The sequence below is a fragment of the Diadema antillarum genome, unplaced genomic scaffold (assembly GCF_040938485.1).
Source record: "Diadema antillarum isolate AM-2024a unplaced genomic scaffold, OU_Dant_1.0 seq00001376_RagTag, whole genome shotgun sequence".
NCBI classification, from domain to species: Eukaryota; Metazoa; Echinodermata; class Echinoidea; order Diadematoida; family Diadematidae; genus Diadema; species Diadema antillarum.
In genome coordinates, this window is record NW_027272136.1 from 9,276 (window position 1) to 144,455 (window position 135,180).

Below are 135,180 nucleotides of genomic sequence, written 5' to 3' on the forward strand. Positions count from 1 at the left end.
GTTTTTGTTGACTGTTGAGGTGAGATGTGTGATATACTGAAGTAAACGTGACGTTAGTCATTCTTCGATAGGATGGATTTACTTGATCGATATCTGTTTCGAGAGGGCTAGAGTGGCCTGGGAAGAGCCAGGTCCAGGTGCTGTAATTCACCCTAATTTTCACCGCTAGCTGTTTGTATTAGTTTGCATTAATTGGTAATTTGCGTTAGTTTGCATTAATTAGTAGTTTGCATTGAGTTTGCATGGAGTTTACATTGAGTTTGCATTAGTTTGCGTCAGTTTGCATCAGTCTGCATTAATTTGCATCAGTTTGCATTAGTTTGCATTAGTTTGCGTCAATTAGTAGGACCGTTAATTTACAGATCAGCAGTTGCGATCTTAACAAATTTATTTTTAGAGGGAGACAAACTGAAGAAACTCACACCTGAGCCTTCACCCCTCTGAATAATATCTTTCTTTCATTTATCCTATGCCTTGTCCGCCTTGGACTACTTAACATAACAATGTCGGAATTTCGGAGCTTGGGTATTTGTTCCATGTTCATCGTGTCACTGCCGGCAACCAGGGACAGCCTGGTGGTAGTGTCGCTGCCCGGAAAGCAGTAGATGACAGGTTCGAGTCCCACTGGTTCCTTTTTTCCGACATGTTTGTTGATTTACAGATCAGCAGTTGCGATCTTAACAAATTTAATTCAAAGGGAGACAAACTGATAGACCAGGAGCTGGCTGCTGGTCAATTTACCCCACCAAGCCCAAAAGGTTTGACCCCTCAGAGTTGCTGGGACCAACCTCCTCATTAAAAAATGGGTGTCAGCCTGGTCCCTGAGGGCGGGTGTGGCCCCCAGGGACCCCCCGAAAAGGCCCTCCGGCGGGTGTAATTTACCCCATGGGGCCCATGGACCAAACTTGGCCTAAATGAATGTCCTATGGGTGTATATAATCAAAATATAAAAACTGACAAAATATCTGGTTGGGAAAGGGGTTGCCAGACCGCTTGTTTGCAGGTACAAAACCTCGTTTTTGGTCAAGGAGTCTGCGCCAAGACTACACTGTCCCATAGGCCCTGTATTGTAGCGTCTCCCTACAGTCTGAGGGACAGTGCCAGTTAGTGCATGTAGTAGTCTTGGCGCAGACTCCTCAACGCTCAACAAGGGTTTGTGCCTGCAAACTACCCGTTAAACCCTGGGACCCAGGGTAATAGTAGTTTGCATCCGGAAATTCACCACACACACACACACACACACACACACACACACACACACACACACACGCACACACACACAGACACAGACACAGACACACGCACACACACACACACACACACACACACACTTCCGCACACGCACACATACGTTCACACGTGACTCTATGTATACTAATACTATACCGTAACACACATGTTCACTGCCATGGTTTCTCCACACAGCCATGATACCTTGCATGTATAAAATGTCCGACCTATAAAGATGTTCATACGTTTCGATTTTTTTTAATGGATACTCTCAATACACCTTTAAGCAGGAGCAGTGAAGAGATTTTGAAATTTGAGTGCAATTGTATGGTGTTTTACTGGCCACACAACCTGCTTTATGGTTATACCCTTTATTATGTATCCACCTTATGTGACAAAAAATATAGATAATATTATGATACATATATATTTTTGGAAAATGCTGAAATAGACTCTTTGTTGTGAGTAGACATCAGTTATATGATAAATCAAATCAAGCATCATACTGGCTGATAGACCAATATGTTTGGTATTTGTATGAAACAAATTCATTCCGAATACTGGTCAGTTCAGGAATCAAAGATTGTGACTGAAACATATGCAATGCCTATTAGGCATACATTATACTTAATTTATGTAAGCTTTAGTCTACCATAGAGTGTGATGCATGACTTCATGTGTAATTTCCACGGTTTTGAATGACAACTGAATCATAAACATCATAACTACATAGTTCTGTATGATAACATGGTGTGACACCCTGAAAGTGTAATATCTTTTTTTTTAGGGGGGGGGGGGGGGGTAGACGAAATATCTCTTTAATGAGGAGTTGACAAAAATTCTGATACAAAAGAGAACACAAGAACACAACATGTAAACGCTCTCAACGTGCATGCTATTGTTAAAGAAAGAAATTAAGCTAGCATAACTTTCAGCTGGTAATTTCATGTTTCAATGTTGTGTGTATATGTCCAGGGTTAATGACAATGTATGATGTGCTGCTTGCAGTATATGTGACATCATAGGTTGAGTTTTCTTTGTGTTCGGCTGGGGAACTGAAGATGAAGTATCCCCAGAAATAAGGAGTTGACAAAAGTGCTGATGGAATAAAGGGACCACAAGACCAAGTATACATGCTCTCAGCCTATATGCTATATAAAAAGAGAGCTATTTCAGTAAGCTGATGAATTCATGTTTTAACTTGGTGTGTAGGCCTAATGGTCACTGTCAATGGCAGTGTTTGCAGTATGTCCACCATTTTGTGTGGGTATGGGAACTATCACAAATAAAAAAGTACAATGTATCTCCAGAAATAAGTTGACCAAAAAAAAAGTGCTGAAGAAATAGAGAGAACACAAGATCAAAGTAAATGCTCTTAGCCTGTTTATTTTCATTACAGAAAGTTAGCATTCTATTGTGAAACTTGTTATTTGATGTTTCAAGGAAGTTCAGCAATATACATGTATATAATCTATATAGAACACCTGTATGTTCATCACTCTTATTAATATGCAGATATTTGTCCAAAACTATGAGGTCACATGCACTACTGAGTATGAAATTGGATAGATATCATTACCAAAACCATTAAGCTCCATTTCTTAATGTAATGTTGCAGTTATTCTGATTTGGAATTTATTAGAGTCAAATAAAGGAAATGTTGCCATGGATGCTGTAATCCTTGCCTATTTCATGCATCGTAGGGTGGTTTATATCAGCCAAATACACAACAAGGTTTTAGTTTGAGATTTTCAAAAGAATCTTATATCATATGAGGATTGAGACTTGTTATTTTGTATTCAAAGGAGGATATCAAGCAGGAGAAAAGAAAGTAATCCAAGCTATATCCGACTTTCTCTCGTTGACATAAACTTTATTAAAGGTATGTTTAATGCACTGTTGATGAAAAATTAATGTTTACTTAAATCTGTTATACAACGGCCTTTAGTGCTGTTGTGGCTGGTCTGAAACTGAAGTCTACTCACCACAAAGGTTTTATTTCAGCATTTCCTGAAAAGCTCTATTTGTGTCTAATAAGGTGAATACATCATACAGAATAAGTAGGCTGGGTGGCCAGTAAAACACAACTTCACACAAATCTCAAATTTCTTCAGTGTTTCTTATAGGTGTATTGATAGTATCCATGTAAATCGTTCAAAAGGTATGAACATCTTATAGGCCTGACATTTATTATGTGCAAGATATAATGTCTGTATCAATAGTATTGAGAAAGCTAAGTACAACATTGTAACATGTTTAGTGTTATTTGGTATACATAGAGTCATGTGTGTGTGTGTGTGTGTATGTGTGTGTTTATTAATTATTTGGTTTGTGTTTATTAATTATTTGGTTTCGTGTTTGGTGTGTGTTTATTAATCATTTGGTTTCGGGAATTCATTTCAATTTTGGGTTAAAGTCTTGTACACGGATATCAGTAGCTGTGTTATGAACGGTGGAAACTCAACGGGGTACTTTAATATCAAACGGGGTGTGAGGCAGGGTGATCCTCTGTCTCCACATATATTTTTATTAGCTATGGAAACTTTAGCTGGAGCTATTAGAAAAGATAAGGATATTAATGGAATTAAATTTGGTCAAAATTAAATTTGGTCAAAATTTAGCTGTGTTATGAACGGTGGAAACTCAACGGGGTACTTTAATATCAAACGGGGTGTGAGGCAGGGTGATCCTCTGTCTCCATATATATTTTTATTAGCTATGGAAACTTTAGCTGGAGCTATTAGAAAAGATAAGGATATTAATGGAATTAAATTTGGTCAAAATTTAGCTGTGTTATGAACGGTGGAAACTCAACGGGGTACTTTAATATCAAACGGGGTGTGAGGCAGGGTGATCCTCTGTCTCCATATATATTTTTATTAGCTATGGAGCTATTAGAAAAGATAAGGATATTAATGGAATTAAATTTGGTCAAAATTAAATTTGGTCAAAATTTAGCTGTGTTATGAACGGTGGAAACTCAACGGGGTACTTTAATATCAAACGGGGTGTGAGGCAGGGTGATCCTCTGTCTCCATATATATTTTTATTAGCTATGGAAACTTTAGCTGGAGCTATTAGAAAAGATAAGGATATTAATGGAATTAAATTTGGTCAAAATGAAATAAAACAAATTTTATACGTGGATGATATTTCTTTGTTTGTGAAAGATGAGGGTTCATTTAAAAGGTTACAATTTTTATTTGATGAATTTGGGGAAATAAGTGGTCTCAAAATAAATAAAGGGAAGACTAATTTCTTATGGCTTGGGGAGGAAAAAGATAGGCCAAATATTCATTTGTTTGGGAATTTTGTCCAAGAAATCAAAATATTAGGAATTTATTTTTCCTTAGATGTTAAGGCAAAAGAGAATTTAAATTTTACAGAAATATTAAGTAAGATAAAAAGTCTTTTAGGATGGTGGAAAGAAAGAGATTTAACACTTATGGGAAAAATACATCTTATGAAAACATTCGCCTTGTCAAAATTAAATTATGTAGCATCACTTATTGTTGTTCCTCAGTGGGTATTTTCAGAAGTCGAAAAAATTACCTTTGATTTCTTATGGCATGGCGAAGACCGTATAAAGAGAAATATTATGTATCAAGATTATGAGTTTGGGGGTTTAAGAATGACGAACTTTCGGTTATTTGTTAAGGCACAACGTATTATGTGGGTAAAATGCCTTCTATATGGAGAAAAAGAAGTTGGGTGGAAATTATTTTTTGACTTCTGTTTTAGTACAGTAGGAGGTAGATTCCTGTTTATGTGTGACTTTGATTCATCTATTATGACAGATAATGTACCACCTTTTTATTCGGAAATATTGAAGGTTTGGCTCGATATCTATAAATATAGACAATTGGAAAATGAGGTTGTAAATCCAATACTATTTAATAATAGGAGTGTATGCATAGCAGGTAGGATGTTTTTTCATAGAGATTTATTTGATGCAGGAATAATTACAATACAAGATATATTAGATAACGGTCATTTGAGATCTCAGTCACATTTTCAAAGCTTGGGTCTTGGTTTTAAGGTAGAAGAATTGCTTAAACTGAATGATATATTTAATGCTACACCCCAGAAATGGAAGGACTCTATGAGAGCAGGTACACTTCAGCAAGTTGATTCCATGCACAAACTTTGACTTAAAATTGATTTTTTTTCTGGTCAGAGAGTAAATTTGCAAGTTTTAAAATCGAGAAAAATATATGAGGCTATGGTGGAAGATTTACAGTCATCTTATGTTTTACAAATCAAAGATGACCACAGTAGCTATGATTATACAAACAAAGAAATAAAAGATCTTTTTATTAAACCGAGTAAGTGTACATTGATAAGAAAATATAGAGAATTTCAATTTATGATGTTACATGGCGTAGTTTACACTAAGGAGCGTTTAATGAAGTTTAGTTTTGTAATAGACAGCCTTTGTTCCTTCTGCCAACATGAGCCTGAAACTTATCTGCACTTATTTTTACACTGTGTTAAAGTAAAACCGTTATGGGAATTCATAATTAATTATTTTGATATAAATGAGTTAAGGAATATGGATTGGAGAGATATATTTGGGGAATCTCGGGTTATTCAAATAGATCAAAATGTGTAAATACTTTGATTATCTTAATAAAATACATCATTTTTAAATCTAGAACGGGAAATAAGTTACCCACTGGAGAAAAGATGCAAAAGATTATTGTTGAATTAATAAATGAGGAAAGAATCCTTGCGAACAAGCCTGGGAAGCTACATGTACATTTACAAAAATGGGAATATTTTGAGATTTCGTTGAATAAACCAGTCTGAAGCTACGTGCAACGTCTGTGACTTTTATGAAAATAGTAATGTTTCCATATTATTCCACTCTTTCTTTTCTTCATTTTTTCCTTACCTTCATTCCTCCTCTTCTTCTTCTTCTTCTTCTTCTTTTTTTTCTCTTGTGTTGTTTTGTATTTTCTCCCCCTCCTTTCCCATGCGTTCCTGTCAGCCTGTTGGCGGGCTGATTATATAACTATATTTACTATATTGTGATGTGTAGGCAAGAGCAGTTAACCAAATTAGGTGCATGTGTATGTGTGTGTGTGTGTATGGGTGTGTTTGTGTGTGTTTGTGTGTTGCATGTGTACAGATAGGGGTGGGGGAGGAAACAGGAAGGGAGGGAACTGGTGGGGGTGGCCATAGGGACTCAGGAAGGGATATGAGTTAGTAGGTGGGCGGGTATTGGTTGATAAATAATATAGTTCCATTATTTATTACTGTATAATTTTGCTGCATAATTCATTTGGATGATTATTAAGATTAATGCTAGAAGAATTGAATTGTCACTGTTAAATTTAACCATTTTTTTTTTTTGAGAGCATAGGGGAAGTGACTGTATGTAAATTGATAATTGTTTATGAAAATGTAATTTTTGTTATGTCATTATGTACAGCAATAGCAAATTTGCTATTATGATCACAAATGTATATTTTCGTCATTTCAATTGTAGCAAATGAAAATTGTTATTTTTTTTCTATTACTTTGAATGGAACAGAATAAACATCGTTGAAAAAAAAAGTGTGTATGTATGTGTGTGTGTGTGTGTGTGTGTGTGTATGTGTGTGTGTGTGTGTGTGTGTGTGTGTGTGTGTGTATGTGTTGAATTTCTGGATGCAAACTACCCTAGGTCCCAGGGTTTATCGGCTAGTTTGCAGGCACAAACCCTTGTTGAACGTTGAGGAGTCTGCGCCAAGACTATACATGCACTAACTGGCACTGTCCCTCAGACTGTTGGAAGCCTGCAAGTCGGCGAAGGAGGTTGTTCCTTGAAGACACTTTTGCACTTATGGCCTTGAGTTGGTCCCTGTAGGTCAGCTGCCTATCCAACTTCACTCCAAGGTAGGTTGGTGTATAGCATTGTATGGAAGAGGTGTTCCATCAAGAATGACACTGAGCTGCCGATTAGCCTCCTTGGTGTTCAGGTGGAAGGCTGTTACCGTTGTCTTGGACATGCTAATCTTGAGTCTCCAGATCCTGAAGTATACTTCGCGATTTGCGACATATCTGCAGTGGTGTTTAGAGAAATCAGTGGGTTATTCTGTCTGAGATTATGATGAATTAAAGCGAATATTATGATTTCATGTCTCCATCTCTTGGAGGTCATCTGGCTTCCTTACTGACTGCAAGTTTTCAACTAATTTTCGATTGAAAGATCTTCGTTTTTTCGGTTTCTTTGAGAAGAGACTTCGTTATAACAGCAATAGTAGCAGACATTCCATAAATTTGTCTTGGAAGGAAGTGATTTCAGTGATATTTCTGGATTTCAATTTGGACATTTCTGCATGGAGTGTACATACGCAAAAATGGCCGCACCCAACGCAACGTATGAACGTAACAGCCCGAAGCCTGTCTTCGTGTCAGCGAAAGACATACCGCCTTCTAACACCCCACTGACAGGTGAGCATCTGTACATTTCTCTCATGAAAACCATAAAAACTGAGCACATTGCTGGTATTCAGAGAATTGGTGCACTGTGGCGCCTATATCTAACTGAACACGAAGACCGAGTGAAACTCATTGTGCATGGGTCGTGTATCAATGGAGTGAATGTGGCCGTTCATGATGTGAATCCCTACACTAAAGCAAAAGATGAGCATATGACACGAGTGCTCATCAAAGATCTACCACTTTCGGTGGGGGATGAACTCATCAAGTCCAAGCTCGAAAGCTTGAAGTGTACGATTCGAGGAGAGATAACACGTCAACAGCTTCGTGTCGGTGGTCGCTTGACAACCTGCCTGAACGGTGATCGGATTGTGTACATTGACCCCCCTACAGTTGTAGCAAACCCCTCCCTAGATTCTTGACCATAGGCAATACTTTTCGTACGAGAGTTTTCCATGCAGGTCAGCCAGAGAAGCATGAAAGTACAGCCGTGTGTTCCAAATGTCTCGACTCGGGGCATCATGCTTCAACGTGCCAAAATCCTGTCAAATGCCGCTCATGTAAACAACCAGGGCACTACAGCCACAGTTGCCCGGCAACCAACGCTGCTCAGGAACGAGACGCAGACAATGGGCTTCCAGCTGACAAGTTCACGAACGACTCGGCGAGCACTCCCCACCATGAAGAATTACGTAACACAGCGTCTGCACGGTTGACCGAAGATGACGCATCATCAGTGAACAATGCTCCACGCAGGCGAAGCAACAACGCAGGTACATCCCAAGGGGAAACCAGCACACGCGTGAAACAACCCCGCCAAGTGGAAATCTCCGATTTCTTGCGAAGCAAAAATCCCACCAATGCATCGGCCCAGCAGGGATATGATCTTCGCCGCAAACAGAGCACAACCAACGACGAGGAGGAAGGGGATTTTTCTTCTTCTTACTCGAGCTCTAGCGATGAAGAGAGGTCTCCGTTATCGCCTGAAACACCCACGCCATTCAAAAGCAAACATGGAAAGACTGCTGCAAAAAGGAAAAACAAAGGAAACAACACAAGTAAAAAAAGATGAATGTGAAAGTACTTAGGTAATTATAGTTCATAAACTCGAACACAACACAATGGCGAAACATAATAATAGACAACGCCAAACGAAATGCAACTTATGGAAAAGGAAAAAGCAAAAAATGGAATGAAAAGGTAAATTTATTTCATTTTGTCTCCCTTAACGTAAGGGGAATGCGTGATCAGATGAAGAGAAAGAAAATATTTACATGGATTCATGCACAGAAAACTGATATTGCATGTCTTCAGGAGACATATTGGACTAAAGACATAGAAGAACAAGTGGTTAAAGACTGGAGTGGTCGTATATTTTTTTTGTAATGGTTCAAATCATGCCAGAGGTGTTTCAATTTTATTACGTAAGAACTTACCTGTAGAAGTGATAAATACTTATTATAAAGGTGATGGAAGATTTATTGCTCTCCGGCTAGGTTATCAAAAATGTTTCTATTTACTCATAAATATATACACTCCTACAAAACCACGAGATAAACAAATGTTTTATAGGAATGTATTAGTATGGTTCAATAAGATTAAGAAAGTTAATGATGTGATTATTTGTGGAGGAGATTGGAATACACCGCAAAACCCTCAAATAGATACTAGGGGCGTTTCTCAAAAACGCAAGCTTTTACAACCCTTTCAAAAATTTATTCAAGTAAACAAATTAATAGATGTCTGGAGAAATATGTATCCCAACAAAAAACAATTTACCTGGCGTCAAGTTTCTTTAGGTATTTATTCTCGCCTTGATTATTGGCTGGTGTCTTCTTCTATATGTGATTTTGTGCTTAGTACGGATATTCGTCCAGCACTCAAATGCGATCACAACGCTGTATCGCTCAAGTTGAGGGTCTCAAGCACCCCTCGGGGTAAAGGTTATTGGAAAATGAATAATGCTTTGTTATTAAATGAAGAGTTTAAATATCATATTAAGAATGTGATTAAGAAAGTTAATATGGAGTATTATAATGAAAATTCACAATTGAGATGGGAAATAATTAAAATTAAAGTTAGAGAATTGACAATTAAATATTCAAAATGTAAACAAAATTTGTTGAATGAGAGAATTAAACAGTTGCAACAGAAATTTTCAGATTTAAGTGAAATGGTAGATAACAATGGAAAAAGTGAAGATATTCAAGAAATGAAAAATGTTCAGAAAGAATTAGATGAGATATATTCGCACAAATGTAGAGGTGCATATGTAAGATCAAGAGAAAAGTGGATGGAGTTTGGCGAAAAGTCAACCAAATATTTTTTAAAGCGAGAAAAAATGAATGGAGTTAAAAAAGAAATTGATTGTGTTATTGAAGATGGTAAAAAAATATTTTGTCAAAGTGAAATTTTGAAAAGTATGGTGAAGTATTATGAAAAATTATATTCTGATACAAATATTGTTGATGATAATGAATTAGATATTTATTTGAAAGGAACAAGGTTAAGTGAGTTAGATGAATTGGATGCAAATAGTTGTGAAGGAATGATTACAGAAAAGGAATGTTATCAAGCCGTTATGTCTATGTCAAATAACAAGGCACCTGGGTGTGATGGGTTAGGTATTGAATTTTATAAATGTTTCTGGATGGATATAAAAGATTTATTGGTTGAGAGTTTAAATGAAGCTTATGTTAAAGGGGAGTTATCTGAAAGTCAAAAACAAGGAGTCCTCACACTTATATACAAAAAAGGAGATAAACGAATTTTAGATAATTGGAGACCGATATCATTATTAAATACAGATTATAAGATAATTGCTCGAGTTATGTCTCAGCGATTACAAAGAGTGATTCACAAAATAGTTTTTTGTGATCAGACCGGTTATATAAAAGGGCGTTCAGCTGTAGACAATTTGAGATTGATTCAAGATATTATTGATTATTGTCATGCATTTAAAAAGGAAGGTATACTCATTTTTTTGGATTTTCAAAAAGCGTTTGATTGTGTGAGTCATAAGTTTCTTTTGCAAGTTTTAAGAAGGTTTAACTTTAAGGAATCATTTATTAAATGGATAGAGGTTTTATATACGGATGTAATGGCAAAGGTTATTAATAATGGATGGGTTACAAATGTATTCAAAATCAAAAGGGGTATAAGACAGGGTTGTCCCCTATCAGCGTTATTATTTGTTTTAGTAGTTGAGGTAATGGCAACACGTATACGTTTTAATATGAATATACATGGTATTAGTATACCAGTTTATGATGATCCATCTTATGATGTTTATGATATACGTATTTCACAGTTAGCTGATGATGCTACATTGATTGTTGACTCGGTAGAGTCGGGTAATATTGCAATGAAAGAGGTGTTAGTTTTTGGTGAATATGCGGGGTTAAAGTTAAATTTTCAAAAAACAAAAATATTACCATTGAATATTGATATTAATGAAGTAAATTGTTTAGAAAATTTAGAATGGACAGAAGAGCCGGTTACATATCTTGGTGTTGTTTTGTGTCAGACAGAAAATGAATTTAATTGTTTGAATTGGTTAGTAAAAATTGAAAAAATTCAGCGAATAATAACAATGTGGAGAATGAGAAATTTAACGTATTATGAGAAAGTAGTTATTATTAAATCTTTACTTGTATCTCAGTTGATTTATCTTTCAACTTGTTATAGAATTCCTCAGAAATATGTTAAACAGTTGAATAAGATATTATTTTCATTTCTGTGGAATTCTAAAAGAGATAAAGTTAAAAGAGCGGTTGTAATGAATGGTGTTTTACAAGGTGGGTTAGGAATGATTGATTTAGATGCAAAAATGAATTCACTTAGGCTTTCTTGGTTGCCGAAATTATTAGATACTAGTGATAAATCCTGGAAATATATATGTAAATTTTGGTTAAATAGAATCGGAGGGGTTTATCTATGTTTACATTATAATTGTTCAGCAACAGATATGATTTTATTGTGTAAAAGATATAAATTACCGGTATTTTATTCTGATCTTCTTTCTACATGGGCAAAAACACATTATACAAATATATTGCAGGTGACTGATATATCAAATGAAATCATTTGGAATAATACGAACATCAAGTATATGAATGAAGTTTTATTTAACAGATACTGGATTGAAAAAGGTATCATTTATGTTAAACAATTGATAGAAAATGAATCATGGAAAAATCATGAACAAATATATGAGACAATGAACTTGACTTCTTTATTAATATTGTTTCAATATGAAAGAATTAAAAAGGCACTGCCACAGGTGTGGTTTGATTATTTGTGTAAAAGGCAATGTACCAGCGATGTTTTGTTTAATAAAGAATTGTTTCAAATAAATACTGGAGATATAATTGAGTTGATAATTTTAAAGACAAAACAGTTTTATTCGTTACTGCTGGATGAAAAGAAATCCGAGCTAAGTGTAATATACTTTTGGACAAAGACATTATATATACCTCCAGAATTTGATTGGAAGGTGTTATTCGATTTCAAGTTTGGAAAATTATTTAATAATAAAATAAAGCAATATAGTTTTAAGTTATTACATAGAATTTTACCATTTAAAGAAAATTTAGTGAAATGGAGAATTATGTCTGATATGATTTGTAAGAAATGCGACGAAGTTGAATCGATTTGGCATGTCTTGTTACATTGCCCAGATACGAAGTTATATTGGGAAAAAGTATCAAATTTTATATGCGCTTATTTTCATATTGATATCACTGTAAATGAACGAATGATATTAACAGGAATAGATGTAAGAGATAAATCTTTGATGTTGTTAAATTTGATATTAGTTTTTGCCCAATACACGATTTTTCGTTTGTATATACTTAGCAATTATACCGCAAAAGCAACGAATGTATACGCATTATTGATTAACTTTAGAACAGAGCTCAATATGAATTTAAAATTTTTAGTAAAAAAAAACTTACTTGATTTCACGAAAAGACAACTTCATGAATTAGAGCAGAAGTTGAATCACATAAATGATATTTGATTAACTGTAGATGCGGAAATTAATATGTTGAGGTAATGTCACACTTATGAAGTATTCTGGATATATTTGAAGTATGTAATTTCCATTTCCAGAGGAATCGAAATTCATGTGATGATTATGATTTTGACAATTTATTGTTCTATGTTCGTATATTTTGTTCTCTGTATATCTTCTGTGAACCTTTTTAGATATTTGAGATGAAATAAAGTCCCTCGAAGGAGGATTAAGAAAAAAAAAATGTCTCCATCTTAATAATCAATTTACTCTTACTTTGTATCATTTTCTATAGATGGATTCACACTCTCATCCTATTACTCATTGTATGATACGATAAATTTCACACTTGTATGTTCAAATCTGTTTAGATTTCAGTGAGACAATGAACTGTGACTTTTGTAATTAATCATTTAATTTGTTTCTTAACAGGAATTATTATATCGACTTCTTCCTACCGATGATTATTGTATTCTGAGTCATTTAAATGTTTGAGCACTCTTTAACTTATTTTTGTAACCTATGGTACGTTGATGAGTACATTATGTCGATATCATAACTTGTGATAATACAAAGTAATTGAACAACATTGCTACGTAATAAACATGTCAATGTCCTCCTCCTTATGCGTGGGGTGCCTTGACTACATTGCGTCTACATGGCAACATCATTGTAAAGGGTACGCACTCTCATAGCAACCAGTTCTGTGTATATGAGTGTTCAAGTTCAAGTTCAAGTTGATTTTATTTCACTTCCAACAAACAAATAAGAAATGCAAAAAACACTCATATACACAGACGTCATGAAATATGTACCACAATGCGATGAACAGAATAACATTGTAAGAAAAATATAGGTAAATTATCAACAGAAATACAAATATCTGTTACGTCACTGTGGTAAATGCATAAACGATATTGCTGGAAATGGAGGGGACTGCTAAAAAACAGAGCTTGTAGAATGCAGTCCCCTCATAAAGAAAAAAAAATGCAAAAACAACAACAACAACAACAAATTTCCCTAAGCGGTACCAAAAAAACCACAAAAACAAAAACAAAAACAAAAAACAGACAAGAGTAATACACACATACAAGCACACTTACGGACGCACATTAACAAACACATGGCGGCTCTCTTGTAAGGAAAAAATTGAGGAGGATAGAAAGAGTAGTAGTGAAGAAGGTAGTAAGTCCGAGGTGGACAAGGGGGGGGGGGGGGGGAGGAGGAGGGGAGAGGAGAGGAAAATGGTGGGTCATATCCAGGGCACTGGAGGCACAGAAGCACGGGCTCGCTGATGAAGAAAGAGTAGTGAGAATAACGAAGCAACAACAACTTTGAAAATAAAAAGTAAAAAAAGAAAAATGAATTATGCTGCGTACGAAGTTTTTAGATGATTCTTTAACTTTAAAGAAAATGTATAAAAACTTAAAACTTTTTTTATATTATTATCCAGAGAATTCCAGAATTTTGGTCCAGAAAAGGAGAATAAAGATTTTGCAAAAACCGTCCTAGTCAAAGGCAAATGATATTCATGGGATTGACGGGTTGGATATGCATGAACAGTTTCATTCTTTAAAAACATGGAATCAAACACAAGGGGGAGAGAATGGTTGGTGAGTTTATACATGAATTGTCCTAATTGCAAACGATAAAGATCATGAATTTTCAAAATATTATTTTCGTGGAATAAATTATTAGTATGACTTCTCCACGATTCGTGACAAATGATACGAAGAGCTTTTTTCTGTAATAATAATATTCTTTCTGTATAAGTAGAAAAGTGTTTCCCCATGCAAGTATCCCATAATTTAAGTAAGGTAGTATCAAAGTAGAATATAACATAAAAAGTACATTTTTGGGAAGATAAAATCTAACTTTGTTTATAACACCTATATTCCTTGAAATAACACGACATACAGAATCAATATGCGAACCCCAGGTAAGTTTATTGTCCAGGATCAAACCTAAGAATTTGATGGAGGAAACTTCTTCTATGACCGTGTCTTCCAGGAAAATATTTCTCGATAAATTTTCCAGCGAATTACTGAACAACATGCATTTAGTGAGTGCGTGCTCTTCATGTTCAATTTATGTTTTGGCATTGACATTCCGCGTCGAGACTCCTGAAGAAGGTGGATGGAAGCCACCAAAAATTTGAGTTGCTCAATAAACTCATTCCTTCTTATATATTGGCGAAATATTGCATTACCGGTTTATTCTTCATTCATATATACGTATATATATATATATATATATATATATATATATATATATATATTTCAGAACAGTTAGCAATTAAAAGGAAACCCCATGAAAGACGTTGTTTTAACGAATTTCACCCATAGGGCTTTGTCATTTAGTAAGACTTGACAAAGCCCCATGGGTGAAAATTCGCTAAAACAGCATCTTTCACGGATTTATTGCGGTATCCACAGACGCGCTGGAGGATACTGCCGCACTCTATCTGAAAAGTCTTAAAAGACTTCATTTACCTGACGAAATCATATATATATATATATTTTTTTTTTTTTTTCATTTTGAAGTCACGATGATCGAGGTTCGGACACGCAGTATTCGAGTTATGAGTCACTTAAGCTTCAGCTGTGTGAGATTCACTGAAATTTTGCGGTAATTTGGATATTCAGATTTACGGTATATTGTACCTATGGCTGCATGCATCCAGCCCCGCATGTTTTGGATACTGCCACACACGTATGGCTGGTCATAGTCGTAATGGATGTAGCCAAAAAAAAAAAATGAATACAGTCAAACCTATACCGGGTGTCCCAAAGAAAGCGGAACGGTGGATTTTCAGTACCTTGCGTTCTAAAAGTGATATATTTTTTGACATCATTAGAAAGAGTGTCTTCCGCAGAAGACCATGATACCAAAATCATTAAATTTGGTTCAGTGCTTTTTATTTCACGCAAATTTCTGTAAATGCAGTCATTTTCAATTTTTTGCGACTTATGAGATAATAATTTGAATGCGACACGCGTTCCATACGGTGAATCTGAATTGTGTAAGCTCGTTGATCCATGTCAACAAAAGATACAGCTTTCATACTGGGCGCGGAAACACACACACACACACAGACGGACACACACACACACACACACACTGTTTTTTTCCTGGCCCGCGCCCAATGTGAAAGCTGTATCTTTTGTTGACATGGATCACCGAGCTTACACAATATTCACCGTATGGATCGCGTGTCGCACTCAAATTATTATCTCATAAGTCGCAAAAATCCGGCGAAATTTGAAAATGACTGCATTTACAGAAATTGGCGTAGAGTAAAAAGTACTGAACCAAATTTAAATCATTGTCTTCTTCGAAAAATGCTCTTTTTAATAATGTCAAAAAATATATCACTTTTAGAAGGCAAGGTACTGAAAATCCACCGTTCCCCTTTTTTTGGGACACCCGGCATAGCGGCCACCTGCTTATAGCGGCCACTGAAAAATCCCCCGGACGAAATTCCTGTACTATGGACCCTTTATATAGCGGCCACCTGCCTAACGCGGCCAGCGGCCACTCTTTTTGAATCTCGTGGTGAATATCTATACCTGCGTATAGCGGCCACAAACATTTAACTGAACCGTTAAGATTTTGAGAAAGACATGAATACCATGTCTTTCACGTTCATTACGTGAATTCTACCGAGTCCTAGCTCTGTCACAATCACACAGACACGATTGACAAAATATTAATGAAGCTCTTTGCCACGAAAAGCCGTCTTACCACTAACTTGACTAGATTTGATCTAGGCTTCAGTAATGCCGCCCTCAATAGATGCTACAAAGGCAAAGACAACCCCAATAACATTTTAGAATTTTACTAAAATGCTGAGTAGTTAGCGTTTAAGTTCCTTTGAATAAGGACAATACGGTACTTGTCTGGGTACTGTTTGTTGTATACGTAAGCTTCACACAGTATCAATCTCCATCGAACTCAGCACTCGTGAACCCCATTCACGCAAACCGGTATGAAATAGAGCAGTTCCTCGGGCCCGAAATGTTGTTTTAGAATCAAAAGAACAGAAGCAGGCAAAGAAAAAAGAAAAGAAAATGAAGTGAATTGTACAACAAAAATCCTGTTAGCTACACGCATGCAAACCTTTTCTCACGCATTGGGTGAAGTCTGCAACTTGGGCCTATTAATAATGAGCATATAGCTCAAAGGATTAAAGTGATAGTTGCAATTGAAGGTATATTTCCCTTTTGTCTGTCAGAATAAGTAAAACATATTCACTTACGTATGCACCTGATCACACCATTAAGAGCTAAACATTGAAAAAGCTCCCTACTAACCCCTCCCACACCCTCGTTCGCGCGCATGTGCGCGCGCCAAGACGTTGAGTCATGAAAATCTCACTCATAAAATTTTTTTGAACTCGGCATCCCTGAGTGAATATTAGACCATTTGGTAATTAGACGAAGTGGCAATTAGCCAACATGGAGATTAGACCATACATAAGACCACATAAGAATTAGACTAAGTGGTTGTAGCTGAACTGGTTATTAGACGAACTGGACGTTAGACCAAGTGGGAATTAGACGAAATGGTAAATAGACGAAGTGGTTTAGCCCCAATGGTGTTAGCCCAACTGGTGATTAGACCAAGTGCTAATAACCCAAGTGATAGGCCACCATTAGTGTTGATTAAATTATAACAATTAGAGAGAGAGAGAGAGAGAGAGAGAGAGAGAGAGAGAGAGAGACAGACAGACAGACAGACAGATACATGTAGACACTGCAGTAGATATACGGCGTTTGTCAGCTCAAACACAAACTTTGAGGGACTTCAGATTGAAAAGTGAATGACATTACTTCATATCTTTTATGCCTCGGCAGAAATGATGCTTCTGGATGACATTTTTAGTTTTGAGTAAAACGCAGTTATACCGCAGTAAAAAAAAAAAAAATAAATAATAATAATAATAATAAAAGGAGGCATCTCTCCACGCGTTTTTACACTTGCGACCACCTTGCGACAATTCAACGCCCTCAACGGCTTATTACTAAAATGGCCGCAATTATGCTCTTTTTCTCCATGCTCCATGCATGCTCCATGCTAGGCTCCATGCACAGGCTCCATGCACTGGCTCCATATCACGGTGTACACACCGTGGTTAGTGTGTGTGGTTAGTACCAAAGATTGTACACTGAATACGATCTTCGGTAGTACATGGTACTAGTACTCTCCCCACGTGTCTACGCTACGTGGACGTCGTGTACGGCCGGTGATTTTATCTGGTTGAATCCTCGGCGATTCTCTCTTACTTAGCTAGGAAAGACAACAATACAATTCAGTGATGCAACACGACGACGTAAGTTCACTTGTCACTAACTCTATATATGTATCGTCTGGACTCCTTTCCTGCTTGCAGAATGCAGCTTGACATCGGACCTCGAGCTACGAATCCAGGAATAGCGTGCTAGACGCTACAAAGTAAAATATTATCATTGTAGTCCCATGGCCTTGAAAACATGCTGGGTATATAGTCTATAATGTACGTCTACCGGATCTGATTGCATGTTTGTTTGTTTGTTTGTTTTTTCTGCGGCCCTTGCCTCTCCACGCACGGATCAGTCCCGTGAAAGTGAAGTCAAACATCAATTTAACAGATATTCGTAATTTTAGAGAAAAATAAAATCAGAATTAATTAGGAATTTGGAATATTTATGATATGTGCATGTATTTCAAATTAAATACTAGACTAGAGTTCTATTCCACCCTGACCGAGTGATACTATACTCACAGTAGGTGGGTAATTTACTCGAATTTGTTAAATTACCCTTCAGACAACCGTCAGTGCAGTAACTTTACACATTGGTACAGGAAGTCCTCTACTGTCAGACTGTCACGTCTGTTATTTTGACAACTCCAGAATTGCTTCATGCTCGTGTACTCATTTGTAGTGTCATCAGGAATGAAGATTGTAATACAATAAGGTTTGTTTTATCGTTCCGAAGGTACTTCACCACAAAACACAAAACACAGATTCTGATACACCTAAATGTCCGTTAGTTCGGAAATGAATTAGGGTTTGTTGTTACGAACATGTTGGTGTTATTCCAAAGGTTCGTTATTAATAAGGGTTCGTTAAACTGACGAAGAAATACCATTGGTATGGTTCCTCTTACGACGGTTCGTTAGTCCAAAAATGACATAGGAATTCCAAACATTCATTAATCAGAACATTAAAAAAACATTTCGTTAATCCAAAAGTAAAAAAGATGAGTCCACCTACAAAACTTGTAGGAATTGCAAACCTTATAATCGTCTCAATATAACTGAACCTTCGAAATAACAAACCTTATTTCATTTTTGGATTAAAAGACCTGCGGAACAACGAACCTTCGGAATAGTGATCCTTTCTCATTTCTTGATTTACAAACCTTCCTTCGGAATGACGAACCTTTGGGAAACAATATATTTATATCTAAATTATGAACTTATGAAATTTACGAAATTATGAAACAGAATATGATGTTTATGCATGGTTTCCTTGTTTTCTTTATATATATTGTATTTGTTCGGTTATAATGAAAGAAAATTGCCGGTCCCGAGCATTTCGATATAACGGGAGTGCACTGTAGTTTAAATTCTTTTGTTTTTTTTGTCTCCATTTTATAGGTGATATGGAGTATCATCAACACAACATTCTGTTCCTTCAAAGTGAACACGAAGATCAGAACACAGCAATTTTGTCGCAATGAGTACAATCTTACTGGATTGTGCAACCGTTCATCATGCCCCCTTGCTAACAGTCAGTATGCAACTGTCCGGGAAGAAAATGGTGAGATCATTTTTAAAGTTCACAAGCTGTAGGTTGAATATATGTATTACAATACATTATGTGGAAATCCCAATCATTGATAACCCTTTGTGTGATGGCCTGTCCTAAGAAAGCTTTATGTGCCTTGGATACAATGTATGTTATGTACATTTGTATGTCAAACACATGTTGGGTAGATATAAAGGAGCTATGTTAAAGCTGTGTGAAAGTATTGACACCATTCTTAACCGAGTACCTCTAGGAGAAAATGACACAAAAACAAGGGATCAATTGAAACCTCGGGAAATCATATGTGTACAAGTATGAGGAATTTTATGACCATTTAGAAATCTGTTGCTAATGCCAAGAAGCTGTTGCTTCATATGACTGTTTATAATGAGCTCCTTGCAATGGACTCTTCATATTTGGACTTTCAAGTAACAATCGAACAAACGTACCAATAATGCAGAAAACAAGACACATCATAGTTATGTACTTAGATGACTATTCACAAGTTACAGGATATATTAACATTCAAATGGTCATATTTATATTTCAGCTGTATCTCACAGGATTTTACTGATACAGATATAGATAGATAACTTTAGATAAGCTCTGTGCGATCGAAAACGTCTTGAAGCAGCAGCATATCTGACTCTAATATTATCATTATGTGTAATTTTAGGGTAATGTGCTTGTATCAGTTGTGCAAGGATGCCATGAAATTAAAGTCAGTAAATATTACATGTAGAGGAATGAATATCACCATCTTTAAGTAGTTATTACATGTAACAATTTCATCCTCAGAGGGTTTGTGTGTTGTTGAGAGCAAAATGCCTTCCACAACTGGAATTAGTCATTGTCAAGCAGTTCCCTTGAATGTACATGTGAGGCTTTCTTTCCATGTCTTCTGCCAAAGTGATAACTGAAACCAAATTCCTACAAAATTGTGTCCTGTGGAGTAAGATGCTGAATTTTGCCAAGCTACTGTATACGCTATAATTTTCGCGTACATAAATTTTCGCGAATTGCCGCTGTCACACATTTTCGCGAGTGGTTAAATTCGCGATTGGGGAACCAGAGAAAATATGAAGTGGCAAAGAAAGTGTGAATTTTCAAGTTACTGGCAAATAAGAATGATACTAGTTATACGCTGCATGAAAAAAACTTGCCAAACTCTGCGAACTAGTAAGTTTTTTTTTTTTTTGTTTTTTTTTGAAGTGGGTAAGTCCATCGCGCTAGATTTCTGACGAGTGGTCCCCTTGCGATAATTGGGTTGGCTCTCTACAGTATTCGTATATTGTAGACGTGGACGTGCTATATGTACGTAAACAAGCTTAGCCAGTATATGATCTGTTTGGTAAGCCGTGACTTGGTATACTAGTACTGAAATGTTCGTATCATCAAGGCAAGAGATTCATTTTGAAAGGTAATATTTTCGCATGTTGTTAATTTCGCGAATAGCTCCCGAATCGCGAAATTCGTGAAAATAAAACCCCCGCGAAATATGTAGCGTATACAGTAATCCAATGCTTCCTCTAATGGTTACTAGGTGTGTGCTACCTGTACATGAAGACAATTGAGAGAGCAGCTTTTCCCGACAGACTGTGGGAGAAAGTCCGCCTTTCAAAGAACTACGAAAAAGCCCTGGTCCAAATCAACAGACACCTCAAGTTCTGGCCAGGATTTATCAAGCACAAGTGCAAACAGCGCTTCACCAAGATCACCCAGTACCTCATTCGCATGCGAAAGCTTGTCCTGAAGAGACAGTAAGTCTTGGGTGCCATCACAACTGAGTCCATTACGCTAAAGACGGCAGAGTAATGATAATGGGTGTGAACCTGTTGAGGAAAAGCTGATTTACTTTGACACATTTCTCACAGACAAGTGCCTGAGTATACTGGGGACTAGTTTTCAACAAGTTAAATGCAGAGCAAGAATAGAAAAGCCTACAGGGTTACAGTCCTATATTTGCCTTTTTACTCTTTCTCAATGTAGTTAAGTTAGCTGCCTTTGTTTTACTACACACAGACCATATCATTTGTTGAAATATAAGTAGTTATTGGTGTATATGATGAATAAAAATTTGAAAGAAAAGTTCAAAATCAGATCATGACTCTTGAATATTATGATATGGAGGTAGAGGTTTTGAAAACAGAAGTAGCAGTAGAAGTAGTAGGAGTGTGTGTTTTATGTGTTGCACAATTTTGTTACAAGTGCAAAACTAACATCAATAAAAAGATAGAATTTGATGAAATAACCAGTGAGAAGGCTTTACACATGGAACTGTACTCATGCATGATGCAAAGATCAGCAGATTACAGTATTTGGGACACAATTAGGGTTTATTATTATATTCTGATAATTAAACCTTTCTCACCCTCCCCTTCCCTCCTACCCACAATTACCACAATTTTCCAGAAAGAAACTTGTACCTTTGGCCCGCAAGGTTGAGAGGAGAGAATCTCGGCGAGAGGAGAAGGCACTCATTGCGGCCCAGCTGGACAATGCCATCGAGAAAGAGCTGCTAGAACGGCTGAAGTCAGGCACTGTGAGTTAGAGTCACAGAGCAGCATTCACTTATAGAGGAACTGTATGAGTGTATTTCTTTATTTCATGCAGTGATGGATTTGTAGTTGAAAAGGAAAATGATTCATCCCAAAATAAGACCCCGTAATGAAATCCAGTAATCACTTCCGTACAATTTTTGCTTGATGCTTTGTTTGTGCTCTCTTTTTGAACAAATTGACGAGAATTGACCACAAATAAGAAGAGACATACTATCGAATGAATACATACCCCATATTGGATCATTTTAGCAAGTTTGTCAGTGTCATATATATATATACATGTATGTTTAATGTTTCTCATAAAATTCTGACTATGTACAAGGAATGCTAATTTTCCTCTGTAAATGTGAGTCTTTTCATTGAATTCTTGTGTAAGAATGGCTCCTCAAATAAGCTCGTTTTCATGAAGTGTACTTGGCTTTGTTATTAAATAGCTGAGCAGGAAACTGTGGTGTTCTACTGCATAAACTTGCTGCAATAGTGTAAACACTGTCAAGAGAATGTGTGCAAGCGCGCATTGACCTTGCTATCACATTTCTTCTCTCCAGTATGGTGACATCTATAACTTCCCAACTGTAGCCTTTGACAAGGCACTGGAAGGGGAGGAGGAAGAGGAAGAAGAGACGGAGGCTGCAGCCCAGAGGGAAGCTACAGCTGCAGAGGAGGTAACCATTAAGCTCAGTCCGCAGTTGTGATCTGTTGGGCCCTGAGTATAGGCCTACAGTGCACTCCCGTTATAACGAACACTGTTTTAACGAAATTCAGGCCGTAACATTATCCACTCCATGAGTTTTATTGTTTATTCGATTATAACAAAATTTTGATATAGAAAGAAAACTGCCAGTCCCCAGGACTTTGTTATAACGTGAGTCCACTGTATCAAAACCTTACAGTTGACCCTATGTGACCTCCAGAGCCATCGTTCTTCAAAGAAGGATTTTAAAAGAAATGGGAAATATTTTGAGAGAAGATTAGGATGAGTAGGTTAGGCTTCTTCCAAGTGAGTAAACTGTGATGCTTAGTTCTGTAATGGAAAACTGTAAGTACCAGTTTTTTATTCATTATTATTTATTCAGATGTTCTGTGAAATTAGAGGGTAGGCACAGTCAGTTTGAAATTAACTTTACAGTGGTGCTCTGTATGGATACATGTACATTCTTACTGATAAATGATGGGCAATGATGAAATAACAGACAAATACAAAACAAGTATATGGATGACAAAACAAACTGAACTACCTATGTACCTCAAAGGTAGATAAAAATTTGGAAAGGGGAGAGCGACCAAGGACTGGGACAAAGAAAACTTGAATAGGTCGAGAGTGTTGAATTCATAGAGTAAATTTAAAGAAGTCATTCTGAATACAGTCAGTAATGAGGTACACTGTACTGCAATGGGGAGTCTGGTGAATAGGGAACTACCAGTGTATGAAAAGGAATGTTTTTACTATTCAAATTTTGGATGAGGTATTGACAAGTTGCTATTTTGAGAGTATTGTGTCATATAATTGATTGCCAGAAAAAGACAATGACAAATCATATCAAAAGTCTCTTTCAGCATTGTTTCATTTATTACTATCACCCTTTTCGCATTCTTGCATTCCTGGTTACTAATATTTCATTTTTTTTCAGTTTGTATGAGTTTCTAATGATGTGATAGAATTTATCATTCAGATTTGTTCTTTGTTTTGATCATCTATTTTTCTCTGTCCCTGAATCTTAGGAAGAGGAATTGGAGGAGGAAGTAGAATATGTTGCTGATGAGGACTTTGAAGAAAGTGATTTAAGTGATTTTGAGGTATGTTGTTTGTTCCTTTGTGAAGTAGTGTTCACTTCACAGGTCACTGTTCAGTTTAAAGGACAAGTCAGTTTAAAGGACATGTGGATTGAGTGAATGAAGCAATATTAGTAGAACACATCAGTGAGAGTTTGAGGAAAATCAGACAATCCATTCAAAAGTTATGAATTTTTGAAGTATCTGCTCAGTCACTGCTGGATGAGAAGACTACTACAGCTTGTGATGTCACATGTATAGAATGATATAAAGAAAATTTAAAGAAATTCAACATACTTTCACTTTTCTTGCATAATAGAAGAACGCTTGACTTGCCTCTTTCAGAAGGCAGGGGGAATAGTATTACCCTTAACATGTGTTAGTGATTTATATTGTTCTACCCATGTGACATCATACACTGTAGTAGTCTTTTAATCCAGCAGTGACAGCGCAGATACTTTAAAAATCAGAAACTTTTGAACAAATTGTCCGATTTCCCCAAAACTTTCACTGATGTGTTCTACTAATATTGCTGCATTCGCTCAATCCACATGTATATGAAGGTGAACTTGTTCCTTCAAAGGAAGGTAAAATTTGTCAGCTTGAGGAAACATATTTTATATGTGTGACGTTGTATCCTCTCTTCAAAACTTTATACCTGTGAAGGTCATGGTATTTCTGGCATTATCTAGGTATGGATTTGGAAAATATAAGAGACAAGAATGGCTTCATTTGTACACTGAGTACCAGTTATCATGTTTTGAAGATGGAACCATCATTGTGGTATTATCAAATACAAGTGCTAGCCATCATGACAACTTTCCAGTTCAGTAATTATTTATTTGGGTTATGTTGGCTTTTTCTTTTTTCTTAAAATTGATAATAACTGATATATTTAGTTACCTCTCTCTCTTCATTCAAGTAAAGAAGGCAAAGCATTCATTCACACACAAAAAGTGCATATTTATCTGTGTATCTATCTATCAAGCTTTCCATGTGTGCAGCAAAAAGGTACATGTATGTATGTATTGTGCAATATGCAGGTGTTATTAGATTGTTATGAACTTGTATGGAATCATGCAAACTTACATAACACAAATCCTTGGGTACCAGATAATGTGCATTTCTCAGTCACAAAATCTAATGGTTTTTATTTTTCTTATCATTTTCTTTGTCTTTTCAATGGAGGATATGGACAAATTGCGACCTGGTAGGTATGCTGGTACTTTGTCATCATCATCATCATCATCAGAGAATGATGATGAGGAGGAGGAAAAGGAGGAGGAAAGAGAAGCAACCAAAAAGAAATCAGTTCTAAGGAGAAAACGTGCCAAGGTGGAAATTGAGTACGAAGAAGAACTGGAACAGCCATCAACCTCCAAACGGAAAGTGAAAAGCCGGTAACAGATAGAGATCAAGGACATTCACAGTGAAAGCATCCATTCTAATGGACATGTCATGAGCAAAGTCAATTATGGATATATAAAATTTTCGTGGACATACCATGAAAGCAGAACTAAGTGTTACCATGACAATATATTTATTATTTGTTGGCACCCTTTTCCTCGCTAGTCAGAATAAAGGTCTGACGTACCAATGGATCGTTAATGACCTAAAGAGACCAAATTTTTATGAAAGATATTTCACTGGAAGCTGTGAAGTGGAGTAAAAGTAAATCTTTCAACAAGAAGGGCTCAAAGGAAATTGATGAAAACTCTGGCAAATGTATATTTTGACCAGCTAAATATAAATAATTCAGATGATATCACATACAGTGTATACTTACCTGTAAAAAGCCACCTATCATATATTCCTGACTTTACGTGGTGTAGTTGTAAGTTGATTTGTATGAGTGAAGCAAGTGATTTCTAATTTTTGATATTTACATATTTTCCATGACTTTGCTTTGGATATACAGTAATATAAGAATTTTTTGCATTCATTAAACTTTTGCATAGTTTGCGAAGAGCCAAGATTTGAGAGAGTAAAATGCACACAAAAGTTTTAATCTCCACAATACATTCAATGCCAGTCCCCAATCCGCGAAAGTCTCAAGCCGCAAAAAAGAATGTTGGCTCCAATTCGTGAAAGTTTCATGCTGTGAATATTTCTTGTTTTACAGTACTGAGAACATTATCAGAGTCATCTCCTTGGATATAATTAAAGTGCAGTACCATTCCATGATTAGATTGGCTCTAGTATTCAGAGTAGAATTAAACATACAGACCAGCAAAACTTTCTTCATGATTAGATATAACTAAGATACAGCCATTCAGTTTCAGAGTTTATAACATTATCCCCAAACAGTGATGTAGGTCACTGTCATACATGCCAAGTAGAGAAGGTGTTGACACCATCACCTCACATTATTATATTATCAAAGTTTGCTCAGATGTTTCCTGACATTCTGTATTTTCGATTGCACAAAACATATTGAGTGCTCACACAATGATGTATCCGGCATGACATTGGAGATGATAGTAGCTTTGTTAACCCATTGAGGATGAGCTGATTTTGCTATCCACTAACACAAATTTCCCATAGACGCCTGCCCGAGTATACTCGGGACTGGTTTTCTATGGGTTAAAGAAAGTGGATCGTTATCATTTCGTTTTTTCCTCCTCTTCTGTAAAGGCTTTGATGCTGTAAACTAAATCATGTGAGTCACTCTTAACCCAAAGTTAAATGATTGACTAAAGTGACCATAATTGCATATTTTCTCAATGTTGTGAAGCACACCAACACACAAGTTATACTCATTGGGAGTAATTAAATGATTTTTGCTTTTACAAGATTTATGTGGTGCGGGCTTTGCTTCATTTGTGGCTCGGTGATTGTTTGTTTAATTTTTTTCATGGCAGGGACTGTTTTATTAAAGGCGATTCGCGAAATTCGCAAAAATAAAATTACCGCGAAAATTTCAGCTCGTACAGTATGCAAGAATGCTTTAAAGGACAAGTTCACCTTCATAAACATATGGGCTGAATGAATGCAGCAATATTAGTAGAACTCATCAGTGAGAGTTTTAGGAAAATTGGACAATCTGTTCAAACATGCATTTTTGAAGTTTCTGCTCACTCAAGGCTGGATGAGAAGTCTACTATAGCTTGTGATGTCACAATGCGTACAACGATATAAAGAAAGAATAAAGAAAATTCAACATATTTCACTTTTCTAGCATAACTAAAGAACACTTAACTTCTCTCTTTCAGAAGGCAGGGGGAATAATATTACCCTTAACATAATAATATGTCAGTAACAAGTTGAAGAAATGCGTACTTATTCAAAAAGTGAAGTTTTGTGAAATTCTCTTTTAATTTTCTTTATGTCGTTGCACGCACATGACATCTTACACTGTAGTCGTCTTCTCATCCAGCATTGACTGTGCAGATACTTTAAAAATTCATAACTTTTGAACGGATTGTCTGATTTTCCCCAAACTTTCACTGATGTGTTCTAATAATATTGTTGCATTCAATCAATCCACATGTATATGAAGATGGACTTGTCCTTTAATGCCTTTGTTATTCCTCATCTTTTTTTTTTTTAAATTTAGGTCCATAAGAGGTTTGGTGTGACATTTTAGCATAAGTTTCATTCCGCAATGTCACTACAACCAATTATTATAAGCTGCTGGCACCAACAACATGGACGCTGTATGGTTGTATAGCTTATACTAAATACAATAGTGATTTTACAATATGGCCTTCTTGTTCAATTGATCTTGTGTTAGAGAGATATTTTCTCATTTGCCTCGTGAGGACTATTTCTTTGTTTTGTTTTGTTTTGTTTTTAGTCTATGGGCTGCAAGTATACCGAAGACCTGTAATTCTTTTTTGGTACCAAGGTACATGTAATCTTCTTTCTTAGAATGCAGTGTTCAAGTTTGAAGTAAATTATCAGGAATAATTAATTGGGCTAGGGGATGTAATTCTTTACCAATTTTCTTCATACCTGGTATGCAGAAAAAGTACAGCAAATTCACATCCCATTAAGATTCTCTTAGAGGTAAATAATATAAGTCGTTTATGACAGTGGCAGTAGTGACCCACTTGGGAATCAAACAAGGTACACTGTAATAAGTTTGGATTAACCCTGATGGCAAAATCAACAGTTCCTTCTATTTTTCTCCCTTTTTTTCAAGATGACTGATGGTGTTTCTACAAAACTTGGCAGGACTCATTCTTTAGGGCAGGTTGATTCACAGTTTAAATTTCACAAATGGTCCAAGTGGGGGCTCCAGGTTGTCTAGAGCAAAATATGTGTGATCTTAAAATGGGACCTTGTCCATATCCAGAAGTAGTCAAAACAAGTACTATTATGTACGTTTCCTATATTTGTATACTTTTCTAAAAGTAGATAATTAATCATGACGGTGGATGCATCATGCAGTTCCCCAGTTGGCCTCCTGTAAAGGTAATTATCAATACATATCAACATTTCAATTAGAAAAAGACTTATGTATTGGTAATGCTTGAAAGGTGTCATCTGTAGGTCTTTAGGGTACGTGTATAAAAACCTTGTCCTGAAATACATATCCCACATTATTGCTCATACGTACGACCCAAATCAATGACCCAGTGATCCAAGGCTGTAATTGTGAATGTACAAAAAAGAAAAAAGAAAAAAAGAGAAGACGAAAAAATCATATCAAGTACTTCATTTTTGTGACATAGTGTTTTGGAAGCAACACAGGGGAAAGACAACAGTAGATCATGTTGGTTCCAGGGATGACTGATGAACACAAACCATAAATAAACCTTCAGTCGTGCAAGCTGGCCTATTTATTTGGCCACTTTCACTGACAGATCTTGTCCATTCAGTGAGACATTTATTGTTCCTTCATGTAACACCCAAACTTTGAAAAAGTGCAATTTGTCGTTGTTGACTTTAAAGTTCATGTTTTCAGTCATGCATGACATTTATCAACATAATAGGTATCAATGGAAAGAGGAAGAGTTCTTCTTTCCTTGCAACCAACATTGTGCTCTCCAGTCTCCATAGCTGACAATTATGAAGCAATATATAGCCCTCCGAAGTTGTATTACCTTTAATTTTTGATACACACTGTGCAGCAATATAAGTAATACATGTCAGTTAAGTTTGATGAGAATCAGACATTCCTTCAAAAAAAATTAATTTTAAAGTATTGATGCAGCCATTGCTGGATGAGATACTACAGCACCTTTTGAAGTCACATATGCAAAATGATATAAAGAAAATGAGGACCTACAGAAAATTAAACATATTTTCACTTATCTAGCATGGTGAAAGAGCGCTTGATTTTCCTCTTTCTGAAAGCAGGGAAAATAATATGACCAACAAACATTGTAGTAGCAAGTGCAAGTTGATGGAATGTGTACTTTCATAAAAAATGAAATTGGGTGGAATTTTCTGTATGTTTTCTTCTATTGTTTTCCATATGTGATGTGAAGTCTTCTCATCCAGCGCTGGCTGCACTACAAAACAATGAAAATTCGTAACTTTACAGGGGCAGATCTAGCTCTTTTTTTTTTTTGGGGGGGGGGGGGGGGTGACCCAATGACAACTCTCTCACCAAATGTGTCCGATTTTCCTCATAATTGTTATTACAAGTGTACTGATACTGCTGCATTCACTCAATCTTGACGGATAAGATTGGGAGGGGAAATGGAAATGGGATTATCATTGAAAGATAGAGGAATATAAATTCACAACCAGAGAGAACGAAAAAGAGAAACATCAGTTGATATTGGAAAGGCATGTTGGAAAGGCAGGAAAATATAAAGAATTGCTTGTAGATGATTCATGGTTAGTCATCAAAAGGGTGAGAGTACGAGTACGCAAGACACGCGACGTCGCGTCGCTGAAAACGCCATCTCGCGATAAAACAATGCAGTTAGAAGGTAGAGCCCTTTCGGGCTACTACCACTGTGCCCCTTCACAAACGTACACCGCTGCAGCTGCATCGAATGCAGAGCGTACAGCGTGCTACCGTATATACCTACGTCACGTATGTACTTGCATCCTAGATCCTCGGTCCGTGACTAGCACTGCAGTAGCTCTGCCCTGGCTGTGCTACTACATCCGATCAAGGGACCGCCTCGACGCGCCGCCGGCGCCCTGATTTCTGAGGCCATAACTACATTTGAAGCTTGCAAGGAGCCCAGTGGACCGCTGTCGTTGCTGCATGCATCCCATACTGATGTCATGATCAAGAGAATCAACGTTTAGAATGGCGGAAGAATCAGCAGAAGGTACGTCAGTTAATGCGGGATGTAGACAAGCCCTAGTCCCACCCATTGCATTCCATTGCGAGTTGCAAAGGGATTTCATCACATTCGTTGGAATTGCAATTGGTTGCACAGCTAACAACATGGTAAACAGGAACAGGAAGGATATTGATTGAATTGAGATTCAGACTAGCCGCCTACATCACGGTACTACCGTGACTGCTTTGAGCCTTACCAACAGCAGAAATTTAGAAAATCTACAGCCACATCGTCACGCAATGCCAATGCAATGAACATCATTTTGTTTTTAACAAATCAAATAACCGTTTAATAAAGTTATAGGTCCAGATCTAGTCTAAGTCAACGTTAGTATTATTACTAGTAACATATAAATAGGTCTATACCATGTAAAATTAAAACTATTAAAGTTTACAGCATTGCATCCATCGTTATCGTTCCCACTGACCAGCAGACATTAATTTATATGTCCGGTTTAGAATAGCAGCTCTTGCTGGAATGCTACTTACCATAGCGACCAATTGCAATCGGGAAGCTAGCTTCTTGACATTACCACGACAATTGCCATTCCAGCAAGAATTGATATCATAACCTTTGATGAACTACAGTAGGGTGATCTACATTAAATATAGACTGAATTCAGAATACTGTATACGCTGTTATTTTAGCGAATGACGAGGTCATAAACATTTTCGCGAGATGTTTTCACGAATCGATGCCGACCTTTATGTTGGTGCTCTATTAACAAAGCGCATGTAGACATTTTCGCATTTTGTTAAATTTGCGATCCAACTGTGATTCATGAAAATTAAACCCGCGCGAAAATAACGGCTAATACAGTAGTTTGTGCGGATGAGTGTCGGTTTTTGTTTGTGTGTGTACATGTGTGTGTATATTGTAGGCCTATCTAGGCATGATGTGTATGTCACTGTGGTTGGTTAATGTATCATGTATGTGCTAGTGAATGACTTTATGTGTGCGTTTGTTTGGGTGCGCTTCCTGACTATCATTTCTCAACAGATTTCTTCTTTATTTTTTTATGCCTCCGCCAACGAAGTGGCAGGAGGCATTATGTTTTCGGTTCGTCCGTCCGTCCGTCCGTACTTACATCCGTCCCGTTTTTTTTTTGTCGATATCTCAAGAACTGTGTGGTGGTTTTCCATCAAACTTGGTATGAGGGTATATCCTGGGGGGGATAATACTTAATTTGGATTTTAGGGTCATGGGGTCAAAGGTCAAAGGTCACAGGTTATTTTGTGAAAAAAAAGGTTGAAATTTCATGTTTTTCTCCATATCTCGCAAATGGTTCAAAGTATCTTCATGGAACTTAGTATATATGCATGTACCGATGGGCAGTGATTATCTAGGGAAGTTGGGGGTCATGGGTCAATGGTCATGGGTCAAAGGTCAAGGTCAACTCCTCAAAATACATCACTACTTTCCTTATATTTATGCAATGCCTGAAGGATTTTTTAAAAACTTGATTTATGCATGTATTACCCAATATATATTCTTTGGGAAGTTTCTTGCCAGAAGGTCAAAGGTCAAAAGGTCAAAGGTCAAGTGAAAGTGCTAAATTGCACTTTTTCCTTCCATATCTCGAAAGTAACTCAAGGTATCATGAAACTTACATATTTATGCATGTTCTACCTAACAGTGATTCTCGTGGAACTGTGAGGTCAAAGGTCAAAGGCCAGGTTTAGATAATACTGTTTTACCATTTGATACTGAAATTATACTTTTTCTCAATACCTTGAAAATTACTCAGTGCATAAACTTATAAAAGGGTCAAAAGTCAAGTAAAAATCATCAGATCCCCAAATACCTGCACTCTGACGTTTTAGGGTATCCAATTGAACCTAGTTCTAGGAAAGTGAACATTCAGCACATTTGTGGCAAACCTGTCATTTTAATATTTTGCCAATTGTGTGAAACTGTCATCACACATTGTCAAGACATTGTACTATAGACCTATTAGGAGAACCATGCATTATGGCGGAGGCATACCAGTCGCCATAGCGACATTTCTAGTTTAAAGATGCGAACCTTGGCCTTGCTATATTAATATCAATAAAACAATAAGAAAACTGTGAGAGTACACAGAAGACGGGAATCAAAATATAACCTTTGACCTGTAAAAATGGTGGGGGGGGGGTTCAGTATCATGAATACTATTAGCTTGTAAATGTTATCAAGATGCACCTTTAATGAAAAACAAAAACTAAACAGAAAATCTGTTTAAGAATCATGTTTGATGAGTCTGTTTGTTTTGTTTGCTCTCTCATGATCATGAGAGAGCAAACAAAACAAACAGACTCATTCAAGATGAATACAACTCTTTGCTAATGTCTACACGTCATTAACCTGCTGAAGACAAGTCCCAAGTAAACTCGAGCAAGTGTTTATGGGAAATGTGTGTTGTAGCAAAATCAGCCAATCCTCAAGGGGTTAAGCAATGACTACAGCATCTGTGAATTGAGGTAACATAGCAAGGAAGGAGGTACTAATATAGTAATAACATAGATAAACAATGTGTCATGCAAACAAGGAACATATATTTGTATACAATATGACAGTTGTCTGTACACAAACAGTAATTCACGAACACATGCACTGTACATAAACATCATGCCTAGATACATCTAGACCTACACATGAGGATGGAAAATGAGGTTGTTTTCTTCACTTTGCAAGGTGGTGTATGATGTACATTGTGCGTTGATGTAGCTACAGTGACATCCAGCCTTCTAACTCCACCCTCGTGTATGGATACAGTCTATTCACACGTACAAATTGTGTATGTGGCCGTATCCAACCACTCAGGCCATAGCTATAACCACAGGCATGTGGCCAGATAGTAATGACAAACGCCTGTGGCTGTATACTCTACCATAAAGTATGTAGTTTCATATCAGTATTCTGTACATATCTGGGCAAGTCCAAGATAAGGTCCCCTCAGAAGGCAAAATTTCATTTTTGCTCAATATTGACGTGTTTGGTATCATTTTGAAGCTTATGAGTTGAAGTTTTGATTTCCGTGGAAGAAAAAAATGATATTATGTAAATTTATGCAAATTTCAAGGGCTTCATTTGCATAATGTGAAACACAGCGTTACGTATGGGACATTTATAAAAATTCATATTAATTCAAAGGAAAGCAAATAATATTTGATTAATATGTGGACATAAGAAGTTCATCACATAGTGTAACTTGGTATGAAAATTTATGGATTATGCAAATGATTATGCAAATTAGCTCGTGTCCTATCATGAGATGTCCCATACGTAACAAAATGAGGTCATTTTTTTAGGTTTTTTCTGAAATTGCTAAGGTTATTTTAATGCCCTTTTGGAAAGTTCTAATTTATTGTTTGGAGAAATTAAATACCAGAGAAAAAAGAAAAAAAAGTAAAAGAAATATTTTTTATTAGGCATTAAAATAATGTTACGTATGGGACAAATGCGTTACGTATGGGACATCCTCATACATATTACGTGTGAATGCATGTAGCTAGCTGGGAAGGTCTCTCAGTACACAAATGGTCAATCATCCTGAAGAAAGCATCCCAACATTGTAGCTACTTTTTGAGTTATAGACACTTGAAACAATACATGAACTTGACTGAACAATTTTCAGAAAGGGGGAGGGGAAAATGGCAAAATACACAATGAAAAATCAGCATTACAGGGATGGTATAGTTTTTTGTAGAAATGGGGATTCAGTTTTCAACATTTAAAGAGATGATTGGAAACCAATTATATGAATTACTTAAAGGGATCGTACAGTCCTGGTTGAGACCTAATTTCACGTTTCTAACATTTTTAGGTGAGATAATGAGAAATCTTATATGAAATATGAAAGAGCATGCTATTCTATGAGGAATTCAACGTTTATTTGATAAAAATTGGTTTTGAAATGGCTGAGATATCCAAAAAAGAGCGATTTCAATAAAGTGTGGGACCCACACTTTTTAACGATCGCTTTGTTTTACTTTGTTTTTGGATGTTTCAGTTATTCCAAACCCGATTTTCATCAAGTAAACTTTGAATTCCTCTTAAAATGGTATGCTTTGTACTATATCATAAGTGTTTTCTCGATATCTTGCACACATTTAAAACTCAAATTCTCATCCCAACCAATACTGTACTATCCCTTTAAGAGCATGAAATCCTAAGACTAGAGGAATTCAAAGTTTATGTGATGGAGATCCAATTTGAAATGGTTGTGATATATATATAGAAAAAAAATAAAAAGTAAAATGATTTTTTTTTTATTGCAAATGATACACAAATTGTCCTTATTCAGTTTTCAGTAGTAGCCACAACAAAATTCATGGGTATACATACTGAGTTGTGACTCGAATCAATGACCTGACTGCTAGACAGACATCATATATCTACTCGATCACTAGGGTTCCACGCAGCAGGTATTGCTTATTTATTAAACTTAATATTTCTTGTGTCAAGTTGTGTTTTATTGAAACTAAATGGCAAACTGCCCTTCATCAATGCATGTTAACACTTTAAACTATTCAATTTTTCAGCAGTAACTATCCTGATAAAAATAGGGCATACAAATGTACATACTCAGGTTGGTCATAAAAAATATAGAATATGATTGAATGGGATTATGATGGTAAATATCTGGGGAATATTGCTCCCTTGTCAATCTGGATCAGTATTTGAGTAATTTCAACTGATTCCACCTCAGTAATTATGCAAAAATTTGTTTAAATGGGTATTTTGCAAAATTATTTTGCAAAATACGCATAAACATGGTTCTCCACACACTAAACGAATGGGGGACAAAGGGCATGCATACCCAGGTTGGTCATAGAAATATAAAAATATGATTGAATATGATTATGATGGTGAATATTTGGGGAATATCGTTTCCTTGACAATCTGGATCAGTATTTGAGTAGTTTCAACTGATTTTACTTCAATAATTATGCAAAATACCCATAAACATGGTTCTTCACACACTAAATGAATGGGGGACAAACTGTCCCATACGTAACTGTCCCATATGTAACACGTCATGTCTGTCTTTAATTAGAACCTGTAATTAGAGCTTTTTGCCTAATGACATGAAACTTACCTGTGATAATCTTGAGTGTTGTGACTTTCATCACAGTGAGATACAAGTTGTAGAATGATATACTTTCAGAGAGTTTTGAGGTTGAAAAAAATGTTCAAAAAAACAAGACTTTTCTGGTCCCATACGTAACGGCACATAATTTCTCTTCTAGAATGTAATTGTCAAGGTCATTTTTCTCAATTTTTTACATGATTATACTTCTTCTAGATATCAATCACCAAGATGAAGTTCAATATGATCAAAGGCCATTAACACTATTTTTCAGGTCATAAAAGTCTCTGAATGTCCCATACGTAACGTGCGCGTTATCTTGGACTTGCCCATCTGTGAATACGCTAAAATGTATTATAAAATGGGTTCAAGAATGTAGCCAATAGGAAGCGCTGAAATGAGACACACCTCCTTCCTTTACTTCAGTACAACTGCACTGCCTGTAATCCTATGGTAGATTGCCGATCGTCTGTGCGCGCGGCGGCTCCTTTGATGAATTGCATGCATACGCGTACGCGCTGTCAATCCTGTAAACAACTTCTAGTTCGGGCTGCCGGCCGGCCTGTCTTCCCTTGTGCATAACATATGTGGCGTACGTACGTATACTGTACTATACGTACACTTTGTACACAGTAGACCAAGCGTTATGGGACCGGACGCGTACATGGAGTCACTTTGAAGAGCAAATCCAACGATTTAGCAGGTTAATTCTCACGCCGTTTTCAGAGTATGTTGTCTAGTAGGCCTATATGAGGAGTCTATATCAAGTCTTTAAGGTAAAGGGTGCATATTCTATGTAAAATAAGTAAGTTTTCATGCGGGTGTCCGGAAACCCAACCCCCCATTATACTTATACTGTATGTGCGGGACTTCCGCGAGTGCGACGTGCGTAAAAGTTTGGGACGAACATCTTCGGACGTCTTGACCCACAAAGGTACGTGAAAAACGCTGAAAAATGATGTTAGTTTTCGAATTTTCGACCCATTTTATAAAACAAATGATGCACAGGATTATTTCGTGGCGTTAGTGTAGGCGTAGCTCACTCTCGGGTATTTACAATGTAGTGCAACATGCACTCGGCTTCGCCTCGTGCATGTTTCACAATTGTAAATACCCTCGAGTGCACTACGCCTACACTAACGCACTCTATCCTGTGCATCATTTGTATAATAACGACTGACAATTTGTCCCCGTAGAGCCTACAAAGCCAGTTTAGTCTAGGCCTCTATTCCATTGCAATACAATTGGGTCAAAACAGCAATAGCACCGAATAACCCAGGTGCACACGTCCCTTTATTTTTTGTAAAAATAAAAAATATTTAAAAGAAAAAAGTGATTTGATTCTTTATTTCTTTATTTTGTGCCCCCCCCCCCCTTTCCTGAATTCCTGGATCCGCCCCTGATGAGGGACAAGCTTTACTCATATATCATTTAAGTTAGGCTATCACTAAAGCTGAAGCTGGTATTGGCCTGTGCAAATCACCTCACATGAAACGTGATATTGATGACTGTAGTTGCAAGCGGATCCGGTATGCCCTGCATGGGGCTGGGGGACAAGTGAGCATACACCAAACTATGCACAAATGTTTTACTCATTAACATGCATTTACCCACTGATGTCCATTACGACAGGTAAACATGCGCTATGACATCCAGACACAAAACAGCAATAAAAATGACACAGCAAGTCTCATAATTTTGGCAAATGCATCTCTGGACTACTGTATTTGCTGGCGATAAGGCCACGCTATTTAAAAAAAAAAAAGCAGTAAAGCCGGGGTGAGGCCTATATGCCAACACAAGCAAATTAATGTCTTTCCAACTCTGAGAGTCACCTGCCTATCCAACACACACAATCACGTTTGGGACTATGCAATGTGCCAATGAGCAAGGCAATATTATAACCACTGAATTAATCAATCTTACAGACAATGCTATGTTCTGCAGTCAAGTGACAGAATTTTTTTTTCATTGTCTAGAATTATCACTGTCGCTAGTGTCAATTTATCAAAAGTGCAAAAACAGAAAGCACAGCACGATTGCAAGTTGGTATGCATAGCCACTGTGGCAATTGCAATCCATGGGTCCATGCTTCAGCAAACTAATTATTCACACATTATACTATTGATTTCCTGTGCACCCTTAATGGCTTCATCATCATAGATATAAACATAAACCTGCAATTATTGTGTCAATGGTCATGATATTTATATGTCCAGAAAGCTGACACTCTGATCATTTCATTTCTGGTACTAGATATGCAAAGTTACAGTATTTGCTGTTTTTAATCCATGAATGAAAGCAGACAAACAAAATTATTTCGTAACATTTGGATTACTGTACTTCACTCCTGCAAAGTACTATGAGTGCACTGTGCATTGAATGGCAGCATGTCATATACCATATTAAAGGGAATTTTTTCTTCTTTCAAATGATATATAACTCGTTATGTTTTGTTCAGTGCTTGCTAATGAAGAGCGATTGTTTGGAGAGTTGTCTGCTTGTCGGCGTGTGTGTGCAAATGGTGCTGGGCCACTGCAGTGTTTGTTTACACAGGTGCGTTGGCCTGATATGGGTTAACTCTTAATGTGCCAGGCCCAAAACCCCTAACGTGCCAGAACGTTGCAAAACTGGACTGACAATGTAATTTAAGACTACCATATCTTTGAAACTATCGACTGTTTTGAATTATGTTGTACACAAAAGATATCAAGAAATGATTGTTCTTTCATGTCGTGTTGTCAGTTTACCGTAATATCTATCTGAACATGAAATATTGCAGAAATAATTGATATCATTTAAAAATTATTAGAAATTTTTGCATAGTATGGAAAGAGTCAGTCATGGTTTTTCTTCAATAGAACGCTCCCTTGACTCTGTAAGAAGGTTTTAGAGCTACATCTCCCCTTTCAAATGATATCAAAATTGTCATCTAGAATTGTATGATTCCAAAGATACAAGCAGTTTATTTTGTCTTAGCAATTTCTCTTTCTGCCTCAGTAATTCATTCCCAAATCTGAGTGCTTTAGTCCCAGATCCTGTATTTGAAACTAAAGTAATTGTCCCGGGCCCTGGAAGAGTGTCTTTTGTCAACTTGAGAAGGAAGCACCTACTAATCCTTCTTTTGTCTCGCGGACTGCCGGTGGGCGTACTCTATTGAAATCGGCAGGCCTTTGTCCCCGAGGGATTTGTGCGCGCGCAATTCCTTGGTAACAGCAGAGATAATCCGAGTACTGACTGAGTACAATACACACTAGCGGTTGCTAGGGGCAGCTTGAAGGATGAACATAACTTTTGAAAGCGAAGATGCTGCCGTGATCTGACTGATAAAAGTGCACACGCCTTCAGGATTTTTTTTTTCCATCGCTGTATCCAATCAAGGATGTTGATCTGATCTGAAAAAACAAAAAAACAAAAACCTATCACCAGCCACTGCCCTTCGATCACCACATGAATAAAATATTATAGCAAAGTTACTTGACGATAGTATACCACTTACATGTTTTTTGCCAATGCATGGGAATCAAAGAAAGTGAGTTTAGCCATATAAAAGCAGTTCACTCTCAGCACCACGAGGTCAGTTGCTCGGAGCTCGATGCCATGTGCTTGCAAGCCCGGCGCTGGTGTTTAAAGCCACGTGCGTGCAACTGAAAAAGCCCACCATTCATTTCATAATTGCGTAAAAAAGCACTATGTAGGGCATATCCCTCTCATTCTCGAAACAATCACCTCAGTTTGAAATAGTAAAGTTCAATAGCTCTGTACTTGTGAACTATGCGGCCAGAGTTTTGAAGTTACTTGAATATAGCACACAAATAAATTCAGTCAGATTTGAAATTTTCAAAAGCCAAAACAGAATAGCAAAAATAACAACGCATTGTGACAAGACAATGAAACATAACACAGATAAACAGTTAAAGGAAAGGCAGCTTGCACACATTATGATGAAGGGGTAAACAATACAATTACATTCAACAAAATGATTACGGTAAAGAATAACACTTAGAAAGAATCAAAAGCCCCCTGACAGTAGACCTGATGTGTATAGCAAAATTGGTAACAAGAAGACAAAACTGTAGGTGGTGATATATTGAGCCTACACGTGCGTAAACGACAAAATAGTACGAAATCAATTTTTACATTGCTGATATGTTTTTTGATGTTTGTTGTCATTGATTGTCTTTAGTTTCATTCGCTAATCACATTTGATTATCTGACATTATTTAGCGGCACATTGCACACTTTCACGTGGCGTCGGAAATCTCTAGCACATTTCAATATAAACACTAAACAAAAAGTAAGTTCCCCCTAAAACAAACCTGTGTAATTTATGAATCTGGAACCTCTGAGGAAATCTGAATACAAGATCATATAGCTGTATTTCTCGGCTACCTTTCATGTGAAATTCAGTGGATATCACTGGGTCACGCTTGATTGAGCGTGACTTAAAGTCAAAATGGTCACTTTTTGAAGTTCACAAGCCCAATTTTGCAACTTTGATTTGGTGATATCGGAACGAATTTCAATTTTCCAGGATAAAAAGGCATGCAACGTATAAATTATGTGCTTCTTACCGTACCATGTGACTTGTGCACAAAATTTCACGGTTGAGTGAACACAGGGTGAAAATTACCAAAATGACCGATTTGACATGTTTCTCGTAGTAATTTCTATCAATTGAGATTGAATTTGTATGTTGAACAGTTTTTGCACACAATTAACATAATTTCACGGTTGAACGCCACGTGAAAGGTGATATATGCTGGCGAGATCCCTGAAATGGTTTGAATTGGGTTCAAGGGTAGGGGAAAAAACCAGTGACAACAACTTGGATAGTCCTGTTGAAATGACCAGGATAGGAATGCCAGAGGAAAGATCCAATTACAAGAGTCAAGGTCGACATTCCATATCATAAAACTAGGCTCTGCTGTAGTGCATCATGCTGCTGATCCTGAGATATCCCTAGATGACCCTAAGTAATAATCCACAACAAGTGTCAGTGAGCATAGTTGCATACACCTGTCACCATCTGTGAACAAGTTATGAATACACGGTAAACAGATTCTAAGCATGGCTTATCACACATACTTATAGCGCACATTCACATACACACTGACACACACGAACATGTACACAATTCTTTTAGTCTCTTCTTTAATTTTATTAGTATCAAATGATGTATGGTGCAAAGGCCTCTCTTATCATGCACAGAGTTACACACACTCACACAGATTCAAACCTGCACACTTTACATTGTACTTCAAGTATTATACCCTTCAACCTCTCCAATTAAAGGCATAATTTACCATTTGCACATGAAACAAAAACCCTGCTTTAGTGCTTCAAAATAGTTCTAAAATGTGAGTTAGGGATAGAAACAACCAATGTAAAAATTTGAATTAGTTTAATTAATGTGTGAACAATAAAAATATTTCTCGAATAAACTGTCTATAGATTTGGTTTATTGAGAAAAATAGTGATATCTCCTTATATTTTAGGCTTTATTGCAAAATGTTTGCATGGTAGGATGTTTTGTGATGCAACTGACCTACACATATGCATCAAACCTTTTCTTAAAACACTGCTCCCAAAAGTAAACTGTACCTTTAAGCGGGGACTACTGTACTTTGAACTTTGGCATCAGTATTATCACAGGGCAGGTCCCCCACCACCCCCCCCCCCCCTCCTCATTGCAGTTTGAGAAATTTGAGTGATTTTTTTTTTTTTTTTACTGTGTTTGGGAGTGGTTTTTTTTTGGGGGGGGGGTGCATTGTGAAAGTCCTTGGGAGGCTTGACTCGACATGTCCTGGGTATTATTCAAGATTTGCTGGGAAACTTGTACTTTCCTCCTTTTTCTTATCTACTCAGGAAATGAAATATTGACTCAGTGGTTTATTCCTTGTTGAACAATGACAGTGACAATGAATGAGTTTGCTCAATAATCTGTGGCCAGCACAATGCGTTTAAATACAGTGCCTGTTTGGTCTCTTTTTAAAGTGTGGACACTGCATGGCGAATAGACGGTTGAATGTCTCAGTTTTTGAAGTTCTGCCTTTAGTTTGAAGGACCTGTGAGAGCCCTTCAAGTTTCTGCAGGTCGAGTCCATGACAGCCTGTTGTGTATCATATATCACCAACTGAGTACTCCTCTCTCTCTCTCTCCTTTACTCCTGGACAGGGATATAGATTTTTGCATTTTGCCAGCAAGTTTGATTTGCTGCTGTTCTTGCCACTATGCCAGGTCATAAGAGTTGTGTATGGATTGATCTACAACAACTTTTAGCCTGGATTGGATAAATTTCAGCTGTGGAGTTTGTTAGGATTAGCAAGCGAGTTCTCTCTGTGTGGTGTTATAGCGCGACTGCAACAACTTAAAAAGCCAATCTGTCCAGGGGAAACTCTTTTCCTTTTACCAGCAACATGGCAACAAACAGCAGGAAGCGACGGCGTGTGCAGTATGCAATGGGTAAGTGCAAGGTCACAGCCTAATTATTGGTGAGTGTGGAACTCGTGGGTCATTGCCAGCGGGTATTCTGTTTTCTATGAGTGCACCAATATGTAGACCTACTGGTTAGGCTTACTTCACAGGTTGGCATGGTTTAGATGACATTTCTATGTGAGCCAATTTGAGAACAGTTGGTATTTTGCCAGCTTTAAAATCTGAGTTTTTCATGTTGCTTGCAAAATCGTACCTTCGACATGGAATGCTTGTTGTATGGAAATTGTGGATTTCAATTGTGATGACGCACAATATGTAGGTCTATAGAAATACCCTTGTCTGCAGAATTGTAAACAACTTAAATTCACAGAAATTGGTCCAGTGCAAATAAATGATAGCAAGAAAATTTACTCTTTAAAATATTCAGTATAACAAGGGATAACAAGGGAATATTGCTATTAGATATTTGATGGTACAGTATTTATCGCATAATCAGGCATCTGATAATCGGGAACCTCGCTTAAATGACATACGCTTCCCAGAAACATTTCCAATGCATGTTATTTTCACTGGATAATCGGGCGAGGACCTCTGATAAACGGGACATTTTTTCTTTGATCTTTGATTTTGTTGATATTTCACACAAAAAAAATCAACCAAACTACCACAACAATATTTCAAAGTCGTCGTTTACATCGAACTTACAAAGCAAGCTTCGGACTGGTGTGTTTTGACCTCCGTCCATCCAGTACATGTACATGCATAGCCACGAAAGCGCCGTGTATAAGTATCCATGCCATTGCGAAACACATGCTTTCGCGAACATTCTTCTCCCCTACATAAGCAAAGCCATGTGCTCGCTTGCAATTCCTACTCATATCCAATGATATAAAAAAAAACATGCCTCAGGCTGTGTATGTTGTTTAATCTCAGTCATACACTTTGAGGGCAAAGTCCAAATTTCTCGTCCCTAGGCCCGAATTCACGAAGGTGGTACAAATGAAACCATGGTTTAAACTATGGACAAAAACCATGGAGTGCCAAGTGTCGCACGGATTATTTCGTTACGAAATTATCACTTCATGGACGAAATGTTAAGTTAGTTACAAAATGTTGTCATTTCAATACAAAATGATTATTTCATCGACGAAATGACTGATTTCGTAATGAAATATTCCATGCGACACTTGGCGCTCCATGGTTTTTGTCCATGGTTTAAACCATGGTTTCATTTGTACCACCTTCGTGAATTCGGGCTGTGTTTCAACTTTCAATACACTGTGATCTGTGTGTACGTCACAATCTTCCTCAGTAACTTGTGAGTGAGCTAGAGGGTCTCGCCGAGGGGTAGCGTGGTTGTGTATTCATGTACATGTACAGTACATCAGTATGCATGTGTGTGTGTGTGTGCACTACATGTCCATGTCGTATGCCGTTAGTGTATGGTGAATGCTCATCGCGAAATCGAGCACCCCACTTAAAGGGGCCGTGTTTGCTACTCCCAACCTGTCCCGATTATGCGATGAATACTGTACAAAATATGTACAAAAATACCCTCGTCTGCAAAAATGTAAACAACTTAAATTCACAGAAATATGTCTAGTGCAAAAAAAAAATAATAATAATAGTTAAAAAAATTACTCTTTTAAAATGTTTAGTACCACCAGCATGTGGCTTAGTTACTGTAGTTTGTGTTTGTTTATAATTGCTTAAATATTTAGCATTGATTATTTTAAGAGTATTTTTTGAAATTTCTTGCATTTTCTTGGGATCAGTTTCAATATGCCTATTTTTGTACTTCACATGATTCCACCACTATCCCATTTGATATCATGTCTTTCTTTTATGCAAACTTTGTAAACTCAATGATGTTCTGAAGTGGAAATTCACAAATGAAATGAAATAAAGTGACCTAAGGATCTGCAGGTCATCATAATGCATAGTATGTATGTATTATACCAATTAAGATGCCCATCAGCGTCTATGCGTTTAGGTGCGCATCCTTGGTAACGTAGTTGTAATATATCATGACTTGTTATTGTTCTTTCAGAATCAAGAACACTTGATAGAGGGCAAGAAGCCCGAAAATTTGTGTGCACGTCCGCATTGGCATTGACAGCATGAGCTGGAGTCCGTTCTATTAGATATTGTTGCTGTCATGCTATACTGTATACGCTGAATATTTCGTGAGGTTTTTATTTTTGCGAATTTCGCGAGTCGGCTGCTATTTGCGAAATTAAAATCGCGAAAAAATTGACTCTAATGCCAATATGAATGTGACATACTGTACGCATATACATTTCTGTGTTCAGTACAGGACTCCATGATCGCGAATTTAACCACTCGTGAAATTGTCGGGAAGTCTCGATTCGTGAAAATTTAGATTATATACAGTAACAGTGGAAAGAAGAATTGAACATGTTTTTGCTTTGAACAGTGTATCAAAAGCACGGGATGAATCACCTTATTGATACTGCATGCATTTGATGAGCTCACCTTAGATGCATACAGCTGTAGTCATAAGTGTTTTGTATACCTGTGCTTTAAATTGTTGAGCACTGAGAAGTAAATTTTCACATTATAAACCCTGGGGCATCATTTTTATTATAAATGTAGCTGTGTAGAAGAAGGTGTAGTACCACAAGTAGTAGTTGGAGTTGTAATTTCATGAGGGCAACAACACAATCAGGGTACACAAATGCATAACTAGGGGAACGTGAAAAAAAAAATTGATGAAAATGCTGTTTTTGCTGTTTGTTGTACCAACTGAGTATACAAATTTTCATTTGATGTTAAAAAAAAATCCTGCTCAAGTGTGCATAGATTAGCATTTCAGTTAGGGGTGTCAAATTATATTAAAATTACTACTATATTAAAGAAAAAAAAATCATAAAAAAGAGAAGTAGACACCATAGACACTGGAATTGCATTTAAATATTCCCGATAAATACCTCTTTCATTCACCATTAGCACATAACCATGACATTTTATAGATATGAATTAGTGTCACGTGTTATTTTATCAAAATGGATGCTCAGTTTTTAGGGCATTACTTTGAATTAACATGAAACCACTTTGTATATTTTATATTTTCCTTCTGTGTCCCTTTGACTCATCTCTATTCCAAAGGAATAGGCAGAGATGATAACATGATAGGGCTCAGCGGATACAGCCAGGGGAATCGAACTGGGAACCTCAATATTTGGGTTTGATCCATTGAGCCACAACAATACCACATTGAACTGAACTTTGATTGATGATTTAGATAACTTTTTCTCATTTTTTTCCCAATGCTTCAAGAAAGAAGCCTTTTGGTTGTGTGTGTTTTTTTCTTTTTCTTTTTCCTCAGAGGTCTATGAGTTTGCCCTGTCAAGTCAAGCCAATCAAGCATTCTTCTGAGAGAAATAAAGGCTATTCCTACTTGTTGGCTGTGTATGTTTTAAGTGATGTGCTGCTCTTTCTCACCCCAATGGCAGATTTGTCTCCCGTTGGCATCACTCTGACCAGCGAGAGCTGCAGTTGCCATAGTGACAGCAATCAGGATGAAAACCTGGGCTTCATCCTTGTCAACCTGGAGACAACCCTGGTATGTGACCTGAGGAATGCTATCAATCGCCAGTTGGAGATGGTTCCTTCTTCCTACAAATTCCTCACCAAACAGGGGTGAGTGTTGGTTATTTTCACTTGCAGGCCTTCCAGTGAGAATCTTCTACTTCAAATTGATTTCAGTAAGAATTTACTGCAGAATAACCACCCGTAGAAAATTGCAATGTTTGAGCTTTTTTATACATACTGCCATAATAAAAAAAATCATCGCAAAAGATATTTTTGGCACATGTGCGACATGTGTGACACTAAGCTGTAAGCAACTGTGATTGTGGCTACCATTGCTACACATTTTGCATCTGCTCATGAGGTATAGAAGAGGAAGTGTGAGTGACAGACATGGCAGTTTTTCTGGGGTTAGCATTTTCATCACAGAATGCAGTAAAAATGAAGTAAAGATAAATCATAATTGGATGTGCAATTTTTCATTTGATTTCGGGTAGCTTTAGTATGGAATAATAACTTTCTCAAAAATGTCATGACTGTGGCTGGCAATGTGAACAGCTCATAAAACAACTCCTGTCATATCTTCAACATTTCTTCAACAGGAGTGACCCATATTTTTATAATTTCTGTTCAGTAACTTGAACTCCCTGTTCCTCTCATTTTTAATACAAACAGGAGTGAATAGGTCTCTCATAAGGCGCACCTGGTAAAGTAGGGACGGCGAGCGACGCGGTGCGACGCTTCTGCAAATTTCTTTCAATTTCCGACGTCAAAGGACACCCAGCGACGGTTAGCGACGGCGTACAGTCACTAGTTTAGACTGCGTGTCGGCGGGCGCCGCCGAGCGTCGCAAAGCGTCGGCTAACTCCCAAGTATACTTGTAAAAGACGAGCCCTCACAAGTGGACCGTTGCATGTACGAAAAGGAGCTTACCTGGTGGCCGTCTCGCTGCGTCCGCGAAATAAGCTCCTTCCCTCTACCCTCCCGATGCGTCCCGATGCGTCTCGAGGCGTCCCTCGTTGAATGGCGACTATTGTTTCGTAATGAATAGAAAACTAAAGTGCTACTACTAGTGCTAAGCGGAGAAGCCATCGGCAATCCAGGATTTGGGGCCACGCACTGTTTTGACATGAAAATTACACTTACTGATACATGTGCAAAATAATTAATGTATTTTAGGTTACAGAAATGAATTGTGACATGATTCAACTCCTCAGCAATGCAACTGCGAACCAAATTCGGCAATTAGTATTGAGGAGGAAATGCCATAAATATACTATTGCTTGATGCTTTAAAAAATCGCGAGTTTACCGTTTAATTCGCGCTACTCGCTCGCTACTCATACGAATCTCCGATACGCGTGCGTGTACGTAGTGCAGCGTCCGAGTATACTTGGGCACACAATCTGCGCCCTGGGCTTGAGATGAAATTTTATGAAGCACAGCTGTGACTTGTGAGAGCTAAAACATCAAATGCAAGTCCCCGCACCGTACGTAAATTTTCATTTAAACGCAAGGAAGTTCATTGCTAAAAGGAAGCGTGATTCCGTATAGGCAAATATCGAACGCAACCTTCGCTAATCAAATGGAATAGAGGAGCAGACGAAGCGGAGAAGCCATCAGCAATAGAACAGGGTTTGGGGCTACGCACTGTTTTGACCTGAAAATTACACTTACTGATTTTCTAGGTTACAGAAATGAAGTCTGACATGATTCAGCTCCTCAGCAGTGCAGTTTCGAACCAAATTCGGCATTAAGTATGAAGGTAGAATTGCTGCCCGATGCTTACAAAAATCGCGAATTTACTGTTTCGCGCTACTCGTTCGCTACAACTCATGAACTCCCGATATCGTTCCGAAAATCCCCGATACGCATAAAGTATTGTGTTATAATATAGCGTGTGGTATATAGTGCACATAATCTAAGCACTGAGCTTGGGAAATTTCAGTAGTTGTGAGAGGTAAAGCATCAACACATGCAAGTTCCCGCCCGAGAGCGACAAGCAAGTTCATTGCTAAGCGGACGCTCGATTTCGTAGGGAAAATATCCAACGCAACCTTGACTAATCCAATGCCAATTTGCGTTTGTTTCTAATTCAACGCAAAGTTTCAGGCAAAACTGTATTACTTATTTGCAGTTGCAAGTCAAATCTCTCACAGGGCCAGCGAGCCCTGTCAGTCCTAACAACTTTTTAGGCACGACGGACATCCACTCGTTGGTATCTATTCCAGAATGCATTCGGAATACTTAGTACCTTTTATCTCAGTGGCATGCACTCGAGAATGCGCGCATTCTATACCCATTCCGGCCGTCGCCTGGGAATGCTCAGCTTAACAGGGCCTAGAAATAAGCCGGGCATTCCGGAATGAAACTGAGAATGCATCAACAATAAGGGTGACTTTGTCTAATCTCTCTATTGTCTGTTAAAACCTAACGGTAACACTACCAACAGGATTAATTTACCAGGGTTCACAACCTTTGTCTTCTAGCATGCATTCCATCAGCCCCACGCTTTCACCAATGAGGTGCATTTTGTATACGTACAGCCGCTACTAGCTCACCGTTTTGCTTCCTTCGCTAGCTCTCAACGATCGAACATGTGGCTGGATCTCTAGCTGGCCTGGTATTGCGAAGGTACCAAGGTAGTCTTTATACAGGCATGCTAGATTTCGAATTTTCTATCAAAGGACATTTAATTCAGTTTTCGCCGAGAAGGAATAAATCAATCCTTTTGCATGGCTACGTGAACATTTATGATATCAGGGAGGTGAGGTCTGTTCGCTATATGCTTTTTTTTTAGGCGAAAAGAAAGACAAAACAGTATCATATGACGTTTACAGGAACTCAAAAGGGGCTTTTACTCAAGACTAGTGCTAGAGACATGTCCCTGGCTCACTCCCACTCCCAGGCCAGACTGTCTAATTGATATCTACACGTGGTTTACAACAAGGGTGGGGTGTGAAGGAATGCATACGCGCATTCCTTTGCTGGCAGGCAACACTAAACTTATTGATTGATCCACTCTGCTTTCATGGAAATTTCCACAAGCTTGGCATGGCTGGGGCATAGGTATCATTCCCATTTATTCAGCTAGCACATGTTCCTTTGTTTGTTTGTTTTAGTTTTAGTTTAGTTTAGTTTTTGTTTTTGTATTGTACCGAACTTCTTCTTTGTCGGGTGGGCTGGGGAGAGGAAAGATCAAAGTGAGCTGAGAGGGAATGAGACAGGGAGAGGGGAATCAAAAGGAGGAATCGTCTGCTGAGCATGTTGTCTCCTATACTTTTGCACAGTTCCATAAATTGTCCTCAAATGCCGATCATGTGAAATTAACCGGATTTGGATCAAACAGAATTGAACTGATATGAATAATAATATGAAAATCAGTGCTGTTGCTACAATACAAACGCATTCTACGTCACTACGAATGATTACAAGTTACTGATCTTATACTGCAGGACCTATAATGTATTACAAAGCGTTTTTAAAGCGACAGGGCTGTTATGAAATTACAGACCAGCGTGGCTAACGAGCTACCCTCACAACCATGAAGCAAACGGGCAAATTACAGATAGGAAAATTATTCGACATGTATTCTAGCATGTTCCGGAGCTGCATGTTATTGCTATTTACTTTCGAACGTAAAAGCAAACATGTGACATTTATTTTATCGTCGTACGGAGTTGAATATTATCGTTATTAATTTCCGAAAGTTAAAGGAAATATTCCACATTTATTTTAGCATCTTCCGGGGCCGAATGTTATTGCTATTTACTTTCGAACATAAAAGCAAACATCCGGCATTTATTTTACCATCGTCCGGAGTGGAATATCATTATTATTCATTTCCCAACGTCAAAGCAAACGTGCGATATTTATTTCAGCATCTTCCACAGCCGAATGATACCCTTATTCATTTCCCAACGCAAAACCAAATACTCGACATTAATTTTAGCACCGTACGGAGCTGAATCTTACTGTTATTCATTTCCAAAAAGTATAAGAAAACATCCGACATTTATTTTAGTATCATACAAAGTCAAATATTACCGTTATTTATATCCCAAAATTAAAAACAAATATCCGACATCTATTTTAGCATCTTTCGGCGGTAAATGTTATTGCTACAGATTCGAACATAAAAGCAAACATCAGATATTTATTTCATCGTCGTACGGAGTTGAATTTTATTGTTATTCATTTCCGAACGTAAAAGCAAACATGCGACATTTATTTCAGCATCTACCAGAGCCGAATGTTATCTTTATTCATTTCCGAACGCAAAATCAGATATCTGACATAAATTTTAGCACCTTAGGAAGCTAAATCTTACTGTAGTCATTTCCAGAAGTATAAGCAAACACCCGATATTAATTTTAGTATCATAAAGTCGAATATTACCGTTATTCATTTCTCGAAAATAAAAACAAAATATCCGACATTTATTTTAGCATCTTATGGAGTCGATTGTTAGCGCTGTTCATTTCCAAAAGTATAAAGGCAAACATCCGACTTTTCTTGGTGGCCCGATCGGTCCACCAAAATCTTCATACAGTTTGTATATGAAATTCTGGAGCCCGACGTGCGTTTTTTGATGGCCCCGGGCCACCGCTAGTATCGAGACCTGACGGTATACCTGGTAGGTACCTCCTAGCAACAGGGTTGGCGTCTCAATCTGGCAAGAAAAAAATACGAATGTATCGAACTGCGGTACGAAACGCAATTTTAGGCGACGAGTATTATATCGTAAAAAAACAAAATAACCAACATACCAATACAGAAAATCGAATAAAAACAAAATCTCTGTGTTAGAAATCAGTTTCCAGAGACACTTTCACTCATTTTTTTTTTTTCACACTGAAACACAACGTGTATAATGGCGCGACTTTTCTTTCTCACAACGCAACAGGGCGGCGTGTAGTTCTTTTGAAGGTCAAAGACAATAGTAGAGGTGCACGAGGCCGCCTATCATTCTTCGTGAATGAATGGTTTCAGTATAACGCGTCTGCATTCTCGGACGCATTCCGGACGCCTTGAATAGAGGATTTTATAATCCCCATTCTCGGAATACGACGGAATGCCTCTATTCACAAGGCTGAGGGGAGTAACAATAGGGCATTCTCAGTGCAGGCAGAATGCGTGGACCGGGAATGAAGTAGAGTATGCCTGCATGCCGGACGCATTCTGGATTACCAGCGACTGGATGTCCGTCGCCACAGCATACACACATCACATTTTATTTTGCTTTCTGCTTAAATGTGCGTCATCATGCGTCCCGAGGAGTCCCTCTCTGAATGGCGACTGCTGTTTTTTAATGAATAGAAAGCGCTAAACTGTACTGGCAAACAAAGAAGAGAAGATTAATCATTATCTTACAATGTCTTAATGAAGCGTAAAGTTACTCTAAATACTACGGATTTGGAAGTAAAACGTGATTCGTTTTCTTCTCTTAAATGCGTTCTTTGAGACCTTCAGCAAATTGTGATAGTCCCTTACGTGCTACTAAGTAGGTTATAGCTCGTTATTCCGAAGGTTCGTTATTCCCGAATTTCATTTTCGGATTAACGAATCTCCGGAATAACGCCACAAATGTTCGGATTAACGAACGTCTAGATATAGGGAATTTGCGTATTTCGGATCAACGAACCTTCGGAATAACGAACCTTCAGAATAGCGAACCTTCTGAATTTTGAATTGATTTGATTTGATTCATTTCATTCTCATTTTCATTTTTTTCTTTCATTCCACAAAACATAACACAAAGTAAATCTCAAATTCAATCATAAGCATAATTATATACATTACAAAGTATAACAATCAATGGTAATCAACAAACTTGCAAAGATATGCACACATACTGGAATTACAAAGTTATGTTTGAAGGATAAAAAAATGAGAACTGAGGGGTCCACTAAAAAGCATTGCTTGTAGATTGTGGACCACTCTAAAAATATCTTCAAAAATACTTGTTGTAAGTACAAGTACATGTACATAATACAGAAATAAGACAAAATGAAACAAAGAACAGAGACACAACAACATGGCATGACTAAACTGAGGGGGATACGATTGAAAGGAATACCCTTAGCAAAAAAAAAAACACACACACACACACACACACACACACACATTTAAGGGAAGAAGGGAAAGAAAGAAATAAAGAGAGTGCCTGCACGCTGGACAGAGAAACGGAAAAGGGGATTGTGGAAGTATTTCGGACAGCTGGTGACTGCACGCAGCTGTGGAAAAGTTAAGGATATAAAATGCCGAATTTCTTTATACACTTGTACTTTATAATGCCATTCTTTACTTTATAATGAATAACGAACAGCACCCACTAAGTACAGTTGTATTTAGTGGCAAGTATAGATACGAGGCCGATTGTAGTCATCATCATGAAGCATACTAACGTAGTATTTAATCTTCCAGCGCGCGTTGGTGCGTTGTTTGTAATTCTTGGTAAAACCATTGTTTTCAAAGAGAGAACATCATCTTGCTGATATAGATCTGCTCTACAAAGCTGTCACATTCATGACAGCAGTTTTAAATTCTGTATTAAACCTATGTCATTAAACTTTTCGTCTAAATTTCGTCTTTATATACACACTGATTAAATACGAAAAGGTTTAAAATGTTCATCAAAGAAGGGGGTCTGGACATTCACATGTTGGCATCAGTGACTGTTCATTCATCACGATTTATTTTTCTCTGTCCATTCACGAATCAACAGTATCATCATTCATCTAGTATTAAGACAAAAAAGTAATGTATATAGATAGGGAACATAACTGCATCACCAATAAAATGTTATTATCGATGTGTATCACAACATACCTTGGTACCAGCGCTCACACTCGTGTTCATTCGTTTGTTTTGGTTTTCATAAAATTCATTCTTTCCTATCTTGGTGGTACCTTATAAGCAGCCGTTGGGTTTGCAATTCCCTCGTCGATTGAACGTCGACGGACTCTTCGATAATTTTCAGCGTCGATTACTAACTTACCTTAACACCCACAGACACGCACGACAGCTTTCAAAGTCCCTTGGCTGTAAACTTGGAGAGGTGCTCACATGGACTGTTATCTCGGTGTCGTAACATGCCGAAACACAAATTCCCTATGCCTATAGAGGTTCGTTAATCCGAAAATGAAAAAGGGTCTGTTAATCGGAACATTTTGTGGCGTTATTTCGAAGTTTCGTTATTTCGAAGGTTCGTTCATTCGAAAATTAAATAAGGTTCGACCGCATACAATCCGTTCGTGTTTTTCCCCTTATTTTTTTTTCCTTTGCTGGTAATGAACATTTAGTTTTAACTTAACGAAGGTGAGGTGTATGTATTTTTCCCATCATTCATGGGAAGAGAAGAAGAGTGAAAGAGGGAGAAATGAAATCAGACGGAGGACACGTAGCTCAACAAGCTGTCTTTTACACCAGCATCAGTAATATCATTACCATCACTCAGATCATTTGGCCCTTTTCGTATCAAAATTAGGAACACGACCACCATCATCACTCGAGATAACACTTAAGCAAACTAATCACAAAGTACCAACAACCTCTCAGACAACAACACAAACACTACAAAATATCACACAGCACACCGAAGAGGCTGGGATCGAACTTCCTTCGAAATATGCAGTACTACAGCAAATTGGAGAAATCGCCGTTACGAAAATACATGTGCAGTAACCGAGACGGGTGCTGTTCGTTATTCCGAAGGTTCGCTATTCCGAAGGTTCGTTATTCCGAAGGGTCGTTAATCAGACGCAGACACGCAAATTCCCTATACCTAGAGGTTCGTTAATCCGAAAATGAAAAAGGTTCGTTAATCCGAAAGTTTGTGGCGTTATTCCGAAGGTTCGTTACTCCGAAGATTGGTTAATCCGAATCTGAAATTCGGAACAATGAACCTTCGGAATAACAAATCTTAGGAATAAAGAGCCTTCGGAATAACGAACCTTCGGAATAACGAGCTGTAACCAGAGAGACACCTGAAAGAATTTTTACATACCGGTACTTCGAAACAAAGGGAACGAATAAAGTGACATTAAACAAAAGAAATCGTACCAAACGAGGTATGAGAAACAGAGGAAATAAAACAATGAGTAAAGGCCCTCGCCGAAGTTTGCAGCAGCGAACACCACGCGAAAATTATACAAAGTCAACACGTGGCAACTCGCTATGACGAGATCTTGAGACAGACATATTTTGTTCTTTGTAATCTTTATCAGTACACAATAAACAATACAAAACAGAAAATGAATTCGTTGGGACCGGAGAAATTAGTTTGTTATATCGGGTATTATTTTGTTACATCAGGATCTCCTATGCCTAATCGAGTTTCCACGGGACACTGGAAACAAAGTTCGAACGCTTTTTCACATGCACAAAATACATGCAAGAACAATTATCGCAGGAGCAAATGTGTTATCATCCAGTTCATTCCCAAAAATCTTCTTTTTTTTCAATCACAAAATAATTGTCCCGAAACGAGAGAGTGCCACAGAACTTCTTTAGAGTTCTGTGGAGAGTGCCCGTCACCTTCTTCTGAGGGAATTGCTAGTAAGCCTGACCAGACGCAGTGCAATTCTATGCAGCGACAAGGGCTGGGTAGTTAGTGAATGAGTTGCCTCCTAATCCGTCTTTTGTTCGCACGAGGCGTGGCGTGGACATTCTGTTTTGAAATCGGCAAGCCGTAATTGTCTCTGATCAAAGTTACTCTGTACACTGTACTTGAAAGTCTGTGGTGTAGGGGGTCACTGAGACACCTTCCTTGCAAGACACAGTGCGATGCGTAAAAAAAAGACAGATTAGTGCTTGTTCATTAATTTTCTACGCCACCACGCCAATGTGCTGAATACGCATTGTATCACGTTATGTGCACCATCTTGTTGATGAACCCTATGAATTTGTTTATCAAATCGTTGCTGACCGTAAAAGAGAGGTGGAAAATATAAGTCACGAACTGCCAGCCGCATGACAGAAATGTACCAAGCAAGCAAACAAGCAAGCACCAGTGAATGCCGTTTACAAACGCAAAAACTTGAACTGTTAATAGCAAAATCGACTGAAATCGTGTTTAGACTAAGTAAGAAGCTAAAGGGCCTACTCGTACATTAATATTGCAGAGATCAGTTACTGAGGATGATTTAACAGAAAGAAAACTCGCCTTTTAAAATGCAAGGTAAAACTCGCTCCACATCACAATAGGGCAACGAGTAAGTTCAGATGTACATGTTTGTTGATTTACAGATCAGCAGTTGCGATCTTAACAAATTTAATTTGTAGAGGGAGACAAAGTGAAAAAACTCGCATCTGAACCTTCACCCCTCTGAATAATATCTTTCTTTCAATGCAAAATGTTTTGGGTATATTCAGTTATTGTTTACTATAAAACATAGTAATGTGTTATTTACAGGCTTTTTCATGTTATTTATTGGATTCTATACATCTTAACTATTCCAGTTTCTTTCCCCCTGACTGATATCACAAAGTCTGCCATAACGATGTTCGCTAAACAGTTTACGTTCCATACGAAGAAATTATGTCTTTTAAACGAGGAAAAAACAAAAACAAAACAAAAAACAAAAACGAACGAATGTTGATAGCCAAATAACTTCACAGTTCGTAGGTGAAGTTCCTTCAAATTTTCCAAAGTAATACGTAGTTTTGAGCGTGAAATTGTCAGGATTTTGCTGTCTAACCCGGTAGTGGCTGCATCACATACTCGTAGTGAATTTGTGTGGGCAAACGAGGCCTTTCGTATATTTCTGTGAGTAACCAATCCCTTCCTGTACAATTTGTAGTTCAGTAAACATTTAAAATACTCAATTAAGTACACAATAATAAACTGTTCGATATTTCTACTAACGGTCAAAAGAAAGGCTATAATTAGAATCATGATCTTTGCGATGACAACTCATGAGCTAGTTCTTCGATCGATATTTCCAGGCTATTTACACGCGGTTTATTCCAGTGCGCGCATTCTTTCGTCTGGCACCTTGGGTCTGGCACCTGGTTTTGTGGAAATTTTCCACAAGGAGGGGAGAAGGGTGGGGTGTCAAGTTTCTCGTAAATGCCAGAGAGTGCCTACACAATCTCTTTGCTTCAGTTACTGTTGTGTTTTTCCCCTTTGCTGGTAATGAACTTCTAGATTTAACTTTACGAAGGTTGCTAGCACGTGGTTCTTTTTGTTGTGAGGTGTATGTATTTTTTTTTTTTTTTTTTGCACCATTCATGGGCCGGAAGGGAAAGAAGTATGTTCTGCAAGCTGTCTTACACTCGCATTAGTATAACTTATCATCACCATCACTCAGATCACTCAGCCTTTTTCTATAAACATTCAGAAACATGACCAACATCATCATCAATCAAAGATTATTCCTCCCGTCTATATTTCTTTTCTGAATTATCCTCCACTACTCGCTTTAATGATTAACAAAAAATCGTAACTGTTCGTTACTTTGAAAGTTTGCAATTTCCGAAGTCTCGTTATTCGAAAAAAATAAAATAAAAGCAACAACAAAACTGTGTTGCTGTTTTGAAGATTCGTCAATTCAAAAACGAAGGAAGGTTTGGTTTTCTAAATGCTGTTAATCCGAAAACAAAACAAATTTTTGACCACATTATTCGTTTTCAGATTAACGAACCGTATTTCCCATTTTCAGATTAACGAACCTTCGGAATGTCACAAAATGTTCGGATTAACAAACCCTACTACACTTTCAGATTACTATAGTAACAAACATGGAATTTGCGTTTTTCGGATACGGAAGAACGAACCATCGGAATATAAGTATATACACCTATCCGGTATCATCATACCTGACTCTTTTTGGAATAATAACCACCACGCAAAGAAATTAACAATGTCAAACTGAGAAACTGATTTCTTGCCTCAAAATTTTCCCTGATGCCGTCTATATATTTCTTTTCTGAATTACCCTTCCCCCTTTCCAGAATACACACATCACGCAAAAAAAAATGAACGATATCAAACTGAGAATTTCACTTACTTGTATTTCTTGCCTCAAGATTTTCACTCCCTTCTATATTTATTTTCTGAATCACCCCCCCCCATCCCCTAATCGACTGAAAAAAAAATAAACGTAGTTACAATCATTCCGAAGGCTCGTAAATCCCAAATTGACGAACAAGGGGGGGGGGGGGGGGGGGGGGAATCGTTTTTTGAAGAATCGTCGACTCGAAAACGAAACGGGGGTCGATATTAAATCGTTGTTAAACTCAAAAGATAAATGAGTAAATAAACAAATAGATAGATAAATAAATAAATACATAATAAATAAATAAATAAAATTTCGTGCCGGATTAAGAGTGTTCAGACTAAGGCACCTTCGGAATAATCCCACACACTGTTAGTTACTTAAAAGTTGATGCCTATTTAGGTGGTCAAATCTTACGTTTGAAATGAGAAAGTGGGAGCATTTGCAGACATTTTAAAAACATCCGACATTAACGTTTTAGCACAATAAAGAGCCGAAAGTTATCGTTATTCATTTCCGATTGTAAGAGCAATCATGCAACATTTACTAGTATTTTAGCACCTTACGGAGCCGAATGTTACCGTTAATCATTTTCAAATGTAAAAGCAAACTACCGACATTCATTTTAGCATCTTAGGGAGCTGAATGTTATCCTTATTCATTTCCGAACGTGAAAGCAAACATCCGCTATCTATTTCAGCATCTAACTGAGCCGATTGATACAGTTAGTCATTTCCAAAATTAATGTAAAAGCAACAATCTCTTACTGTTTTAGCATCGTACGGAGCAGAATATTACTGATAGTCATTTCCAAATTTAAAAGCAAACATCCGACATTTATTTATCATACGGAGCCGAATGTTATATGCTGCTGTCCACTTCCGAAAGTGAAATGAATCATCTGACAATATTATTTTAGCATCGTACGGAGCCGAAAAGTAGGGCCTACTGTTGTTCATTTTTAACGTCAAGGCAGATATCAGACATTTACTTTCCCATCAAACGCAGCTGAATGTTACTGTTATTCATTTCGAGATGTAAAAGCAAATATCCAACATTTATTTTAGCATCGTATGGAGCAGAATGTTACTTCTATTCACTTCCGAACGTAAAAGCAATCATCTGACATTTATTTCAGCATCTTCCGGAGCCGAATGTCATTGCTATTTACTTTCGAAAGTATAAGCAAACATCCGACATTCATTTGATCATAGTACGGAATTGAATATTATTGTTATTCATTTCCGAACGTCAAAGGGATCATTCGACATTTATTTTAGCATCTTCCGGAGCTGAATGTTATTGATATTTGTTTTCGAACATTAAAGCAAACATCCGGCATTTATTTCACCATCACACGGCGTTGAATATTATTGGTATTCATTTCCAAACGTCAAAGGGATCATTCAACATTTACTTTAGCATCTTCCAAAGCTGAATGTTATCGCTAATTTACTTTCGAACGTTAAATTAAACATCCAGCATTTATAGCATCTTCCGGAGCTGAATGTTATTGCTATTTACTTTCAAACATAAAAGTAAACATCAGACAGTTATTTTATCATCGTATACGGAGTTGAATATAATTGTTATTCATTTCCGAACGTCAAAGCAAACATCAAACATCAATTTTAATGAATCAATGTTACTGTTATTCATTTCGAAATTTAAAAAGCAGACATCCGACAATTATTTTAGCATCGTATGGAGCAGAATATTACTGCTATTCGCTTCCGAACGTAAAAGCAATCATTTGATAGTCATTTTAGCATCTTCTGGAGCCAAATGTTGCTATTTACTTTCGAAAGTAAAAGCAAACATGCGGCGTTTATTTATTATCATCGTACGGAGTTGAATATTATTGTTAATCATTTCCGAAAGTCAAAGCAAACATTCGACATTTATTTCAGCATCTTCCGGAGCAAAATGTTATCCTTATGCATTTCCGATCGCAAAATCAAATATCTGACATCAATTTTAGCACCGTATGGAGCTGAATCTTACCGTTATTCATTTCCAAAAGTATAAACAAACATCCGACATTTATTTTAGTATCATACGAAATTACCATTATTCATTTCCAAAATTAAAATGAAACACCTGACATTAATTTTAGCATCTTGCGGAGCCGATTGTTGCCGCTGTTCATTTCCAAAAGTAAAGGCAAACATTCTGACTTTTTCCTACGGGAGAAATAGGACGACTTCGTAATACACTGTATTTAGTTCTTGAGTCACTTGACAGATAAAAAAAAGATCTCACCTCATGCATGCAAAATTTTACATGTATGGAGCTGCCTAATTAAGGCATACATTCGCGTTTAAGTGTAGACCTACATGTGTTTTCATAAACCCTCTTCGATCGCTACTTTCAAAGTGTTCCCCGTTCAGTGAGATCACACCCCATAATTACGTTTTGAACTCGTGGGTTGTTACAACGCCGTCATTACCGACCGCGAATTTAAACACACGCGAAAAAGTCGGCACCGATGGAAACCGCGAAAGTTTCTGTACGCGAAAGAAACCACTTTTACAGTAGCCAAACGAAACGCAAATCAACTCATAACCAATGTTGAGACAAAGGAAAGCGTCGGGACACGTCGCTCATCGTCGGGCTATCACGAACATCATTTGTAATCTGGAGAGGCGCGTCTGGACACGTCGCTCGCTATTCAATTTGAGCACTGGCCGTGACCATTCAGAAATCTCGCTACATCTCAAGCGCCATGTCCCGAAACGTCGGCGCTATTAAAACGAACACTTGCGTGAGCGGAGGTCACGCAACATAGAAAAAATCAACAGCTTCTTTCGAGGGTGTCGGCAAGTGTCAGCAAGCGTCGGCAAGCGTCGCGGTATCATCAAAATGATGGCGCGTACTGCTTTGACCGACGCTTAGCGACGGAGTGAAAACATACTGCGACGCACTTCATTGTTCTCGCAATATGTCCCCGTCGCTGAGTGTCGCTCTCCGTCGCTCGCAGTCCCTAGTTTACCAGGTGCGCCTAAATGTTTTCCTCATATTTTGTATTCAATGACATCATCTTTATTTGCCTCCTGTGAGGACTGTGTCAATGAAGTAAATAGGATGTAACTTTTGTATAGCTTTTTGTCGAGCCCACTGGAGGTGTGGGGAGACTAAGGGATCGCCTGCGGTGTCTGTCCGTCCATCGTCTGTCCGTCCGTCGTCCATTGTCCCTCCGTAACGCTACAAAAACTTGATTAACTCTCTACAGAGGACTTTAATTTCAATCAAACTTGGAGGGAAGAGTGGTCATACAAAGTTACACATTTTGCCAAACATGAAGGTCACCTCAAGGTAAAATGTCACAGGCAGGGGTCAATGAACTTTAGGGCCCAATGTTCGGTTTTTATCAGTCGCAGCGGACGACTATAATTAACTCCCCCGAAACCCACGAAACGTTTTGAATTTTCAACCGTCACCGAGGCAGTGCGAATCGGGGGTTCTCATTTTCACCAAAATTTCACCTTCTCATATCTCCGCTATACATTGACCAAAATCGCTCAAACTTTCAGTATCAATGCAAAATTATGATTTCTATCCACATACGAAAAATCACGAGAAACGATCAAGGATTTTTAAAGTTATTCAATATTTCATGTTTCTCTGTCTCGGAAAACTACCGTCCGATTATTTCCAGACACATCTGGACGCACCACTGAATATTCATGAAACTTGACATACATATTCATAAGACATGTGCGGACGTAAATGTAGCCCTGTTCGCTTTACCGAAGACCTATTTTTGAAGTTACAAGTGAAAATAAATGAGGTATCTTGTCAGAAATCTTGGAGCAGCAAACCAGAATAATGACGTCATATTCTAAGAAAAACTGATTTGCGCTTGCGCAATGAATGAACTTTCCCATGCTGCTCCGATCCAGCGAGCTGATTGGTCGATGCATTGCAGCGTACTGTTACTGTGCGATGCGAGGTGGCTGCTGCGGATGCCTAGTAAACTGCACATGCATGCTATGAGAGTGGGACGCGGTGTGTCGATAATGTACAGCAGTGTGCTGGGGACCTCGCTATACCTCAAAGACAAGCACTTACGTTATCAGAACTGTCCTATTAAAAAGAATATAGCAAAAATTTGAATATATATTCGGCTATGATACCATTTATGCAGTTGCAAATTCTTGACATTGGATTATTCGGACTTAACGCAGATTTTACTGCACTATAGTAAGTAACATTACAACTACGAATTCCCGGTACGAGTTACGATCAGAGTACAGCAGTGCCGTACGGCACTGAAGTACAGGTGACGTTAGAGCGACAAAGATGTGGGTACGTGGGACTGTACCCTGTCTTCCCGTATGCGAATGACTATGAAATTTCGTGCTCGGAACGAAGGTAGAAAGTGCACCACTTTCGATTATTTCCAGACATATCCGGACGCATGACTTCTCGAATGTGATATTTTAGAATTCCGGAAAGAAATACATACTTAGTAACATACTTGGAAGTTTTTTGTTGTTCACGAATTCAAAATGTGAAATTTTAGCAACGATTTCTGACAATTATTTTCCGTTTTGAAAGTGAAGTTATGCCCCATTTTGGATTATTTTCTCGTCGTTATTTAAAAAAGTTAACATAATGGTAGGTTAAAATGAGGTTTTTACTTTTCATAATCGTTTGAATTATCAAAAAATATGAATAAATAGTAAAGTTACGGCAGTTTTGCTGCGACACTTTCCTAGCGGTTTTCGTGCGAAACGTGTTCATTCAAGAGGAAAGCGAGGTCAGGTCAAAATGAAAACAGTGAGTTAATTGCACCCGTCCGCTGTGACTGTTATGGCACGTTTTGATTATGGTTTATACAATGTAACTTTTGATGTGTATGTCCATTTGTTACCAAACTGGGATGATAGATGTCCCTTGGGGAGTTGAAGGTCACCACAAGGTCAAAGGTCACAGACAGGGGTCAACAAACTTTTAGGGCCCAATGTTAAATTTTTATGGTGCATTTCAATTATGGCTCATAACTTTTGATCCGTATGTCCGTTTGTGACCAAACTTGGCTGGTAAGTGTCCCTTGGGGAGTTGAAGGTCACCAAAAGGTCAAAGGTCATAGGCGGGTCAATGAACTTCCGGGATTTACAAAAGCATTCATTTCTTCTACGCGAATGGGCGAGACACATTTTGGCACTTGCCTTGTTTTGAGAGATTGTTCCATTAGTGTTCAGAGGTCTCAACATTCCTTATCATGTTGGAGATTCTTCAGGGCAGCTTTGAGTATCGATCTTTCATGAAAGTTTCACTTCGTAACTTTTCAATGAGCTATATCCTTGGAGGACCAATATGGATTAAATGGACAAGATATGACAGTTTCACATTTGTCTTGTAGGGATTCTCCCTCTTGTAGTAAGTAGCCGTAATGATGAGTCCTAATGCAGAGATTATCATTCTTTTTTTCTTTGGACAAATAGGTGGCCGGTCAGACCCAAGCAAGAGATGCTTATAAAGGGCAGTCACCTTGTCAAAGAGGAAACAATCAGGATCCAGTGTGATTATGGTGAGTGTTCAAAGTTCCAGCAAGGGTTTCACACTGCCATGTAGTATCCTGGACTGGTGTCCAAACACAGGCAGCCAGAGTGCTCTTTGATAGCATTACTCATCTCACTGTCAAAATCTGACGAAACATTCTGAAAGACACTAATATTTTTAGGGCACACACTATGTTAAGGAAGCTGTCTAGCATTAATTCAGTCTTGGTTTGGACAGATAATGGAATTCCATTTTGTGTGTCAGGGATGAATGAAATTCCCATGCGTCAAAACTGGCTGCCATACTGATATTCACACATGCTGTGAACAACTGAAACGGATTAAAATTAAAGCAACATGTTCAGATCATGAGTAATCCAGTGTTGCAAAATATACTTCATTCATTACTAGGTTTAAAAAAAAAGAAAATGGTAGAAAGTCACATTTTGTAAATCACATCTTTGATGAATTGATGAGTATCTCATACTTAATCTCCTACTTGCTCTTCATTTAAGCGTAACTAAAAGCTTCAAAATCCCCTGAGTGATGCCTCTATTCTGCTACAAAAACCGCAAAAGACTATCATGGTTTCAATGTCATTGTATCACATTTCACATGTTAGAATCAAACCAACATCAGGCCAGAGTAGGTCACTGAAACCTAGTCAGGAAAACTTTTGGAAGTTCAGTTTCTAATGAAGAGCAAATGTCTGGACAGTGGATTGAAATGATAACAGGGGAAAAGGAAGGCAGGGAAAAAGAAAGGAACCATATTTGTTATATCGCTTGTGTGCATGCTACGACTAATATCAAAACATGAGGAGGAATGAACCACTTCCTATTGAAACAAATTGACCGTCGTTACTCTGGAAGTAATTGTGTTCAGAGCAAGACTTTTGCTGTGTGGTCTCCATTGAATCCTGAGTAGGACACATTCTTGTATACTCACAAAATAGAAACTCCAGTATTCATGTACGGGTACATATGTAGGATATGACAACGCTGCACATTGGCACTGGTGCGACAGTCCAGTCTAGTAAAAATCACTGTTGGACCAGTAACTTTTCAGGAATGGACCAGTGAAAAAATGGAAAAACTGGGTACCTACTGGTTGGACAGGGACAGGTCAGACCAGTAGAAAAAATGGGTTAGTGTGCAGCCCTTGGTATGCTGAGAGTTTTCTCACTCTTTTGATGCCTTTGATGCTTTGCAGATAGCAAGGTGTATGTGTATGAATATATCTTTTGTGCAGTTTACACATCCATTTCTCACCTTTCCATAAGAACAACATGAATCTTAATCACTTATCTTATTTGATTTCAAACAAACTTATCAAACAATAGAGGATAAAGATCTCTAAAGTAATCAGTCCTTGCCGACTTAGTGGACACATAAAGGTTTAATATTCCTGCTTCTGCACCAGTGTATTTAGACAAGTTTATGTTCAAACCAAACAAATGAGGGTAACCTATCAAAACGGAGCCCGCCATGCCCTATTTAAGGGTAATAAATGTGTCAGATTCACTCGTAATTTCTGGCTCCTGTCATAGTATGCACTTGCACTTCCGCACCTGTGTACATTCTTATGGTGTTTAACTGCTCATAACATAAAGCAATTTCACCAAGCACTGGTATGGTTCTGTTACTTTGGAAAAGAGATATTTTCTTTTCAGTACAATTCTAGATGATATTGTCATGATTTTGTTACATGTTACTTCTCTAAAGAAATTTACTTAACTTGTTTTGGCTGATGCTCAAGCTGTCAAGATTTCCTTTGTGATGACATGAGTAAAGAAAACAAATTGATGTCAGGTTGTTTGTGTTGTGATACTGTAATGAATCCATTCTTGCAGGGTTCAATCATCAGAGGGAAACTTCCTTTTGAGAATTGCTTTATTCCTGACTTTATGGGTCCAGTAACCTCTTATATGGCATGTTCATGTGTACTCGCCTCCAGTGGATTGTCGCATTATGATCTACTTATAAATGTACTGGCACATAGCACAATGCTGCATTCATACTTCTCTGCAATTGACATACCAGGAGTGTACAATGTATAGATGCAATAATTCATGGCGGATTGTGTAGTAAACATGGATATGATGCCATGTGTTGTTTGCATGAATGATTGCGGACAGCCTGTCATATCAATTGTAATTATTTCTGTATTGTAATATCATCTCAAGCCTCTTAGGAACTCTGACACGGAAGAGTCAGTGCTCCATTACTAGTTGGAAATTCAGTAGGCACAAGGGTTAAACATGCGAGTTCAGATACCTGTTTAATCCAGAATACAGAATGTGGATGCAGTCTCTTTGTGGTTAACAGTTAAAGATTTACATGCACACATGAGAAGAATTACCTTTGCTTATATTGGTTTTCTGTACAAAATGAGCATTATGACAAAAATAATCTTGTGAAATTTTGTAAATCATAGCATGTAAAATGTAATGGCTTGTGCAATGTATTTGATTCCCCTCATTTGGTCCTCACACAGGAGATCCCAAAGTTGGTGTGGTATCAGAGTCAGGACTGGCACTGGGCTTTGTCTTCATGTCTTCACTCCAACTAACCATCAACAGGTTACGTCATGCTATCACAGCCCAGGTAAGAGGGGTATCTTAACAACCAAACTAATAGTAGGCCTCACAAATTGTCAATACCACAATGTCTGACATCAATATTTCCTTTAGTAGCTGCTGAATGTAAACCCTCCATGCAAATATGACCCGTACGACCTCAGGACTTCAAGACAATTATCCTTCTGTTCCCGGTATTAAGTCATCTATACATTTGCACAATCTGCCATCTAGATGCATCATACAAGATTATGCACATGATACATCACTCTTCCATGGTGCACCACATACTTACTTTAATACAGAGACAACTCTGTTTTACTGGAGCTGTGATCAGAGCAGCCAGCAACTACAGTGACCTTGGCTGAATATTTACTTTGCATGTTGCTTAATAAGTCGCCATTAGGAGCCATCTAACTGTGCGGAAACTAATCCAGGATGCTAAATTTGTTCTATAGCTCTCTGGCGATATAAGATAAAGCTTTATTCATAGAGTATTTTGTCATGTTGTTTTTACGAGAGGGAGGGGGTGAGGGGGTTACCCCTCTAACACTTTTGTCTTTGCTCTTTCACTGGAGGTGAATGCATGTAAATGGCATAGCACACTACACTTTTCTGCTCGTCATCCCTAGTTGTTTATAAATACATGTTTACTATTTATTGTTCTATTAATTGTATATATAAATAGGCTTGAAATATTTTGTTTGAAATAATAAAACCACATATTGTCACATTTTATGAAAAAATCAGATATGATCATTTTTGAACACTTAAATTGGTTTTCTGAGGCACGGCTGTCAACTTGAGAGTAGGGCATCAATGACGTTGCACCTTTTGGCAGGCTCTTACGCGATCGCTTGCAGGAATTATTTTTTAAAAATCGCGTACGGAGACAGTTTTTGATGTCCACGCGTATAAATTGGTGAAAGGTTATATTTTTTACTCTTCTTAATTATCAGTACAGTGAAAATCTCAGGACTGCTTTCCTTTAACACACATGTACCACATTTATTCCGAATGAGCTTTCTTTCACTCTTAACATTTTCCTGATTGGAGACATTTCTTGTTGAAGCTGTCAGGTAGTGTAATGCAGAAATTTGTTCAGTCATGGAGCTCTTACTACACCATTAGCAATATTTATGTGATGTTGGGCTTGTAGAAATACACACACATCCGTCAGCTACAATATCCCGCGTAAGTCTGTATGCCTGTGATTTTATATCATGGCTATTAGTAAGACACTGAATAATCTGTGTTTATTTACATAGATGAAGAGCAATTGGCCAGTCAGTTGCAATAAGTCGCAACTGATTGTAATAAAAGCATCTCAATGCAAGAATCATAATTTGCAAGCTACAAATGTTCAAAACAGCCTTTCCTCAGACGTTGATTTTGACGTGAATACCAAATAATGAATCAGAACTGCAATTTCACTCCAGCAATGAGTAGAGCTCACTGGGCCATCCTAATCAGAGAGTTGCTCATTTGTATGAAGGATCTGTAACATCTTATGAGGATATTTATGATAGGGAAATTGTTGATAGGGAAATTGTGTGGAGAGTACGTTAAAGGCCATTTGCTCTGATGGACTGTAGTTTATAAAACATTTAGAACTAAGACAGAATTATAGGACTGAGAATCCATTGAACTCTGAACAAGTGTCTATCCCTCACCAAGTCAGAAATGTAGAAACACCAAACAGAATAAACATGTCTTATTTCAAAGTTCTCCTATGTTGACTAAGCCCTGAAATGTGATTAAAGCGGAATTGCCCGCCCTCATTGTTTGCCTTTGTTGATAATGAAATATTTACTTTTGTTTCTAACTTCCTGTAGATATAATGTGCACATGTATGAAGCACCCTTGGCTATGCAGTATTTTATAGAGTTGAATGGGTATTTGGATGCTGGGTTCAAGATTATTTACAATTCATAGACTTGTTCTTTTGTGTCTACATTCGCAGTAGGTATATTTTTATTTGTGTGTCATTTTCTCTCACATAGTATAGTTGTTGTACTGTGTGTGTGTGTGTGTGTGTGTGTGTGTGTGTGTGTGTGTGTGTGTTTGGGGGAAGAACAACCAGAGCGTGTAGAGGGCATTTTCATGTATGAGAAATTCATCAGCAAGCACTATCTGCAATGATGTAACAAGTACTGTATACGCTATATATCTCGCGGGGGTTTTATTTTCGTGAATTTCGCAAGTCGGGAGCTATTCGCGAAATTAACAACACGCGAAAATATTACCTTCCAAAATTAATCCCTTGCCATGATGATACGAACATTTCAGTAGTAGAATACCATGTCACGGCTTACCGAACAGACCATACTGGCTAAGCTTGTTTACGCACGTCCACGTCTACTTACGAATACTGTAGAGAGCCAATCCATTATCGCAAGGGGACCACTGGTCAGAAATCTAGCGCAATAGACTTTCCACTTCAAAAATGTTGAATTCTAACTTACTAGTTCGCAGAGTTTGGAAAGTCTTTTTCATGCAGTGTATAACTAGTATCATTCTTATATGCTAGTAAGTTGAAAATTCACACTTTCTTTGCCACTTCATATTTTCTCTGGTCCCCCAATCGCGAATTTAACCACTCGCGAAAATGTGTGACATCGGCAATTCGCGAAAATGTATGTACGCGAAAATTATAGCGTATACAGTAGTTGATGTCTGGGTGGACCCATAACAGGAAGGATGAAGCAAAAAGGCTGTATCAATATTGAGGCATTTAGCACATCAGACTCCACAAACAGATCATACTTGCACATTTTGCTTGCTAAAGGTTGTATGTTGATTTCAAGTACACCATTTTCAGATAGGTTTAAGAAAACCCCATCATTTAAAACTAGGACTTGTGATGACAGAAAAAAAAGAAGCTATTGGAAAAGCTGCCACCAGTCATTAGCTTGCTTGATTTTCTATACAGGTTATTGTAGTAGATTTTTATAATGTTCATGTTACTCACATTCATTATTGTAAACATGAAATTTTAGAAAGTGTGGATTTTTTTAAAACACATATCATGTGATTCCACCACATGATGTGAATAAAAATAGAACAAACATTTTAGCCTCTACATTCCACAGGTTATACTTGTAAAATTATGCCCTGACAAATAACAGCCTGCTAATATAAATACATGTATGTTTAGGAAAGTTCTCTTACTGTTACCCTCAACCTTAATTTCATGACTTTTTACCAAAAAAAATGGTATGAAGCTTATTTACAGAATGCCTTATTACAAAAAAGGAATAAGGCATACAGTGTACAGATATCTATGGAAAATCGGCCTACGAACTCATTTTATTTGTACAAATAATCACCATTTTCAAATTGTGAATGCAATGCACAGTTGTGAATCATGGTAGTCTCGTAGCTCAACAAATCCAATTAAAGTACAACTTGCAGTTGTGCCAAAAAGGAGTGTAGAGGAGATAGGGTTTCTTCATCATTGGAAGGACAAAAAGTACTGGGTATATCACTTTTGATGTTTACTGTGTCTAATGTTTGAAAGTGTCACCTACAAGTGAGTGTACTTTGTGCATCTATTTTGATATGATATGCATACAACTTGGTCATAATGCCACTATGTATGTTGTGCTTCCTTTTCTGTAAATGGACAATTTCCTACTTTCCTCATCAATATGAGAAGTTCTCCTTTAGTGTACAATGTGCCATAATTTGCATGCCACATTTTTTCCCTTGTGTGAAAGTGATGTTTAGCTCTGCTACACTTGTTTTACAGATCTATGTATGTATATTGATGCATGCATGTATTGTAGATAAGCTGCTCTTTATTCACCTGTGTTATTAAAGCACTTTCCTTTTGAGGGCACCTTGTCCTTTTAAACAATAAAATAATTTTATGAACTCCATTTGATTTGTTTAATTTGATATTTCCCAACACAATTTTATATCTGGTGCAGACATGTAAATGTTTCATAGACCCCATTTGATTTATATTTGATTTGGATTAGGCCAGTGCTATACTATTTCATGATTGTTTGGATTAATGTAATTTCTGCCAACAATTTGATTGGTATGGGGCAAGATTTCTGTAGCTAAAGTTTTGTTTTGTTGTTTTTAAGCTATCTGTTGTGTATCTTTGAAAAAAAAATTAGTCCAAAGATTGCAGTGGTGACACTCCAAGTACTTCCAGCTCACTTCGAAGTAGGAGAGCCCAGTTTCAGGATTCAAACAGACTTGAACACAAACCATCAGCTGGCAGAAATGCTGTAAGTGTGCATGGTAACATCAAGGTTGCACCCAAATGTGCAAAGCAAGAAAAACAAAAATGAGCATGGGGAACGGCTCAAGCATAAGTATAGAAACACCAAAGAAGAGAAGTGAATATTTATCAATAGCTCTGAAGCAATTTTCATTATCTCCATGTGTTTACACTCTCCTGGATACATGACTAGAGAGTTGCAAGATACAGTGTATTCTTCTTAAAATTCATATTTTCTGTCACATTGACAATATACACCATACGGTAATTTTGGGAAGCAGAATGAGATGGTGTCTTTCAGTCTTTTTATGCCTCCGCCACGAAGTGGTGCCGGAGGCATTATGTTTTCGGGTTGTCCGTCCGTCCGTTCGTCCGTACGTCCGTCCGCTTTCGTTTACGCGATAACTTTTACCAAACTTGGTCCAAGTATGAAGTATGATGGGGCAATGATTTGATTAGATTTTGGGTGAAATCGGCTAAAGGTCAAAGGTCAAGGTCAAATCATGAAATTGCATCCGTTACGCGATAACTCAAGACTGGATGGAGCAAATTTCACAAAACTTTGTTGGAGGATGATGTATGATGGGACAATTACTTGATTAGTTTTTCAGTGAAATCGGACAGAGGTCAAAGGTCAAAGATCAAGGTCAAGTCCTAAAATTTATCTGTTTGCGTGATAACTAAAAACTGGATGAAGCAGCTTTCACCAAACTTGGTCCAAGGATGATGTATGATGGGACAATTAGTTGAATAGATTTTAGTGACATTGGCAACAGGTCAACGGTCAAAAGGTCAAGGTCAAATGCTAAAAATGTTGCTATTTCCCCCATATCTATGCAATGCCTGCAGTTATATTCTTGAAACTTAGTGTAGACATGTACTACTGCATAAAGATTCTCCAGAGAGAGTTTCATTTCATAAGGTCAAAGCTTAGGTGAAAATGTTGCAATATCACTTTTCTCGCAAATGGTTCAATGCATCTTCATGGAACTTGGTACATATGCATGTACTGACTGGCAGGGATTATCTAGGGAATTTAGGGGTCATGGGTCAATAGTCAGGGGGTCAAAGGTCAAGGTCAACTCCTCAAAATGTTACTATTTCCCTCATATACTAGTTTATGCAATGATTGCATTATTAGTTTTAAAATTAAATATATGTACATGTATTACTTAATGGAGATTCTCTTGGAAATTTCCAGCCAGAAGGTCAAAGGCCAAAGGTTAATGGTCAAAGGTCAGGTTTAAATGAAAAAAAAAAAGATATATTTTGTACTGTAATTACACTCTTCCTTCATACCTTGAAAATTATACTCAATGCATAAACTTATAATAAGGTCGGTCAGAAATCAAGTAAAAATTTTCAATTCCCCAAATATGTGTACCTGCACTCTTTAATAGACAATTATAGCAAACCCAGATCATGGAAAGTGAACATTCAAGATATTTCTGACAAACCTGTCATTTCGATATTCTGCCAGTTATGTGAAACTGTCATCACACATTGTGAAGACATTGTACTATACACCTATTGGGAGAATCATGCATTATGGCGGAGGCATCAGTCGTCATAGCGACATTTCTAGTTCTAGTAATGATCTCAAATAAGGCAATATTGATGATGACAATAGTATTGATGATGACAATAGTAATGATAATAATGATGATAAAAGTAGTGGTAGTAACAATGATATTTGTAATATTAATGATAATACTAATGGTGATGATTATAGCAATGTAATAACAAAGTGGGTATTACTAATTAGTAGTATGTAAAAAGTCAATGCATCTATCTGTAACTTGTCATCTAATATTTGGTACAGTTCATTCTCCAAAGAAACTCACAATTCATATGATAAGTAGAATAGAGATAGATAGATAGATAGATCAAAGATAGATAGATAGATAGATAGATAGATTGATAGAAGTTGATGTAGACAGAGATAATGATAAAGTGAAAATATTAACTATGCTGTTAAACCAAGACAACCCCATTTAGGTGAAATAGTTTTAGTCTCTTTGTTATTTTTTTTTTTTTTTGTGTGTGTACTCACATTTTCTTAAATGCTGTTATAATGCTGTATCCCTGTTTATTAACATCTAGTTCAATACATTACGTACCAATCATTGAAAGCATGCATTGTAATGCAGGTATTAAATACAATGCTGATTGGTGAGCAAAAGGTGATATTGGGTCCAAATTTCACTGATGATTTCTTTTTATGATATATGTATTATTGTGTAGAATGATGGAATTGACAAAGAAAGGACCACCAACATTTATCCTTTTGGCAAAGAGCATACCAAAATAAATTTCATGGCAGTATCATTCTCTTGTATTTGACTGGAATTATTCTGTTCACTGCTGATAATAGATCCTTGCCTTCATTTTCTGGGAGGTCTACATCTCATTTACTCATGAATGTCTTCTTCCACTATTCTTGTGATGCACCAGACATCCTGATAACCACATAATTGTTGTTGTTAGGAAATCTCTGAAGACTTGTTTAAAATTGCTCATACCATTCACTTGTAGAATCATAGATTGTTAGAGACAAATAAACAACCAAGCTCATCTGGTATTAAATGATATACAATGAAATGTAGTCAACATCATGCATTTATCTGTAAGCATATCTGTTGCCTGACAAAGAAGTTGCCAAGCGTTCACCTTCTCAGAAAATGCAGTTATATCTTTAAAAATGCAGGGATTCCATCTCTCACAATTTTGAAACCTCTCTCCTAAACATTTCCCCTGTGTGTAATGCAAGCTCTTTGCTTTTAGTTGAATGTCACCAAGAATTCAAACATGTCAATGAGAACCATTTCATGCAGGCCTTTAGATCCATTTATACTCTCTATGCATGTCTTCTCTTGCTGTGGTTTGTTCATCATGAACAAATGATTGTGTATTATATAGGGTCTGCCAAATTTTAATGGATTTGACGCAGTTGGTCTTAATCTCAAGTCAGCCACATACAGTTGAACCTCTCGTATCCGGACAAGTCAGGACCGGGGCTCATCCGGATAAGGGATTTGGCCGGATACGGGAGACTCAATGCTTTATACATGTACATATATATACACATGTACTGATGGAACCCATTGTAGTACCACATGTAGTAATGTGTATACTGCAACCTTTCCATTGTTACACTCAGTAACAGACCCCAAAATAGAGGTTCGTGTTTGCAAGAATGAAATCATTTTCTTTTATAAATTCTTGGGATGATTTACCTAAATAATTATTAAGAAATGTATCAAGTACATGTAATTCATGTGTGTTTGTGTAGGAGATCTCAAGGAGTTGGGAATCCCCCTTTCCTCCCGTAATTATTTTTAAAAAAATCACGGCGAGATTGCGTCCGTATAATAGAGAGATCCGGATAAAGGGAGGCCGGATAAGAGAGGTTCAACTGTATTGTGTAGCATAACGTCGCTGGGGTGACAAACCTCATATCTACAAAATGTCAAATGTTCAGGAGAGCAAAAAACATGGCAGCCAAAGCACTGTATCAAAAGGGAGAGCCTTTCCTTTGACATGCCATGGTGGCTTCATTTTTGGGGTGAGACAGCTAGGATTTGGACAGGACATCACTTAACATTAATCCAAAACAGTCATTTTCACCAAAATTTTAGATACGAGGTCTTGTCGCCCCAGTGACGAAAAGTATGTGTACCAAATAAAGGATTCTTCAGTAGTAATATTTTTCAAGTCAGAATATTCACAGGTAAAAAGTAAAGTTCAAAAAAAGCACAAGTTTAGTATTACTGTGATTAATCCCTGATTATTGATTATGTGTCCTATCACTTTTTAAATGGTATTTACTGATCATCTATCATCCATGTAGATGTTGTATGCATCCCTGTAGATTTTAAAGTATGTTCCATATTTGCATCAATATAATTTATCTGTTTCTGTAATGATTTCCAGACACACAAAAATCATTTCCTAGTGAAATATGTAATTTTTATGCGCTTGGTTATTCAGGTTTTAACTTTTAATTTTATGCAAAATTTAGTGACTGCTTTGTCCTATAACTATCAAACTCTCAAACTATGACTCACATGTTTGTTTTCAGAAGTTCAACAATGCGAAGATCTGGCCTAGCTCCAGTACCTATTCAAAGAACATTGCAGCACCATAGTATTTTGACCATGTGAATTGATTCTAACTTGTATAGATATGATTTACAATATGAGGATGGAAAGAGACAACTGCCTAATTTCTATACCTCACTAGTTAAGTTCACACGCTGTTCCTAAACTTTGGATTTAGGTCGAAAACTTAAACTCTTGATGATTAGGTTGTAGTTTATAGCATAGTGTGGATGCATGTGAAAGTTAGCAATATTAAACTTTAGTTGATGATTAGCACCACAAGACATCTTAGGGTTTGCGCTCTGTCTGTGAGCCACAGGGGGTCCCCACTCATAGTTTTGCTCTATTTGGACACAATAATCAGTGAGCTTGTGAGTTAGCGTGAACCTCGCTTCTTGTTCGCATCTGGGTCAACCTCCAGCTGCGCTATTTTGTATGGGCGTACGGTCATAGCGAGGACTCTACACTTCCGTTATAATCATCAAGCGGGATTCGCTCATAAGTTGTATCTTGAAGTTTAGATGCATGTGTGAACCCGCATCGTGAATTCACAAGTGGAGCTACAAGTGTACAGTAATCATCGACAGTTAAGTTTTCAGCCTAAACTTCAAGTTTGGCAACTGTGTGTATATAACTAATGTGAGTTAAAAAATTATGTTTTGGGTATGAATAAGATATTTGAATGTACACAAGGCATGCCATTTTTGCAAGTTAAGGGCAAGTCCAAGATAAGGTCCCCTCAGAAGGCAAAATTTCATCTTTGCTCAATATTGACATATTTGGTATCATTTTGAAGCTAATGAGTTGAAGTTTTGATTTCCATGGAGGAAAAAATTATATTATGTAAATTTATGCAAATTTCAAGGGCTTCATTTGCATAAATGTAAAACACAGCGTTACGTATGGGACATTTATAAAAATTTATATTTATTCAAAGGAAAGCAAATGATATTTGATTAATATGTGGACATAAGAAGTTCATCAAATAGTTTAACTTGGTATGAAAATTTAGGGATTATGCAAATGATTATGCAAATTAGCTCGTGTCCTATCATGAGATGTCCCATACGTAACAAAATGAGGTCATTTTTTTAGGTTTTTTCTGAAATTGCTAAGGTTATTTGAATGCCCTTTTGGAAAGTTCTAATTTATTGTTTAGAGAAATTAGATACCATAGAAAAAAGAAAAAAGAATAAAAGAAATATTCTTTATCAGGCATTGAAATAATGTTACGTATGGGACAAATGCGTTACGTATGGGACATCCTCATATATATTGCATGTGAATGCATGTACCTAGCTGGGAAGGTCTCTCAGTACACAAATGGTCAATCATCCTGGAGAAAGCATCCCAACTTTGTAGCTACTTTTTGAGTTATAGACACTTGAAACAATACATATACTTGACTGAACAATTTTCAGAAAGGGGGAGGGGAAGATGGCAAAATACACAATGAAAATCAGCATTAAAGGGATGGTATAGTTTTTGTAGAAATGGGGATTCAGTTTCCAACATTTTATGAGATGACTGGAGACCAATGATATGAATTACTAAAGAGCATACAATTCTAAGACTAGAGGAATTCAAAGTTAATTTGATGGAGATCCAATTTGAAACGGTTGTGATATAAAAAAAAAATAATAAAATAAAGTAAAATGATTTTTTTTTTAATTGCAAGTGATACACAAATTGTCTTTATTCAGTTTTCAATAGTAGCCACAACAAAATTCATGGGTATACATACTGAGGTGTGACTCAAATCAATGACTTGACTGCTAGACAGACATCATACATCTACTCGATTGCTGGAATTCCACGCAGCAGGTATTGCTTATCTATTAAAATTAATATTTCTTGTGTCAAGTTGTTTTTTATTGAAACTAAATGGCAAACTGCCCTTCATCAATGGAAGTAAACACTTAAAACTATTCAATTTTTTAGTAGTAACTATCCTGATAAAAATAGGGCATACATACTCAGGTTGATCATAAAAAATATAGAATATGATTGAATATGATTATGATGGTAAATATTTGGGGGATGTTGTTCCCTTGACAATCTGGATCAGTATTTGAATAGTTTCAACTGATTCCACCTCAATAATTATGCAAAAATTTGTTTATGGGTATTTTGCAAAATTATTTTGCAAAATACCCATAAACATGGTTCTTCACACACTAAACGAATGGGGGACAAAGGGCATGCATACTCAGGTTGGTCATAAAAATATAGAAATATGATTGAATATGACTATGATGATGAATATTTGGGGAATATTGTTTCCTTGACAATCTGGATCAGTATTTGAGTAGTTTCAACTGATTTTACTTCAATAATTATGCAAAATACCCATAAACATGGTTCTCCACACACTAAATGAATGGGGGACAAAGTGTCCCATACGTAACTGTCCCATACGTAACACGTCATGTCTGTCTTTAATTAGAACCTGTAATTAGAGCTTTTTCCCTAATGACATGAAACTTACCTGTGATAATCTTGAGTGTTGTGACTTTCATCACAGTGAGTTACAAGTTGTAGAATGAAATACTTTCAGAGAGTTTTGAGGTTGAAAAAAATGTTCAAAAAAACAAAATTTTTCTGGTCCCATACGTAACGGCACATATTTTCTCTTCTAGAATATAATTGTCCAGGTCATTTTTCTCTATTTTTTTCATGATTATACTTCTCCTAGATATCAATCACCATGATAAAGTTCAATATGATCAAATGCCATTAACACTATTTTTCAGGTCATAAAAGTCTCTGAATGTCCCATACGTAACGCGCGTGTTATCTTGGACTTGCCCTTAAGCAAACATTGAAGAAATTCTTTCAAGCACATGAGCTTCCAAAAAAAAAAAAAAAAAAAAAAAAAAACACTCTTAAAGAAAGACAAAAATGGTCGTGTTTGTAATTGTTGTTGTGTGCATAAGTATGTCAATGTGTAAAATGCAGTTTAATCATACTCAGCTTATCCGTGTGCACATGTGCTTTTATACATCCAACCTACTAATCTTTCATCTAACTGATGTACTGTGGAAACTGTTGATATACATTGTGCTGGCAATGTTCTGAAAACAAGTTTGTGTGTCTTGTTTACCTTTAATAGAAGAGTTGGGAGCTCTAGAATAAATTTGTTGCAACAGTATTAACATATTAGATACATTTTGTACATGTGTGTAGGATTAAGTATCCCATTTCTGTGCTATTGCAAATCCACAGAAAAGAATACTGAGTTCTTGTTGTGGAGCTGTGTCCCATTGTAGATCTGTTAGACAGGTTGGTGATATTTCAAGTTCAGTTATATGTAGGAAGCCAATGCCTGCATGGAAACATGTATGACTTGACTGCCATTGACTCATGCAGCATGATCTTTGTGTTACAGTCTGCATGGAACAGCCTGGGGGTGTTTCATAAAGCTGTTCGTAAAGTTACAACCGACTTACAAGTGACTGGTGATCAGTTCTGATGTGCTATACTTATATAGCACATCAATACTTATTTCAATAATTCAGCACAGGAACTGCTCACCAGTCACTCGTAAGTCATTCGTAACTTTACGAACAGCGTTATGAAACAGGGCCCAGGTCTCTGTTTACTGAATGTGCATGCAAAATAATATCCCTTTCCTGTTTTTTATGCCTCAGCCACAAAGTGTCGCCGGAGGCATTATGTTTTCGGGTTGTCCGTCCGTCCGTCCTTCCGTCTGTGCGTCCTTCCGTCTGTCAACAGATGTGGTTCACTCTAATCCTTAAATTTAGTACAGACATGGCAACCTTTTTTTCGTGAAATTCGCATGAATGGTGCAGTGCAGTCAGTAGTGCACGAAAAAGGGAGAGTGACAGAATGTGTGTTTAGCACTGATTTAATGCAAAGGGCAAGGTATTTTTATTGAGATATCAGAGGTGTACAATTGTGTGGTTACAGCTCGTTATTCCGAAGGTTTTTAGTCCGAAGGTTCGTCATTCCGAACGTTCGTCATTCCGAAGGTTCGTTATTCCGAAGATTCGTTATTTCGAAGGTTCGTTAATCCGAAAATGAAATAAGGTTCGTTATTCCAAAGGTTCATTAATCCGAAAATGAAATAAGGTTCGTTATTCCGCAGGTTCATTAATCCGAAAATGAAACAAAGCTCGTTGTTCCGAAGGTTTGCTACGAACCCTATATCACTTCGGATCAACGAACCTTCGGAATAACGAACCCTATTTCATTTTCGGATCAACGAACCTTCAGAATAACAAACCTTTATTTCATTTTCGGATAAACGAGCCTTCGGAATAGCCAACCCTATTTCATTTTCGGATTAACGAACCTTCGGAATAACGAACCTTCGGAATAACACCACAAATGTTCGGATTAACGAACCCTTTTTCATTTTCGGATTAGCGAACCTCTAGGTATAGGGAATTTGTGTGTTTTGGATTAACGAACCTTCGGTTTAACAAACCTTCGGAATAACGAACCTTCGGAATAACGAACAGCACCCCAATATTGCAAAAGCTCAGAGTTGATGATGAGTTTAACACAGGATTCAATGGAAGTTGGTGACATCAACTGTACAATATCAATTTTTGCTGGAACAAAATTCCATGGCTCAACAGCAACAGCTCGCAATGGTACTTTTAACTGCATGTCACATGATGAACGTCAACCAGTCAGATAGCTAGAATCTTTCTAGATTTTTTCATAACAACTGATTTTGTCTCAATTCCCCCCTCCCCTATCCACCACCCTCTCCTTGCTTTAAAATAGAATGAACAGGCATGAAAGTTGGTTTGTGTCATGAAGTTTTACTTAAATCATTATGGTCATCCTAGTCCATTAACAAGCCATCAAGAAGAGCTTCTCTCAGTCTTCAAACAAGTTGTCTCTATTTCAAATTAAAATCCTCTTCATGTTCTTGTTGATTCTAGATAATGCATGAAATAGAATCCAACAAACAGAATGGTAGACATGTCATTACCAGTGGGCATGAAGTACATGTAGTAAAGTTGAAGAATTTTTAAAGTTTCATGTTTTCACATGTTTTCACAAAACACCTAGGTATTGGGCAAAACAAAGATCTCACGTTACATTTAGATTAGATAGAGGTCACTGGTTCATAAACCTTCCATCCACCAACATGCAAATTTGCAATCTTTTCTGTAGAATTAATTCATTAAATAAGATTATGTCCTTTGCATCATATTGATGAATTATTCTCATTGCTAAAATGTGATTCCTATTATCTGTATTTATGTGCAGACTTAGTATGTGGTCACTTCATGTGGTAGGCTTATGATTTCATTGATATAAATGTGACTGAGACTGATATCAATATTTCATGGAAGAGGCGGAATCTTGAAATTTCACAACGATGTTGTAGAGTGTACATATGTCCCATTTTTATTAACATTTTACCATTTTGTTAGATTGCACCCATATCTTAAAGAGTCACCTTGAACTTGAGTGGTATTTCATTTTATCTTAGTGTAATGAGATTTTTAAGGTTTTTCATATTTCCACATTCCTTCCTCCTGCTCTCAAGATTGCCAGTATCAATTAATCATATTGCTCTGACTGAGAAGTTCCATGTTTAATTTGTCAAGATGTTCATTTGCATGGCTGTAGTGTTTCCTGTCTCAAAGTAGATTGCATTTTGACACTCTGACTCTGAACCCATTTTGTGCAATATTTGGTGACCATTGTAAGAAATAAATCATAAAATAATGAATTTCTTGCCAACTTATGTGTTAACGTATTGAAAACTATGCAGCTCTGTTTCATTCAGCCAAATCCTGTACTTGGCTTTGTTACTGTGCTTACAGCTTCATTCATATGTATATCCATGCAGTTTATAGTCATATCATTGTTGTTCATGACTTTGTAACTGTATTTTAAGTGTCATGTAAATTGAGTTCTGTTTTCATGCCATAATTTGTCCTCTTTCACTAGTATTTATTGCTGTGCACCATGGATTTAGTGTAGTCTTCATCTACATTTTGTGTTTTTACTTGTTTGTTTTCATATCTTTGCAAATAGACATGACCCTGTGCTCTCCTCCTTCTCTAACTCACATTTACTCTGGTTATACCATGGTAAACTTATTCACTGAGCTGAATCAGGAATAATGACAGCCAGCCATTTGGATGACCAGGGTGTTGGGGGGGGGGGGTGGGGAGAGTAAATGTTCTATCATTTGCAGGTTTGAAACCTCTGCTATACATATGAAATTTATGCTTTCAAGGGTAGCATTTCTGGCACTTCCTAGGGAAAGAAAAAAAGATTTGCATATTCACAGGATATGACAACACAATGTGTCCTTGCTCCATTTGTACTTGTCATTTTTATTTTGCTTATGTGTGTGTGTTCCCTACCCTGGCAGCTTGGCAGTATACCAGAGTTGAACACTAACCACTGGAGGTTCCTTGACCGCAATGGCTGGCCCATCAACCTCCAGCAGGAGGCCACAGTGACCATCCTGGACATCATAGTCCACTCCTCTGTCAGGGTCAGGATCCAGAGTCTGGCTGTGGCAGAGGTCAGGGGTCAAATGGTTCATGAAGAGTCTGTTGACCGGGCAGCCTCAACAGATCTGACTATGACACCACCTTCAAAGATGCAGAGAATGTGAGATATTACAGAACTTCAATGAGAGGATGTAGTGCATCCCCAAAATTATCAGTGTCAGAGTCCTTGCCTGTGCCTGTGCCTCAAGGTGGCATTTTGTATCCATCAATAGCCTGGAGACTGTATACTTCATGGTGTTTTTATTGTCACAAATTATGTGAGTCAAATGATATTCGCAAAATTAACAACTCTTGAAAATATGATACACAGGGCTTTTGTCTCCTGCAAGACAAAAGCCCTGTATATCATTTCCAAGGTAGGAAATTTCTAGCTTTTCTCCGTAAATGGAAATCAGGGATAATACTTTATTTCTTTTTTCATCGCTTTGGACCTCCACTACAAATTCAACTACTCTCAAAATTGTCTTTGAATCTCATTAACCAAATATTGTACACGCAGAATATATGCATATACATATTGAGTCAACATATCCTGTATGAACTTCATACTACACATGAATACTACTGTATTTTGTGAGTGCAATGAATAAAACCTTGCTTCCGTAACAGTCCCATATTTCCTAAATTTCCATGTATTTGCTGAATATTTGTGTAGTAGATTATAGGTTGCAGCCCTATTGATCAACAAGGATTTGACTTTTGCAGAAATTTACCACACCATGCTGCAACTATGCAAAGCTCAGATTTTGTGGTATCATTCTTTCATCTGTCTAAGAAAGTCCTCCTTCATGTGCATTCAATGGATATTCCATTCATGTGAGTTTACTCCATTAGCCCTTACTGTGCTTTCTTCACCAATTGGCATGCATGGTGGACTTTTGGTTGGGTTTTTTGTTTCAACAAATGGGCACAGATTTCTAGAAACTAATTGTCAGCTAATACAGATTACCTAGACCCTGTATCCTACTTGTGTCACCATAGCCTTCCTGCTGGACTGAGAGAGTTTGCTAGGTTTAAGAATATTACAAGTTTGGATGGAATACAATGTACTAATGCTGATGGAACAGCTTGTCAAGTTAAGTTAAGCCCCCATTCCACTATGCCGTTCTCGCTACGATTTGACAATTTTCTCAGGTCGGGAAGGATCGGGTAAAACCTGAGCCGATCTGGACACAGTACGATGTTAGAACGCTCTAAGAATGCTGTAGTTACGACTACCAAGTGCTTGCTACGCTCTTACTACGATGATCGGGAATTAGACATTGCGATCTCTGCCGCTGTCGGTACGCTTTAGAACGATGTAGCTACGCTGTTAGTGTGATGTTGCCGATGTTATCCGATCAATGCACGCTGTATCTACGCTCTGAACGATCTATACGATCTTATCACGCTGTTACCCCGTTCAGAGAGCTGAAAAGTGCCCGATGTGCCCCGATGTACCCCGATTCGACTGTGGGTCAGCAGTCAGTCAACTTATTAGCATGCAGAACCGAAGAAATATACTGTGGACCTCGAAGATTCATTCTTCTTTTTTTACTTTTGATTTTCAAATTTGTTGTTGCTTCGTTTTTCTCACTACTCTTTCTTCATCAGCGAGCCCGTGCTTCTGTGCCTCCAGTGCCCTGGTTATGACCCACCATTTCCCTCTCCTCTCCCCTCCTCCCCCCCCCCCCCTTGTCCACCTCGGACTTACTACCTTCTTCACTACTATATCTTTCTATCCTCTCATCAATTTTTTCCTTACAAGAGAGCCGCCATATTGTGTTTGTTAATGTGCGTCCGTATGTGTGCATGTATGTGTGTATTACTCTGTCTGTCTTTTTTTTTTTTGCTACCGCTTAGGGAAATTTGTTGTTGTTGTTTTTTGCAATTATATATTTTTCTCTATGAGGGGACTGCATTCTAATACTACAAGCTCTGCTTTTTAGCAGTCCCCTCCATTTCCAGCAATATTTTGTATGCATTTACCACAGTGACGTAACTGTTTTTTTTATCTCTGTTGATAATTTGCCTGTATCTCTTTTACAATGTTATTCTGTTCATTGCATTGTGGTACTGATTTCATGAAGTCTGCATGTGTATATGAGCGGTTCTTTGTATTTTTTATTATTTGTTTGTTGGAAGTGAAATAAATCAACTTGAACTTGAACTTGAAGAGCCTCCTCAACTCACGGTTCTTTTGCAGCGATGCATTGTATAAACAAAGACGTGCTGATTTTTCAAAGGATTTTTCTTGATGTCCTTGCTTTTATAGTCCGTCTTCCTCCAGTTGTAGATGATTTCATATTCTTCAAAATTCTGCTATGTCCTCTTCCTCCTCTTTCAACATCACGTGCAGTCTCTCTTTCTTCGCCTTTTGGGTAGCTGCTTCGCTGCTTTCTTCTCTTCTTTTTCTTCATCTCTTCTTCTTCTTCGAAAATTACAGCTAAAATTACTTCCCGTTCTTGTGCCGATGTTACTACGCTCAGAAAGACCTTGTTACGCTCTCCCCGCTGCGTTTACGCTGTCACTACGCTCTCCCCACTTGCCGTACGATTAAAAATATGTCAATTGTGATCGGGGAGATCAGGAAGAAATTTTGAACCGGTTCAAAATTTCTTCCCGATCTGAAAAACTGCCCGCTCCAACCCCGACCTCCACACGCTGCTGCTACGATGCTTCCGATCCCCGTACGCTTTTGCCGCTCTCTCCCGATCTGCTAGATCGGGACAGATCGGGGTCCAAATCGTGATAGTGGAACGGGGGCTTTAGATACCTGGGAACATAGAGGATTAAACAATTGTCAAAGTAAACTGTAACAGTTCTATGACATTTCTTCGTGCTCCAATGAAATATCTGTATGCTATTAAAGCCAAACATAAATTCTACCCACAAACATAACCCTAACCCAAATCCTAATCCTCACATGAAACTAAACCTAAAACCCTATCACAACCCTATAACCCTAACACGAAGTCCTTGGAGAAAAATAAGACCGGAGCAATTGTTGGAGGAGCAAATGTTGTATCACCAACTTTAACGTGGTGTGGAATGGCACTTTAAATGGAGTTTATATCATTGTCGATGTAGAGGCAGGACACCGACCGCCAGTTCTCTGGACAGCTCATTCAGCTACTCCCAGCCTCACCAGCTGCCCCCCTTTGAGACCCTCACCGATGTCGATTCACCCTTCTCAAAGCAGCAGCAGCAGAGCGCCAAGCAGATCCTCATCAGCTATGTGAGGGCTGAGGCCACACAGTATGCCCTGGATCTGAAGAATGAACTAGAGGCGCTGCAGTTCAGTGTGTACCTGGTGAGTATTCGTCAGCATAGTGGAGGTGGGGCACCATCTAGGCAAAACAGTTCTCAGAAGGACTTTGATAAAAGTCATCTTCCACCATTTAGAATTTGCTTGCAATACATCGAGAGGGTCCACCAAGAAACTTGTCTGGGTGATGCGATTTGTCAGGATAGTCAGTTGATTTGGAGTATCTTTAGATCAAAAGAATAAAATGATTTTGATTGTAATACATGTATGCATATGACTTTTATTCTTGAAGAACCTTCCCAGTTCAGTATTATTGGTAGGGAGAATGTTTTGTGACGATCAGTTGTTTCCTATCAATCATACTTCCCAACAAACTGCATGCGATTCAGTCTCAATCGGAAGATCGATGGATACTGCTTTGGCCTGATATGTTGTTTATTGATAATTGAATATATTAAAATGCTACGTAGCAACCACAATTGGATGATAGATGTTTTGGCTAATATTTCATATATTCATTGTAAACCTGATACACACATTTCTCATGCATATGTGTTCATTTTAGATTTAAAAAATCAACATTTTTTGCATGCATATGGAAACTATATTCTACATTTTGCTGTGTTAGCGTCACATTCCATCACAGATGTATCAGATTCTGTGCAAATTCACATTAATTGCAACTGACTTCAACTGGTTACTGTCTTTTTCCTTGTTCACCAAATTCTTAGCAAATGTTCCTCCAAGACCTTATGGATATATGCCTGTATAAAGCCAAATTGCTCTGCAGCAAAATATGTACTAATGCTGGATTTCTTGCCTCTTTTGTTTTCAACATCCAAGCTGCTATGAAACTCATTGTCATTTTTAACCTGTTGAGGAGGAACTGATTTTGCTATTTAATACATGTTTTCTTTAATAGACACCTGCTCGGGACTAGTCTTCAACGGGTTAAAGATGCAAATATCAATATCAACAAAGTTTCCTTTTAGTTCCACTTCAATCCAAGTTTTTAACATTGTGAAGGATCAAGGGATCAAGAAAGGGAGGAGCCAGCTGTGAAATACTGTACTTGTACATCATCCATGTTATCGTATTCAAATCTTTACAAAGTCTTCTTTTTTACAGCTAGCTCTTTTTGCTGGATTGTCCCTGATTCACTAGTAGCTCCATAGAAAAACTTAAGCAATCAATGAACAACAAAACAAACAAAGGCAACAAAATCATGCTGGATATCAAGGTATGCATTTTGTTGCTATGCTCAAATGTTCTAATGGAACATAGATAAATTTTCTGTTTCCAAATTTGTGCCCTGTTTGTGTTAGGATGTCCATGAAATATTCTGTGGAACTGACTGGCAGGACAGCCTGAACTATGCTGTCAGCAATTGTGAGGTTTTTGTTCCCCTTGTGACCCCACGGTACGGCGAGACACAGTGGACCAATAGAGAGGTGAGATGTGGGAATAGATGTGCATTGTAAAATGGAGGTTATTTGCCTGGTAGAATATGAATTGGTCAGTCACTTGATGTTTTAGTCATCCACTCAATATAGTTAATGACCAGTGATAATAATGTTTTTTTTTTTTAAATCTCAGTCATGAGAAATTCTTTATTCTTATATTCAAAGTGGCATTATGTACTTTCCATAGAAACTTTATATTAAATTGGGCACAATTATCTCATCCTTTTATTATTCTTCTCAGTGTGTGGCTGTCTAAACAAGAAATTGCTTGAATCCAGAAAATATTAACCATCTTCACACTGATGGAATTCATGTTAAAACAAAACCCAACACAATGCAGAGTATATTTTGTCACCCTATGATTCATTTTGTAGGTTACAGCTCATTTTTGTATAAACCTGTGCATAACACTCTTAATGAATGATTCTGAACAGGTCAAATTGGCTGATGTCCTGGGCAAGTACATCGTGCCGGTCAGCTTTCTGGACTCATGGCCACCCAGATGTTTGGCCATCCAGTTTGCCACCACCCAGTTCATTCACTGGCGCAAACCAAAGGCTGGAGAACCTACTGTTGTCCCACATTCACCAAGTGAGTGTCTCTCTTGATTATCTAGCTTCCAAACAGGGCTCACGTAGCAGTCTAGTGTCTGGTTTCTGTTGTCATTCTGTGACTCTGTCACCCCTTCTTCCCTGAAATAAAATGATTCAACAAATAAAAGCAGAAAAGCAAACACAAAGGATTGATTTAGATGTGACTATTTATAACAAAAGCATGTCAAAATTGCTACACATTTGATATCTTGATTTTGATTTAACATTTCTCAGATTCTAAGTTTTCCAGTGATATGTAATTTTTCTCACATTTTGATACTCCCCCCCCCCAAAAAAAAAAAAAAAGAATTATACCGTAGAATTGTTAGAAAAGTATGCAATGAATTCAAAATGCAGTTTTGAAACATGCTTTGAAGAGTAAATGTAATCAAACTTGCAACAGGTAATGCATTTGATATTGGTAAATAAAACACCATAATACCCTGCCTCATGAAAACAAATGATTTGGCTTGGATGTTTATTAGATACCAATTTTTCTATTTCCGTATCAAACATAGATTTGATTTCATAGTTTGAAGCTAAATTGCCTTGATCAAGTTTTCTCATTTTCCAAATGCTGTGATTTTATCAGGGTACCATGGATATAGTTCACAATGTTAAAGCCTTTTGTGCTGTGGGGATATCATTTTCCAATCAAATAGCAGAGATATATGTGTCCAAAAGAGGTGTGAACTTGACCCAGAATCTAAATGGATTAAGTGAAATTGTGTAGACTGTTTGCAAAACAACAAACAAGCATGAAGTACACTGTATCATGACGTCAAGAAGTGATTGTTTTGTTTGTTTGTTTTTTTGTATACTAGTCATGTAGATTAGGAACATTGAGAGAAGATGTATGCATTGCAGTACCAGAAGCATCTTTTGTGTTGTTATCTTGTGTCTGTAGCCAAGGAAGTGACGGATGATGCTGTGACGTTCCAGTGCTACACTTGGGATCGGAAAGATGTACTCCTGGTTGCCACGGACATTGGCAGGCGATGCAGACAGAAGGCAGAGGATATGCCCAACGGGATCCCTGCGGTGGTGATTCTCGTTTTCTCTTTCATTATTTTCTGCAATCCTATCCAAAAGTGTCATAATTTTGTCACACTGACCCATTCATTAGTGTTAAGATTGCTGTTCAAATTTACTTGTAAACATACCTACACACTATGTATGCAGTAATGCCCTGTGTTATTGAAAATGAGAGGCAGATTTTTCTTCTTGTTGACGAATGTAATTGAAATACATACACACTGATACATTTTTATGCAAAGTATCAAAACTTTATTTTGGTACACCCAGAAGTCAAGGTGTGAATAGTAACATTTCTATAAATCTTTTGTTTTGAGGTGAAATTTTGTCACAAACACCATCCAAATCAAGGAAGAAACATAAGTTGGTAAAACAGTTGTGATGTCTTACCGAGAACAAGCACCTCAAAAACAATGGATGAATACAAATATCTCCCTGTAATGGTGGTACAGAGAATGAATTGTTTGCATCCTGTCATAAACATGCATAGGGGAATATGTCTATATCACCCTAAAAAATACAGAAAGATACATAGTTCACAGAAATTCCCTGAGGCACAATTTTTGTTTAAGAAGAACTAATAGATCATTCTCAAAGTGGTTGGAGTCAATTAACTCGTAGGACATTGTGTAAAAAAGGGGTATACATTTTCCCTTGACCATAGATATGGCCTTTCCTAGTCTATGCAGGAGTCATGCAACATAAAGCACATATTATTTTCAATATATCTTACTGTACTGTACATTCTTTAAAGAAAAGCAATAAAACATGTTTTGCATATGCATAATTAATCATATAATTTTTCAGATATTACTACAGACAGTAATTGTAACATGTTATTTCCTTCTCGTTCCTCACCCGATTAGAAGAGAGGAAAGACATTTAGCCTCGGCGAAAATGTGATCCTGAATGAAGGCAGAGAGAGTGGCAAACAGCTGTTGGTCATCAGCACCCATCCCAAGCAGATGGAATTTGTAAGTCAGTTGTCTTTTTAGCTCACCTGAGCCAAAGGCTCAAGTGAGCTATTGCGATCGCCCTTCGTCCGGCGTCCGTCGTGCGTCGTGCGTCGTGCGTCGTGCGTCGTCCGTCGTCCGTCGTCCGTCGTCCGTCGTCCGTCGTGCGTCGTGCGTAAACTTTTTACATTTTCATCTTCTTCTTGAAAACCCCAAGACCGATTTTCATCAAACTTGGCAGGTAGCATCCCTAGGGGGTTAGGAACTCAATTTGTTAAAATGGGCACCATGACCCACCCAGGGGGCCCCCAGGGGGGCCCAAACCCCCCAAAATTAAGGAATCTTTAAAAATCTTCTTCTCTAGAACCAGAAGTGATAGAGCTAAGTTAATACTATGAGTTAGTTCATTGATGACTGTAGTTTCAAGTTTGTTCATGGCAGAATCAGGGATGCCCCCCTTGGGACCCAGGGGAGGGGGGTGGGGAGGGGTTCTAATGGGGCCTAAATTGTACATTTTCATCTTCTTCTTGAGAACCCCATGACCTATTTTCACCAAACTTGGCAGGTAGCATCCCTAGGGGGTTAGGAACTCAATTTGTTAAAATGGGCACCATGCCCCACCCAGGGGGCCCCCAGGGGACCCCCAGGGGGCCCAAATCCCCCAAAATTAAGGAATCTTTAAAAATCTTCTTCTCTAGAACCAGAAGTGATGGAGCTAAGTTAATACTATGAGTTAGTACATTGATGACTGCAGTTTCAAGTTTGTTCATGGCAGAATCAGGGGTGCCCCCCTTGGGACCCAGGGGAGGGAGGTGAGGAGGGGTCCTAATGGGGCCTAAATTGTAAATTTTTATCTTCTTTTTTAGAACCCCATGACCCATTTTCACCAAACTTGGCAGGTAGCATCCCTAAGGGGTTAGGATCTCAATTTGTTAAAATGGGCACCATGTCCCACCCAGGGGGCCCCCAGGGGGGCCCAAACCCCCCAAATGAAGGAATCGTTAAAAATTTTCTCTAGAATCAGAAGTTATACAGCTAAGATAATACTATGAGTGAGTACATTAATGACTGTAGTTTCGAGTTTGTTCATAGGAGATCCAGGGGTGCCCCTCTTGGGGGCAGGGGTGGGGGGGGGGGGGGTTGGTTAGGAAGGTCCAAATGGGGGCCTGAATCGTACATTGTCATCTTCTTCCTGAAAACCTCATGATAGATTTTCGTCAAACTTGGCAGGTAGCATCCTTAGGGGGTCAGGATCTCAATTTATCAAAATGGGCACCATGCCCCACCCAGAGGGCCCCAGGGGGCCCCCAATTCCCCAAATTAAGGAATCTTTAAAAATTTGGGCCCTTATTGTACATTTTCATCTTCTACTTCAGAATGCCTGGTCAAATTTTGGTAGAGCTGTGAATAATTTAGATTAGTGACTGCGTGAAAGGTGAACTTGCGATACTCAGGTGAGCGCTAGACCCGCGGGTCTCTTGTTTTAGATGGTGCTGTATTCTTTCACCTACACTTTTTAGCTCACCTGAGCCAAAGGCTCAAGTGAGCTATTGCGATCGCCCTTCGTCCGGCGTCCGTCGTGCGTCGTGCGTAAACTTTTTACATTTTCATCTTCTTCTTGAAAACCCCATGACCGATTTTCATCAAACTTGGCAGGTAGCAACCCTAGGGGGTTAGGAACTCAATTTGTTAAAATGGGCACCATGCCCCACCCAGGGGGCCCCCAGGGGGGCCCAAACCCCCCAAAATTAAGGAATCTGTAAAAATCTTCTTCTCTAGAACCAGAAGTGATAGAGCTAAGTTAATACTATGAGTTAGTACATTGATGACTGTAGTTTCAAGTTTGTTCATGGCAGAATCAGGGGTGCCCCCCTTGGGACCCAGGGGAGGGGGGTGGGGAAGGGTTCTAATGGGGCCTAAATTGTACATTTTCATCTTCTTCTTGAGAACTCCATGACCCATTTTCACCAAACTTGGCAGGTAGCATCCCTAGGGGGTTAGGAACTCCATTTGTTAAAATGGGCACCATGACCCACCCAGGGGGCCCCCATGGGGCCCAAACCCCCCAAAATTAAGGAATCCGCAAAAATCTTCTTCTCTAGAACCAGAAGTGATAGAGCTAGGTTAATACTATGAGTTAGCACATTGATGACTGTAGTTTCAAGTTTGTTCATGGCAGAATCAGGGGTGCCCCCCTTGGGACCCAGGGGGGGGGGGGGGGGGGGTGAGGAGGGGTCCTAATGGGGCCTAAATTGTACATTTTTATCTTCTTCTTGAGAACCCCATGACCCATTTTCACCAAACTTGGCAGGTAGCATCCCTAGGGGGTTAGGATCTCAATTTGTTAAAATGGGCACCATGCCCTGCCCAGGGGGCCCCCATGGGGCCCAAACCCCCCAAATGAAGGAATCTTTAAAAATCTTCTCTAGAATCAGAAGTTATAGAGCTGAGATAATACTATGAGTGAGTACATTAATGACTGTAGTTTCAAGTTTGTTCATAGGAGATCCAGGGGTGCCCATCTTGGGGGTAGGGGGGGGGGGTGGTTGGAAGGGTCCAAATGGGGGCCTGAATTGTACATTTTCATCTTCTTCCTGAAAACCTCATGATGGATTTTTGTCAAACTTGGCAGGTAGCATCCCTAGGTGGTCAGGATCTCAATTTATCAAACTGGGCACCATGCCCCACCCAGAGGACCCCAGGGGGCCCCAATTCCCCCAAATTAAGGAATCTTGAAAAAATTGGGCCCTTATTGTACATTTTCATCTTCCACTTGAGAATGCCTCGTCAAATTTTGGTAGAGCTGTGAATAATTTAGATTAGTGACTGCGTGAAAGGTGAACTTGCGATACTCAGGTGAGCGCTAGACCCGCGGGTCTCTTGTTTCAATGTCAATTTTTATTTAAATTTTTTTGTATCTTATATTCGAAAAAAAAAATTTGTAACTGTGTAATAAACATACAATCCAGACATTATGTTAGAAAGAGAGGAAATACATAACCATAATAATTGTTATATGAGATCAAGTTCTGACAATTATCAGCAAATTAATTCAAGAAGAAATGGCCTGTTGGTAGGAATTCTTTTACTTTTGCAGACATTTCACAAATTTTCATTTTGTAGATCTGTGCGATGATGGCAATTTTATTCGTGAAGGGGAAATTATATTTGTGTCCCATATATATCAGTGCAAGATAGTTTTTAGCCAGCTCTCCTTTCACAGTCATCAGCACTATGATTCTTTGAGGCAAAGAAAGCTGTATATTAAGATCAAGAAGAAGATATGTTAAGATATTCTTCCTGTGGCAAAACAGCTATGAAACAGATGACAGTAGTATCCTGCAGTAATGTGAATGGCGCCATCTACGGCATTGTGTATTATTATCATGGCGACAGTGCAACCGCTAGTAAGGAAGAAGATGCCTGATATCAGAGTTGAATTCTACATGCCCTGATTATGATCTGAGTTTGTCAAGTGTATACATATCCAAACGTCACAGTGACCAAGGTGATTTTGTTTAGATTTCAGAGAGAATTTGTGCTGCAGTCAATGTAATGCTGTCTGTGATATCTTCTCTCTGTAAACACAGAGTGGAGAGCTGAAGGAATTGTTTGAACGTGAAGGCTATGATGTGTGGCAGACAACAGAGCTCCTGAAGCTGGGTGGAACAGACGTCGAATCAGGTAAGGAGTATAATTCGTCAAAAGACATGACATAGATTGACTTGGACTTCACATGTCACTCAATATAATGGCAATACAATTGGTCATGAATAATGCAGTGTATATTTTCATTTTGTTAGAAATAATTCATACACGGAAATGATGCATCCTGTATCAAAGTTGTTCAATAGCATTTGAGATGTACAGTCACACCGTGTGGTCTCTTGCCAGGTTTCTGCTGACATTTTGTATAATTTAATTAATAGAGGTTCTTGGTGAATTTTATCCATGTATCAGTGTTTAAGTGAGTGTACAGTACACAACATTCCTTTATTTTCCATATTTCATTCCCTTCAGTACAATGTTTTATCTCTCACTTTGTATATGTATGAACATTGAAGTTGCACTTTGATTGTTCACTTTATCATATCCAGGTAAATAGATTGTTTATTACTTAGTGACATCATATCAGGGAGTGTGAAAAATAGAATATCATCATTGTAGAACCAGAAAGGCATTGATTTTTTGGACTTTGTACCTGTGATAGAGCCTTTCTGTCACTAACTACAAAAGAATATGTATTATAGAATCAGAATTGTCATTTCTTGCCTAAGTTGTAGCCAGATTTGTATTGATGCTCTTGACTGAGACAGATTCAACATTGATTCTGACTGGAGATGATGAGATGGTGCACACAGAGGGGTCCATCCCAGCCAGCAACCCAGCAACACTCTTCCAGGAGAAGGTGGACGAGGCAGCCGTGGTCATCTTCGTCCTCTCAAAGGCATTCGCCGAGTCAGCAACATGCAAGGGCCAGGTATGTGGAACAGATCTTTGGTGCATCCAATTTTCTTTGCTTTGTGTCTGTACTTGGTCATCCTCTTTATTAATTTGTTCATTCATTTCTCAATTTACTCAATTATTGTATCTAGCTGCCTTTTATCCTTCTCTCTATCTTTCTGTCTATCTATATATCTATATATCTATTAATTGTGACCCTGCACCACAAAACAAACAAAAAGTCGCCAGACATGAATTTTTAGTTAAGACCATATTCTGAAAGAGCAGATTTTAAGCTTTAAAATGATGTATAACTCCAATCAAATGGACTGTCCTAACCTATTTAGATATTGGAAAGAAAGCACAAACTCAGGAAAAGTGTGAACTGAGAAAAGAGGCTCTGAAGTACAGTGTCTATTCAAGCGCTTAATCTTAACCAAGCCGTGCTGGCTGTGCGATGAATGGGACAAAAATCAGGAAGTAAACCACTGGAGTAACAACAATGAAGGGATTATCAAATTAAACTGAAATTAAGCATGCCTAATTAACACATTCAGTCAATAATTAATGCCAACTTTCAAAGCAGTTGCGTTATCCTTTCAAAAGTGATTAGAGTTTAAAGTGAAGAGTGTGTACAAGGCTTTTCAAAAATGAAAAGGGGACTCTAAAGACACACCTAATCACACTGTCTTACCAAAAATGTTCGAGATAAACTGCTAAAAAACACACTTTCCTGCCCGTTTCATGATCCCAAAATTTATTATAACGTAAAAGAAGACTTGCTCTTTCAGAAAATATGAAAAAGTCAAAATTGGCTTGGTTGACCCACTTTACCTACTTTCAGTCCTTATGCAAAATCAGTCTGTGCGACTTTTTGTTCGTTTTGTGATGCACGGTCACAATTGATCAATTCATTGGGCATGTTATCTATGTGTTCCATATCATATGAAATGTTATAATCTTTCAAGAGACACGAGGCCACTTTAAGAGCAAAGTAAAGAATATACAAGGTGGAAAAATATAATGTGCCATTTGATTACTAAGTGAAGAATGTATCTGGGAGCAGGCATATAAGTACCTTTGATGGATGGTACAGTAAATGATTGAAAAATGTTATCGTTTGATCACTTCATGTTACTCATTGCTTAACATGATGTATGTTGTCGATGAATGATGATTTTTCAGTCATAACCTGGGCAATCAAATGACCTCTGACCTGTACCATATCTGTCTTGCTGTCCCAATACAGGTCTTCTATTGTGAGCAAAGGAAGCGGGTTGTCCCTCTGTGTTATGAGGACTTTGAGATGCCGGGATGGCTGTCCATGCTCATCGGGACCAGCACATTTGAGGTGAGCCCAAGGTTGTAGCTGCAGGTCACTATCAAATAAAGTTGCCAAAAGACCACAATCAACTCACTGTTTACCATTACTATGTATGCCATGCACTATAAACCTACTGGGAGTTGACTTTCTTGAAAGCAGTGGGTTCAGCATCAAATTTTCATTTCCATATTCACTGTTTAAACAGCCAATTGCATTTGATCATTGATGACAGCTACCCAAGTACTTTTTGTTCTGATGGTACAGTGATGTGATGACATTGCAGAATTTGAACAGTGTATCACCCAAGCAATAATAACACAGTATTAATCTGTAATAAATTAGTTTTGACCTACAGTAGTTAGGGCCATACGTTCTGATGTTGCTTGTAAAGAAGTACTGCTTCATTTAGTTTTAACATAAAAAAAGAAGTTGTGAGAAATGATAAGAGAAATGTCAGAAATACTGTGCCAAGGCCTCTTTCTGAGGTACAGAAGATCTTTTGTGAACTGCATCCCTTGAGATATCCCTCTCTTCACTTATGAATAGCATCCATGACATGCAACTTTCCAAATGTGTTCCTTCTTTGTTTCAAATAATGTTGGCAGAATGTCCAGAGGGCAGACTACAAGAATCACCTCCTTGCCCGGATCTCCCAGGCCTGCGATCCGTCCACTCTGGACTATGAGGAGGATATAGCGAAGGAAACACAGCTGGCTCTATGTGTAAGCGTGCTGTATAGTCACCATTGCGTACAAGTGTTGGTATACAAAATGTTTTCCAGGACTTATGAAGCCTGTGTTGAGGTTTTATGGGAGTATTTGCATTGCTACTAGTGAGAACGTGTCTAAGATCTATTCAGAATAACTCCTGTTTGCCAGTGAATCCACACATTTTTCAATGATATTTTTTCAGGCTTGGTGAAAGAGAAAGATAAATGCTTACCAAATTTTGGGTTGGATCTACCTTTTTAGTGGCTTTAGTTTTTAGGTCATAATCAAACATTCAGTAGAATTGTCATTTATCACTTACAGGTTAAAAGAATGAATCTGGACAGGCAAATGGAAAACATAAGAAGAGAGGGCCATATTAAATCTGATTGCTTTTTTCCCTGCTCGGCAGCTCAGAGAAACACATCAGGGGAAGCTTGTTGTTTTTGGTGGGTTTTTTTTATATTCTTTTTTCTTTTTTATGATTATTGTATTGTTCTTTGAAAATGCCTCATAAATGATAATAATACTAATGATAATAGTGATAATAATAGAAGTGATTCAGTCAACTGGAGTTAAATTTGTTATACAAATTTGTCTTGTCAAAGCTTTCTAAAAATATTACTGATGGTGAAAATAATGTTTGTGCAAAGAAAATGCCATTCTAGTATTTGTTACTACATGCTCTATTTTCAAACAAAGTGTGATACACTGTTGACTTCACTGTTTCCATTGTAGGTGGAGTTTGTCTGCAAGAACCTCCCAGACTCGGGTTGTGTGTACATTGCAGGGGGGACAAGATTTTACTACGACAAAAGTGAAGACATATGCAAGTAAGTATACCCCATTTACTTACTTCATATTTTGACATGGTAAGAACTTAATACTGTTCATACACCATATCAAATTTAAGTACTTCAGTTATTCATTGAAAATATGAGTGAGAAAAAAAGACTGTAATCTCTTCTTTCTTTTTTCAAATGACATACAAGGAGCTCTATACACAAGAAGCAACCCAACTTTGACAGCTTCTGTGGTTTCATATATAAGATTCATTCGTTATGGTTGTTGCTTAACCCACTGAGGACGAGTACCAAGTATACTCGGGCAAGTGTCTATGGGAAATGCTTGTTGTATCAAAATTAGCCTGTCCTCAATGGATTAAGAAGTGATTTTGCTCAAGTGGGCAGTGCTCTTCAATATGGAGACATGTTTTCCACTGTGGGAGGAATCTCCTTTAATTCACAATCTAGTTCAATGTCACAAGTTAAGGCCATTGATTCATTTCTTTGTCAAATGATTCCATACATACTTGCAGTGCATTTTTGAATTCATGACAACATTCATGTGTTTATGAGTGTGTGTGTGTGTGTTTTATTCTCCTTTGTCTGTCATTACCATTAGATATTTTGATCATCCAAAAAAAGACAACAGCAACATTTACCTTTAAATTGGTCCATGCATCTGCTTTTGCTTTGATAATGAAAAGCTTAAAAAACATAGGAATGCAAGCAGGAATATGTTTGACAGTGTGTGTGTGGGTGTGTGTTTGTGTGTGTATATAGTGGGTAGTTAAGTCTTTATGTGTGAATGGGATGGGGTAGATGGTGGGGAGGAGTTTGATGGGGGAGGACTGACTATATTTGATTATAATTATACTGATTTCATTATTCAGAAATTATCCTTGTATCATATGAGATATGTAAATTTGTTTTCAAATGATTGATGGATTTTGATTCAGTTTTCAATTGCCTGATATGTACATATTCAAGTGAATGCTTACAATTTATGCAATAATTGTATAGTGACTAAAATGGGGAAAAAAGGATTACTGACAAGTAATTGCCATCAGCCACCTGTTTGTACAAGAATCTGTGATGTTTTAAGCTGGTGGTTGTGAGTGGGTTTGGCTCAGTTGATCAAAGTTTCACTGGCAATGTTCAAAAACATTTTTTAAGTATTTGTTTTTATGTTATTATCATTATTATTATTATTATTATTATTATTATTATTATTATTATTATTATTATTATTATTATTATCATTATTATTATTATGATTATTATTGCTATTTACTGGGGGTAATTCTTCTTCTTCTTCTTCTTCTGGTAGTCCTGCGTCCTTTGAAGATTATCACAGGCGTGATTCATGCGGTGCATGCTGTGCTTGTATGAATGTGCAGTTGTATAAAGTATCTGAGGATGCGAGTAAAAATCCATTGGCACTCTGCATTGCAAATTCCCTTTTGATTCCTTTTTAGCTCACCTGAGCCAAAGGCTCAAGTGAGCTATTGCGATCGCCCTTCGTCCGGCGTCCGTCGTGCGTCGTGCGTCGTCCGTCGTCCGTCGTCCGTCGTCCGTCGTCCGTCGTGCGTCGTCCGTCGTGCGTCGTGCGTAAACTTTTTACATTTTCATCTTCTTCTTGAAAACCCCATGACCGATTTTCATCAAACTTGGCAGGTAGCATCCCTAGGGGGTTAGGAACTCAATTTGTTAAAATGGGCACCATGCCCCACCCAGGGGGCCCCCAGGGGGGCCCAAACCCCCCAAAATTAAGGAATCTGTAAAAATCTTCTTCTCTAGAACCAGAAGTGATAGAGCTAAGTTAATACTATGAGTTAGTACATTGATGACTGTAGTTTCAAGTTTGTTCATGGCAGAATCAGGGGTGCCCCCCTTGGGACCCAGGGGAGGGGGGTGGGGAAGGGTTCTAATGGGGCCTAAATTGTACATTTTCATCTTCTTCTTGAGAACTCCATGACCCATTTTCACCAAACTTGGCAGGTAGCATCCCTAGGGGGTTAGGAACTCCATTTGTTAAAATGGGCACCATGACCCACCCAGGGGGCCCCCAGGGGGCCCAAACCCCCCAAAATTAAGGAATCCGCAAAAATCTTCTTCTCTAGAACCAGAAGTGATAGAGCTAGGTTAATACTATGAGTTAGCACATTGATGACTGTAGTTTCAAGTTTGTTCATGGCAGAATCAGGGGTGCCCCCCTTGGGACCCAGGGGGGGGGGGGGGTGAGGAGGGGTCCTAATGGGGCCTAAATTGTACATTTTTATCTTCTTCTTGAGAACCCCATGACCCATTTTCACCAAACTTGGCAGGTAGCATCCCTAGGGGGTTAGGATCTCAATTTGTTAAAATGGGCACCATGCCCCGCCCAGGGGGCCCCCAGGGGGCCCAAACCCCCCAAATGAAGGAATCTTTAAAAATCTTCTCTAGAATCAGAAGTTATAGAGCTGAGATAATACTATGAGTGAGTACATTAATGACTGTAGTTTCAAGTTTGTTCATAGGAGATCCAGGGGTGCCCCTCTTGGGGGTAGGGGGGGGGGGGGTGGTTGGAAGGGTCCAAATGGGGGCCTGAATTGTACATTTTCATCTTCTTCCTGAAAACCTCATGATGGATTTTTGTCAAACTTGGCAGGTAGCATCCCTAGGTGGTCAGGATCTCAATTTATCAAACTGGGCACCATGCCCCACCCAGAGGGCCCCAGGGGGCCCCAATTCCCCCAAATTAAGGAATCTTGAAAAAATTGGGCCCTTATTGTACATTTTCATCTTCCACTTGAGAATGCCTCGTCAAATTTTGGTAGAGCTGTGAATAATTTAGATTAGTGACTGCGTGAAAGGTGAACTTGCGATACTCAGGTGAGCGCTAGACCCGCGGGTCTCTTGTTTTATTTTTCAATCTTCCAATTCCAGGGCTATAGGGGCATCGCTGGCTAAGCTCCCAAAGTTGACCCTCATCACAGGAGGTTTCTTCGGGGTTGGGGAGGAGGTCTCCAGGAGTTTCTATGAAGAAAGGCGCAAGGCACGGATGGAGCCTAAAGTCTGGCACATTCTTCCAAAGAAGGAGGAAAGGGTAAGTGAACTCCGCTGTCTAACTCTCTAGGTCACCTAGGAAGAGGGACCTGCTGAGCTATTAATTCATAGGTCATATGCTCATGTATATTGTGCATGACCAAGGTCGAAGCAAGACCCCAAAGCAATGCCCCAGAATTACCAATGGTCGAAAGCGATTCGAAGTTCACTCTTGTGGCATTGTGTGTAGCTTCCCCAGTAGGTGAAGAATAACACATAGTCATTGCTTGTGAGAAGTTACAACTTGGTTATTGACTTTCCAGTAATCAAACTAAGAGTTGTATAACAACAGTTGTAGTGGCAGTAGTAGCAGTAGTAATAGCTGTATCGGGAACAGTTGTTATTGTAGTTATGTTAAATGTAATAGCAGTAGTGGCAGTAGCTTGTGGTTGAAGTTGCTGTAGGTAAAATTTGTGGGTATTTTTGCATTGTTCGCAGCTGCAGTGGTTGTAGTAATAGTAATAATTGTGGTGGTGGTAGTAGTAGTTGGTGTAGTAGCAGGGGCATCCTTCATGGAAATACTTATTCTTTAGACAGTCCAGCAACATACATGTTCTTGTCTTTCTGAGACCAAAACTTATACATGCGTGTGGATGATTGAACAAACATGAATCTTATGATGCTAGAGTTGAGTGATGTTAATTTCTGACATTGCTTACATGACAGGATTGCACAGCACAGGCGAGACAGAAGGAAGATAAGACGTTTGAGGGTCCGCCATTCGGCAAGACACTATACTGTGGGGATAGTGTACGGCAGAGGGAGACCATTGTATCTAAGGTCTTTGATATCTGCATCATTATCGAAGGTAAGGAGAAAGCATCAGTAAGTCGAATCACAAGTATGAAATTCAGTCTGTCATTATTTTTTTAGGAAGTTAAGAACCGTCCGAGGCCAAAGCTTTGCTGGATCTCAAACAGAAATCTGCTCACTGATAATTAAGAAGAGCAATTCTTCATAGAAGTTATTTTTAATGATACATGGCATAAATTAAACAAAGAAAATAAAGGAGTTGGATCAAACTTGGACCTAAAATATTGAAAAAGTTATAGGAGTTTCATGTGATTGGATTTAAACAAGTAGTGGATTTGTCAGTGATTTTTGGCATCCTGGTGCAGAGAGAGAAGTTGCTGATGGTATTCAACTTACCTAAACCAAATGGCTCGAGTGATTGTGATTGTTCTTTGCCTGTTGTGTATAAACTTTTTATGCCTCCGCCACGAAGTGGTGCCGGAGGCATTATGTTTTCGGGTTGTCCGTCCGTCCGTCCGTCCTTCCGTCCGTCCGTCCGTCCGTCCTTCCGTCCGTCCTTCCGTCCGTCCTTCCGTCCGTCCGTAATAAATTTTGTGGACAGGGTAACTATTAAAACCTTTTAAGGTATCCTAATGAAACTTGGCATGTATGTGTATTAGGGGGTGAAGTTGTGCCTATCAACTTTTGGGTGCACATGGTCAAGGTCAAAGGTCAAAAGGTCAAGGTCAAATACGTAAAATTTCACTATTTCCTCCATATCTATGCAATGCCTGAAGATATTTTCTTGAAACTTAGTGTATACATGTATTACCCAATTAAGATTCTCTGGTGAAAGTTTTGGGTCATGAGGTCAAAGGTCAAAGGTCAAAAGGTCAAGTTAAAATATTAAAACTTAGCTTTTTTTCTCCGTACCTTGGAAATTGTTCAAGGTATCTTCATGGCACATAGTATATAAACATGTACTGACTGGCAGTTATTATCTAGAGAATCTAGGGTTCATAGGGTCAAAGGTCAGGGGTCAAAGGTCAAGTGCAACACTTCAAATTGTTACTATTTCCCTCATATTTATGTAATGCCAGAATTTTTTTTTTTTTTTTTTTTTTTTTGCACTTGGTGTATGCATGTATAACCTAGATTATCTGGAAAGTTTCTTTTTCTCTTTTTTTTTTTTTTTTTTTTTTTGGGGGGGGGGGGTTTGCCTCAAAGGTCAAAAGGTCAAAGATCAAGGGAAAGTGCTGAACTAACTTTTTCCTCCATATCTCAGAAGTGGCTCAAGTTATCTTGAAACTTACTACATATTTATGCATGTTCTGCCTGACAGTGATTATCCTATGAATTTTAGGGTCAAAGGCCAAAAGAAAATGGTAACAGTGTACTTTTCAATACAGAAATTACACTTTTTCTCCATACCTTGAAAATTACAGTATTCATACACTTATGAATGGGTCAAAGTCAAGTTAAAGTCCTTGAATCCCCAAATACATGCTCTCCTATTCATCTAATTAAACCTAGGTAAAGGAAGGTGAACATTCAACACATTTGTGACAAACATGTAATTTCAATATTTTGCCAATATTGTGAAAATGTAATTATGCATTGTCCACATGTACTATAGACCTATTAGGAGAATCGTGCATTATGGCGGAGGCATAGCAGTCGCCTTAGCGACATTTCTAGTTCATATTTTTGTCGCCTTAAAAACTAGTGGCTGGGTTTCAATCAAACCTGGCGGGAATGATCAGTGAGGAGAGGGGATCATAGTTTGTTCAAATAGTAGTGATGCCTCCAAGGAGGGGCCCCTGGGGCAGGATCCAAATACCCCAAGTTAGCTGATTTTCATAATTTTTGACATTTTGTCTTTTTTAAAAATGGGGAGCTAGATTTTGACCAAACTTGGTAGGAATGATTAATGGGGGAATGGACCATTGTTTGTTCAGATGATGATGGTACCCCAGGGGTCCATAGGATGGGACCCCGTTATCCCAAATAAGGAAGGTGTTCCCAAGGGACTTGCCGTAGTCACCAAATCTTTAGATTTTTCATTTTTGCCTCAGGTGGAGTGGCATGAAGGTAAAGTGCGCTGCTCAGGTGAGCTCTAGATTGGCAAGTCTCTTTCATAGTATGATAAAATATAGTAATCTTACTTGATTTTCTCATTATTTTGCTTAAAACCCAAGAAAGAACAAAATGAACAGCAGCAACCAAGATATTGACAGACAAACAAACAACCAGTGACCATTTTGTGTATGCCTATTCTTTTCTGATGAAGGTGGCCCAGGAGCAGCTCACGAGGCTGAAGAGTTTGCCTGGAGTGACCACACAGTCATCCCCATCAAGTGTACAGGTGGGGCTGCTGGTGGCAAATTCAAGGTGCCTCACAAGATTTTTGAGGTGAGAGTGATTGAACTTTGATGAAGCATTTTTTCTGTTACTCTGACTTTGTTAGCTCACCTGAGCTATTGCGATCGTTCTTCGTCCGGTGTCCGTCGTGCATCGTGCGTCGTGCGTAAACTTTTTACATTTTCATCTTCTTGAAAACCCCAAGACCGATTTTCACCAAACTTGGCAGGTAGCATCCCTAGGGGGTTAGGATCTTAGTTTGTTAAAATGGGCACCATGCCCCACCCAGGGGGCCCCAGGGGGGCTCAAACCCCCCAAAATTAAGGAATCTTTAATAATCTTCTCTAGAACCAGAAGTGCTAGAGCTAAGTTAATACTATGAGTTTAAAGGGATCGTACAGTTTTGGTTGAGACCTAATTTCAAGTTTCTAACTTTTTTTTTGGTGAGATAATGAGAAACCTCTTATGAAATATGAAAGAGCATGTAATTCTACGAGGAATTCAACGTTTATTTGATAAAAATTGGTTTTAAAATGGCTGAGATATCCAAAAAAGAGTAATTCGTATAAAGTGTGGGACCCACACTTTATTACGATCGCTTTGTTTTACTTTATTTTTGGATGTTTCAGTCATTCCAAACCCGATTTTCATCAAATAAACTTTGAATTCTCTTTGAAATGGTATGCTCTGTACTTTATCGTAAGTGTTTTCTTGGTTTCTCGCAAAAAGTTAAAAGCCCAATTTTCATCTCCACCAATACTGTACTGTCCCTTTAAGTACATTGATGACTGTAGTTTCTAGTTTGTTCATGGTGGAATCAGGGGTGCCTTCCTTGGGACCCAGGAGAGGGGGTGGGGAGGGGTCCTAATGGGGCCTAAATTGTACATTTTCATCTTCTTCTTGAGAACCCCATGACCGATTTTCACCAAACTTGGCAGGTAGTATCCCTTGGGGCATAGGATCTCAATTTGTTCAAATGGGCACTGAGTCCCACCTGGAGGGCCCCAATGGCCCAAACCTCCCAAAATTAAGGAATCTTCTCTAGAATCAGAAGTGATAGAGCTAAGATAATACTATGAGTTAGTACATCAATGACTGTAGTTTCAAGTTTGTTCATAGCACATCCAGGGATGCCCCTCTTGGGGGCAGGGGGGGGGGGGGGGGGAAGGGGTGGGGAAGTCCAAATTGGGGCCTAAATTGTACATTTTCATCTTCTTCTTGAAAACATCATGTTGAATTTTCACCAAACTTGGCAGGTAGCATCCCTAGGGGGTTAGGATCTCAATTTATTACAATGGGCACCATGCCCCACCCAGGGGGCCCCAGGGGCCCTCAATCCCCCCAAATTTAGGAATCTTAAAAAATTTGGGCCCTTATTGTACATTTTCATCTTTGCTTGAGAATGCCTGGTCAAATTTTGGTAGAGCTGTGAATAACTAAGATTAGTGACTGCTTGAAAGGTGAACTTGCGATACTCAGGTGAGCGCAAGACCCCCGGGTCTCTTGTTTATGGTTGTATCATGTTGTATCTTTATGTATCTGTAAGAAACAGATCATAGTAACTGCAACCTTCAATGAGAGCTGACTCCATGTTTTAGCTATGCAGCACAGGATAATTGATGTCATGTGTGTCTGTGGGTCAAGGAAAACTTAAAGGACAAGTCCAACTTCATATACATAAGGATTGAGAGAATGCAGCAATATTAGTAGAACACATCAGTGAAAGTTTGAGGGAAATTGGACAATTCGTTCAAAAGTTACGAATATTTTAAGTATCTGCTCAGTCACTACTGGATGAGAAGACTACTACAGTGTATGATGTCACATGCGTACAACTATATAAGGAATATAAAAAGAGAATTTCACAAAGTGCACATTTCTTTGACTTGCTACTGATGTATGTTAAGGGTGATATCATTCCCCTTGCCTTCTGAAAGAGAGAAGTCGAGTGTTCTTTTGTCATGCGAGAAAAATGGAAATATGTTGATTTTTCTTTATTCTTTCTTTATATCGTTGTACTCATGTGACATCACAAGCTATAGCTATAGTAGTCTTTTTATCCAGCCGTGACTGAGCAGAAACTTCAAAAATTCATAACTTTTGAACGGATTGTCCGATTTTGCTCAAACTCTTACTGATGTGTTCTTCTAATTTTGCTGCATTCACTCAACCCACATGTCTATGAAGGTGAACTTGTCCTTTAACCCTAATCAGGCTGGGGGGGGGGGGGGGGCGGAATCAGCCCCCCCTTGACGTTTCGCGCAATATCTTCGCAGCGCGATAAGCTCCCGCCGCGACGTTTCATGACTTTTTTCCTTCAAGTATCGCGCAACTTTTGAGGCCAAAATTGTTGCACCCACGCGTACCGTTTTGACGCGACGCCCGTTCGAAAAAAATTTGTCAACCCCAAAATTGCTCCAAAACGTGATTTTGTGTATAAATCCAATGCAAATTGTGTTTTTTCAATTAATTCACATAAAAATTCATATCTTGACTTAGAATGGACGAAATTAATTTATTTTAGCATAATAAAGCTGCGAAAAATGTCTGTGACAAATTTTGGCCAAAAAACAAACAAAAACAAAAGATCAAAAAACAAAGAAATAATAAGAAATTCAAAAAACAATCAAATACATAAGAAATTGATTTCGATACAGAATTTTTTTTATCCTATGTCTCAGGAGAATGATACAAGAAACATTTTTAAAAAGGAATTAGCTTAATTAGAGCATTAATAAGTGATTTAGAGCCCAAACCTGATTTTATGCATAAATTACAATAATTAATTAATAGAAAATATAAGAAAAATTTTTCGGAGAAAGCAACCATACATTTTGATAGCATACGTCGCGGGCGTCGCGTGTGCCGATTTTTGGCGCGATCACGCGTTCCATAGGCGAGATCTGAAGGGGGGCGGAATCTGCCCTCCCCCCCAGATATAGCATAGCCAAAAAAGCCCAGCCTGATTAGGGTTAAAAACATTTTTTTTTTTTTTAATGGCACACCTAGTGAAAGAATGTCAAAGTTCTTACAAACCTAACAATAAAGACAAATTTTCGAATTATGAGAGTCTCTGTATTTATTCAAACACGCATGAAATGATGTTTGTACTGCAGGCAAGCATTAGATGATGTAATAAGAAAATTCATTTCCACCTCTCATGTTTCACCTCTAAATTTTGAGGTAGTGTGTTTTGCACCCAAAGCAATATCTCATGAATTGTGGTAGAACTTGTAATGCTTCTGTAGAAAAAAATACCCCTTGTTTTGTGCAAGCTTGATTGTTTGAGCTATCAGGTTTTTTTCTTCTTTTTTTCTCCCCCTCCCCCCCCCCCCCCCCCCCATTTCTTACTAAAAATCAGCTTCCTCCTGGTGTGGCCAGAGAAGACTGGCAGTTGCTAGGCAACAAGGCGGCAAGTGCAGAGGAGATCGGAGAGGCTGTGGCACGGATTGTGCGCAGCCTGCAGGAAGGGGTCGTCTCACAGCTGACCTACCAGAAGTCAGTCTGCCAGCGGCCGGGGCTGGTCAGAGGCAAGAGCATCAGTCTCATGGACAGGAGCTGAGAGCAGTGGGGTGGAGAGGTTTAGCTTCAGAGAGGAGAACTCGCAGCTGAGACTGATAAACGGATAGGTTGGAAGGAGAGGCTCTTTTCTTTATTCAAGTAATGCCAACCACCTTAAACGTGTTAAATCTAGCCTGACATTATGCCACTGCAGAGAAATCGGAAGGATTGCTGAACTGGGACGAATGTCGATGAGCCACTTCCTGATGTCAGTATTAAGTGCTCTCCATGGAAGTCACTTTCTGTGCATCGTGACACATCAGCTTGAAGTAGCCTGGTGTATCTATGCATAGCCTTGCACCCCAAAAACATACTTTTATCTTTGCCCTGCATGAACAAAGCCAGATAGTGAACAAGGTATGCCAAATTGTCAGCATCTATTTCCTAAGAAAGTTTGCTTTTGCTCCACTATTGATAAGGGCAAAAAACTACAAGACATAAGATTCTCACTCTGGCCAGATTAGACAGTCAGTGACCAGAAGTGTGTGTTGCTGCATGTAATCCTTTAATTGTAGGTGTGATGTGATGGAATTTTCATGTAAATAACTAGTTCTTGCCGCTTTTACCTTTATGCCAAATCTTTTGCATTCATCTTTATTGGCTCACTACATAACTCTTATGTTGAGGCATTTTAAAGTTTAATAAGATAGAGCTTTAGGATATAAGAGCTTCTGATCTTCAACGTGTCTGTGCTTGAACCTCTTCACACAAGTATCATCCTGTGCTTTGAATCAACAGTTTCCCATGTAGATCAGATCTATACAGTGACTGCCATATTGGACAGAGAAGAAACATACAAAATGTGATCTGCCATTTCATACACTTTTTCCAGACTGGACCACTACAATCCTACATACAGTGAAGGTTCATGTTCTTAGGCAAAGATTCATGCATTGACAGGGTATAGTCACTTTAACTTGGCATAGATTTGCCATATCATGTCTCATTTGGATGTGCTGCAAGAAACTCATTGTGATGACACGATTTCACTCCCCTTGTTCACCCTTCACTTCTTGACATGAAAAAAAAAAATACAATGATTTCTATCCAAGGCATCCCTTATTCTACAATTGTTTTAATGAGCTTTTCTGCCTTCACCCTGTAAAAGCACGCTTTAAATTTGCGATGTTGACGTTAAGACAACGGTTGTGTTGACTGTCTCCTCTCTCGCTGCGTTGTGTTACAAAGTAGCTTGAGATTTTGTGAAGATGCAGCCTATACAAAGTAAAATAGCGCCACCATATGTCAGTTGTCATAATGGCATCAAGTACATGTAGCTCCCTGCATCATGAATTTGAGCGGATGCTAAAATGGCACAGAACCGTTGTGAAAACTCAGACAATGCGAGATCGGTTTTGATAAGCGGTCTTGCACATGCGCAGAACAATTTTGTTTTCTTCTTTTCTTTTGAACGTCCACATCGCAGATGTAAAGCTCCCTATTTATGTTGTTTGAGGGAAAGAGTGTGTCACCAACCCAAAATGTTGGATACTTGCTTTTTTATCGATCAGGAGATGTTTGGGAATGAAGGGTGTGTGGACATTTCGTGTTGAGTGGGTTATTTCAAGATTACCAGGTACATTGTAGTGCTAGCAGACTTTGAAAGAAGAATAGAGCAGACCTGATACTTCTGATTCTTTTCATTTGTGCTATTCATTTCATGTTTCCGATTGTGATCATAGAAAGGAATGTGAAGCTATGAAACGATACGAGCAAGGGTTTAATAATTTCGGTCCCATAGGCTTTCAACATGATAGTACATGCATTTAAAATATCTTAATATGTCCTAGTGAAGTATTTTAAAAGAAGAAATGAAACAAAGCAACATCCCCTTTACCTATGTACTGTCAATGAGATGCCACATAAGGGGTATGTGCCTTGTGAAAGTCACACCATACTGCCCTAGTATAATGTCTCTTCTTTCCAAGCCTACAATGTACTGCTTTGATCTGTTTTCAAGAATCTATATAGGAAGACAACTTTTGATGCTTGATATTTTTGTTATCAAAATTGCATAAACACTGTCAAAATGATTTTTATCACAGCTGTACATACTAAATGATGAGCTACCTTTGGGCGGAGGATTCTCTAAAAAAAACTTGCCTGGGGGGACAGGAAAAGTTTTTTCTATCTTCTACAGCACAACTAAATACCAATATACTAATTCCATGTGCAATTACATAATGTCAAAGAGTGTTGTGTATTTGCGTGTGTTGTGACTCCAAAAGAGTGTACTGTGTAGCAGACTATGAATGTGATGTAATTAGCAGTAGGATGTAAAATTATATATTAGAGCTGTCTCTACATGAGCTGACATCTCTTACTGGAAGGCTGAAAGTAAGTATTGTCCAAATGAAACACAGTATTCATTTTGTTGAGAGATTCAGTTGTGAGATGTCTTGTTCTTTCTAAAGGAAGAGCGCATTACTCTGGCTTAGTAAATCGTCAGCATCAAATGTCCAGTTACTATCTAAACTGCCCCAAATCTAGTGCAGGGTTGTGGAATGTTGACAGAACCAAGTTACTAATCCGCAGATTGCTAGTTCCCAAAAGTCTGTATCAGAAATTGGAAAATGAGTGTTGCTTTGGAACATTTTTTGTTTTTTGTTTTTGTGCGTTTGTTTGTGAAGCCTAGAGATTCCCCCATTCAATTTTGCCCGGAAAGCAGGGTGTTCCAATATAGTTGCATGAGACCTGCCTTTGAGAGACCTGCCTTTGACAGACTCTTGCAAAGCTGAAATGACAAAATCACTGTATGTCAAAACCTATCAGTACATTTAGGTGAAGAGTCCAAAGTTTGATGGAAAGTCGAGGCTTTGAGAGAAAAGAAATTAATTCACAGTTCTTGCACAAGATATTTGATGGATTCAGAGATATGTGTACTTGACAATTATGGACTATCATTATATTATGCCAAGTCACAGCTTAAATAGAAATGGGGATGAGCAAATTTGGCGCTCAAATTTGGCAGTTTATGATTAGTGGGCGTAAGATGGGTTTTTGTATGTGTGTTTGCTTGTTTTGTTTTGTTGTTGCGTGTTTGTTTGTTATGGTGTGTGTGTGTGTGTGTGTGTGAGTGTGTGTGTGTGTGTACGTGCTTCTGCAGTTGTGCACTTGAATAGTCGGTGATTGCTCCTTTGGAATGAATGAAACGTGTTATCAATAGTCAAGAGTTGCTAAGTCTCCCTGATTGTGCAAGAGGCTCCCTGAAAAAAATGAATCATCTATTTATGTCTTAACGAGAGAAAATAAAACTCTTTCTGATTAGGGAATGATATTTTTGCATGTTGAGATGCATGTAACATACAAGTATCTCCCCGAGTGCTTCTGGGGACCTCTGTTAGCACAATGTGTGAATGTTGGCAGCTCTTGAAAATTGTGATACCACCGTGAAAAATGAATTCATTTTGCCTGAAAGAATGCACAGGAGGAGACCACATTTTCTAATTTAAAATATTTTATTAATGATAAATTCTTTTTGCAATGAGTTCAAGACCTAGGTGATATTGTAGGTTATAAATCTGCAAGAAGCTTTGCAGCATGCAAGTTTGCCATTTTGCCACACAGAATTGTGTATTGATCAGTGAGAGACATGTCGTGAAGGATATGTTGTCTCAGAATTTTTGCTGCAGATTTGAAGTTTGAAAATCATGGTCACCTCATCTTCCACTTACGTTAACATTTATATTTCTGCCATTGCCATGTGTAACTTCTGTGTTAGTTTTGTTTTGTTTTGTCGTTAAGCTACCAGGTGATGTCATTGATGGCATTATTGTTTGTGATCATACTCATCACATCCATCCCAACAGACTGGGACAAAATGAACTCAAAATGATGTTGTGTTGTTGTTTCAAGGAGAGGTCCCCTGTTATGTTTGTCATTTTACAAGTTTTGCACACAAGAGTACATCCTTACTCAGATTCTCTTGCTTGTTTGCTGTGTGTTGATTGCTAATGCATGCCTTGATTGCTTTATGATTTTAGGAGTTAAACTCAGCTCTGCAGTATCTTGTCAATCACCATGCAACTCAAATTGATCTTGCTTTATCAAATTCTTGTTTCCTTGTTGTCCATCCCTGTGTGCGTACATCTCCAACTGAGTGGGTGAAGGTTTGATGTAATATGCCCCGAAATTGCATTATTGGGTGGTGAAACATGGAATTTATGGTGCCAAATTTTTTTTCTCCACATGAATGTTCTTAGTATTTTCTTGAGATGAAATGTTACTTTGAATAGCTAAAGATTATTTACATTTGGTATTTGTTCATTTGCTTGGATTCTTTGGTTTCACAGTTCATGAGATGTCCATAGAGAAAGCAAGTGTCTGTGACAGTGAATTGATATGTATGTACATAAAGCCATATGTATGCTGGTGAAGCATTTAAGTTTAAAATCTCATTTCGGTCACAGTGTGTGATAAGTAACAAAGCATTTTGTTGTACATAATATGTTTTGTATTTTTTTTTTTTTTAAGTTATATTGCCAAAAGAGAACCAAAGCCATAAAGGACCATGAGTCACTTTGCTGCAAAGATTTTTTTTTTTTTTTTTGAGAAACAACACACTTAGAAAATCAACAGTAATTCTTTCTGATAACTGTTTCCAGTTAGTTTAAATTGTATGTCATGTTACATGACACTAGCAAACACATTGATTCATTGTTTCATCAATGATTTGAGTTCTTGATGATGTGGCAACACTACCAAAGTGATGTCTTAAACTTTGACGTTGCATTGTCTTAAACATCAGTGTGTAGACTCGTGTTAGTTCTCTTTCTTGTACATAGGGATAGTTCTGGGCTTGCATGACTCTTAAAAGGAGTATGGGTGTTTGTGGTAGCCAGTTACCATGAATGCTGAAGAGATTAGCATTTTGGAAATGTGATGAGTGCAGTTGTCATAGCAACAGCATGTGCTAGTAGTTGATTGATGGCTATATGGCTGGTGGCATAATAACTGCTACAAAGTGTTTGATGAGTTGTGGCCCTGGTCTTCTCTGTGTTACAATACAAAATGTCACATCAGGCGGGCAGTGCTGCGGTATAAACTGATTTGGAGCAAAATTTGATGTTGTGACGTGCTAGAGTTTTTATACACCTGTACATCCCACTGATTATTCTTCTACATCGTAGTACCAAAAGTGTAAAACTAAAATCATGAGGTTTTTATTTTTGTGAGGGGTTAATTTGTTTGTCCTTGTCTGTCCCCTACCCTTTCTAATATCTGTATGCTTTTGTAGTTCTGTATGTATGTATTTATGATTGTATGTATGAATTGCACATCAATGTGTGAGTGCATGTGTGTGTGTGTATGGGCAAACATTTGTATATTCAGTTTTTTTATTCTAGCAGGGGATGATGTATATGTTAAAGCAATGGAATGTACAGTAATAGGGTACCGTTAGTTGCTGTAGTTGAATGTGGGTGAAGTGCAAATGTATTTGCACAAAGTATTATGTTGGTATCATGTCAGTAAAACTAAGGATATGATGTAGAAACTGTATAGTGTGGCCTGCCTACTTATATGCTTAGAATATCAAAGATTCATCTTTATGATATAAAAAAGAATAACAAATACAGAAAGTATGGGAGGGTCATACAAATAAATGAGTGATGCATGCATATTCCACAGTAAACTAAGTATTTAAAGGCAAGAGAGTGTGTACCTATGTTGTATTGCAAAGAGCAGCGGTGACAAAAAGACAATTGTATGAAATGGTTTTATGCAATGTCAAAAAAGGCAGTGAAAACTGTTTAACAGTACTTGAAAAGGTTTGTGTAGTTATACATTTTAAGGTGTTAGTGAGGATATTTGATTGAGATACCGTGCTCTTGAAGACCCACTCTCTTGGAGTGGTTGTTAATTGAGAGTACAGTACTCCTCTGTTTTGGCAGTAGTTGGTTTTTTCCTCCTCCTCTTTCTTCTTCTTCTTCTTCTTCTTCTTCTTCTTCTTCCTTTCTTCTTCTTCCTTTCTTCTTCTTCTTCTTCTTCTTCTTCTTCTTCTTCTTCTTCTTCTTCTTCTTCTTCTTCTTCTTCTTCTTCTTCTTCTTCTTCTTCTTCTTCTCTCTTCTTTTTTTTACCAGGGCTGATGTTATAGAAGTGCAAATGCAGATGTTAAGTCCTCAAGTTGCATGGCATATGCATGATAAAAAAGCACAATGCACTATTCTCATCTGAGGTTTAGTATTGAATTGATGCATCTCTTCAGCACTGTCTGCTTCCAGTAGACTGGTTTACTAGTGTATTCAAAATCATTTGTTTACCTCTTCTACAAATTATTGTAATTTGTACCAATGATTTATATCTCTTGTTTATTTTATATCAAAACAAGATACATTGGTACATGTACCAATTAGCAACTATTTGCTAGCTGTATACAGAATGTAAATGTTATTTCCGAAAAAAAAAGAAGAGAAAAGTTGCCCAATGCTTGCCCAGTATAATAGCACGTACTACAAACAAGCTAGATTTCAATTTATAGAAAACAAACTAATGTACAAAGATGCACAATAAATAACTCATCTCAAAGGCATAAGAGAAAAAGAAAATCTTTGAATTTGAATGCAGTAGTAAACCAGCCCATTGTGTGCTCGGGTCTCTGAAAATATAAGCAGGTACAAAAATCAACTTGTACCATTAACCTGTAAGTTTCATGCCCTCCCCCTTCCCCTTAAGAAGAAGAAGAAAGAAAGAAAAAACAATTCTCCCTATTACATATGACTGTAAATTTTCAAACAGCAGCGACACTATTTAATTTCTGTAACAATGTATTGACAACCCTGTGCCAATGCACAGTACGAGCTCTACTTGATCGTACATGAAAAACATGGAGCACTATTTCTGTCTCAGAGTTTTGCAGATTCTTCAGCAATTGTTACATGTTGGGAAGAAAAATATCAAGTTATGAGCTCTGAAAATACATTTCTATTGTGAAATGACAATGCTTTAGTCATGATAAAAAGGGAAAAATTAGATGTGCTTATGTGCTTACCGCATATACAGTCTGTCTGTGCCTGCTGCACAGTAAATCAGCATTACCAGAAGTGTACAATTCATGACCGTAAGTATGGCCTCACTTGATCTTTGTGTGTTGTGCATGGGTGCATAAAATCACTGCATTCATTTGAACGTTGTGTACAGCCAGCATACAGACCTAACTGCTAGTGACGAAATGTTTACATTTATATGTGCTAGGGAGAATTAGATCTTGCCACCCCAGGAGTTGTGGTAATCTTTCACAATGTCATTTTACCTCAAGAAGTCTGTGAGGCCCACATAATGCTGAGACGGTTCATTAGCTTTGCAGCAAAGTTTTTTATCTGGGCAGTGGCTCAAAGATAAAAATAGACATTAATTTACAATTTAGATATCAGAATCTTTTGAGATTCATTTGTTTTCAGACCGTGTCATGATGACTTAGTCATTGTTCATAAGTGGAGACTCTAACTCTTCTGCTTTGAGGTCATTTTCTCAAAATCTCTGACTCTCCTGCTTGAGTGTGAATTTCTCCCACTCTAGCTGTGTCTCTCACCTCAGATATATTTTCTCCCACTTAAAATTTGACTTTCTCTTGGTCAACTTCAGTTTTATCATAAATGTTCCAAAATATAGCTCCAGAGAGCATCTATAACTGATAAGCTTCCAGGGCCTGCCACTTAAGGGCTCTGGACCCCAGCTTTAAGAGACATTGCATGTTTCCCTGCACTGCCTTTTGTCAATCAAGTTAGTAACATGGAAACATGCAAGCTATACTCAGTCAAGGGTAAAGAGCATTCCAATGTCTCTTGTTAATCATATTAGTACTTTTCCAGTGATTAACACTGACAGAATCTTAGTTTTGGAGATGTTTTTTTGTTTGTTTGTTTTTTGTTTGTTTTGGGGTTTTTTTTGAGAGAGAATATCCAGGTAATTTGAAGAAAAATAGTAGAGAAATTATTATGAAATATGTGGCACATATTTAGGTATTCTTTTGGGTGCATAAATGATATCAGGGTATTATGAATCAATACAAGTCAATATGCACTTGCATTGCATAGTCCCTATACACGTAATTAGTTTTTCTTCTTCTTTTTAGGGAAAGGGAGGGGGTATGGTGATGGAAAGCAGCAAGTAGGCAAGTTTCAAACTTTGGAATGGAGTGAAAGGGAAGAGATAAATGTGCAAGCTCTTCAGCTACAATGTATGACAAAGGTCAAAGGTCAATACAAATTTGAAGAAAAGAAAGGGAAGCCTGGTACATAGTGTGATAGCGGAGATCTCATGACATTGTGTTCATATCATGTATAAAATGTCAGTCAAAAATGTTCATTGTTGCCTGTGTACATTAAGATCTCTTTGAACATTTCATGTTATGAGAGAATCAACAAGTGAAAATTAAGAATAGTCATTAGTATGTACATGTATGTGCATTTTGTAAAAGACAAGGAGATGACACTATGTCCATTCACTAAATCAATGTTGGTTGCTTCTTGTGACTTTTTGAGTGTTACTCCGCATGAGAAATATTGTTTCAAGCAGCTGCCATTTTGTTTTTACGTTCTGAATCTCATGGCATGACATATCCTTGCATAATCATAGTCAAGGGAGAAGCATTCATAATATGGAAGAAAAGTACTGCACAGGTTGTGTTCATATTGTAGAGAGGGTGTACCTTTTTTTTTACACTCACAATCATAATATGTGTGCAATGTTGCCATGGTAATGTAGGATTTTAATGAAGCTGAATTGTCATTACAAACTGGACAGTTCCCAGCATGGTATTGTTGTGATGAGCCAGTGTGTTATTTGTGACATTGTATAAATGAAATAAAATGCTAAAATACAACAACAATACAGCAAACACACCTTTTACAAAGCGTCTCTGTGTGTATTAAACTACTCATACATGGTGGCTGTGCAAGAGTAATAATTGATGTGATATATATTGTGAGAGATGAGTATATGCAAAGAAGGGACCCTACTTTTGTTTTTGTATTCCTCATCCAAATTTTGTTGGATAATGCCAAAATCATATTCACAGAGAAGCAAGTACAGTCGACTCCCGTTATAATGAAGTCCTTGGGATCAGCAGTTTTCTTTCATTATATCAAAATTTAGTTATAACCAAACAAATAAATAATAAAGAAAAAAGAGCGAATAATGTTATGAGCTTAAATATTTACTTTGTTGTAACTGAAATTTCGTTATAACCATGTTTGTTATAACGGGAGTGCACTGTACACACACACACACACACACATACACACACACACACACACAAATGACAGGTAGTGTATTCCACTCGCTTATGCTGCGTGATCTCATGAAGTTGTACATGCAAAGAAAATGTTTATACAGATTCATACAAAAAAAGTTATACAAAGATCTGCAACCATGTGTACATAACATCTTAAAATATTCTCCCTGATCAACTCATCAGACTCGTTTATCCCGCTTAATCGCAGGAAATACATACATGCTAAGAAAGCATTATTGCACAAAAGTCTTCTATGATTCAGAATTTCTTACATCATGATTCAACATAAATGATCAAGACATCTTTTTAGACATATTCCCCTCCCCCTTATATCTTGATTACATTATTTGTTTTAAAAAAAGTAATTACGTGAGTGTGCCCGTGCCACCCCTCCCCATGTACCGAAAACCATGCTACACACATTGCACACACACATACACATGCACATGCAAGAGTACATAGTGCATAATCAAATCCAATAAGACTATACCAAAAAAAAAAAAGAATTCTTCATCAATCTTATTACATCTTACATTGTTGTTGTCTTTTTTTACAGAATTTAAAAAGCCCAAGGAAGAAGGCAACAGAACTGTTATCATAGAGGTATGAAAAGCCTACTTACTTGTGATAGAACCATTGTTAGTTGAACCACCAAATCAAGTGAGCTCATCACGGTGAAAGAGAAGTTTCTAAAGAGGCCAAACTGTTTTGTTTCCTTAGTTCATGATTCAATATACAATGTTGTATTCCCAAATTTATCTTTTTATGCCTGCTAATGACGACATAAGAAAGATAAACCTTTAAGTATTATTTTTAATGAGCATTTATGGACCAAATATGAGGCAATTTCCCATTAACTGGACTATGTAACTGCAAATAGCAACTTAAAGGATGAAGAAAAAACAAAACAAGAACAACAAATACGAAGAAGATAACAATAACAATAATTATCATCTTCATCACTCTAGCTTCACTACAAACAATTAGGCCTATACATCTGATATACCATTGCATTATCTGGTACGTCATATGTGAAGATATTGTTTGTCACACTATATTGCAGGGGCCGCGGAACCGAAATAAAAAATTTAAAAAAAAAATCGGGGGAAAAATGGAAAAATCACGACATCCATACCAAGTACGTAGCTCCGAAGATTCCGTCCTCAGATTCTGCCCACCTGAGCACCCTCGTCCCGCAACCCCCTCACCCTCTCCCTGAAAAACTTTCCGGTGCTATAAGCAATATTCGTTATGTCAAGCACTTTGTAAAATCCGGGTCGAAAACTGCTGAATTACACCAAAATTTAAAATGAAACTGTAGCTGATATTGAAATTGATCCCGCTGTTGCGTCACTGTCTACTGATGAAAACCGCTGCTCTTCCGTGGGAAATTCCAGTCACGATTATTAAAACACCAGTTGGCGCTGTCCAAGATATACTCTCCGAGCCATACTGGCAATTTCCCGTGGAAGAGCTGCGGTTTTCATCAGTGAACACCGTCGTAACAGGGGAATCAGTTTCAATTTCAGCCATTACAGTGTAGTTTCATTTTGGTGTAATTCAGCAGCTTTCGACCCGGATTTTACGAAGTGTTTGACATAACAAATATTGCTTGTAGCGCCGGAATGTTATCACAACCGGACACTGAAATAAGAAAGTTACATTTTCATTCTTTTATGTTTTCATCACCAGATAGTCACTTGCTTGCAACTACACATGCACAACCAACGCAGAAATATATCTATATAATCTATTATTATATAATACTATATAGTAATCGGTACCTCGTTATAAATGTACTTACATTCACTACAACAATCCTGTACAAAATGCGTTCAACGACACAAAACCAATGAAATTCAATCAGAAACGATGGTGGTATGTACATATACAACTTCATAATTTATACTCTTCCTTTGGTTGGTGCACAGAAATATTACAAATCACGTTTGGGTCGATAATTGAGCAAATTTGCCCACTCCACCCAGAATTCATCGTTGCTAATACGATTTTTACAAGACTATACGATACTTAAACAAAGGATGGATAAACTTATTCTTTGATTTCGTTTTTTTTTTTTAAATTAAGATGTAAGTATGATCATGGGAGACTCAAGGTGCTGATATTGTAACACTCATTCTGGTGTCCAAAATCATCATCAGCTAGTTACTCTGCACTCAACAAGCTAAGCAGCATTTAGTCAACCTCCAACAAACATTCAGAATAAAAAGGGAGAGGCAGAAGAAAGAGGTCCTCTCTCAGTGAGTTCCAGTGGTAAACTGATAGTTTATTTAGAACCCACCGGGTTCTTTCCATTTGCATACTCAAATCCTATAGACTACAAAACCAATCAAAATGCTATAAGGAAAAGAGTGTGACCTGAGGTCAAAGAAAGAACCAATGAAAAGTAAAGATGAGGTGATCATGAGCTGAACTTAAACTTGAATGGGAGCAGAACAAAAGAGTCATGATCCAGGTGTATAAATAGGTGAGAGGTAAATATGGTACTGGATAGTGTATAATAGGCACAAGAAAGGGGAAAGAAATTGGGATGTATATGGGAGGCTAAGGGTGAGAAGAAATGAGAAGGAGCATGTATGGAAAATAAAGTATGGAAAGCTAAAAGAAAAGTTGAATTTAATACAAATATATCTTTGGATCAATTTCACCCTCTTACAATATCATCAATTCCTTCATTTTTAATTTTGTGGCTGCTCAATATATCATTATTTTCTAATCAAATCAAAATCTTAACTCACAAAATGCTATTACATCATGACCAATTTTGATGAAACTACTACTATTATCGTTATGTTAGAGGGATCCGACAAGGTTGCCCGTTATTGGCCCTTTTGTTTGTGATTGCGGTTGAGTTTCTTGCTAATAAGGTACGTAAAAATGATGATATAAAAGGTTGTAGTGGCTCGATTAGCCACTCATTACTTTATGTGTAGCTACCCTGTGTTTTGGTTAGTTTATTTGTCACTGTTTCACTATTGAATATAAGATTTCCCCAGCCTTTCATAGCTAGTGGAAATTTCCATGCATGTAGCTCCATGACCTTGCAATCTAGTTCAGACCGGTTCACTGTCATGCCGTGTCGCAATAATGTAGCACACGTTACGTAGATTTAATATTCATGATATAGTGTTAATCCAATCACTGTAGATTTTAGTGCGTATTAAGTGCGTAATTAGTACCATTAAATGGACCGTGAACTGTGGACACTTTATTCGCCATACACGTGCTTTTATTTGGACTTCATACGCTGACTTTCATTTAGTTGGTATGTCCTCATTTTTAGATTGATTGTATATTGTACTCTGTAGCGCTACATTCTACATCATGCATGTCGTACGTGTGAACTTTCACATTTCTTGATTTTGAGTGTTTTACGATGTCAAAATGCACTCTCCTGATTTGTGCAATATTTTGATTTGAACATACCTACCAGAGCTAGGATATTTTGTAATAAAAACGGAAAAGGGAATACTTGATTCATTTCAATCATTTGTGTGAACTGCTCTCCAAGTGGATCATGAAGTTAAAAAAAGGGAGATTGATTGAGCACGCTTTTTGATTTGTTTGTGTGAATGAAGCTGTAATGTTATGTTAACCTTTTGACCTTCATTACTACAACACACACTCTATTATTTACCTAAAACCCTTTATCTTTTAATCAATTTTTCCCACAAGGTGTATGCTTTAGGGGCTGTAACTGTCAGTTTGAGTTAAAGTTATTGCAGTATGCAGATGATACAACTCTTTTTGTTGTTGGAGATTCTATGTCTTTAAAAGTTATTTTAAAAGAATTAGATGTGTTTGGAAAAGTGGCAGGACCGAAAATGAATAAAGAAAAAACTGCTTTGTTATGGGTTGGTCAGAGAGAAAATAGATGGAATCTGTCAGATGTAGGATTAACATGGACAGAAGATGTTATACGATACCTTGGGTTTTTTATTTCACGAAGTGAAAAGATCACATGTAAAGCAAACTGGGAAAATAAGCTGGAAAAAATGCAATGCCTCCTAGATAATTGGAGGAAAAGAAGTTTGACTTTTGAGGGGAGAGTGATAGTATCGAAAAGTTTGGTAGTTAGTCAAATGGTACATGCATTTGCTTATGTTTGATTCAGTTCCTGTAATGATTATAAAAAGGTTGAACATGATGTTTTTTAGATTTTTATGGCAAAGTCGGGTAGAAAAAGTAAGGCGTGATGTTATCAAAAAATTATTCAAATGGTGGATTAAAAATGGTGGATGTGGAAAAGCTGGTGTTAAGTTTTAGGTTAAGGTGATAGGAAGGATGGTTGATGACACGACAGCCATGTGGAAAACCCTTGCTCATTATTGGTTTAACCGTTTTGGAGGTGTATAGATTTGTTATTGAATTGTGATTTTCAAGAGTATGATGTTACGTTCATTTTTGGTAAAAATATGCCTTCGTTTTATATTGAAATGATGCGCGCCTGGTCCTTGATAGACAAAGAGATATTGGGAAAGAAACCCCCTGTTGAAAAGAACGTTTTATGGCAGAGTCAAAATATTGTTTTCAAAAAGAAGCCTCTGTTTTACAAAGAATGGTTTGAGAGTGGTATTATCCGATTAGAAGACATTTTGTTGGGAGGGAGATACAAAACGGTGGAAGAACTCATGTCATCATTGAAATTTAGAAATAGTAAAAGAAGGGCAATTTTTGATTATTCGAAACTGCGGGAGGCTATACCGAAAATCTGGTTGACTCAAACATTGATGGACAGAGAGCAGAATATTTCATTAATATGTACCCCACATTTAGAAACTGGAAAAAAGAGATTATGTGATGTAACATCGAAGTATTTTTATAATCAATTGATTAAGCAAGGAGTATACACCAGGTGTTGTTTTTCTGGGAAAGTGTACTAGGGATGAAGATAATTTTGAATGATTGTTTTGTACGTAATTTGGTTAAAGTAAAAGATAATAAGTTGAAAGAATTTAATTTTAAAGTGTTATATAATTCATTAACAGTGAAGATGAATTTGTTCAAGTGGAAAATAAGTATAATAATTCTAAGTGTGATGTTTGTCAGCTAGATGAGGATATAACACATGCTTTTATTACATGTAAACTGAACAGAAGTTTTTGGAATCATATTTCTTGGTTAATTCAGCAAGTTTTTTATGTTTCTGTTGACATTAATATTGCATTTTTGTTAAAGAGCAATGAAGAAGAGGAAGTAGATGATTTTATGAATATAGCTTTTTGGTGTATTCCTAAATTGATAGTACTGCGTAATTACAAAGGTGTTGATAATAGAGAACGTAGATTGCGATATATGTTTCTATCAGAATTACGGAAAAGACTTGAAGTAAACAAAACACGCTGTGGCAAACCTTTGTTTAATCTTCCAAATGATTTATTTGATTATGTTTGAATCTCTCTCTAATTTATGCATGTAAATGAAAAGTTTGATGTTATCTTTGTTGTTTGAAATATGAATAAAAGTTATTTGAAAGAAAGAAAAATTATTATCATTATGTTACTCTCTTTATTAAAAACCGAAATAACATGGTGTGGACTCGCACGTAACAGCTTGAATGAAGGGGGGGGGGGGGGGTGGTCATTCTAAAATAGTTTGAAATAAGAACATCAACACGACGTCACAACAATAATATTACCACCATCCTCAATATGATCAACTTTACGAGTTAGTTCTGACCCCACCCGTATAATGAACAGAAGATGTCGCACACACACTAGCACTGACTGGAAAACGGATATGAATAAATCGCGTATGATTTTCATTCCTCACAATAGATGTCCAAAAGCGGCCTATGAAATTAACGCCACGCAATTTGATGCGGAATGATGAACAAAATGAAAGTGCTCTGTGTTGTTTTTTTTTTTGATAAAACAAACAACTGTGTCATTTCTAATCTTTCTATGACATAATTATCTTTTGTATTTCGTTTTCCATCGGCTGCCAGTTTGGACGGACAACCAAAGATCGCGCAGACTTCGCGATCTTTCGTCAGTGTGACCTCGGCTAATGTCATGCCGACTTTATTGAGTAACATGAATAAAACCCTCAGAAGTTTCACTTAGCTATGAATTCAAATTGATATGTTTTACGTGACTACTACAAGGAAGCATAAAATAATGCTTGTAATAATTAAAGCAACCACGAGAACGACTACTTCCCCTCCGAGGGAAAATTTGACGTAATTTGAAAAAAAAAATGTAATAAAAGATTTAAAGTTTCATTTTATACGGAAACAGTGATATCAGTTGGTAAAAACTGAAGTTGGCAAATCATCATAAAAGTATACTTTTATAATGATGCCATCTGGGTCCGTTCTATAGCTCACTTTCCTTTGTTTAATTTAATGATTTCTATCGACATTTTGTAACTACAACTTCTCCTCCCTGACATTCACAGGTTGTTATCTCTGTGTTGAAGAAGTTGCACTGATTCTTTTTCCTTTGCTGGTAAAACAATGTAGGGCTAACAGCTAGAGTTTTTTTCCCCCGCTATTAACTCTCCGTGAATAAGATAGTGTGATCGCCTCTGTGTATATACCAGTAACCAAAAGATACACCGCGTGAAAGATCATAAGATACTAGTCTGGGGAAGCTTTGCCGGTTGACTTGCGGGGAAAGATTTTTTGCTATCCGGACCTCCCTGCAGTTGGCCCGCACCTGACAGTACCTAGCACATATCTTGCCCGTAGTTGCCCGGAGGAGCGCACGCAAGTCCGATTTACCTGCAGTCAAGTTTTGAGCATGACCGAAACTTTTTCCGGGTGATTCGCGGGGATTGCCCGCAGAGGTCCAGGCAGAACACCAGTAGGAGGCACGTAGCTGCCGCAAGTCAACATTAGCAGTTGACCCCCTTGGAGTACGTATAGGTTACCTATGCGCCGGAAGCGCGTGTCATCTGCGGACATTCTACGAGAATAATATGGGTGTTTTACTGGCAATGAACGCGGGTGTCGATACTGCCAATATCCGTGTAGCTGGTCAGTTCCGTGGGCGTGGAGCGAGCTATAGGCCTACGAGCAGATTGCGTGCATGCATGCCTAGGGTCATCTGAGGGAAAGGTTTGACAGACCCTCTGGGCATGGTCAAAACCTGTTCCGGGTGAGTCACGGGGATTGCCCGCTGAAGTACACGCAGAACACCAGTCATTAGGAGGCTCGTAGCGGCCGCACTTCGCAGGCAACTCCCACGCAGGTACAACACGTAGTTGTAACGCAGGTAGGCCCTACTTTGTATGTCGTCCGTAACTAGAACGTAAATAAGTACAACGTACGTATCAGGTAAGACGCACACGAAACTATCCCAAATCCCAATTATCCTATACGTGCTGGAAAATTCTTACAAGCAACAAGCCCGCGTAGCTTGCCCGGAAAGGTGTGACAGGGCCTATATAAGCTTTAAAGGTCCTGTTTACCTTTGGGAATAGTGATTTTGCAAATATTTCAAGATATGGCATTTAATGCATATGACTACTGTGTAGGTCTGTTGTACCACAAAACATCCTATCATATGTATATATATATTTTTTTTTGTTGTTGTTGCAATAAGGCCTTAATATAAGGAGATATCTGTATTTTCTCAATAAAGTGTAACTGATTGTTCACATTTTGTATATTTAACAATATTCAACGTCGATTTTACCGATTCAGATTTTACAGTGGTTGTTTCTATCCCTAACTCACATTTTAGAGCACTATAAACGCTGGGTTTTTGTTTCATCTGCAAAATGTTAAATCATGCCTTTAAAAATCGATGGGGTGGGGGGCGATCCCCCAGAAAAATTCGGGGGGGGGGGGGTGGGGCACGTCCCTCCACCCCTCCACACCCCCCCCCCCCCCCCCCACTGGCGTAGCCAGGGGGGGGGGGGGGGCGATGGGGGCGGTCGCCCCCCCCCCCCTAAGATTTGGACCGGGGATTTGGGAGGTGGAAAAAAAATGCGTGTATACTGTATGCATGCACATGAAGCGGGTCTACTTTGCAACCTTTCATCAAATAAGATATTTTTTTTTTGAATATTTTACTCAAAGTGTGCACCAGATCGTTGAATTTCAATTCAAAATATGCAAAATCTCTCGTGCTTGGGAGGGGGTATCCCCCTCCCAAACCCTCCCCCTCTGTGCCTCTTTCCCTAGCTAAGTACACTTTTTAGATTTACAAAAAATTCTGAATAATTCTGAGTGCACAAGACTTATCACTTATATTCCGAAAACTGAAGGTTCCCTCATGTATAAGGGAAATTTCCCCTTTCAATCGACCCTTTCCTCCTCAGCCCTCCCCCCCCCCCAATCAGTTTTTTTTTTTTTTTTTTGGTGATTTCCCAAATATACGTATACGAGATATCTCAATTTCAACCTTAAAGAGATAAAAGCTCCATCGGAAGGGAAGGGTGGAGATAACACTCGCCCACGCCTTCTCCCTGCTCGCCCCCCCCCCCACCCCGCCATGCAAAGAAGTAGACTGTCGGCTATACCCAGATACGAGATCGCTTTATTTCAATTCTAAAAACGCAAAAGCTCCGCGAGCGGGAGGGGAATCCCCCTTCCCTAAGCTCTACCTCACTAGACTTTATACATACGCACAGATGGTGCACATTCGGAATAAGAGCTAAATTCCGTGATTTTAACACTTCGATGAAAAAGTATTGCACCAAAAATTTGCACCAGATCGCTGAATTTCAGGTCTGAAAACGCAAAATCACCTTCGTGTGGGAGGGGATATGCCCCTATCTACACCCTCGTGTGCATGCTTTTTCTGTTTGATTGCTGAACAGACAGCGTTCATGATATTCATTGTAAGAATTAATACAAGAAGACTAGTGTATTTAAATCATACCTTTTATAGGCAATTGTTCAATAATAATCTACTCTAAAATATATACTGCAACATTAACAAGTGGGACTGTTTCAACTCGTTAAAACACGCAAAAACATGCATCAAATTGCACCATTTGCAACATCAAAATGCAAAACGTTCTCACCGTGGGAGGGGCGACACCCCCCTCCCACACCCTCCCCTACCCCCTCGCTCGCTCCGCTCGCTCGGGTTCAGTCGCGTTCATGATATTCAGTGAAAAGAATTATTACAAAAAGTGTATCAAAATTATACCATTTTATAGGCACTAAAATATACTGCTACCATAAACAAGTGGGACTGTTTCACGTCGATAAACGCGCAAAAACATGCATCAAATTGCACAATTGCAAAATCAAAATGCAAAAAGTTCTTACCGTGGGAGGGGGACACCCCCCCTCCCACACCCTCCCTCCCCCTCGCTCTCTCTGCTCGCTCGGGTTCAGTCGCGTTCATGATATTCATGTGAAAAAGAATTAATACAAGAAGTGTATTTGAATTATACCATTTTATAGGCAAATTGTTCAATAGTAATCTACACTAAAATATACTGCTACCTTAAACAAGTGGGACTGTTCACGTCGATAAAACGCGCAAAAATATGCATCAAATTGCACCATTTGCAAAATCAAAATGCAAAAAGTTCTTACCGTGGGAGGGGGACACCCCCCTCCCACACCCTCCCCTCCCCCTCGCTCTCTCTGCTCGCTCGGGTTCAGTCGCGTTCATGTATTCAGTGAAAAGAATTAATACAAGAAGTGTATTGGAATTAACCATTTTATAGGCAAAATTGTTCAATAGTAATCTACACTAAACTATATACTGCTACCTTAACAAGTGGGACTGTTTCACGTCGATACAAACGCGCAAAAACATGCATCAAATTGCACCATTTGCAAAATCAAAATGCAAAAAGTTCTTACGGTGGGAGGGGAGACACCCCCCTCCCACACCCTCCCCTGCCCCCTCGCTCGCTCCGCTCGCTCCGGTTCAGTCGCGTTCATGATATTCAGTGAAAAGAATTATGACTAAAAAGTGTATCTCTAAATTATACCATTTTATAGGCACTAAATATACTGCTACCTTAAACAAATGGGACTGTTTCACGTCGATAAACGCGCAAAAACATGCATCAAATTGCACCAATTGCAAAATCAAAATGCAAAAAGTTCTTACCGTGGGTGACACCCCCCTCCCACACCCTCCCTCCCCCCCTCGCTCTCTCCGCTCGCTCCGGTTCAGTCGCGTTCATGATATTCAGTGAAAAGAATTAATACAAGAAGCGTATTTGAATTATACCATTTTATAGGCAAATTGTTCAATAATAATCTACACTAAAATATACTGCTACCTTAAACAAGTGGGACTGTTTCACGTCGATAAAACGCGCAAAAACATGCATCAAATTGCACCATTTGCAAAATCAAAATGCAAAAAGTTCTTACGGTGGGAGGGGAGACACCCCCCTCCCACACCCTCCCCTGCCCCCTCGCTCGCTCCGCTCGCTCGGGTTCAGTCGCGTTCATGATATTCAGTGAAAAGAATTAATACAAGAAGTGTATCTATATTATACCATTTTATAGGCACTAAAATATACTGCTACCATAAACAAGTGGGACTGTTTCACGTCGATAAAACGCGCAAAAACATGCATCAAATTGCACCATTTGCAAAATCAAAATGCAAAAAGTTCTTACCGTGGGAGGGGGACACCCCCCTCCCACACCCTCCCCTCCCCCCCCTCCCCCTCGCTCGCTCCGCTCGCTCGGGTTCAGTCGCGTTCATGATATTCAGTGAAAAGAACTAATACAAGAAGCGTATCTAAATTATACCATTTTATAGGCAAATTGTTCAATAATAATCTATACTAAAATATACTGCTACCTTAAACAAGTGGGAATGTTTCACGTCGATAAAACGCGCAAAAATATGCATCAAATTGCACCATTTGCAAAATCAAAATGCAAAAAGTTCTTACCGTGGGAGGGGGACGCTCCCCTCCCACACCCTCCCCTCCCCCTTCACTCGCTCTGCTCGCTCGGGTTCAGTCGCGTTCATGATATTCAGTGAAAAGAATTAATACAAGAAGTGTATTTAGATTATACCATTTTATAGGCAAATTGTTCAATAATAATCTACACTAAAATATACTGCTACCTTAAACAAGTGGGACTGTTTCACGTCGATAAAAGGCGCAAAAACATGCATCAAATTGCACTATTTGCAACATCAAAATGCAAAAAGTTCTTACTGTGGGAGGGGGGACACACCCTCCCCTACCCCCTCGCTCGCTCCGCTCGCTCGGGTTCAGTCGCGTTCATAATATTCAGTGAAAAGAATTAATACAAGAAGTGTATCTAAATTATACCATTTTATAGGCAAATTGTTCAATAATAATCTACATCAAAATAAACTGCTACCATAAACAAGTGGGACTGTTTCACGTCCATAAAACGCGCAAAAACATGCATCAAATTGCACCATTTGCAAAATCAAAATGCAAAAAGTTCTTACGGTGGGAGGGGAGACACCCCCCTCCCACACCCTCCCCTGCCCCCTCGCTCGCTCCGCTCGCTCGGGTTCAGTCGCGTTCATGATATTCAGTGAAAAGAATTAATACAAGAAGTGTATCTAAATTATACCATTTTATAGGCACTAAAATATACTGCTACCATAAACAAGTGGGACTGTTTCACGTCGATAAAACGCGCAAAAACATGCATCAAATTGCACCATTTGCAAAATCAAAATGCAAAAAGTTCTTACCGTGGGAGGGGGACACCCCCCTCCCACACCCTCCCCTCCCCCCCCCCTCGCTCGCTCCGCTCGCTCGGGTTCAGTCGCGTTCATGATATTCAGTGAAAAGAATTAATACAAGAAGCGTATCTAAATTATACCATTTTATAGGCAAATTGTTCAATAATAATCTACACTAAAATATACTGCTACCTTAAACAAGTGGGACTGTTTCACGTCGATAAAACGCGCAAAAACATGCATCAAATTGCACCATTTGCAAAATCAAAATGCAAAAAGTTCTTACGGTGGGAGGGGAAACACCCCCTTCCCACACCCTCCCCTGCCCCCTCGCTCGCTCCGCTCGCTCGGGTTCAGTCGCGTTCATGATATTCAGTGAAAAGAATTAATACAAGAAGTGTATCTAAATTATACCATTTTATAGGCACTAAAATATACTGCTACCATAAACAAGTGGGTGGGAGGGGGGACGCTCCCCTCCCACACCCTCCCCTCCCCCTTCACTCGCTCTGCTCGCTCGGGTTCAGTCGCGTTCATGATATTCAGTGAAAAGAATTAATACAAGAAGTGTATTTAGATTATACCATTTTATAGGCAAATTGTTCAATAATAATCTACACTAAAATATACTGCTACCTTAAACAAGTGGGACTGTTTCACGTCGATGAAAGGCGCAAAAACATGCATCAAATTGCACTATTTGCAACATCAAAATGCAAAAAGTTCTTACTGTGGGAGGGGGCACATCCCCTCCCACACCCTCCCTACCCCCTCGCTCGCTCCGCTCGCTCCGGTTCAGTCTCGTTCATAATATTCAGTGATAAGAATTAATACAAGAAGTGTATCTAAATTATACCATTTTATAGGCAAATTGTTTAATAATAATCTACATCAAAATAAACTGCTACCATAAACAAGTGGGACTGTTTCACGTCGATAAAACGCGCAAAAACATGCATCAAATTGCACCATTTGCAACATCAAAATGCAAAAAGTTCTTACTGTGGGAGGGGGACACCCCCCTCCCACACCCTCTCCTACCCCTCGCCCACTCCGCTCGCTCGGGTTCAGTCGCGTTTATGATATTCAGTGAAAAGAATTAATACAAGAAGTGTATCTAAATTATACCATTTTATAGGCAAATTGTTCAATAATAACCTACATCAAAATAAACTGCTACCATAAACAAGTGGGACTGTTTCACGTCGATAAAACGCACAAAAACATGCATCAAATTGCACCATTTACAACATCCAAATGCAAAAAGTTCTTACCCCCCTCCCCCCCCCCTCGCTCGCTCCGCTCGCTAGGGCTCGGTCGCTTCGCTCCCTCGCAGACTAACCGCCCCCCCCCCCCCTAAGATGAAATCCTGGCTACGCCGTTGCCCCCCCCCCCCCCCATCGCCACCCATGCAGTTTGATTGGAGTGTGATCTCAGCGTTGGATGAATGGTCTTGTCCATGCACTCAGTCAGAGTCAGTGCAGAAAACAGAGAACAATACGAAAGGACAGTCACTATTATATATCTTTTCATTCATTTATCAAGTTTTCACACAAATTAGCCTACATTAACGTGATAAACATCTACAGAGATCAATGAGTGGTAACACATTTTTGAAATTCAATGTGTGTAGTTTTATGCACAGACTGAACTGTAATTAGTAATGTTTCATAATACAGAATGGATTTAGATCATCACTCTGAAGTATGTTATATTAAAAATGCGGGGAAATTAACCTACAGAAAAGCAAATGTTTTTGCTGGTGGGTCCCCGTCAAAGGATTAGTCGAACACAGTCACTCGCACACACTGCACCCACTAAGTAAATCTGGACAAGCATTTTTTTTTTTAGAAACGTTCACAGAAACAAAACAAAACATCATACATCTTACACTAATAAGGACAAAATGCAGTAACACCAACATTGTGTAAACTAATGTCAAACTTATATTGTAACTCTTTTAACCAAGGAAACGAAATCCGCTTTTTGTTTTTTTAAACACATATTCTCGCAAAAAGCCCGCAAAACGGGAACATAATAATTTGCTTAAAACACAAAACGGGGCATATTTCACTGCTTCTCGACAGAAAAAAAAAGAGAGCGAGAGAAAAAAAAAAAACCCGACGCCATTTGCGAGAAAACATACACACATGCACATACACACATCCCCACACAACGCCAACATGCACCCCACCACCCCCCCCCCCCCCATCCCCGTGCCTTCAGCCCTCAAGTTTCAGGTTTTATTCACACTGGGATAACTCTACCGTGTAATTGCCATTTTGTTTCTCATACAATAAAAATACTTCCTAATCATAATGTGGAAATGATGTGGAAATGGTAGAAGCAATAGAGAAGGAGGAGAAGAAGAAGAAGAAAAAAAAAAACCGACAACGATATGACAATAACTCGCAGATACATGTACGGCTAATTCAAAGCAGAAAAAGAAAATCACATATCATCCTCGGTATACCTCAATGTTCCCACTTTAACAAATGCATTCCAACTGTTCCTTGTTTGTTTGTTTGTTTGATTTATTTTTCTTCCAACACAATTTCATACATAAATCAAAATTATTTTCAGTAATATCACATGGAATATCAGTAAGCAGATTACAAGTACATGATTCAAAGAAGGAAAATCGATGTGTAAATTAATTTCATTAACAAATTATAGATCGTATTACCAATTTTCCCAATAATTATCTGAGAAATTATGCGGAAGAAGGACTGCCACTATAAGCAAAAGCTTGAGCACGTGGCAGCCCAGGGACCTATCTACATAATACACAAAAAAAATTATATTGTTTGCGGAATGGAGAAATACTACAAAATAGAAAACACTGTAAATACATTATGTTTTTTATATATGTATAGTGCATAGGTACGAATAAGAGTAACGTGAAATATGATGATGATGATGATGATGGTGATGTATGATGATGTTGACAGGGTAATGATGAAGAAAAATGTGATAATGAAGATGAAAGTGATAGTGGTGATGCTGAAGATAATGGGAATGAAATGAAATGATAGACACAGAAACATTGCGTATATTTATTGTAGTTTTAAATCCAATTTACAGGAAAAGAAATGTGATCATACAAAAAAATATATATATTCAAATGCTATATTCATAGATTGTAATCTGACAGTAATGTAGTTTTCAATCTAGCCTTGAAAGAATATAAAGAATATAAAGTATATATATATATATATATAATTGAAAGAATATAAAGTATATATATTCCTCTTTTACTCGCTATCTCATTTTCTTCTTCTTTGCACATCTTGAAATACTTCATAACATCATTAAACTTTGGTACCTCCCCTTCTGGTCTCGCTAAATATAAAATATATTTAATCATCAATATAATTGTATTCCATCCTTTGACTTTTAACGAGTTTCCGGATATATCTGTATAAACAACTTCCCAATTCATATTTCCTAGTTTTTCTAAATTAAATTTCTGAATAATGATTTGTCACAAATCCTGCACTTTAATACACTCCCAAAATAAATGTGAATATGTCTCAGTGCTCTTTTTGCAGAAAGAACAGAGATCATCCGAAACAAACCCAAATAGGAACAGATTAACTTTTATATAAAGTGCACCATGAAGAAGTTTAAACTGAAATTCCCTAAGCTTTGGGATAAGAGTTGTGACTCTGGGTTGGAGAAAAATATCTTGGGTTACTTTTGGGGAGAAGACAAAATTACTCTGTTGATCTCGTACTTCCAATGTATATAACTGTTGTAAATCAGTTTAAAAATGTGTGTAAATCTTTCTCGAAGGTATGTCACCAATCCTAATTTCTTTTCCATGTGATTTTTAACCAAATATCTTACACTTGAAAAGGTTTAGTACTGACCAAGGATAAACTAAACCGTCCACTTTTCAAAATTAAATCACAGATCCTCCAAACATCAATTTCCTCACTACATAACCCTGCTTTTTGAAAATAAATAATCGGCCGTATACCTTTTCCATTAAAATAATGACATAATCCATGAATATTTTTCCTAAAAAGATTTTCATTACATATCACTTTACCTTTAAATAAAAAAAGATTATTATTAAATACTATTTGATCCATATCTCCCTCTTCTAAATTTCTCAAGCTTCCCAAATCTTGCCACGCTTTAAAAATCTCTTTGTAAAATTTCGGAACTTTCAAAGAAAGTTTATTTGTTTCAAACTTACACTGAAAAATTGAAATGCCACCAACTGACCTAAAAACATATTGAAAATACTTTTTTTTAGGTCATATTCTTTTAATTCCCCACAAAAAAGTCTTTTCACCCACATTACTCTTTGAGCTTTAACAAACAACTCAAAACTCATCATTCTAAGTCCCCCTTCTCCATAATCTTGATACAAAATAACCTTTTAATGCGGTCTTTTCCTTTCCATAAAAATTGAAAACAGATTTTTTAAACCTCTGCAAATACCGACGAAGGAACAACAATTGACGATGATATATAATTCAATTTGGATAATGCGTATATGTTTTAAGTAAATGAATCTTACCCATCAAAGATAAATCTCTTTGTTTCCACCAGCTTAATAATCTTTTTTATGTTATTAAGTATCTCTTTATAATTCATTTCTTCTCTCAATTTCAGATCTGTCGAAAAATAAACCCCCAATATCTTCACCTCTCTCACCAAATTATACGAAACGAAAGATCCCCTACCCTATCCCTGTCATACTTGCACACATGCACACACACACACACACGCACACACACACACACACCCACACGCACACACACAAACACACACACACATACACACACATGCAACAAAGGGAAATGAAAAAGAAAAAAAAACAGACCGCCTTGGGGACGGGTGCACGTCACGAGTCCGACACTCACGAGTGATACAGCCTATACGAGCTCGACACTAATAGGCAAATCAGGTCCACTAGTCTGATGCTCACACATCACGATGTCTAATGTAGGAGCCTATACACAGTGTCGACCTCGTGGGGCTTGTTGGATCGACTCACGAACCTTTTTCTCTTTTTTTTTTTTGCCTACAACAAATGGTACAGTGTCGGACTCGTGAGCCTTCACACAAACTGTATCTGCCCATTGTCGGACTCCTTTGCCTGGTGTCGAGCCGCATGGGCTGTATGATTCGCGGGCCCAACTCATGGGCCTTTAGTTTTCAATGTCGGCCTCGTGGGGCATGTTGGCCTATAGTGTCGAGGATCGACTGATCATGAACCTTTTTTTTTTGCCTAGTGTCAGACTCGTGGCCCTTACATCGAAACTGTCTTAAATTTTGCATATTGTCGGACTCTTATATGGGCCTTGCCTAGTGTTGAGCTGCATGGGCTGTATGACTCGTGGGCCTAACTCATGGACCTTTTTTTGTAGAACTCGTGGGCCGTATAGGAACAGTATTGCGTATGAAAATAATGTGGATGCCTGAACCACCGAGAGAAAATTAGGCCCTATTAAAAATAAGAAACCTCAGACGAGACCATGTTCAACAAACATGAAGAGCAGTTTTCAATCAATCAATTAGGCCCCTACCAGTGTCAAATCGTCTATCATACTGAAGTATACGTACTGTCACCAGAGTACTGTTAAAAAAAAGAATATGTATATATATATATATATATATATATATATATATATATAACAATAATAATGTCACAACAGAGGAATGCATTAAATGCCAATCTTGATTTCAATGAATAATCCGAATTTTCGAGGATCCTTCCTCTTCATGAGGGATGACAGTGCGAATGAATTTTCACAGTGATATTAACAGTGAGGTGTTACTACCTCAAATAAGAATAAAATAAAGATAACTCGTGTATATATATATATATATATATATATGCACCCACATATATGTACATATTTGTATATATATATATATATATATATATATATATATATGTATTTATTTATTTATTTATTTATTCATCTGGTATATAATTTTGTCTTATTGATTATTTATGTAGGTCCTATTTTGTCAATTTGTTTATTCAGACTCTAAAAGTTCAAGCAGTTTACAACAGTACTCAATTTGTGCATCTATACTAGCTCCTGAATTCATTTAATAAATCATTCATTTGAAGAATGTTAAACCAGTGAAAAATCGACGGGAGATTCAGGCTTTGACAATCATCTTTAAATTGCTCCATAACCTCGCCCCTGATTCACTCTCTTCCAGGATTCAGTTTAGATCTCAGTCTTACCAATCTCCGAAACGATAACACCACTGTTGTTCTCCCAAAACCACGAACCAATTTTTTAAGAAAAAGCGCACTATATTCAGCTTCTAAGCTCTTTAACGATCTCCCTTTGAGTCTCAGGACAATTAATGACATCAAATTATTTATAACAGAAATAAAGAAAAGATTCGTATGATTGAAACAATTTATATCAAACTTATATTCAAGTGTTAATTTTGTATAATCAAACATTTGCTCACAGAACAGGTGTGTCAATTCATTTGCCCCCCCTCCCTTTCGTTAGAAGCTCGTCTGTTATTTTCAAACGTTTAAATCTGTTTGCAATGTGATATTATGATTGTCAATTTCTTAAAACCTTTGTGTATTTCTGTATAATTCTTTTCCTCAATTCTCATTTTGATTTCTTGTATTAATTGTATATACTTTTTATGTTACACTTTGCATACTTTGTGACTTTTTTCACTTTTCTTTTTTTTTGCGTTCGTTTGTAATTATTATGGCCTTTTTGCATTTCTCTTCATTTCTATGTTTTTGTTATCATTTCACGGCCTTGCTGAAAAACAGCTTTTATATAGCTGATAGCAAGCTTTTTACCGTGGTAAAATAAATAAACTCAAACTCAAACTCAAGAATTTCTTTCTTAGAAGAGCGGATCAGAGTGTGCAAGTTAATTGATAGGCCTACAACCATGACAAAACTCAACATTAGGCCCTATAATGACCGCAAATAACATCAACCAAGAAGTAATCGTCTATTATTTATCAAATTTTCTTTTCTCGAAGAAAATCCGGCAAAGTTTATTGAAAATTGTATCACTCATAAGTTCCAAACTTCAAGTGTCCCTTTGTCTATCATTGATTGAGCTTATCTGGGGTTTCCCCTTGCTTTTACTAGCTCGTCTTTTAGTTCGTCTTTCTGATGGTTTCGGTTGTTTTGCTGCATTTTCGTCTTTCCATCAACACTATAAATCTCTAGCCTGTATTCTTCTGGCTAGTAGGCTACTTGTTCAATCTCGGTAAATATCGGGCACTATTATCATTATCATTATGGGGACCAAAAAAACAAAAAAAAAAAACCACAAAAACAAAAACAAACATATCAACATAACAAAATGCACAAACAAACAAAACGAAACAAAAACAAAAACCGTGCAACTTCCCCATCAAAATTATACGGATGAGGACAGCAGACTATTTCCCCAACAAACGATACGGTACTCTACCATAATGTTGTTGTTTCTGACTTGGCTCAATAATTGTTACTTAACCATAAAGGGAAGGGCGATGCCATTTCGCCACCGTGTACTTCTGAGTAAATCACAATCACATTTTTTTTTTTTTTAGTGGTACCAACGTGCCAGACTATATAGTACCAGCAAAGAGATTTATAGAACCTCTTTGAGTACCAGTTACAGTTGTACATTGTACTAGTACCGGTACAAGCAAGGAGGTTCAAGAGAATGGAGTCACAACTGTCTTATTTCCTTTTGAACCCATGTTCAAAAACACTGAAGCATGTGCCAAACAGGATCTGCCGCGCCGATACGAAGACAATTGACTCGTGTCTCATTGCATAATCACCAGCCACTTTCAAAGGAAGATATGTCTTTGTGATGTTAATTACTTTTCGCTTCTTATAAAAGGTAGTACGTGGTACAGACACGAGGATGCGCGAACAGAAATTCAACAATTAAATGATGAAATAACAGGGGCGTCACCAGCCTTTTTTTTTTTCAAGGGGGGGGGGGGGTGCGTTTTGACACTAAATGTAACGAGATATTTTGGACAGACGTTTTGAATTCAGGAAGCTCTCAATCCCAAGACTTTTAGGGTTTTTTAGGGAAACCAACCGGGGAAAGGACACCGGCGTAGCTAGGATTTCATCTCTTTTTTTTTGTTTTGTTTTGTTTTGTTTTGTTTTTTTTTGGGGGGGGGGGAGGGGAGGCTGTTAGTATGCGAGGGAGCGAAGCGACCTACCGAGCCCGAGCGAATGGAGCGAGCAAGGGGGGGGGGGAAGGGTGTTGTCCCCCTCCCAAAGTGAGAACTATTTGCATTTTGATGTTGTAAATGGTGCAATTTGGTGCATGATTTTTGCTTGTTTTATCGACTTGAAACAGTCCCACTTGTTTAAGGTAGCAGTATATTTTGATGTCGATTATTATTGAACAGTTTGCCAATAAAATAGTATCATCAAAATAAACTTCCTGTTTCAATATTTACACTGAATACCATGAACCAAGCCAAGCAAGAGCGAGCGGAGGCAGCGAGGGGGGAGGGTGTGGATGGGGTTGTCCCCGTCCCACGGTGAGAAGATTTTGGATATTGATGTTGTAAATGGTGCGATTTGATGCATGTTTTGGCGTTTTTTATTGACTTGAAACAGTCCCACTTATCTAAGGTAGCAGTACATTTTAATGTGAATTGTTAATGAACAATTTGCCTGTAAACGATATCATTTAAATAAACTTCTTGTATTAATTCTTACACTGATGTCATGAACGCGACCGAGCCCGAGCAAGCGGAGCGAGCGAGGGTTTAAGGTGTGGGAGGGGTCATCCCCTCCCACGGTGAGAACTTTTTGCATTTTGATGTTGTAAATGGTGCAATTTGATGCAGGTTTTTTGCGTGCTTTATTGACTTGAAACAGACCCACTTGTTTAAGGTATACTATAGCATTACATTTTGATGCAAATTGTTATTCAGCAATGTGCCTAAATGATATCATTTAAATAAACTTCTTGTAATAATTCTTACACCATGAACGCGACCGAGCCCGAGCAAGCAGAGCGAGCGAGGGGGAGGGTGTCGTCCCACCTAGCACGGTGAGAACTGAAATTGCATTTTGATGTTGTAAATGGTGCAATTTGATGCAGGTTTTTGCTTGTTTTATCGACTTGAAACAGTCCCACTTGTTTAAGGTAGCAATATATTTTGATGTCGATTATTGTTGAACAATTTGCCTATAAAATAGTTTCATCAAAACAAACTTCCTGTTCTAATATTTACACTGAACGCGACGAAACAAGAGCGAGCAAAATGAGTAAGGGGGAGGGTGGGGAGGTTGGGGGAGGGGGTGTCCCCCTCCCCCGGTGAGAACTTTTCATGCATTTTGATGTTGTAAATGGTGCAATTTGATGCAAGTTTTTTTTTGCGTGTTTTATCGACTTATAACAGTCCAACTTGTTTAAGGTAGCAGTACATTTTAGTGTAAATTGTTAATAGATGAACAATTTGCCTATAGAATGGTATCATTCAAATAAACTTCTTGTATCAATTCTTACACTGATGTCATGAACGCGACCGAACCCAAGCAAGCGGAGCGAGCGAGAGTTTTGGGTGTGGGAGGGGGTTGTCCCCCTCCCACGGTGAGAACTTTTTGCATTTTGATGTTTTAAATGGTGCAGTTTGATGCAGGTATTTGCGTGTTTTATCGACTTGAAACAGTCCCACTTGTTTAAGGTACCGGTATATTTTGATGTCGATTATTATTGAACAATTTGCCTATAAAATAGTATCATCAAAATAAACTTCCTGTTTCAATATTTACACTGAATATCATGAACCCAACCGAGCAAGAGCGAACGGAGTGAGCGAGGGGGAGGGTGTGGATGGGGTTGTCCCCCTCCCACGATGAGAAGATTTTGCATATTGATGTTGTAAATGGTGCAATTTGATGCATGTTTTGGCGTTTTTTATTGACTTGAAACAGTCAAGGTAGCAGTATATTTTGATGTAGATTATTATTGACAAGTTGCCTATAAAATAGTATCATCCAAGTAAACTTCCTGTGTTAATATTTACACTGAATATCATGAACGCGACCAAGCAAGAGTGAGCGGAGGAAGCGATGGGGGAGGGTATATGGGAGGGGTGTCCCCCTCCCACGATGAGAAGATTTTGCATATTGATGACGGTAAATGGTGCAATTTGATGCAGGTTTTTGCGTGTTTTATCGACTTGAAACAGTCCCACTAAGGTAGCAGTACATTTTGATGTAAATCATTATTAAACAATTTTTGCTATAAAATGGTGTAATTTAAATAAACTTCTTGTATTAATTCTTACATTGAATAATAATCATGTGGGGTGGGGCAGATATGGTGTGCTTGCCTCTCGAACATTTTATGGAGGCAACTTTTTTTTCTGTCAAAAAGCAAGAAAAATCTTCTCATCTTACTAATTATTATGGGGGGAGGGCAAAATTATATGCTTGCCCTTCCAATGTTTTTATGGGGGTAAACTTTTTTTTTCTGGCAAAAAAGGCAAGAAAATCTTCTCGTCTCGGGAATTATAGGGGGTGGGTAAAATGATACTTGCCTCTCCATTTTTTTTAATTTTTTTAATGAGGCTATTAAAGGCTCGCACTTGGGCTGCATTATCAATATGGATTGGTCAGAAGTAACGTGCTGTACATAGACCCTACATACTTGTAAGTAGCATACATACATGCAAATATGTACGTGCTCCGTACCGTACGGACAGTCGATACGGTAAAAATAGTATAATTAAAACTGTAGAATACTCGTAGATAAAATTAATGCTGACAGAGACCAGGATGAGAATTGTTTTTGCCCACGATATTGTTGTCCCTGGTGCAAAATAAGACAAAGAGTAAAAAATGAAAAACAAAAATAATTATTTAGCGTCCGGCGTTCAGGTCGCTCGCAGACTGAAGTGGGGATTTTTTTTTTTTTTGTTTGTTTGTTTGAAGGGGGGTGCGTCCGCACCAAACGCACCCCCCCTCCCCGTGACGCCCATGAATAAAGATGAAAATTACTCGA

The 135,180-nt window shown here is 38.0% G+C and overlaps 2 protein-coding genes across 3 annotated transcripts; both read left to right on the forward strand.

Annotated features, from left to right (window-relative positions):
• The first annotated feature begins 17,884 nt into the window (after nt 1-17,884).
• Nucleotides 17,885-25,536, forward strand: LOC139708817 (protein MAK16 homolog). The gene is made up of 7 exons (XM_071620771.1): nt 17,885-18,002; nt 19,313-19,475; nt 21,007-21,223; nt 21,876-22,005; nt 22,573-22,689; nt 23,747-23,821; nt 24,986-25,536. Exons 1-7 carry the CDS (start codon nt 17,988-17,990, stop codon nt 25,199-25,201), a joined length of 933 nt encoding a protein of 310 aa, XP_071476872.1. The 5' UTR covers nt 17,885-17,987; the 3' UTR covers nt 25,202-25,536.
• Nucleotides 25,537-29,897: 4,361 nt separating this feature from the next.
• On the forward strand, nt 29,898-109,155 carry LOC139708821 (uncharacterized). 2 transcript variants are annotated; one of them, XM_071620778.1, is made up of 20 exons: nt 29,898-30,033; nt 45,034-45,220; nt 61,559-61,644; nt 64,112-64,221; nt 68,321-68,434; nt 78,895-79,139; nt 82,109-82,331; nt 83,612-83,737; nt 84,184-84,340; nt 85,250-85,386; nt 86,244-86,351; nt 89,921-90,014; nt 90,647-90,810; nt 92,023-92,124; nt 92,703-92,819; nt 93,543-93,637; nt 96,515-96,674; nt 97,340-97,481; nt 99,696-99,817; nt 103,128-109,155. In XM_071620778.1, exons 1-20 carry the CDS (start codon nt 30,012-30,014, stop codon nt 103,326-103,328), a joined length of 2,712 nt encoding a protein of 903 aa, XP_071476879.1. In that variant the 5' UTR covers nt 29,898-30,011; the 3' UTR covers nt 103,329-109,155. The 2 variants fall into 2 exon arrangements, with proteins under 2 accessions (XP_071476879.1, XP_071476880.1); XM_071620779.1 differs by lacking the exon at nt 68,321-68,434.
• The last annotated feature ends 26,025 nt before the right edge of the window (nt 109,156-135,180 follow it).

Coding starts and splice junctions, on each gene's coding strand:
- LOC139708821 (XM_071620778.1), top strand. CDS start 30,012: ATGGCGGAAGAATCAGCAGAAG. Junction 61,645..64,111: donor CAGGATCCAGTGTGATTATG/GTGAGTGTTCAA, acceptor GTCCTCACACAG/GAGATCCCAAAGTTGGTGTG. Junction 82,332..83,611: donor TGCAGTTCAGTGTGTACCTG/GTGAGTATTCGT, acceptor TGTTTGTGTTAG/GATGTCCATGAAATATTCTG.
- LOC139708817 (XM_071620771.1), top strand. Junction 22,006..22,572: donor AACGGCTGAAGTCAGGCACT/GTGAGTTAGAGT, acceptor TCTTCTCTCCAG/TATGGTGACATCTATAACTT. Junction 22,690..23,746: donor AAGCTACAGCTGCAGAGGAG/GTAACCATTAAG, acceptor CCTGAATCTTAG/GAAGAGGAATTGGAGGAGGA.